Raw genomic sequence first — 144,179 nt, 5'->3', positions numbered from 1 at the left:
TTATCGAGCAGCAGCATTGAAAGACGTGACCCAGAATGTTTGGAGTGTATTGTGACTGTAGGCTAATGTACTCTAATGCTAAATATGGTCCTGATTGAGTGAATTGCTATGCTGTTGGGGGCCTAATGCTCATCTCCTGTGTCACTATGGCTACATCCCAATTCTCCACTCTTTTCCAGAAATGTGCACTTGCACACTCCCCGTCACTGATTTAAAAGCATGGAATTGGTGTACGCATTGGCTGGAGGGAGTTTCCACTATTGTCAAATCCATGTGAGAAACTGTGAAATTGCACAATTTGGGAGAAGGGTAGAGAATTGGGACTTGGCCACATTTTGTTTCTAATGCTGTCAAGCCATTTATTTAGAGAGTTAGAGAATTAGAATCCAAAATACTTGTCATGAATTGATCAATTTAATGTTCAATGGGGCAAATATGGCAGAACTCCCTACGGCTCTGTCGACTAGTGCCTCCCACTGGCTGCCACTTAATGTATGTTCTACATTGACGAGGGGGAGAAAGTTCAATAGCAATTCATTTGTAGTGATTGCTATCACAGGCTTACATAATAGTGTTAGGGGTCACTGGATTGATATTGGCCCAACCTGATGCATCTGAAGGCCTTATTACAAGGCTTCATTATGCCTCATAAGATATGCTTTGTGCGTCTTTACATGCAACATGCAACCACAAAATCATCATTATCAAGGTTATTCACTTAGATTATTGATCAACTTGAGTGATGCTTTGATACAGATTTGATCAAGTTGAGTACTGTGCACTAAGAAGATTCTGACTGACCTACTTGGATGCAAATTATTAGTCATATTTTCCCTAGGCTATATGATGACAGATATTTGCATAGCTTTATTAACTTCTTGGATATAGGGGGCGCTCTTTTAATTTATGGATAAAAAACGTGCCCGTTTTAAGCGCAAAGATGCAAAGATGCTCGACTATGCATATAATTGACAGCTTTGGAAAGAAAACACTGCCGTTTCCAAAACTGCAAAGATATTATCTGTGAGTGCCACAGAACTCATGCTACAGGCGAAACCAAGATGAAACTTCAACCAGGAAATGGGTAGAATTTTTGAAGCTCTGTTTTCCAATGTCTCCTTATATGGCTGTGAATGCACCAGGAACGAGCCTGCGCTTTCTGTCGTTTCTTCAAGATATCTGCAGCATTGTGACGTATTTGTAGGCATATCATTGGAAGATTGGCCATAAGAGACTACATTTTCCAGGGGTCCGCCCGGTGTCCTTTGTCTAAATTGGTGCGTAATCTTCAGTTGCGGGCATTTTCTCCTGGGATTCAGGACAGAAAGCACACTTCCACGAACGATGTATCATCGAAGAGATATGTGAAAAACACCTTGAGGATTGGTTCTAAACAACGTTTGCCATGTTTCAGTCGATATTATGGAGTTAATTTGGAAAAAAGTTAGGCGTTTTTATGACTGGATTTTCGTTTTTTTTTGGTAGCCAAACGTGACGCACCAAACGGAGCAATTTCTCCTAAACAAATAACCTTTCAGGAAAAACTGAACATTTGCTATCTAACAGAGTCTCCTCATTGAAAACATCTGAAGTTCTTCAACGGTAAATGATTTTATTTGAATGCTTTTCTGGTTTTTGTGAAAATGTTGTCTGCTGAATGCTAACGCTAATGCTAACGCTAAATGCTACACTAGCTAGCTACTGTTACACAAATGATTGTTTTCCTATGGTTGAGAAGCATATTTTGAAAATCTGAGATGACAGTGTTGTTAACAAAAGGCTAAGCTTGAGAGCTAGCATATTTATTTCATTTCATTTGCGATTTTCATGAATAGTTAACGTGAGCTTGGAAATGAGCTTGAGGCTGTATTCACGATCCCGGATCCGGGATGGCTTCTGTTAATAAATTCTGTTAATAAAGCTATATGATTCTCTGCCACTCTACTCTCTTCTCTCTCAAATTCTCCTCTCGTCCTCTTCCGAATAGAAAGTCTTCTCAAATGCTTTCACATGGAGGGCCATTCCAGTCCAAGAGGCTTGTGGTCCTTTAGAGTTGGGTACAGAAGAAAGAAGGAAACAGATACTGTAACAATGACCCGAGGAGAACGAGAGACTGGGAGGTAGCCTACATGCCTCCACATCATGACAAAGTTGTGTTGTGTAGCCATTGTCCATGTCCCAAATGGCACCCTATTCCTTATACAGTGCACTCCTCTTCACCAGGGCCTCATTTCCCAGAGCCTTTGTGACATTAAGATCGTTAGAACCTTCGTACGATGTAAATTTAGTATCGAAGGCGTTTCCCGGAGCCTTTGTTAGTAACTTTTCAGTAAAATTCCGGAACTTTCCGGTAAATTTTCCAAAAATGTTCCATGGGAAGTGAAGCCTGGGAATTTTGCTTAAATTCTTCAAAAAGTTAGCTTATAACAGTGAACCTTTTTTTGTGAGATACACATGAGGCAATTCCAGGTCTTGTGGCATATTTTGGTTAAACTATGCCCAATTCAATAGACTTGCAACTAGAGGTTGACTAAAATAATTAGGGCCGATTTCAAGTTATAACAATCGGTAATCAGAATTTTTGGACGCCGACTATGGCCGATTACATTGCATTCCGAGGAAACTGCGTGGCAGGCTGACCACGCGAGTGCAGCAAGGAGCCAAGGTAAGTTGCTAGCTAGCATTAAACTTATCTTATAGAAAACAATCAATCTTCACATAATCACTAGTTAACTACACATGGTTGATGATATTACTAGGTTAACTAGCCTGTCCTGCGTTGCATATAATCAATGCGGTGCCTGTTAATTTATCATCGAATCATCGCCAAACGGGGGATGATTTAACAAAAGTGCATTTGCGAAAAAAGCACAATCGTTACACGATTGTACCTAACCATAAACATCAATGCCTTTCTTAAAATCCATTGACAGAAGTATATATTTTTAAACCGCATATTTAGTTAAAATAAATTAATGTTAGCAGGCAATATTAACTCGGGAAATTGTGTCACTTCTCTTGCGTTCCTTGCACACAGAGTCAGGGTATTTGCAACAGTTTGGGCCGCCTGGCTCGTTGTGAACTAATTTGCCAGATATTTACATAATTATGGCATAACATTGAAGGTTGTGCAATGTAACAGCAATATTTAGACTTAAGGTTGCCACCCGTTCGATAAAATACGGACCAGTTCGGTATTTCACAGAAAGAATAAACATTTTGTTTTCAAAATTATAGTTTCCGGATTTGACCATATCAATGGCCAATGGCTCGTATTTCTGTGTTTATTATGTTATTATAATTAAGTCTATGATTTGATAGAGCAGTCTGACTGAGCGGTGGTAGTCGGCAGCAGGATCGTAAGCATTCATTCAAACTTTACAGCGTTTGCCAGCACTTCTTAGCAATGCTTGCTTCACAGCGCTGTTTATGACTTCAAGCCTATCAACTGCTGAGATTAGGCTGGCAATACTAAAGTGCATATTAGAACTTCCAATAGTCAAAGGTATATGAAATACAAATGGTATAGACAGAAATAGTGGACGCGTCAACATTCCTATAATAACTACAACCTAAAATGTTGTAACTGGGAATATTGAACCACCAGCTTTCATATGTTCTGAGCAAGGAACTTAAACGTTAGCTTTTTTACATGGTACATATTGCACATTACTTCCTTCTCTAACACTGTGTTTTTGCATTATTTAAACCAAATTGAGCATATTTCATTATTTATTTGAGACTAAACAGATTGTATTTATGTATTATATTAAGTTAAAATAAAAAAAGTGTTCATTGTTCATTCAGTATTGTTGTAATTGTCATAATTACAAATATATATATACTGCTCAAAAAAATAAAGGGAACACTAAAATAACATCCTAGATCTGAATGAAATATTCTTATTAAATACTTTTTTCTTTACATAGTTGAATGTGCTGACAACAAAAATCACAAAAATTATCAATGGAAATCAAATGTATCAACCCATGGAGGTCTGGATTTGGAGTCACACTCAAAATTAAAGTGGAAAACCACACTACAGGCTGAGCCAACTTTGATGTAAAGTCCTTAAAACAAGTCAAAATTAGGCTCAGTAGTGTGTGTGGCCTCCACGTGCCTGTATGACCTCCCTAACAACACCTGGACATGCTCCTGATGAGGTGGGGGATGGTCTCCTGAGGGATCTCCTCCCAGACCTGGACAAAAGCATCCGCCAACTCCTGGACAGTCTGTGGTGCAACGTGGCGTTGGTGGATGGAGCGAGACATGATGTCCCAGATGTGCTCAATTGGATTCAGGTCTGAGGAACGGGCGGGCCAGTCCATAGCATCAATGCCTTCCTCTTGTAGGAACTGTTGACAGACTCCAGCCACATGAGGTCTAGCATTGTCTTGCATTAGGAGGAACCCAGGGCCAACCACACCAGCATATGGTCTCACAAGGGGTCTGAGGATCTCATCTCGGTACCTAATGGCAGTCAGGCTACCTCTGGCGAGCACATGGAGGGCTGTGCGGCCCCCCAAAGAAATGCCACCCCACACCATGACTGACCCACCACCAAACCGGTCATGCTGGAGGATGTTGCAGGCAGCAGAACGTTCTCCACGGCGTCTCCAGACTGTCACGTCTGTCACATGTGCTCAGTGTGAACCTACTTTCATGTGTGAAGAGCACAGGGCGCCAGTGGCGAATTAGCCAATCTTGGTGTTCTCTGGCAAATGCCAAACGTCCTGCACGGTGTTGGGCTGTAAGCACAACCCCCACCTGTAGACGTCGGGCCCTCATACCACCCTCATGGAGTCTGTTTCTGACCATTTGAGCAGACACATGCACATTTGTGGCCTGCTGGAGGTCATTTTGCTCTGGCTCTGGCAGTGCTCCTCCTGCTCCTCCTTGCACAAAGGCGGAGGTAGCGGTCCTGCTGCTGGATTGTTGCCCTCCTACGGCCTCCTCCATGTCTCCTGATGTACTGGCCTGTCTCCTGGTAGCGCCTCCATGCTCTGGACAGAACTGAGAAGTGGTCTGTGGTCACCACCTGCAGAACCACTCCTTTATTGGGGGTGTCTTGCTAATTGCCTATAATTTCCACCTGTTGTCTATTCCATTTGCACAACAGCATGTGAAATTTATTGTCAGTGTTGCTTCCTAAGTGGACAGTTTATTTCACAGAAGTGTGATTGACTTGGAGTTACATTGTGTTGTTTAAGTGTTCACTTTATCTTTTTGAGCAGTGTAGTAAAAATAAAGAAAAACCCTGGTTTGAAAAGGTGTGTCCATCTTTTGACTGTTACTGCATGTAATGGGGAATTGATCAACACTAAGGCAAACAATTCAAACAATGAAGGTGCACAAATTCGCAGGAGAGAGCGCATTCTGGAGAGAGACGCGCATTGTGCATTTTAGCCACATTGACCTTCTTGGACTGTGCCATCCATACAGCCTCTGCAATGGATTAGTTCACGGAGATGGTCGTGAATCAGACAGGTGTCTCATGTGCCATAATAAAATACACACACATATATATATATATATATATATATATACATACACATATATATATATATATATACACATACATACATACATACACATATACATACATATATATATATATATATACAGTGCCTTGTGAAAGTATTCGGCCCCCTTGAACTTTGCGACCTTTTGCCACATTTCAGGCTTCAAACAAAGATATAAAACTATTTTTTTGTGAAGAATCAACAACAAGTGGGACACAATCATGAAGTGGAACGACATTTATTGGATATTTCAAACTTTAACAAATCAAGAACTGAAAAATTGGGCGTGCAAAATTATTCAGCCCCTTTACTTTCAGTGCAGCAAACTCCGCGATATGCAACATTTCAGGGAAGTTAGTAACCAATATACACAAGCAGTTAGGAAAGCAATGGCTAGCTTTTTCAAACATAAATGTACATCCTGCAGCACAAACTCCGAAAAGTTCTGGGACACTGTAAAGTCCACGGAGAATAAGAGCACCTCCTCCCAGCTGCCCACTGCACTGGGGCTGGTAAACACTGTCACCACCGATAAAGCCACTATAATTGATCATTTCAATAAGCATTTTTCCACGGCTGGCCATGCTTTCCACCTGGCCACCACTACCCTGGTCAACAACCCTGCACCCCCCACAGCAACTTGTCCAAGCCTCCTCCGTTTCTCCTTCACCCAAACCCAGATAGCTGATATTCTGAAAGAGCAGTACAATCTGGACCCCAACAAATCAGCTGAGCTAGACAATCTGGACCCTCTCTTTCTACAATTATCAGCCGAAATTGTCGCAACCCCTATTACTAGCCTATTCAACCTCTTTATCGCATTGTCTGAGATACACAAAGATTGGAAAGCTGCCGCGGTCATCCCCCTCTTCAAAGGGGGGAGACACTCTAGACATTAACTGCTACAGACATATATCTATTCTACCCTGCCTTTCTAAAGTCTTCAAAAGCCAAGTTAACAAACAGATTACCGACCATTTCGAATCTCACCCTACCTTGTCCGCTATGCAATCTGGTTTCTGAGCTGGTCATGGGTGCACCTCAGCCACGCTCAAGGTCCTAAACAATATCATAACCGCCATCGATAAGAGACAATACTGTGCAGCTGTATTCATTGACCTGGTCAAGGCTTTCGACTCTGTAAATCACCACATTCTTATCGGCAGACTCACTAGCCTTGGTTTCTCAAAGGACTGCCTCGCCTGGTTCACCACTACTTCTCAGTCAGAGTTCAGTGTGTCAAATCAGAGGGACGGTTGTCCAGACATCTGGCAGTCTCTATGGGGGTGCCACAGGGTTCAATTCTCGGGCCGACACTTTTCTCTGTATACATCAATGATGTCGCTCTTGCTGCTGGTGATTCTCTGATCCACCTCTACGCAGACAACACCATTCTGTATACTTTTGGCCCTTCTTTGGACACGGTGTTAACAAACCTCCAGATGAGCTTCAATGCCATACAACTCTCCTTCCGTGGCCTCCACCTGCTCTTAAATGCTAGTAAAACTAAATGCATGCTCTTCAACCGCACCTGCCCGCCCGTCCAGCATCACTACTCTGGACGGTTCTGACTTAGACAAATACCTAGGTGTCTGGTTAGACTGTAAACTCTCCTTCCAGACTCACACTAATCTAAAATTAAATCTAGAATCGGCTTCATGCTGCCAAACATACCCTAAAACTGACTATCCTGTCGATCCTTGACTTCAGCGATGTCATTTACAAAATAGCCTCCAACACTCTACTCAGCAAATTGGATGCAGTCTATCACAGTGCCATCCGTTTTGTCACCAAAGCCCCATATACTACCCACCACTGCGACCTGTATGCTCTCATTGGCTGACCCTCGCTTCATATTCGTCACCAAACCCACTGGCTCCAGGACATCTATAAGTCTTTGCTCAGTAAAGCCCCGGCTTTTCTCAGCTCACTGGTCACCATAGCAGCACCCACCCGTAGCACACGCTCCAGCAGGTATATTTCAATGGTCACCCCCAAAGCCAATTCTTCCTTTGGCCGCCTCTCCTTCCAGTTCTCTGCTGCCAATGACCGGAATGAATTTCAAAAATCACTGAAGCTGGAGACCCATATCACGCTCACTAACTTTAAGCATTAGCTGTCAGAGCAGCTCACAGATCACTGCACCTGTACATAGCCCATCCAACTACCTCATCCCCATACTGTCATTTATTTTTTTGCTCCTTTGCACCCCAGTATCTCTACTTGCACATTCATCGTCTGCACATCTATCACTCCAATGTTTAATTGCTAAATTGTAATTATTTTTGCCACTATGGCCTATTTATTGCCTTACCTCCCTTAACTTACCTCATTTGCACACACTGTATATAGATTTTACTTCTCTATTTTGTTATTGTTGTTTGTTCATTCCATGTGTAACTCTTTGTTGTTGTTGTTTGTGTCGCACTGCTTTGCTTTATCTTGGCCAGGTAGCAGTTGTAAATGAGAACGTGTTCTCAACTAGCCTACCTGGTTAAATAAAGGCATTTTTTTTTAAATAGATGACATATTTCTTACTGTAAACAGAGGCAAGTCTCCACAGTATTTTTCTATGAGAATGTTCCACAATGTTGTACCCAACTGAATGTGCAATGTGGCATGTAAAAATGAAACCACTATTCTGACATGGCTAGAGTGAATGTGTGGTTTCCACAAGATTATCAAGGAAGGAAAGGTAGGAAGGAGGACGCAATTTCAAAGTACTCAAACCAGACCAAAGGCTACCATTGTGAAAGAGATTGTACTGAAACACGCCCTGTCAGGTCAACCTTAGACTTAAATATTTTTATATACATATCGTATAACACAATAGTCATACATACTGACATTTTTAAGACTACTTATAAGACTTTTAAAGTCTTTGATCTGGCAATTGAATGTTCAGGTCAGAATAGCTGAATACCAAAGCAGAGCTTGACATTCGAATGAATGACACTAAGTTCAATGATCTGTTGTACTGCAAATATAGACCCCAGAATGGGTTCAGTAAATGCACCAGTGTAGGTTTAGTATCAACATTGACAGAACAGTTTGAGAAAAAGAAATACAGTGGCAGGCAACCAGTACAACCAACTGACAAAACAGAGACTGGGATATCAAGATGGAGACAGACAGACAATGAGGAATGGAGTGCCACAAACTGAAAATATACAGACAACCCACACACAAGACATAGCCACAAGGGCACAGCACACATACATTTTTCATTCATACAAGTTGGGTGCTCTCTCTCACACATACACACTTCACTTACGATCTGTTTCTCTGTGTACTTGTTGGAGCTGAGCAGGTTGACAGCCTCCATGTGTCCAAAGTCGATGTCATGTCCCAGCAGGAAGATGAAGAGCAGCTTGCAGACATACTTCTTCTTACTATAGCCATCCAGTGCCTTGTCCCCCTTGAACTTGGAGCGGATGTTGGCCAGCTCCTTATTGATCCGCTTGATCTCCGCCTCCTTGCTCTTGCCTGGGGAGGAAGTAGGGTAGCAATTTAAGTTTGGATTCAAGTTAATACTTTATTGCCATACCAACCAAAGTCGTAAGGAATTAGATTTAATGCAACTCATTAAAAACAAGGACAAAAAAACGCACATATACATACCAGGGATTGACATTCAGGTAAATTTGCCAGTGGCACACCACGAGAATGTGAATAACGCGAGTAATTTCAATAGCAGGTGATTTTAATCTTTCATTTCTGGGCTGATCAAGTAGTCTATAGAGTTCATACAGACATTGGCAAGTCAAATTGAAGGACATTTTCAAGTGCTTCATTGTAATTGTCAAGGACCGAAATTATATATTTAATTGTTGTACTAGCCTATAGAACCCCCCCCCACCTACATTCATATGCATTACAACTAAAAACATGTATTAGGTCTTCCCAATGGCATTATGCGTTGAAATTCACATTTTTTATATTCTAGAAAGTCAGAACAATGTGGGCATAGCCTGGCTAAATAAACAGTAGGGCTGGCCCCATTTAGTCGACTGGTCGATTGTTTTGTGGATAGGCTGTGGGTCGAACAAGATTTCTGTAGTCGAGCGGGCCTAATTGATTATATTTCTTTAATGGTCAGAAAATACACCAGTATGATTTGCGCCTGTCTCAGTGGACTAATCCATTGCTGAGGCCACGGGGATGGCACAGTCACTCGAAGTCATGTGATACTGAAATTGTATTCGGTTATTATGTAAAAATAATGGTGCAACACAAATCAATCTAATATTATTGTATAACAAATGTGCTTTCTCCCGAGTTGGATACGGTCACTGTTCGCGGTTCTGAAAGAATCTTCAGTGCACCGTAGAATTGCTGCCTTTCCCTATGTTGCTATTTGCATAATAGCAAAGTTAACCATCATATTGGAATTGAGAACAACGTGTCGGAGGCAGAAGCAGCAGAAACGAGGAAACAGCCCTTGCCTTAGCCTAATTGTCTAAGAAAATTCAGGAGATAGGAAACCCCAATTGAATTAGGTCTATAATCAATAGCCTAACAATTAAATATGCCTGGCTTTATAAATCATCCATATACAGCATATTTGGGAAGTATTCAGACCACTTCCCTTTAGCCACATTATGTTACATGACAGCCTTATTCTAAAATGGATTAAATTAGACTTTTTGCCTCATTAATCTACACACAATACCCCATATTGAAAGAGAGAAAACTGATTTTTAGATTTTTTTTTTTTTTTTTTTTTTTTTTTTAAGTACCTTTTTTTTTTACATAAGTATTCAGACCCTTTGCTATGAGACTCAAAATTGAGCTCAGGTGCATCCTGTTTCCATTGATCGTCCTAGAGATGTTTCCATTTCCACCTCCATTTACCACATCTGTGGTAAATTCAAATGATTGGACATGATTTGGAAAGGCACACACCTGTCTATATAAGGTCCCACAGTTTACAGTGCATGTCAGAGCAAAAACCAAGCCATGAGGTCGAAGGAAATGCCTGTTGAGCTCCGAGACAGGATTGTGTTGGGGCACAGATCTGGGAAATGGTACCTACACATTTCAGCAGCATTGAAGGTCCCCAAGAACACAGTGGCTGTCATCGTTCTTAAATTGAAGTTTGGAACCACCAAGACCAACCTGCCAAACTGAGCAATCAGGGGAGAAGGACCTTGGTCAGGGAGGTGACCGAGAACCCGATGGTCACTCTGACAGAGCTCCAGAGTTCCTCTGTGGAGATAGGAGAACCTTCCAGAAGGACAATTATCTCTGCAGCACTCCACCAATCAGGCCTTTATGGTAGAGTGGCCAGACAGAAGCCACTCCTCAGTAAAAGGCACATGACAGCCCACTTGGAGTTTGCCAAAAGGCACCTAAAGACTGAAACCAAGATTGAACTCTTTGGCCTGAATGCAAAGCGTCACGTCTGGAGCAAACCTGACACGATACCTACGGTGAAGAATGGTGGTGGCAGCATCATGCTGTGGGGATGTTTATCAGCAGCAGGAACTGGGAGACTAGTCAGGATCGAGGGATCCTTGATGAAAACCTGCTCCAGAGCGCTCAGGACCTCACACTGGGGGCGAAGGTTCACCTGCCAACAAGACAATGACCATAAGCACACAGCCAAGACTAAGCAGGAGTGGCTTTGGGACAAGTCTCTGAATGTCCTTGAGTGGCTCAGCCAGAGCCCAGACTTGAACCCGATCAAACATCTCTGTAGACCTGAAAATAGCTGTGCAGTGACACTCCCCATTCAACCTGACAGAACTTGAGAGGATCTGCAGAGGAGAATGGGGAAAACACTGTTTGTGTTACTTCCCAGTCCCTGCTGTTCCATAAGGTGCATTTTTACCTGCCACCTCTGGTGGCATGTCTTGTGGGGTATGCATGGGTGTCCGAGCTGTGGGTGTCAGCTTGTCAACACCTCTTACAAAAATAAGTAAATCTCTCTTCCACTTTGAGCCATGAAAGATTGACATGCATGTCATTAATGTTAGCTCTCTGTGTGTACTTTTAAGGGCCAGCCATGCTGCCCTGTTCTAAGCCAACTGCAATTTTCCCAAGTTCCTCTTTGTGGCACCTGAACACACGACTGAACAGTAGTCCAGGTGTGACAAAACCAGGGCCTGTTGGACCTGCCTTGTTGATAGTGTTGTTAAGGCAGAGCAGTGCTTTATTATGGACAGACTTCTCCCCATTTTAGCTACTGTTGTGTCAATATGTTCTGACCATGACAGTTTACAATCCCAGGTTACTCCAAGCAGTTTAGTCACCTCAACTTACTCAATTTCAACATTAATCATTATGAGATGTAGTTGAGGTTTAGGGTTCAGTGAATCATTTGTCCCAAATACAACACTTTTAGTTTTGGAAATATTTAGGACTAAGTTATTCCTTGCTACCCATTCCAAAACTAACTGCAGAACTTTGTTAAGTGTTGCAGTCATTTCAGTTGCTGTAGAAGCTGACGTGTATAGTGTTGAGTCATCCGCATACATAGAAACACCGGCCTTACTCAAAGCCAGTGGCATGTCATTAGTACAGTAGCCTTGCATAACCACCAGCTGTAGGCCTAAGAGTGCGTCCTGTTTAGTATTAACACCATAACTTACATAGGGATATATTTAAATATATAAACTACTGTATCAATGAATCATTCATTCATGGTCAGAACATTTTTTAATATTGTAAACTAACAGCAACTGTTTGGCACACACAATACTTTTAAACATTTCGACCTAATGATGAGGATGATCTTGCACTCAACACAGACACACTATTGAAGTCTGTCCATGTGGTGGCTAGTCAATCTCTCAATTTGAGATGCTGAAGAGTTATTGAGGGGTTATTGTATTTTGTTTTTAAACGAGAAAGCAAACAAAAATCGGATTACCTTTGTAATGGAACGCTTTGTATGGAAAACCTAGTTGAAGCCAACAAATCAAAATCAAAATGTATTTTATTGGTCAAATACAAATATTTAGCATATGTTACTGTTGGTAAAGTGAAATGCTTGTGTTCCTAGCTCCAACAGTGCAGTAGTATCTAACAATTCACAACAGATACACACAAATCTAAATAATAATAATAATAATGAAGAAATATATAAATATTAGGACGAGCAATGTCGGAGTGGCATTGACCAAAATACAGTAGAATAAAGTATATACATATGAAATTAGTAAAACAGTATGTAAACATTATTAAAGTGACTTGTGTTCATGAATTCCGATTGGTCAGACTAGCGTTGAATAGACATTAGCACGGGTACTATCTATAAGAAGCGATGAGCAGAATGGATTCGTGATCCGATTTTCTGAATGGAGGGCAGGGGAGTGCCTTGTAGCCATCTCGGAAGGAAGAGTAACAATGGTCCAGAGTTTTTGAACGGCGAGTACTACAGGAAATGCGTTGATAGAACTTCAGGTAGCCTTTTCCTCAAATTTGCTTTAAAAACTTCTTATGGCTTAGATCCCACTAATGGGATCGATATGACAACAGCCAGTGAAAGTGCCGGGTGCCAAATTAAAAACAGAAATCTCAAAATTAAAATTCCTCAAACATACAAGTATTTTACATCATTTTAAAGATAAACTTGTTGTTAATCCCACCACAGTGTCAGATTTCAAAAAGGCTTTACGACAAAAGCACACCAAATGATTATGTTAGGTCTGCACCGGGTCACAGAAAAACCCAGCCATTTTTCCAGCCAAAGAGAGGAGTCACAAAAAGCAGAAATAGAGATAAAATTGATCACTAACCTTTGATGATCTTCATCAGATGACACTCATAGGACTTCATGTTACACAATACATGTATGTTTTGTTCGATAAAGTTCATATTTATATAAAAAAAACTCAGTTTACATTGGCGCGTCACGTTCAGTAATGTTTTGCTTCCAAAACATCCGGTAATTTACAGAAATACTCAACATAAATGTTGATGAAAATAGAAGTGTTATGCATGGAACTTTAGATAAACTTCTCTTTAATGCAACCGATGTGTCAGATTTCAAAAAAGCTTAACTGAAAAAGCACTCCCAGGAATCCCCGTTCGATAATAAATGTTTGATTTGTTCGATAAAGTCCATCATTTATATCCAAATACCTCCTTTTTGTTTGCACGTTTAGTACACAATCCAAACTCAGGAGGCGCAGGCAAGTCCAGGCAAAAGTTCAGACGAAAAGTCATATTACAGTTCGTGGAAACATGTTAAACGAAGTACATAATCAATCTTTAGGATGTTATCATAAATCATCAATGTTTCAACCGGAGAATTCCTTTGTCTGTAGAAATGTGATGGAACACAGCTAACTCTCATGTGAGCGCGCGTGATCAGCTCATGGCACTCTGCCAGACCCCTGACTCAATCAGCTCTCATTCCCCCCTCCTTCTCAGTAGAAGCGTCAAACAAGGTTCTAAAGACTGTTGACATCTAGTGGAAGCCGTAGGAAGTGCAATATGACCCAATAGACACTGTATATTCGATAGGCAATGACTTGAAAAACTACAAACCTCAGATTTCCCACTTCCTGGTTGGATTTTTTCTCAGGTTTTTGCCTGCCATATGAGTTCTGTTATACTCACAGACATCATTCAAACGGTTTAAGAAACTCCAGTGTTTTCTATCCAAATCTACTTATAATATGCATACATTAGCAACTGGGCCTGAGTTGCAGGCAGTTTACTCTGGGAATCTTATTCATCCAAGCTATTCAATACTGCCCCCAGCCATAAGAAGTTAAAATCCCCAGCTACAATAAATGGGGCCTCAGGATATGAGGTTTCCAATTCTTACGATATGGTTATTGCACGTCAATATGGCAATTTCAAATCTGAATTCGATTAATCATGCAGCCCTATAATCTAAGGTTGTGTTGTGCCCAAAAATGTACTAACATTTGAATAGAAATTGACATTTCAACTGGTACCACAAAGATGGTTGGAGGTCCGCACATAAGAGAATGTTGACATGAATGGGAATATATGTTGTTTTAAATTATACAGTCAAGCCTCCATAGGAATCCTATTGAAATCATAGAAATATAGATAATTGAATAGACATGACCATTAAGTTTACATTCGACGGTGGGTGGACCGGCAGTTTGTGGTTATAATAAGAAGTTAAAGTGTCAGTTCAATTTAAATGTCAATGGTGTACCAGCCGAATTCCAGTGGTCTGAAAGGATAGGTCCATTCTATGAATTACATTTCTATGACTGAAATGACACCCACCCTGTCTGTATTCGAGAGCATGTTGCGTCTCAACCGATGGCAGGCACAACACAAATACCTTAGATAATTGTTGTTAAATCAATAATTGTATATTTTAATGATATCAAACTCAAAAGTTTACGACACTCGCCCGACAGTTGCCCCCATGAAGCAGGGCAGTGTAAACATTGTTTCCTTGAGCCAACACTCCTACAGTCTAAATGGTAATAGCAGAGCAATATTTTTGAAACTGTTGAAATGTGTAGGCATTATCCTAATACGAGACTTGTTTTATTGAGTTTTACCTGAAATTACAGTAACAGCCAATTACATTTTTTAAATTGTCGCAGCAGCCACCAGCTGCACTGAGCCACATAAAACTATCAAAGCCCATCCCCACCACCAATGTATGTAGATCATACAAACAGGATATGTTTTTTCATTTGTAACATTGCGTGATGATTTCAGAGGTGGCACCATAGGTCCCAGGGTGGTTGGGGGGAAATTGTTTTCCTTGGGCCCAGTTTTTACTGATCTGGTCAATGAATTAAATGTTATTTTGTGTCAATTCGCCAATTGGCAACCCATCCCTTATGGGATTAATTGACACAAACAAACATTACAATAATTCACTGTGGTAATTCAGTGACAATTCTTCTTCTGGTGTTCTCTGCAGTGTGCATTGCATAAAGAGTGAAAACATGTAAGGTATAAATCAATACATTATAGTAAATAAGGCTATCCAAACAATAATTATATCCCTAGGAGCAGTAAAAGAATATACATATATATAAATAAATACAGAAAAATTAAACAGAAGGCATTTGAACCCAGTAAGCTAGTAGGCTAAGATAACCAACTCTGGACAGTAGTTGTAGCATATGTCATAGTAATAAATCAGCTGTAAAAAGTGGTTTTATATGAGCTATGATGGGACCAGATTTTTTCTAATTATGTCAAATGGTAAAACAAAAACGTGGACAAACTCCTGGCCCTAGGGAGGATGAAAACATTAAAATCCTTTACATAGACAACAACTGCGATTGGACAATAAAACTATCATGGCTGAGCTAGCTTTATACAGGGTTGCATAGTGTAGGCCTTTTGCATCTGTAATTAAAAAGATACTCATACACCATGTCATTACTATTGTGTTGAAGAGAGAAAAGGCATACTGTACAAATCAGGGGGACTGATGGGAAAAGGACAAGAGGTGGGACAGAGGAGGGACGGGGAGGGTGTGAATAAGGGTGAAAGTCAAGATATTTGTGTGTGACTGTGTCCATTTCAAATAGAGGCAGTCCTTGCCATTGCAGTTTAGACACTAGACTAAGGTAAGGTGTGTGCTGTTTTGAGTTTTCCAACTTTTTGATCTAGCCTACTATGTCATATTGTGATCTCAGACAGCAGTCTATTTCAAATTAATCTCATGTTAACCCCACAACAACACTAGCAGTCTTGCAACCTTTTCAAGCCCTGTTTTTGTTTTTCTGTTGTTTATCATGTTTGAAAGAGGGGCAAGGTACCCTAAATGCCCCCTTACGAAAAAAGATTGCAGTCAGAGCACAGTATAACTGCAGTATACCACATCCAAAATAAAAAATATATTTACTGCAATAATTTTGATGTGTAACTGCAGTTAGACTGCAGTATAACTGCGTCCAAAATACCACAGTTGACTGCTGTCACTGCACTTGTTTTGTAAGGGCCAGCTTTACATGAAACAGTTGGAGGCTGTAAGCAAGACACTGTCTAGTATTCTAAACGCTTGCATTTTCCCTTACAAAAAAAGATTGCCGTTTTGAAACTGCAGTAAAAGTAAACTAACTGCAGTCGACTGTGGTATTTTTATTGCAGAATAACTGCAGTAAAAAAAGATATATTGGACCCAGTATTTGCAGCATAATGCAGTTATACTGCACTCTTACGACAGTTATACTGCACTCTGACTGCAATTTTTTCATAAGGGTTAATGTGCACAAGGTATATCCCATGGATATATTGGTTTCTCTGTCCTCACAATTCGTGTGTGCTGTTTGTGTGTGTATTTTGAGTGAGTGAGAAAGAGTCTTCTGCCCCGTCATGACAGTGGCTATGAAAAATGGCAGTGTCACGCACAATAAATGTATAATGTATGGATCATGTGTGTATGTGTGCGCTATGACAGACAATGCACTCAGCATAGGCCAGGCCTATAATTAGAAAAACTGGATTAGCAACATGCGTATATTATTCCAACTATTAACAATACATTAATGGAATTAAACTAGGTAGGCGCAAACACAAGATCGACTACTATGCTGCGAGTGGCGACCAATTCTAATCGACCCAGTCGTTCAACTGGCCGGTTTAGCTACTGTAACGTTATATCTGAACAGCGATACAACATAACTGTCCATCCAGTCCTGCTTCATATCGCCCTATGCGACTGCCTGATAAATGTATTATCACAAAAAAAAACATTACAAAATTGAACCTGGTGGCCCTTCGCGATATCAACAGTCAGCTACCCTGCTTCTGCTCTGGTGCAGGTGACACGAACAGCAGTGGCAACATCTAATGAGTAGCGGCCTAGTAGTATGCTACGAGTCGGACACACAACACATCATCACGGTCGACCGTGTATCATCACAAGCACACTAGTAGGCAGCGCAAATTGAAAAGGGATGAGGTGCAGCAGCAACTGTGACCGCGAATGACCTCTCCATAGCAATAACCCCCTCCTATCTCCTTACCATCTAGGTTAGCAAGATGTTTCACTTTACACCACTACATTTTAGGGCACACTTGCAAACAAATGTCTGTAGACCAAATGTCGTCCACCGTGCAAATGTTTATAATAACATGGCACGTTGAAAAGCTAATCAATGATGGGAAAAGGAAAAAAATACACTTACAATTCCGTATGTCCGAAATGAACACCGCTAATCCGCGCATCCCATCTCCCTTCGACACAGCCGGCATTTTTACTCGTTTCTGTCCTCACTCCGGCCTTTCTCGTAGAAAATGAATTGTCGATGGTCAGCTATCAGTACAGTGTATGTTACCTTGTTTCCTATCTAGTTAGCCAGCTAACCAACTCAACAGTTGCTTTCCTTGGCGTTTTACCAAAGACAGCACGTTTATAATAGCTTGCTAGCACATTTGCTAGCGATGTAGATTAGCTAGTATGGATGGCCGTTCCGTGGATCAACTCAGCAGGCTAGCAGTATTGGTTACTCCAAATGTATCCGTGTTAACTAGCCGACGTTTCCGCTGGCTAGCAAATTCATTCAAACCTTCCCTTCGTTCACGACCAAATGACCGTTAACGTACCCTCAGTTGTAAACTAACTATATTTACCCGCTAAATGTATTAAAGTTATATATACAGGTATCAGAGTAAAAGCAGAATGCCAAAAAATAGCGACTCTGTCTGATCTTTGACTGTCAGTGAGTCACGCACGGCAAGCTAGCTAAACAGCTAACGTTAGCTGGCTAGCTAGCTATATCAAATGTTGGAAAACATCACCAGTTGACCGTGATCAGTCAGCACACAATCGTATTTCCACGATGTATCTATTCCAATAATGACGTGTGTCTGATGGCTAAACGAAGAGAATTCGTCAATAATTTATGTCAATTCGCTACTCGGTAGCCTTGGACAAGGCTCGTGACAGCACAAGCAGCGCGACCACTAGACGTGTTCGTTTTGCGCAAACTCTGGCGCTTCTTTTTTCTCTTGTCTCGTACTCACCAGTGTGTTGTGAACAACATTCGCGTGAGCAACAATAGTGGAATCAGCGGTTCGCCTTCAAAATAAAAGTCCCCCATTGAAACTGATGAAAACAGATACAAATTGTCAAATCATGCCTCAGTTATGGACTAGATAATGCTAAACAAGGTCGGAATGTTGTTATATAAATTCAACAAAAGACAATTATTAGTTCACTTGACCCCAAAAAGTTGACAAAAATATTAGCATCTTAGCTCTTATTGTGGGACTCTGAAACCACTGAAATGAGCAACATTAAGCTCACTAGTCAGCCTGTATAATGAAAATTCATATTGCACTGTGCAGCCTAACCTATGGATTGTACACCCATGAAATGGGGTATCACCATAGTGCCCTCTAAGCTCACCACAAAGCTCACAGCCCGGGACTGAACTCTTCCCAATGCAACTGGGTCCTGGGCTTCCTGGCGGGCCGTCCCCTGATTGTGGTCTTCAGAAGGAACCAGGCTGCTCCATCCTCATCAATGAAGCCTCCTAGAAATGGTCAAAAATGTGAAGTTCCTTGACATACAAATCTCAGAGGAACTGAAACGGTCAAACCAGACGGACATTGTGGTTAAGAAGGCGCGACAGCGACACTTCAACGTCAGGAAGCTGAAGAAATTTGGCCTGTCCCGAAGGCCCTCACAATTTTCTACAGGATCTCCATCGAGAGCATATTGTCGGGCTGCATCACAGCCTGGTACGGCAACTCTACTGCTGTTGACCGCAAGGATGTACAGAGTGTGGTACGCTCAGCCAAATGCACCATTGGGTGCACATTGCCTGAACCTCCAAAATCCCTACAACACCAGGTGTCGCAGGAAGGCAAAGAAGATCATCAAGGACCTTAAAACCCAAGCCACAGCCTGTTCCATTACTCAGACGTGGGCAGTATAGTAGCATCATGGCAAAAACTGTGAGACTGGCCAATAGCTTCTACCCCCAGACCACCAGGCTGCTGAATAGTCACCACTAGGCAGCTACATGCTCCCCCTGTCCCCCTCCTGCCCCCCAGACTTCCTGTGCATCTGACTAATAAACTAATGTAATCTAATCTATCAGCCTATTCAGTGACACTCACAGAACACAACTGGGTAGAGTTTACACAAATATTAGCGTCTTAGCTCTTATTGCAGGACTTTGAATGTGGGAAATCAACTTCCCAGTCTGTCTATTGTGTGTATTGGACATTCATATTGCAATGTACAGCCGGAACCAGTGGTCATCAATTACCTTATCATTCTTCAAGGCATTCCTAGTCGATCATCAAACATTTCTGTAGAAAAGCCAATGATAAAGGCTTGCGCTCCTTCTTTTTCTTATTTGTGTTTCACTGTTGGCGGTCAGTGCACTTGATTCAGAAGCCCTGGCACTGGGTAGGCAAAGTGTTCCCATTATTTAACCATTTCATTTGTCTGAAAAGACTAACTCTGCCTGCCTGGAGGACCGGGAGATCTGTGGGTAAATCGAGTGTGCCTACTGCGTTGGCCAATCGCATAGCTCAAATCACACTGCCTACAGCTTTTAAAACAATGACCAGAGGGAGACTGTCAAAGAATACAGCAAGAGCTGCTGTTTTTATGAGTGAGTTCATGTTTAAGTTTCTATTCAGCACTGTTTTTATTCAACACTATTACAAAACATATGTCCTTACTTCCACTTGCGTTGCAGCTGCATTGAATGAGTAGCCAAGTGTATCAATAGCCATGCATTTTTATTATTATTAGCAGCTTGTTGTGTCCATTTTAATACTGAAGAATATTAACATTCTTTGGTTGTAGGAACAACATGAATTTGTGCTTGAGGCAGATACAGAGCCAGAGCGACTCGAGTTTCGCCATCAGGTGAAAAATGGTGTTCCCTCTCTCTGTTCAGTCTCACCTGAGGAAAGGAAGGAGAGAGCAGGGACCATGTCTCTCTCCCTCCGCTGAGATGTATGGTTCAACTGGGAACACAGAAACAAACAAGGTCAAATCATGATGTCAGTGATCTTCAGGTCGGAAAGTCGGAGCTCTAGAAAAAGGCCAGAGTTCCCGACTTGGAACTCCGAGTTTGATGACGATCAGAGATAATTTTTTCCCGGGTTCCCAATTTGTCTTGAACACTCGGAAGTCTGAGATTTCTTGAATGCGGCATAATGCTGGCCATTTCTGACTTCCGAGTGATCAAGACAACTGGGAACTCAGAAAAACACTAGATCCAACTGGGAAAAATTGCTTTAAATGGTAATTGAAGACGCAAATATTTGTGTAAACTCTACATAGTTGTGTTCTGTTGCTGTCACCGAGTAGGCTCATGGTTGCACAATCTGTAGCTTAGGCTCTACAGTCCAATATGAACGTTAAATAGGCACAATAGGCTGTATAGTGAGCTGATTTCCCACAGTTAACATTCCCCAATAAGAGGTAAGACGCCAATATTTGTATAAACTCTACATAGCTGTGTTCTGTGGGTGTCACCGAGTAGGCTGATACCCCATTTCATGGGTGCAAAATATAGGTTAATCTGTACATTGCAATATGAATGTTCAATAGACATAGGTTGACTGGTGAGCTTAATGTTGCTCATTTTAGTGGTTTCAGAGTCCTGCAATAAGAGCTAAAACGCTGATATTTGTGTAGACTCTTAACAGTTGTGTTCTGTAAGTGTCATTGAGTTGACTGATATCCCATTTAATGGGTACACAATCCATAAATTGGGCTGTACAGTTCAATGTGAATGGCCAATACACACAATAGACCGACTGAAAAGGGGATTTCCCACAATTAAAATCCTGCAATAAGAGCTAAGATGCTAATATTTGTGTAAACTCTACATAGATGTGTTCTGTGGGTGTCACTGAGTAGGTTGGTACACCATTTTATAGGTGCACAATCCATAGGTTAGGCTGAACAGTATATATATGTATGCCCCCAATGCAATTCTGAATTGCAATTTTATATATATATATATAACAGTGGCCTCCCAAGGGGCGCAGTGGCCTAAGGCACTAGCTGTTCCACTAGAGAACCTGGTTCGAGTCCAGGCTCTGTCACAGCTGGCTTCGACCGGGAGACCCATGGGGCGGCGCACAATTGGCCCAGCGTCGTCCGGGTTAGGGGAGGGTTTGGCCGGCATTGATGTTCCTGTCACATTGTGAACTAGCAACTCCTGTGACAGGTCGGGCGCAATGCACGCTGATACGGTCATCAGGTGTAAGATGTTTCCTCTGACACATTGGTGCTTCCGGGTTTTGCGGGCGTTGTGTCAAGAAGCAGTGCGACTTGGTTGGGTTGTGTTTCGGAGGACGCACGGCTCTCGACCTTTGCCTCTCCTGAGTCCGTACGGAAGTTGCAGCGTTGGGACAGGACTGTAACTACCAATTGGGAGAAAAAGGGGTAAAAAATAAATAAAAGTATATATATATATATATATATATATATATATATACACATAACATCATTCCAACCTTTTTTTTGTTGAATTATCTAGTCCAATTGTGCCATGACTATACTATTTTTATCAGTTTCAATCAGTTTCAATGGGGGACTTTTATTTTGATGGCGAACCGCCGATTTCACTATTATTCTCACACTAATGTTGTTCACGACAAACACAATACCTGATTGGTGGAATGTTGACGATTTGCTCATCTCAAAGTTGGACCCTTGGGTGGCACAAAATCTGCCATATGTAAATTAGTTTAAGTGCATTTTTTACATGGCATATTAATTTAATGACAAAGATTTGAGAGAAATAATACAATTGTTTTATAAATGTAGTCTGGCTTTTTAACTGAAGTAAGTTGGTTTCTTGCCCCCCCATATAAATGTGTCCATCCTTTGCCTTTCACCTTTTTTAATATCTTATTTAAGTTTTATTTAACTAGGCAAATCACTTAAGAACAAATTCTTATTTACAATGACGGCCTAACTTTCCTCTAGTCATAGCAGTAAGCTCAATGTTACTAGCTAATACTACTGCTAAGCCTCATCAATAATGTCTGCTCTGCACTTTCTGCAAATACTTAACAAATGAAGCACTTGACTAAAGCCTAATAATTGAGGATACCAATGAAACCCATTTTTAAAAACTTATTTATTACCAATTGTAATGTGAAAGACATTGATTTGATGATGTGTCATGGTCAGGTTAATTATCTATTTTTGTGAGTGTTATCGTCCTCTGGGAAAGGTGGTGGTCAATATTTCCATCTTTCAGATGAAACCTCCAAATGAAGATCTGTTCTGACTCTTTTAGGGCCAGTTTTCCAGAGCATTGTTGGACTTAAAATCCCTTGACCCCCCTGATACCATATTTGCTTCAGTGTCCCTAGCCTGTTGGTTCCACTGCAACGCTTCCCTGTTCAAATAAAGCTGCATAAGAACATTTGCAATTGCAAGTGGGGCTCCGGAGTGGTGCAGCAGTCTAAGGTACTGCATCTTAGTGCTAGAGGCGTCACTACAGACCCTGGTTCGAGTCCAGGCTGTCTCACACCTGGCCGTGATTGGGAGTCCCGTAGTGCGGTGCACAATTGGCTCAGTGTCATCCGGGTTAGGGTTTGGCTAGGGTAGGCCATCATTGTAAATAAGAATTTGTTCTTAACTGACTTGCCAACAACTGAGACATATGTGACTAACAGAAATTTAATAATGTGTCCCTGAACAGAGTACAGGCCTCGGTGTAACGCTCATTCCTTAAACGATAAACATGAATCTGACCATCACCCCTAGTGAGACAGTGTTTGCCTGTCCTGTCTCCAGTGATGGTGGGTTTGTGTCCATAGGCAACGTCGTTCCCGGTAATGTCTGGTGAGGACCTGCCTTACAACAGGCCTACAAGCCCTCAGTCCAGCCTCTCTCAGCCTGTGGCGGACAGTCTGAGCACTGATGGAGGGATTGTGAGTTCCTGGTGTAACTCATTAATTGTTTATGGTTCATTGAATAAGCATGAGAAACAGTGTTTAAACCCTTTACAATGAAGATCTGTGAAGTTATTTGGATTTTTACGAATTATCTTTGAAAGACAGACAGGGTCCTGAAAAAGGGACGTTTCTTTTTTCTGGGTTTATTTTGCGCAATGGCACTGTCGGTGTGTTCGAAGCGTAAGACCGCTGCGCCACTCGGGAGCCCCTAGTGGTCATATACTTAGTTATTGACGAGCACTGCCTACATTTTGTTTGTTTGATCGATTAAGCAAAGATCTTAATCCAATAACCTTTCCTGAGACATAATTGTAGCAGTTTTAGCCAACCACAATCATAGCTGAATTTGAGGTTAAAGTGTGAACCAATGAGACATATTTATGCGAAACTGGGGCTGTCGTTTGGGAGGTGCCTGCAACACGGATCCAATCAGGAACCGTATTTTGCATCAAAGGGTGGGGGCTCAAAGGTGTGCGTTTTAATACCACTGTACGTCTGCGTCCATGCCCACACGGAATTGAAATGGCGGAGACTACGGACAGAATGGAGGTAAGCGCAGTGGTGTGGTCGAGTAGCGGTGTAACACGTTTTAAACCACGTATAATTTGTTTCTGTAGCTTGAAATCTAAGTATTTTCACTAAGCTAAAGTAACTATATTTCTAATGTCACTGTAGGCCGCGGCGCCTGTTAGTTCAGAGAACACACGCACTTCACTATCAAAGCATCCATTTTAGCCAGGCACCCTACACCGCAAGGCTCATTCATTTGTAGTCACGTGTTTGCTAGCACAGCAAACTCTTACTGTCTATACGCGGTTGTCATATAATTCTAGTCACTGAATTATGAATACATTTGGGAAATTGATTAGTAATGACAGAAGAATATGTTGTGTGAGCCATCGCTAGCTCGCACTTCGGGGTTAGACCGCATGGGTGCTAGGTTAGCAATGCTAACTAGCGTTTCACAAAGCAAATCTGGCTCACTTTGCCGGCATTTTATTTATGTAGCCCAAGGTCCGTTTTAATCCATCAAATGCGTTTCGACAACTACATACATTAATAATTGTTAGGCATTGGTGTTAACTAGTTAGTTCTAATCTGTGCTTCTAACGTTACCTAGCCGGCAGCCCGGGAGGAGTTATTAACCACTACTTTAACTAGATTTAGCTAGTTTGTCCTGCAAATCCTTGAATAAAGCATAGCTCATTTAATTAGATGAGCTCGCTAGTAACGTAATGTTAAGTGCGCCCCATTCGATTACCTGTTTCTACCTTTTTACGTTTGACTCAACGTTATATGTAGTAAGTGAAGGCCTAAATCACCATGTGCTTTCTCCCCCCCTTTGTGCTCGGAAAAAATAATACTTCACTACACTGAACTTTGGCTAAGCTACAACTACGTGAATTTAACACCACACCCGTACTCGCAAATTAAACTAAATCGTTTGAAGTGTTGTCCCATGAACTTTTTTGAGCAACTTAAAGTCAATACTAAACACCATCTATTCAATGGTAATTTTATATCGGCATGTTCTGTCTGGCTGTATTAACTGGTTCGGCAGGACAACCTTCATACATGTCAAATGGTCAATCCCAGTCTGGGCTTGGTTGTGACTGGTATCTCTTTTGGTGAGATTTCTCAGGGGGAGAGCTCGGCCAAGCCTGCAGCAGAAGACATGACTTCTAAGGACTACTACTTTGACTCATATGCCCACTTCGGTATCCATGAGGTAGGTATTTTTGAAAAAATAAGTCATTTAAATGTTTTTGGTGAGGAAATTGGTACCACAACCAAGATGGTTGAAATGTAAAGACCCATGCCACACTGCTATAAACCGAATTGTGGTCAGCACATCTGAAAAATACAATGATGCAATTGAGATGGGTGGTACATTGTCAAATGTTCAAGCAGGTGCATATATCCCAGTTGGAGTGACTCACTTCAGTGAGTGTTGCCTTAACTAATCTCATGTCCTGCTCTGTAGGAGATGCTGAAAGATGAGGTGCGTACCCTGACCTACAGGAACTCAATGTTCCACAACAAGCACCTGTTCAAGGACAAGGTGGTGTTGGACGTGGGCAGTGGGACTGGCATCCTCTGCATGTTTGCAGCCAAAGCCGGGGCTAAGAAAGTCATAGGCGTAAGTACCCCCACCTTGTTTGTGAACAGGGAGGAGACTCATGCCTCATTTACTGCCATGCACTGTCAAGTCTGTAGTACTTTCAGAACTTGTGATGCAGCATCACCAGTCTTTGTGTGACGTGTCCCCATTGTCATACCATATTGTGTAAGGCATACCTGTTTTTATCTCTCAGATGTGAATGCTTTGCATCGGGACCTGTTTTATTTGCATTATAATGACCACCTAGAAAGCCCATGAATTCCCAGTAGGCTTCAGTTGCTTTGATGTGTTCACAAAAGGACACCATGGTTCAGGTTAGTTGTCATTACTTGAGATACTCAAAGGCCTGCTCTCATCTCTGCTTTTGTATTTTTAGATTGAGTGCAGCAGTATTTCTGACTATGCTGTGAAGATCGTCAAAGCCAACAAAATGGACCACAGTAAGTCAATACTTCCCCCTGCCACTTCAGTTTTCAGTCACCCATGTCCTTTACAATGGTTCAACCTGGCTTGAGGTAATGGTATGGCTATTTAGTTGTAACTCATCCCTATTCCCCCCCATTCAGTTGTGACCATCATCAAGGGGAAGGTGGAGGAGGTGGACCTCCCTGTAGAGGGAGTGGACATTATCATCTCAGAGTGGATGGGCTACTGCCTCTTCTATGAGTCAATGCTCAACACTGTCATCTACGCCAGGGACAAGTGGCTGGTATGTTCCTGTCAGTATATTTAATTAGTCCTTTTTGGAATAGACTTTAATGCTTGTTTGAAAGGCTTAATTGTCATCTTTCTCTATATTGAAATCTTCAGGAACAAGTGGCATGTGTTAAACTGTTTGGCCATATACCAAGGCTTTTAGGAGATTAAGTTCCTGACTTGCTGTGGAATTGACCATAAAGTAATCCTCATTCCAGTGGGTCTCGCCAAACACCATGCTGGGTTGACTTATTTGGAACATTTCAGATAGCACTGGTGTGAACTCTAAAACTCAACTGTTTTCCTTACCATGGATAAATGCGTGTGCTGTAACAATATTCAGTCGGATCAAATTATGCAGTTTTGAAGTGTATTGGATTAGTTTCTTTCTGTCTAGAGTTAGCCTCCAAAGGAGGAAGCCAACACCCCACGCAGACTGACGTGCACACCACAAGCAGTCATTATGCCATGATTCCACACAGCCACTAAATGTCAGGTCTTTGAATAGCCTGCTAATCTGTCATTCCTAAGTGTATTAACCTGCCATGCTCTTTTTCCCTCTGTCTCCCAGAAACCAGAGGGCCTGATTTTCCCAGACAGGGCTACCCTGTATGTCACAGCCATTGAGGACAGGCAGTACAAGGACTATAAAATCCACTGTGAGAATTCCTCTAAATTTTGGGGTAATGTAGTTGGTGTGAATTGGCCAGCGTTGTACCCATGTTTTTGGTTCGAGCGGAGATAGTAAAGGGACTTTGTCATTGGTTTCTGTGGTGGAGTGTCGCGGCCCTTATCGAAGCAGATTCAGAACGCTCACAGTTGAGTCAGTCAAAGGAGCCAGAAGCATATTTTACAGCAACAATTCTGGAAATAACATTTACTTGTACTGTGCTTTTATTAAGATCACTATATTGGTCAATTGCACAAGGTCCAACCCAAATTTCACTGTCGCTTTTAATCCAACTGCTCCAGAAGATGCGTTGGTTTTGGGGGGGTGCCACATGTGGTCTCTGGGGAGTTAAGTGCCTTACGCAATGACATCTAGGATTTGATACCAGCAACCCTCCAGGAATCAAACTGTCAACCCTCCAGTTGCTGGTTTGCCTCTAATCGCTTGGCTACCCGCCAACCCTTTTAAAGTTATCATATCAGCTCTGCTCTAGCTAGCAAGTCTGGACTTTGAAGTGTGCACTTCTAGACCTAGCAAAGCAAACCATGTTTTTTGAAAGGAAAGACTAATGCCCAGACAATTTAATATCAAGTTCATTTTTACACTTTCCATCTGCCCAGATGTGGTGGTAACCCCATATCTTCTCTGTAACAGGGTGGGAGAATGTGTACGGTTTTGATATGTCCTGCATCAAGGAGGTGGCCATCAAGGAGCCCCTAGTGGATGTGGTGGATCCCAAACAGCTGGTCAGCAGCGCCTGCCTCATCAAGGTGAGTCAATCACACTCAGCAGCCTCCACCAATACACAGTTCTGTGACCCCACTTGGAATCTGATTATTTGACTGGACCTATTGTGACTTTTCGTGTCGGCTCCACTTAATCCCACCAATTCAAACAGGATTTTGCCTTGTCATCTGAGTCTGTTGTCGCCCCCTCCCTCTACATTGTCTCCAGGAGGTGGACATCTACACAGTGAAGATCGACGACCTGTCCTTCACCTCGCCCTTCTGCCTGCAAGTGAAGAGGAATGATTACATCCACGCTCTCGTCACCTACTTCAACATCGAGTTCACACGCTGTCACAAGAGGACAGGCTTCTCCACCAGTGAGTCTAGGCTCAAACCCCCCTCCCGTAAACCGTCTGCACCACAGTAATAGATTTCTTCACTGAATCTTTAAGTGTCTATAGTAAATGACAGCGCAAGTCATCAATAAATGGAAGACTGTTTCTGATTTAAGGGATATTTTTTTGTTACCTGAAGTCATTAAACCTGTCCTGTTTCTCTTCCCCAGGTCCGGAGTCCCCCTATACCCACTGGAAGCAGACTGTATTCTACCTGGATGACTATCTGACTGTGAAGACTGGAGAGGAGATTTTCGGCAACATCAACATGAAGCCTAATGTCAAAAACAACGTAAGAGGAAAAACCTCCTTGTCTAAGTTTGGACACCTTTTTAGTCTCAAATCTCACCCTTTATTTTTTACCGTCTGTTGGTTTGAGTGTCTTGTAAGTCTGTTTACCCCTCCCATTTTTCCTGGGTATAATTTTCCCAAACTAGAAATTATTCATTTTCTCTGTTCTGTCTCATGGTGTTCCGTACTGTTCTTTGGTTTAAAGCTGGGTGTTTATAACCTGTTTCTGTATCTTTTTTGTTTGCAGAGAGACCTGGACTTCACCGTTGATATAGACTTCAAAGGTCAGCTCTGTGAGGTGTCCAAGACCTCAGAGTACAGAATGCGTTAGGTTCCCTCTTCTCCCACACCCATTGTGTGTTTGAACGGGGGAGTGCTGAAGGAAGATCAGGGGTCAGTGTGTGTATGATCACTTTAATTCTCATCCTCCAGAACTTGACTAGTACTCCTAAGCAATGTTTGAAATATTCTTTCTTGCTATGTTTGATCAGATGTTCTGAGGTTTAAAACGACTAAAAGAACAGTGGAAAGACATGGCGACTCATTGTGCAATAGTCACTGAAATCATGTTTTTTCATGTGCTTGTCTAAGTTCAGCTCTTGATCTTAGCCTGTGCTTAAACTCAACGCACACACACTGACCCCCTCACCTGCCTGTACATAGTGTTATTGTTCAGTCACATTTGCCTCTGTTGTACAGTCACGGATCTTGTTGACATGGCAGACCCCCCCCTCTGTTTTCATAAGAAGGGCCTCCTGTGACAGGTTTGTCGTCCCCCCCCGCCAGCCAATTAGATTGTCTGTTGGGGGGGGTGCAAGTCAGCCATTGGTGTATTTTAAATTCCAAATGAGCGTGATTAAAGGAAATCCTCTCCAGGCTGTAAAAAGAAGTTGTAGCTGTGATATGACTACCATTCAGCTCACCTTGAATCATGTCTGATTGGATAGCTCTGTGCTCATGACCTCTCCTTTCACGAGACTGACCGTAAGCAGTTTGTTCTCATACAGCAGGTGTGGGTGATGTAGTCTAACCATGGAGCAGTTATAATTTTCCCAATTCAGATCGGTCTTTGCTCAACCTGTTCCCTGTTCTAGCAATCAGAATTCATAAGAGCCCCCTACTAAGTAAAATTGGAGGGGAGTTAAGCCCAGTGTACCTTAGTGATTAGACCTAGAGATGTATGTTTTATTGGGACCACAAAGCATCCATTCTTGCCAGTGCTGGACTAAACGAGATCCCTCTAACATGTTGTCGTCCCTGCCTGGATTCAGTTGCATTTGTTTAGCCAATCCCAGGGGCCCTTTGCTGGATTATCTGCCTGGTTTGCCCTCTAGCGCAAAGTGCAGCACATCTGAAACAAGTGTATGGCCAGACCGCCAGCCAGAAGGAGCTGATGGCAACCTGAGATTGGTAATCTCCAGTGTGGGCCATGCAGGGTGGAGATGCGTTAGACCGGACTGTTTCATGTTATGTTTTTGTCCTTGCTGCTTTATGCGACGACTTGAGTGTGGACCATCACTTTTTTTTATTCATCTTTTTTTTAAATAAAGTAAAACTGGAAAATACAACATGTCTTGTCTATATTTTTGCACTTCTGTTCAGGTAAAATTGACAGTCTTTGTGGCAATTGGGATGTAGTTGGATCTGAAGAAACATTTTCATTAATAGTCTTGCTTAAACCTTTCAAGCTTTGTAGAGTCACTGATTAAACTACTTGGCTTATCTGAGTCCATTTGTCATCGAAACTGTGGTGATTTGTATGAGTAATTTTGTTAATGACATGCAACTGAGTCTTTAAGCAGTGGATGTCTAAACCTGCTCTTCTAAGCAAATACATGTGTTAATATTAAGATTTTAATGAGTTAGTTCATTGAAGTAAATCAACCAATTGAAATGACTATTAGGTCCTAATCTATGGATTTACATGGTTGGTCAGGGGTGGGCCTGGGAGTGCATAGACCTACCCACGGGGGAATTGGATCCAGCCTATCAGAATGCGTTTCCCCCACAAGGGCTTTATTACAGACAAATACTCCTCGGCACCGATCCCGCAGGTGAAGAAGCCAGATGTGGAGGTCCTGGGTTGACTTACTGCCAATCTCTCTAAAACGTTGTTGGTGGTTTATGGTTGGGTAATGAACCTTCAATTCTCTGGCAACAGCTCTGGACATTTCTGCAGGCTGCATGCAAATTGTACACGCCAACTTGCTTTGTGACAACTGCACATTTTAGTGGCCTTTTGTCTACAGCGTAGGGTGCACAGGTGATTTTAGCATGTGAATCTGGGTGGGGCAAATGATTTTTAATGCATGCCAGCATAGCCACTAAATTAATTGCACTGTGATAAACGGTACACACGTTAGGGCCTACATAAAGCTGTCCCAAAGACAGCTTTCTTCTCAGCACCATGGAGTGAATCCTTCCCACCCTTTCCCCTGGCTATTAGCGGAGCCTTGTCTGGCAGCGACACAGTTAATTCAGCCTCATCTACTGCCTATAATTTTTTTTTAAATAAACATGGCTGACAAGTGTGGTTTCTTCTGACTCCTTGTGGATTTGTGTAAGTTGACAAGAACCGCATTCTCGTTCAATAAATGCCAAAATGAGTTTTGAACAATACACATGTTCAGTAAATTCATGTTTATTCACTCAAAGTATAAGCACGTGAACGAGCTGCGACAAGGTAGACTTATTCATTCATGCACTTTCAAAATGGGGACTTGACAGAAATTCAGCTTTAATTGAAGTTACCACTGAAACTCAGCTTACCATTTGAAGTATTTTTTTTATGTGTGGTCTAAAAAGGAAGGAAAATAAATAAGGATACACTTTTATATAAAATATACCAACCAACAGCGCATTGTGCAAACAAAACAAACCTTGCGATACAGTATTAAGGGGGTATATAAAGCAGACAATGAAAGCTCTTACAGTATTTGATGACATTTCTCAGGCTCTGGGCTGTGACCAAATTATTTGGGCAAGAGACATGGGCTACTAACAGCTTACTACACAACATACATTTAGTATTACTTTCTTCGCTACACTATTACATATCTCCCTGGCATATTACATTTACTTATTCATCAAAGTCTGGCATTCTCTGGATTTATGTTGCTTTCAAGACAACTGGGAACTCAAAATAAGATCGAATCATGACGTCAGTGATCTTCAGGTCAGAGCTCCCAACTTGTAATTCTGAGTTGGATGACCGTTCAAAACCTATTTTCCTAGTCGGAGCTAATTTTTTCAGAGTTCCCAGTTGTCTTGAACTCACTGAAGTCTGAGATTTCCCAATTCTGAGTTTCCAATTGTTTTGAAGGTGGCAAAAGTCATGCTGGATTGATAGCATGGCCAATGTGTTCAACATTTTCTGGCCCATGGTGTTGCGTGTGAATGTTTATTCTTTTAAGCTTGGAAAAGAGACCCTTAAACCCAGACTTCGACCACACACCCTCTCCACTGAATAGCAGGCAGGGGAAGCAAAATAGTGATTGCTTTGCATTACTTGCAGTTAGCCACTGATTCCTTCCAAACCACTCCTTGTTGAATTTGTGATTTCCAACTTGTGTGATGTTTAATGCAAGAGGACCGATAAGTTTTATCTTTAATTTCTCTTCATATGACAAGGATTGAAAAGGATTTGCAGGTAGATTGTCGATGTGATTCATGATAACTGCTTGACCTGGATTGCTAGCTAATGTTGACATGATCAGCCAAAGCCCGGACCTGAACCCGATCGAACATCTCTGGAGAGACATGAAAATAGCTGTGCAGTGACGCTCCCCATCAAACCTGACAGAGCTTGAGAGGATCTGCAGAGAAGAATGTGAGAGACTCCCCAAATACAGGTGTGCCAAGCTTGTAGCGTCATACCCAAGAAGACTCAAAAGACTGTAATCACTGCCAAAGGTGTTTCAACAAAGTACTGAGTAAAGGGTCTGAATATTTATGTAAATGTGATATTTCAGGAATTGTATTTTTAAGAAATTTGCTAAAATTCTAAAAACCTGTTTATGCTTTGTCATTATGGGCTATTGTGTGTAGATTTGGGCTCACGAGTGGCACAGCAGTCTAATCCACTGCATCTCAGTGCTAGAGCTGTCACTACAGACCCTGGTTTGATTCTAGGCTGTATCACAACCGGCTGTGATTGGGAGTCCCATAGGGCAGCTAATAAGAATTTGTTCTAAACTGGCTTGCCTAGTTAAATAAAGGTTAAATAAATGTATAAAATAAAAGATTGATGAGGCAGAAAAAACTATTTAATCCATTTTAGAATAACGCTGTAACGTAACAAAATGTAGAAAAAGTCAAGGGGTCTGAATACTTTCTGAATGCAATGCATATATACAGTACCAGTCAAAAGTTTGGACACTGTGGTGGCTAGTTTCTGTTTTATCAAATGAGGAGAGACAAACTTATCACACAAGTCAGTTATACTTAAACTGAATCTTTATTAGTGAGAGCTTTGCAATAGCGATGGCTGGTCGACGAATAACCCTCTCTGATGATTCGTTGAGAGCCCCGAGACAAAAGTACAAATGTATTTTATAGCCAAGAGACACCCCTTTCAATCTACATGACCGAACAACAGATATACAGTTGAAGTCGGAAGTTTACATACACTTAGGTTGGAGTCATTAATACTCGTTTTTCAACCACTCCACAAATTTCTTGTTAACAAACTATAGTTTTGGCAAGTCGGTTAGGACATCTACTTGGTGCATGACAGGTAATTTTTTCAACAATTCTTTACAGACAGATTATCTCATTTATAATTCACTATCACAATTCCAGTGGGTCAGAAGTTTACATAAACTAAGTTGACTGTGCCTTTAAACAGCTTGGAAAATTCCAGAAAATTATGTCATGGCTTTAGAAGCTTCTGATAGGCTAACTGACATAAGTTGAGTCAATTGGAGATGTACATATGGATGTATTTCAAGGCCTACCTTGAAACTCACTGCCTCTTTGCTTGACATCATGGGAAAATCAAAAGAAATCAGCCAAGACCTCAGAAAAATAATTGTAGATCTCCACAAGTCTGGTTAATTCTTGGGAGCAATTTCCAAACGCCTGAAGGTACCACATTCATCTGTACAAACAATAGTAAGCAAGTATAAACACATGGGACCACGCATCTGTCATACCGCTCAGGAAGGAGACGTGTTCTGTCTCCTAGAGATGAATGTACTTTGGTGCGAAAAGTGCAAATCAATCCCAGAATAACAGCAAAGGACCTTGTGAAGATGCTGGAGGAAACAGGTACAAAATTATCTATATCCACAGTAAAACAAGTCCTATATTGACATAACCTGAAAGGCTGCTCAGCAAGCAAGAAGCCACTGCTCCAAAACCGCCATAAAAAAGCCAGACTACGGTTTGCAACTGCACATGGGAACAAAGATCATACTTTTTGGAGAAATATCCTCTGATCTGATGAAACAAAAATAGATCTGTTTGACTATAATGACTATAATGTTTGGAGGAAAAAGGGGGAGGCTAGCAAGCCGAAGAACACCATCCCAACCGTGAAGCACACCATCCCAACCGTGAGGCACGGGGGTGGCAGCATCATGTTGTGGGGATGCTTTGCTGCAGGAGGGACTGGTGCACTTCACAAAATAGATGGCATCATGAAGGAGGAAAATTATGTGGATATATTGAAGCAACATCTCAAGACATCAGTCAGGAAGTTAAAGCTTGGTCGCAAATGGGTCTTCCAAATGGAAAATGACCCCAAGCATACTTTCAAAGGTGTGGCAAAGTGGGCAGAACTGAAAAAATGTGTGCGAGCAAGGAGGCCAACAAACCTGATTCAGTTACACCAGCTCTGTCAGGAGGAATGGTCCAAAATTCACCCAACTTATTGTGGAAAGCTTGTGGAAGGCTACCCGAAACGGTTGACCCAAGTTAAACAATTTGACGGCAATGCTACTAAATACTATTGAGTGTATGTAAACTTCTGACCCACTGGGAATATGATGAAAGAAATAAAAGCTGAAATAAATCATTCTCTCTACTATTATTCTCAAAATGAAGTGGTGATCCTAACTGACCTAAGACAGGGAATTTTTACTAGGATTAAATGTCAGGAATTGTGTTAAACTGAGTTTCAATGTATTTGGCTAAGGTGTATGTAAACTTCCGACTTCAACTCTATATAGAATGAGTCACAAGGTTAAGATGTGTATGAAAGATACCTATAATACATCGCAGACAGTATCTGCTGTGTCAACAGTTTTCAATGTATAGAGACCAGTGTCTGGCCCTCTGACTCCAAACTGGAACCATCTCTACCTGGTACGGTATAGAACAGAAACATTAACTCATAATCTGGAATGCTTTTTACGTTTTATCACCCAAAATACATAGTTAATCTCCTCTCAGTGTTATCTCCCAGAGGCCCATCCTCAGTAGCACAAACACACAAAAATGAAGAATACTCTATTCCATTGCATAACACTACCATTTGATGCAATAAATGTATTATTACATAATCTTGCAATTTTTCCACCATAACACACGTACTCATTTAAGGGGTTTTCTTAATTTTTTTACTATTTTCTACATTGTAGAATAATAGTGAAGACATCAAAACTATGAAATAACACTTATGGAATCATGTAGTAACCAAACAAGTGTTAAACAAATGTTAGATTCTTCAAAGTAGCTACCCTTTGCCATGGGAGCTTTGCACACTCTTGGCATTCTCGCAAACAGCTTCACCTGGAATGCTTTTCCAACAGTCTTGAAGGAGTTCCCACATATGCTGAGCACTTGTTGGCTGCTTTTCTTTCACCCTGCAGTCCAACTCATCCCAAACCATCTCAATTGGTTTGAGGTCGGGTAATTGTGGAGGCCAGGTCATCTGATGCAGCACTCCATCACTCTCCTTCTTGGTCAAATAGCCCTTACACAGCCTGGAGGTGTGTTTTCGGTCATTGTCCTGCTGAAAAACAAATGATAGTCCCACTAAGCGCAAACCAGCTGGTTAAGTGTGCCTTGAATTCTAAATAAATCACTGACTGTGTCACGGTGGGAACCACACCTGCAGAGATCATCCGTTCACCTCCTCTGCGTCTTGGAACCAAAAATCTCAAATTTGGACTCATCAGACCAAAGGAGAGATTTCCACCGGTCTAATGTCCATTGCTCGTGTTTCTTGGCCCAAGCAAGTCTCTTCTTATTTTTTTGTGTCATTTAGTAGTGGTTTCTTTGCAGAAATTCGACCATGAAGGCCTGATTCACACAGTCTCCTTTGAAAAGTTCATGTTGAGATGTTTCTGTTACTTGAACTCTGTAAAAGCATTTATTTGGGCTGCAATTTCTGACACACAATAGATCTGGTTTAGATAAAACAATGAAAAAAACATATGTTTTTTATTTTTATATCATCATCATCATCATCATCTTTAAAATGAACAAGATAAAACAAACATTCAGAGAGGATGATGGGGACAATTTCAGTGAAAAATATAAGATGGCAACAGTACTTGTGCAAAGTTTCAGAATGAAAACTTCCAAAATGAGTGTGCTACATGACATTTATCATGAAGTCACCCAGGTGTCCCACACAAGTAGCCCAAATGTACCCATGTGGCCAAATTGGTGAAGGTATACATTTTGAAACAAATAACTATATACAAAATACCAAAATGGTATTCTAACACCCCCCAAAAAAAAAATGGAGAAAAATAAAAGACAAAAAAAATGGAAAAAATAATTATTATTGATTAAAAAATATGAAACAAAATATATATATATATATATATATATATACATTTACAAAATAACATGGGTAACTATTTACACACTTTCAATATTTGGAAGACCCTCAGTCCTCTATCAAATCAAATCTATTTATATAGCCCCAGCCAAAAACCCAAACAGCAAGCAATGCAGGTGTAGAAGCACCGTGGCTAGGAAAAACTCCCTAGAGAAGCAAAAACCTAGGAAGATACCAGGCTATGAGGGGTGGCCAGTCCTCTTCTGGCTGTGCCGGGTGGAGATCACAGTGGTTGTAGAGGGTGCAACAGGACAGCACCTCAAGAGTAAAAATGAACTGTTTAGGGTTCCATAGCCGCAGGCAGAACAGTTGAAACTGGAACAGCGGCAAGGCCAGGTGGACTGGGGACAGCAAGGAGTCATCATGCCAGGTAGTCCTGACGCATGGTCCTAGGGCTGAGGTCCTCCTAGAGAGAGAAAGAGAGAATTAGAGAGAGCAAACTTAAATTCACACAGGACACTGGATAAGACTCCCATTCGGAGTCAGTGTCACTGTGAAAGAAAATGTTCAGTTAGAATAGTTTCACATATGAGCCCTGTATCAACAGGTATAATAAACAGATATATATAGAGAGTTGAAGGTTGAATATATTATTATGTTATTATTACCTGCTAGATCCACTGTCGCTTTTATATTATGACATTTCATCAAGATCTACTGTCTCTATTATATTATGACAGACCAGCTGTATCTACTGTCTCCATTTCACTTTGGCCATTGATTTCATGTGGGTTGGGGTGGGGCGGCAGACACACGCATCTCACATTTCATGACATTAAATGTTTATATATTGCTTCTAAAATAAAATAAAAATCACAAATAATATTTTATATTATTAATTTCAAACAAGGGCATAAGCATGATAAGAACTTACCAGTCCAAAATGATGTCTTCTCCCGTTCAAAAAATATTCCTCCACAATCGCTAAATGAAGCGTCCTACAACAATCTCTATCTCACTTTCCCAATCAATTTATTCTAAAGTTGTGTGTACCTCTGTATATCTAGACTTGACTTAGTCGCCATAATGATTGATATATAAACAGCTGAATCTGCGCGTTCACCAAACAATGCAGTGCGTAATATGTGTTTCTCCTTCCGGTATGAAAATTCAATAGCGCATGACTCTCTTTACGCTGGAGTTTACTACATGGGTTGGTCTTGCAACAGATGAACATGGCGTATTGCCGTTTAGCTCAGCTCATTGGCTATCTACCCAGCTAGATTTCAAGACGATCAGTGGTCATTGAGTTAAAAGACAGTCAATCAACGAAAGAGGAGCTATCGACAGACAAGTTGTACGAAATGCAAATTAATTACTTAAAAATCTTACAATGTGATTTTCTGGATTTTTGTTTTAGATTCCGTCTCTCACGGTTGAAGTGTACCTATGATAAAAATGACAGACCTCTACATGCTTTGTAAGTAGGAAAACCTGCAAAATCGGGCAGTGTATCAAATACTTCTCCCCACTGTATATATGCAGTGCATTCAGTAATGATCATGCTGTTTAAATCAGCTTATTGATATGTCACACTTGTCACATGTATGGATTATCTTGGCAATGGAAAAATGCTCACTAACAGGGATGTAAACAAATTTGTGCACAAAATTTTATAGAAATAACCGTTTTCTTGCACATGGAACATTTCTGGGAACTTTTATTTCAGCTCATAAAGCATGGGACCAACACTTTGCATGTTGTGTTTATATTTTTGTTCAGTACACATCTTCTGAGCGAATAAAATACACTACAGCAAGCTATACAGGACCGGTTGCCAAAATGTAGTGAAGGGGATACACATTTATTTTTTGGTGGGCATTGCATACACTCCCTTAATCTCCAGGATGCATTATCAAAGTAGTGTAGTGGAGGTATCAGTAAGGCTGGCTGATAGAACACATTACAATGTTTAGTGTTTCAGTGCAGTGCAGCAATGTGCACACAGCAGAAGGCCTAGAACTGTGCGTGTAAATTCACATGTATTTATAAAGCCCTATTTACATCAGCAAATGTCACAAAGTGCTATACAGAAACCCAGCCTAAAACCCCAAACACCTGTCTAAAATGTGAACCTCACATGTGAGTGGTTTCATGGACAGATGGAAATACCCGTCTGAAATTTAGAGAGAGGAGGGAGATCTAAAGATGCAAAAACTCTCACAGGTTGCAAATATTACTAGGATATTGCCTTTGGCTGCTAGATAATGAAAGAAAGCTGACAGAAAACCAATAGGAAGTTTTTACAAAATAATTGCCTCCATTGTTTGAAACGTTCAGGTTTCAAACAATTACGGAACGAACAGGAAAAATATATAGCGATGCTAATGAAAAGCCTAACCATCTTCTGATTGATAGAAAGGCTTTCCCAAACAACTTCTCAATTAAATGTTAACTAGCTACAAAGTAGCCTATGCCTACCTGGCTAAATTACATGATTATTTGCATCAATCAAGTGGCCATTTGTTTTGCAAAAGCCATCTCATGCTACACAAACACCACTAACCAAAAAAAAGTGCTAGGTTCCTGCAGACTTAATGGGTAACTCCACAAAAAAACGTAACATTTTCTTACATTTTTCCCAGACCCCCAAAGGTGATCGATCTCCTTATGTGAACAATTTTGTTGAAAGCGAAAACCTGAAATGAATTGGGCAATTCAGAAACCTGTGAAAATCTTACTCAGTTGACATCGTCATTGATCTCTTTCAATAGTAGGCCCTACCAAATAGTAGGCCTATCAAATTGTATTTGTCACATGTGCCGAATACAACAGCATTTCACCTTACAGTGAAATGCTTACTTTCAAGCCCTTAACCAACAATGCAATTTTAAGAAAAACGAAGTGTTAAGTAAAAAATAAATAATTTAAGTAACAAATAATTAAAGAGCAGCGTTAAAATAACAATAGCGAGGCTATATACAGGGGGTACCAGCCCAGAGTCAATGTTTGGGGGCACCGGTTAGTCGAGGTGATTGAGGTAATATGTACATGTAGGTAGAGTTAAAGTGACTATGCATAGACTGCATTGAAATGCTTACTTAACCAACAATGCAGTTTAAAAAAAGTGTTAAATTAAAGATAGATAAGTAAAAAATAAAAAGAGTAGCAGTAAAATAACAGTAGTGAGGCTATATACAGGGGGTACCGGTACAGAGTCAATGTGCGGGGGCACAGGTTAGTCGAGGTAATTGAGGTAATATGTATAATATGTATTATTTAGGGCCTTCCTCTGACACCACCTGGTATTGAGGTCCTAGATGGCAGGAAGCTTGGCCCCAGTGATGTACTGGGCCGTACGCACAACCTTCTGTAGTGCCTTGCGGTCGGAGGCTGAGCAGTTGCCATACCAGGCAGTAAAGTACCAGCCAGAATGCTCTCGACGGTGCAGCTGTAGAACCTTTTGAGGATCTGAGGACCCATGCCAAATATTTTCAGTCTTCTGAGGGGGAAAAGACTTTGTTATGCCCTCTTCACAACTGTCTTGGTGTGTTTGGACCATGACAGTTTGTTGGTGATGTGGACACCAAGGAACTTGAAGCTCTCAACCTGCTCCACTATAGCCCCGTCGATGAAAATGGGGGCGTGCTTGGTCCTCCTTTTCCTGTTGTCCACAATCATCTCCTTTGTCTTGATCACGTTGAGGGAGATGTTGTTATCCTGGCACCACACGGCCAGGTTTCTGACCTCCTCCCTATAGGCTGTCTCATCATTGTCGGTGATCAGGCCTACACTGTTGTGCCATCGGCAAACTTAATGATGGTGTTGGAGTCGTGCCTGGCCATGCAGTCGTGAATGAACAGGGAGTACAGTAGGGGACTGAGCAGGCACCCCTGATGAGCCCCCATGTTGAGGATCAGCGTGGCGGATGTGTTGTTACCTACCCTTACCACCTGAGGGTGGCCCGTCAGGAAGTCCAGGATCCAGTTGCAGAGGAAGGTGTTTAGTCCCAGGGTCTTTAGCTTAGTGATGAGCTATGAGGGCACTATGGTGTTGAACGCTGAGCTGTAGTCAATGAATAGCATGCTTCTCACATGCTTTTTTTGTTGTCCAGGTGGGAAAGGGCAGTGTGGAATGCAATAGAGATTGCATCATCTGTGGATCTGTTAGGGCGATATGCAAATTGGAGTGGATCTAGGGTTTCTGGGATAATGGTGTTGATGTGAGCCATGACCAGCCTTTCAAAGCACTTCATGGCTACAGACGTGAGTGCTAAGGGTTGGTAGTCATTTAAGCAGGTTACCTATGACGGGTAGGCCATCATTGTAAATAAGAATTTGTTTTTAACTGACTTACCTAGTTAAATAAAAGTTACATTTAAAATAATAATAATAAAAAAATCTTAGTGTTCTTGGGCACAGGGACTATGGTTGTCTGCTTGAAATATGTTGGTATTACAGATTCAGTCAGGGACAGTTTGAAAATGTCAGTGAAGACGCTTGCCAATTGGCATTTTGGTATTTTATTAGGATCCTCATTAGCTGTTGCAAAAGCAGCAGCTTCTCTTACTGGGGTCCACACAAAACATGAAAAATAATACAGGAATACATAATACAGAACATCAATAGACAAGAACAGCTCAAAGACAGAACTACATAAAAAAATGCTAAAGGCACATGTAGTCTACATATCAATGCATACACACAAACTATCTAGGTCAAATAGGGGAGAGGCGTTGTGCCGTGAGGTGTTGCTTTATCTGTTTTTTGAAACCAGGTTTGCTGTTTATTTGTGCAATATGAGATGGAAGGAAGTTCCATGCATTTAGGGCTCTTTATAATACTGTACACTTTCTTGAATTTGTTCTGGATTTGGGGACAATGAAAAGACCCCTGGTGGCATGTCTGGTGAGATAAGTGTGTGTGTCAGAGCTGTGTGTAAGTTGACTCTGCAAACAATTTGATATTTTCAACACATTAATGTTTCTTATAAAAAGAAGAAGTGATGCAGTCAGTCTCTCCTCAACTCTTAGCCAAGAGACACTGGCATGCATAGTATTTATATCAGCACTCTGATTACAATTAAGAGCAAAACGTGTCGCTCTGTTCTGGGCCAGCTGCAGCTTAACTAGGTTTGTCCTTGCAGCACTGGACCACACGACTGTACAATAATCAAGATTAGACTAAACTAGAGCCTGCAGAACTTGCTTTTTGGAGTGTGATGTCAAAAAGCAGAGCATATCTTTATTATGGCTAGACCTCTCCCCATCTTTACAACCATTGAATCTATATGTTTTGACCATGACAGTTTACAATCTAAAGTAACACCAAGTAATTGAGTCTCCTCAACTTTTTCAACAGCCACACCATTCATTGCCAGATTCAGCTGAGGTCTAGAACTTAAGGAATGATTTGTTCCAAATACAATGCTCTTAGTTTTAGAGATGTTCAGGACCAGTTTATTACTGGCCACCCATTCCAAAACAGACTGCAAATCTTTGTTAAGGGTTTCAGTGAATTCATTAGCTATGGTTGCTGATGCATAGATGGTTGAATCATAAATATACATGGACACACATGCTTTGTTAAATGCCAGTGGCAGGTCATTGGAAAAATAGAAAAGAGTAAAGGGTGTAGAGAGCTGCCCTGTGGTACACCACACTTTAAATGTTTGACATTAGAGAAGCTTCCATTAAAGAAAACCATTTGAGTTATATTAGATAGATAGCTCTGAATCCACGTTTTTTCAACAACAGGTTGTGGGGCAGCAGGGTAGCCTAGTGGTTAGAGCATTGGACTAGTAACCCAAAGGTTGCAAGTTCAAATCCCCGATCTGACAAGGTACAAGTCTGTTGTTCTGCGCCTGAACAGGCAGTTAACCCACTGTTCCTAGGCCGTCATTGAAAATAAACATGTCAATAATATCAAAGGCTGCACTGAAATATAACAGTACAGCTCCCACAATCTTCTTATTATCAATATCTTTCAACCAGTCATTTGTGTCAGTGCAGTACATGTTGAGTACCCTTCTCTATAAGCATGCTGAAAGTCTGTTGTTAAAACTTCTTACGGCTGAAATCCCGTTAACGGGATTGATATGACAACAGCCAGTGAAAGTGCAGGGCGCCAAATTCAAAACAACAGTAATCTCGTAATCATTAAAATTCCTCAAGCATACAAGTATTTCACCATTTTAAAGAAGCTTGTCGTTAATCCAGCCACAGTGTCTGATTTCAAAAAGGCTTTACGGCGAAAGCACACCAAACGATTATGTTAGGTAAGCACCTAGTCACAGAAAAACCCAGCCATTTTTCCAGCCAAAGAGAGGAGTCACAAAAAGCAGAAATAGAGATAAAATTAATCACTAACCTTTCATGATCTTTATCAGATGACACTCATAGGACTTCATGTTACACAATACATGTATGTTTTGTTCGATAAAGTTCATATTTATTTCCAAAAATCTCAGTTTACATTGGCGCGTTATGTTCAGTAATGTTTTGTTTCCAAAACATCCGGTCATTTTGCAGAGAGCCGCATCAATTTACAGAAATACTCATAATAAACATTGATAAAAAATACAAGTGTTATACATGGAATTATAGATAAACTTCTCCTTAGTTCAACCGCTGTGTCAGATTTCAAAAAAGCTGTACGGTAAAAGCACACCATGCAATAATCTGAGTACAGTGCTCAGGCACCAAAACAAGCCATACAGATACCCGCTATGTTGTGGAGTCAACAAAAGTCAGAAATAGCATTATAAATATTCACTTACCTTTGATGATCTTCATCAGAATGCACTCCCAGGAATCCCAGTTCCACAATAAATGTTTGTTTTGTTCGATAAAGTCCATCATTTATGTCCAAATACCTTCTTTTTGTTTGCGCGTTTAGTTCACAAATCCAAATTCATGAGGCGCAGGCACTTAGTCCAGATGAAAAGTCAAAAAAGTAATATTACAGTTCGTAGAAACATGTCAAATGATGTATAGAATCAATCTTTAGGATGTTTTTTTGTTGTTTTTAAAAATATTTTTTGTGAATTTGACCCCTTTTTCTCCCCAATTTTGTGGTATCCCAATTGTTTAGTAGCTACTATCTTGTCTCATCGCTACAACTCCCGTACGGGCTCGGGGAGACGAAGGTTGAAAGTCATGCGTCCTCCGATACACATCCCAACCAAGCCGCACTGCTTCTTAACACAGCGCGCATCCAACCCGGAAGCCAGTCGCACCAATGTGTCGGAGGAAACACCGTGCACCTGGCAACCTTGGTTAGCACGCACTGCGCCCGGCCCGCCACAGGAGTCGCTGGTGCGCGATGAGACAAGGATATCCCTACCGGCCAAACCCTCCCTAACCCGGACGACGCTAGGCCAATTGTGCGTCGCCCCACGGACCTCCCGGTCGCAGCTGGTTACGACAGAGCCTGGGCGCGAACCCAGAGTCTCTGGCTTTAGGATGTTTTTAACATAAATCTTCAATAATGTTTCAACCGGACAATTCCTTTGTCTTTAGAAATGAGAAGGAACGCAGCTAACTCTCACGGCCCCCAGCCATAAGAAGTTAATTTGTTTACAGAGAAATAGCACTGTATTTGGTCAAACACAATTTTTTCCAACAGTTTGCTAAGAGCTGGCAGCAAGCTTATAGGTCTGCTGTTTGAACCAGTAAAGGCCACTTTACCACTCTTGGGTAGCGGAATTACTTTGGCTTCCCTCCAGGCCTGAGGACAGCCTTTCCTCTAGGCTCAGATTAAAAATATGGCAGATAGTAGTGGCTATAGAGTCAGCTACCATCCTTAGTAGCTTTCCATCTAAGTTGTCAATGCCAGGAGGTTTGTCATTATGGATTGATAACAATAATTTTCCACCTCTCACACACTAACTTTATAGAATTCAAACTTGTAAATGCTTTTCTTTCATTATTTGTTTTTTTTATGCATGAATACAATTGCTCACTGTTTGTTGTTGGCATTTTCTGCCTAAGTCTGCCCACTTTGCCAATGAAATAATCATTAAAATAATTGACAACATCAAATTGGAACTTCCGGCGCCGACAGAGATGGCCGCCTCGCTTCGTGTTCCTAGGAAACTATGCAGTTTTTTGTTTTTTTACGTGTTATTTCTTACATTAGTACCCCAGGTCATCTTAGGTTTCATTACATACAGTCGAGAAGAACTACTGAACATAAGAGCAGCGTCAACTCACCATCAGTACGACCAAGAATATGACTTTCGCGAAGCGGATCCTGTGTTCTGCCTTTCACCCAGGACAACGGAATGGATCCCAGCCGGCGACCCAAAAAAACGACTTCGTAAAAGGGGGAAACGGAGCGGTCTTCTGGTCAGACTCCGGAGACGGGCACATCGTGCACCACTCCCTAGCATTCTTCTCGCCAATGTCCAGTCTCTTGACAACAAGGTTGATGAAATCCGAGCAAGGGTAGCATTCCAGAGGGACATCAGAGACTGTAACGTTCTTTGCTTCACGGAAACATGGCTCACTGGAGAGACGCTATCGGAGTCGGTGCAGCCAACTGGTTTCTCCACGCAATCGCGCAGACAGAAACAAACATCTTTCTGGTAAGAAGAGGGGCGGGGGCGTATGCTTCATGGTTAACGTGATGTGGTGTGATCATAACAACATTACAGGTACTCAAGTCCTTCTGTTCACCTGATTTAGAATTCCTCACAATCAAATGTCGACCACATTATCTACCAAGGGAATTCTCTTCGATTACAATCACAGCCGTATATATTCCCCCCAAGCAGACACATCGATGGCTCTGAACAAACTTTATTTGACTCTTTGCAAACTGGAATCCATTTATCCGGAGGCTGCATTCATTGTAGCTGGGGATTTTAACAAGGCTAATCTGAAAACAAGACTCCCTAAATTTTATCAGCATATCGATTGAGCAACCAGGGCTGGAAAAACCTTGGATCACTGCTATTCTAACTTCCGCGATGCATATAAGGCCCTGCCCCGCCCTCCTTTCGGAAAAGCTGACCACGACTCCATTTAGTTGATTCCTGCCTACAGACAGAAACTAAAACAAGAAGCTCCCGCGCTGAGGTCTGTTCAACACTGGTCCGACCAATCTGATTCCACACTCCAAGACTGCTTCCATCACGTGGACTGGGATATGTTTCGTATTGCGTCAGACAACAACATTGACAAATACACTGATTCAGTGAGCGAGTTCATTAGAACGTGCGTTGAAGATGTCGTTCCCATAGCAACGATTAAAACATTCCCAAACCAGAAACCGTGGATTGATGGCAGCATTCGCGTGAAACTGAAAGCCCGAACCACTGCTTTTAATCAGGGCAAGGTGACCGGAAACATGACCGAATACAAACAGTGTAACTATTCCCTCCGCAAGGCAACCAAACAAGCTAAGCGTCAGTATAGAGACAAAGTAGAATCTCAATTCAACGGCTCAGACACAAGAGGTATGTGGCGGGGTCTACAGTCAATCACGGATTACAAAAAGAAAACCAGCCCAGTAACGGACCAGGATGTCTTGCTCCCAGGCAGACTAAATAACTTTTTTGCCCACTTTGAGGACAATACAGTGCCACTGACACCGCCCGCAACTAAAACATGCGGACTCTACTTCACTGCAGCCGACGTGAGGAAAACATTTAAACGTGTCAACCCTCGCAAGGCTGCAGGCCCAGACGGCATCCCCAGCCGCGCCCTCAGAGCATGCACAGACCAGCTGGCTGGTGTGTTTACGGACATATTCAATCAATCCCTATCCCAGTCTGTTGTTCCCACATGCTTCAAAAGGGCCACCATTGTTCCTGTTCCCAAGAAAGCTAAGGTAACTGAGCTAAACGACTACCGCCCCGTAGCACTCACTTCCGTCATCATGAAGTGCTTTGAGAGACTAGGCAAGGACCATATCACCTCCACCCTACCTGACACCCTAGACCCACTCCAATTTGCTTACCGCCCAAATAGGTCCACAGACGATGCAATCTCAACCACACTGCACACTGTCCTAACCCATCTGGACAAGAGGAATACCTATGTGAGAATGCTGTTCATCGACTACAGCTCGGCATTTAACACCATAGTGCCCTCCAAGCTCGTCATCAAGCTCGAGACCCTGGGTCTCGACCCCGCCCTGTGCAACTGGGTACTGGACTTCCTGACGGGCCGCCCTCAGGTGGTGAGGGTAGGCAACAACATTTCCACCCCGCTGATCCTCAACACTGGGGCCCCACAAGGGTGCGTTCTGAGCCCTCTCCTGTACTCTCTGTTCACCCACGACTGCGTGGCCACGCACGCCTCCAACTCAATCATCAAGTTTGCGGACGACACAACAGTGGTAGGCTTGATTACCAACAACGACGAGACGGCCTACAGGGAGGAGGTGAGGGCCCTCGGAGTGTGGTGTCAGGAAAATAACCTCACACTCAACGTCAACAAAACTAAGGAGATGATTGTGGACTTCAGGAAACAGCAGAGGGAACACCCCCCAATCCACATTGATGGAACAGTAGTGGAGAGGGTAGTAAGTTTTAAGTTCCTCGGCATACACATCACAGGCAAACTGAATTGGTCCACCCACACAGACAGCATCGTGAAGAAGGCGCAGAAGCGCCTCTTCAACCTCAGGAGGCTGAAGAAATTTGGCTTGTCACCAAAAGCACTCACAAACTTCTACAGATGCTGTATCACCGCCTGGTACGGCAACTGCTCCGCCCACAACCGTAAGGCTCTCCAGAGGGTAGTGAGGTCAGCACAACGCATCACCGGGGGCAAACTACCTGCCCTCCAGGACACCTACACCACCCGATGTCACAGGAAGGCCATAAAGATCATCAAGGACAACAACCACCCGAGCCACTGCCTGTTCACCCCACTATCATCCAGAAGGCGAGGTCAGTACAGGTGCATCAAAGCTGGGACCGAGAGACTGAAAAACAGCTTCTATCTCAAGGCCATTAGACTGTTAAACAGCCACCACTAACCTTGAGTGGCTGCTGCCAACACGCTGACTCAACTCCAGCCACTTTAATAATGGGAATTGATGGGAAATTATGTAAAATATATCACTAGCCACTTTAAACAATGCTACCTAATATAATGTTTACATACCCTACATTATTCATCTCATATGTATACGTATATACTGTACTCTATATCATCTACTGCATCTTTATGTAATACATGTATCACTAGCCACTTTAACTATGCCACTTTGTTTACATACCCATCTCATATGTATATACTGCACTCAATACCATCTACTGTATCTTGCCTATGCCGCTCTGTACCATCACTCACTCATATATCTTTATGTACATATTCTTTATCCCCTTACACTTGTGTCTATAAGGTAGTTGTTTTGGAATTGATAGCTAGATTACTTATTGGTTATTACTGCATTGTCGGAACTAGAAGCACAAGCATTTCGCTACACTCGCATTAACATCTGCTAACCATGTGTATGTGACAAATAAAATTTGATTTGATTTGATTTGATTCTGGTTGGGGTATGTACGTACAGTCACTGTGGGGACGTGGTGTACTCCTCAATGCCATCGGAAGAATCCCGGAACATATTCCAGTCTGTGCTAGCAAAACAGTCCTGTATCTTAGCATCTGCGTCATCTGACCACTTTTTATTGACCGATTTAAGTTTCCCTGCATTAAAGTCTCCGGCCACTAAGAGCACCGCCTCTGGATGAGCGTTTTCCTGTTGCTTATGGCCACATACAGCTCATTGAGTGCGGTCTTAGTGCCAGCATCGGTTTGTGGTGGTAAATAGATAGCTACGAAGAATTTAGATGAAAACTCTCTTGGTAATGTAGTCTACAGCTTATTATGAGATACTCTACCTCAGACGAGTAAAACCTATTCGATTTTGTGCACCAGCTGTTGTTTACAAATATACCCAGACCGCCACTCCTGGTCTTACGGGAGGCGACTGTTCTATCTTACCGATGCAGCATAAAACCCACCAGCTGTATGTTATTCATGTTGTCGTTCAGCCACGACTCGTAAAACATAAGATATTACAGTTTTTAATGTCCCATTGTTAGGATATATGTGATCGTAGTTCGTCTATTTGTTATCCAATGATTGTACGTTGGCTAATAGGACGAGGATGATGGTAAAAGCAGATTACCCACTCGCCGTCAGATCCTTACAAGGCACCCCGAACTACGTCCCCGATATCTCCTGCAAATGACAGGGATGAGGGCCTTGTTGGGTGTCTGAAATAAATTGTTTGCATCCGACTCGTTAAAGAAAAAATATTTTTCCACTACGGGGTGAGTAATCTCTGTCCTGATATCTAGAAGCTCTTTGGTCATAAGAGACGGTGGCAGAAACATTATGTACAAAATAGTATGCCATACAAATAAGATGGTAAGAGTGCAAATGACTCAAAGGAGGCTGGTGGGAGGAGCTATTTGAGGAAAAGCTCATTATAATGTCTGGAATGGAATGAATGGAACGTTATCAAACATAATGAAACCACATGTTTGACTCTGTTCCTTTTATCAATTAAATGTATTTATAAAGCCCCTTTTACATCAGCAGATGTCACAAAGTGCCATACAGAAACCCAGCCTAAAACCCCAAACAGCAAGCAATGGAGATGTACCTGTAGAAGCATTCTAGCTATTACAATGAGCCTGTCCTTTTATAGCTCCTCCCACCAGCCTCCTCTGGGTCATTTGCACTCTTACCTTCTACTCGGTACAGATAAAGGGGGTTCCTTACGTCTTCTCTTGATTTTTCCTTTGCTGCCGCTTGCTCTTTGGAAGACTAAGCCGGGTTGATGTAAAGCACTCGGACAATCGCTGTTGTCAAAAGGGCTATATAACTAATATCTGTTTTCATTAATTTTGATGTGTTGCACCAATGCATCATTTGTGGGATTTTCTCTTTTTCTATTATTTTCACTATAAACATCTCAAAATTAGCTTTATTGTTATCTTGATTGTTATTGCAATCATAAAGGAGAATTGTGAATAGCTCTAAAATGGAAATGTTCTCTTCTGAATTATAATTTGAGGAGTGGTGAATGACATTTGTTGTGGAAATTTCCTGTATTACCAAATCATGAGGGAGCAAACCACACACAAGTCAGAGTTATCATAAAGTCCATCTTTAATTATATGAGCTTCACCATAGCCCTGTGACTCTCAGATCAATTCAGTGTCTATAAATGAATTCTCTGAGAGTGCTTACAAAACAGTCCTTAGTATCATTTATAGCCAAGACACACCCATCAAAACTCACATGACGAATAACAGATCTTAGGAACATTATACAAATAACCTTTTACCAGAGAGAGGAGTATCCCATAATTTATAGCATTAGCTATAAATTACCGTTCAGTTTGGTCTCCTAAACCAAAGCTCTTATCTTGTTCTTGGTAACACTTAGAACCAAAAACATTTACCTCATCCAATGGCATATATCAAATACACCCCCTCCTGGACAAGCTTACAGAGAGACGTGACTGGCACACAGACATTGTGGAGCCACCTAATTGGTTCCCCATTAATCACGCCATCCCTTCACATGGTTTAGGAATAGTTTACAGACACATTCACAGATAAGACTCACCCGACCTCTCCCCTCTCTGGGCCAAAGTAACTTTCCCACATAAGCACGCTTATGAGAATGAATAAAACATCTTATTTATAAATGTTACCTAAAGAATTCTGATTCTGCCACGACACATTTCACATTCACATTACTGAGTACCACTCTCCATATTTTCAGTCATAGTGGTGGCTACATCATTAAGGAATGGGGAGTTTTTCAGGATAAACCTGATTCAGTCTGCTTACCACCAGACACTGGGAGATTAATTCACCTTGCAGCAGGACAATAACCTAAAACACAAGGCCAAATCTACATTGGAGTTGTTTACCAAGAAGACAGTGAATGCTCCTAAATGGCCGAGTTACAGTTTTTACTTAAATCTTCTTGGCAAGACCTGAAAATGGTTGATCATCAACCAATTTGACAGAGCTTGAATTTTGAAAAGAATAATGGGAAAATGTTGCACAATCCAGGTGTGGAAAGCTCTTAGAGACGTACCCAGAATGACTCAAAGCTGTAATCGCTGGCGAAGATGCTTCTACAAAGTATTGACTCATGGTGTGAATACTTATGAGATGAGATATTTCTGTATTTTACTTTCAATACATTTTCTAAAGTTTCTAGCAAAACTTATTGCAGGAAATTAACAATAAACTGTCATTTTTATCTTACTGGGGTCAAGAGGTTAACTTAGGGACCACAAAAGGCTAGGGGTGGCTCTGACTGCATATGAATGATCCAGTGCCCCCCTTGCGGCAATCAATGTAATTTTGGAAATTATGGATCTCTATGGCAAGACGCATCATCCACCCAAGTTATTGCACGTGACTAATTTACATACAGTTGATTACTATAGTACCCCCCTTGGGGCAAGCAGTGTAATTTGGTAAATACAGAATCTCTATGGCAAGATTTAATTATTGATTTATTTTATTTAACCTTTATTTAATAAGGCAAGTCAGTTAAGAACAAATTCCTATTAACAATGATGGCCTACCAAAATTCAAAATGCATCCTGCTGGGACGGGGACTGGGATAAACAAAAAAAAAGTAGGACAAAACACACATCACGACAAGAGAGAGACCTAAGACAACAACACAGCATGGTAGCAACACAACATGGCAGCAGCACAACATGGTAGCAGCACAACATGGTACAAACATTATTGGGCACAGAACAAATGGCAAGAAGATGCATCATTCACTTAAGTTTCGTAAAAATCAGGCCAGTGGTGTCTGAGATATTGCGTGGGTTAGCTAGACTCCTATCCCTGAGCATCTGTGCCAAATTTCATCACTCTGAGTCAAACACATCAAGAGATATAAACAATGTGCCTGTTATAGTGACACAGTGTGGTTTGCATGACTGTTTTTGCATATGTTGAGTCTTAATCTTGGTTGCCCAGAAGTAACATTTTGGCAAATGTTTCTGGGGGGAATGACGTTAACCACTGAACCACCAACACTATTTGGAATGACGGAAACTCCCCGCCAACAACCATATTATAATAATTTTCTGTAGTCGCAAACTCCGGCACTGAGAATTCCCAGAAAATAGTCCTAATTTAAACCCTTCCTGACTATTTTAGCCGTATCAGTTTCTATTCAGGGTTCATCGTCGTCTTTGTCTGAGTCAGACTTTGGGCGCCTCTCTTCATTTCCCTTTGTTCTCAGCTCTCTCCCTCGCCTCGGCTAACCATATCCTAGCTGCATTTAGCCCCTCTGCCCGTTGTTTATCTGCCTTGTCTCCACTAACCCTATTTATTTGTTTAATCATTGATTCCATTTTTTCTTTATTGAAACGTTCATCAAATTCGTACTTACTCCTCCATGTCTGGCTAAAATAGGTGTTACTCTTATCTTCTTCCTGCATATATTTCTCATCTCCCGTTAATTTCGGGACCTCCTCTGAGGATTTACTACTCATGTTTAATAAATCCTTGCCGCTCGTAGTAGCTATGGTATTTATCACTATCTATGTGTATATATTTCTATGATCTATGTATGTGCTGTTTACCATTACCTAGTCACTATGGTTGTTCTACTGCCTGACTATGTGTGTGTCTCTTTAATGCTTACAATCTATGTGTATGGATATCTATTTGTGTTTTCTCCTTTTTGGAAACCTTATCCATAGCTTTGACTGTCGATCGGATATTCTGTCTTACCTATACAACTATAAGCCCAGGGGTCGTAAATCCCTAGTTAACATCTTATTTCAGGTTCTGTCGGAGGGCTTTTAAAGTACACTAATATCTCGTATCTCACTCCACTACTTTAGGTTTCCCTCTCTCCTGGAACCTCTTGTCTATAGATTTGGCTTTTATCCCATTCCTCTAGATTTTGGCTTCCCTCTCCTCCTCATTTTGACTTTATTTCAGTACTGTTTGTTGAATCGGAACGATGGTCAATTCTCCCAGAGTTTAATTGACCATTCAAGTTATCTTGTACACCTTCCTGTCTCCCCAAGCCTAATCCTATGGGTTATCCTATTTGTACAAGATCACCGTTCTATCTCCCAGCACCTATTTAATATCCCCTCTTAATCTCGGGCGAACATGCCTCTCATGATTAAGTTTATTTTATTTATGGTAGTGCACGTTACCTCAGGTCATTTCAGACCTGCCAGTGTATATTGGTCATACAAAACCCAGTGTACTGTATATTGGTCATACAAAACCCAGTGTATATTGGTCACACAAAACCATGTGGGGATAGTGAAGCTCCCATTATTGATCAATTCTAAAAATTTTAGAACATCATATCAAAGATAACTTAAATCATTCCCCCCAGAATTGAGAATATAGGCTACTGACCTTGTCGCCGACTGGGAAAAGCAATGATTGTTGGATCTAGTCACCGTCCCTGTCAGTCTGGGGTGTATACCGGCCTGTTCTTTAACCTCAATTCAGAGGCCAGGTCTTAAAATAACGGCACTAGACCCGCTCGTGCACGATTTTCGGCGTACGACCTTCAGATGACAGAGATGGGTATTTAGATCCGGCTCGAAGGACCAATTGATAGAGGAATTAAATTCCTATATGTTTAATACCCAATTAAATTAATACACTTAGCCCATTTCTAAGGATTTGTAAGAAACTTATTTGCATAAAATGGGCGGAGACCAGTCTCAAAATCAAGCACTAGCGTTTACTCTCGAGAGTACTGAACATGATACATTTTACAACAGGTTATAAACTGAAAATGATGTCATTAGGTTTCAAACTGCCCCATCCCTCCTCCACTCCGGTACAATGGCAGTATAGTTCTTAAGCCTTCCTACATCGTCTCTCACCAATTTAGATAATTTATGACCAAGCCAAGGTCTTCCTGTGTAGATAAGCATTCTAGCAAGTCTGACGATAAGTTCATTAGTTTCTACCAAGGAACAGACAGTCATTGTTCTAATTCTTGATTATAATTACACACATTATATTCAGTACTAGGATTAAAATAAAATTCTTACATCTATACAGTAACATAATAGTATTCTGATTAGTCAGTCCTGATTGAAATGTATACATAATTTGTCATTATTGATTAAAAAAATCCCTTAACAGCAACCAACGTTAATATTCTCTTTTCCTCATCCTCGATTTGAACGTCAAAATGACATGTCAATCAGCATCAAACTGCCAGAAGCGAATTACATTTTGGGGTTGCACCTAGCCAGAGGGTTGTCCGGGGTGGCACTGGACACCCCTGACACCTGAATGCCACCCCGGATACCCCTCTGGCTCCGCACCTGTTGTGATACGGCCTGGATTCAAACAAGGGTGTCTGTAGTGATGCATCTAGCACTGAGATGCAGTGCCTTAGACCGCTGCGCCACTCGGGAGTCCTAGAGATGTAAATAAATGGTGTTTCTTTAAGAAGATGGACCTAGCTGACATGGACTGTTTCCTCACCTTATTCTCCTTGTGGTTATCCATGGTGGTTGGTTATTTACCTGGTAACAACAAGTGAAAACGAAACAAGAACTGAAGCACTCCTTGTCTTAGTCAATTAGCGACTGAACTAAATGGTGTTTCTTTGAAAAGATGGGCGTGTCTGATATGAAACATACATACAAGGGGAAAGAATCCACAGACACAGAGGCTGATTATCTTTCTGCACATCTCTTTATTTACAATGCTGGTTGCCATGGTTAACACAAACACAGGACATTAAGTTCTACCTGAATTGACTCAGAATAGTGACATTAGTAGTCCTACAGAGAGGTCAAACAGGTGTGTGTGTTAGTCAAATTACCCAGTGTCCACAGCAACACCATTGATGATTCTCTACTCCCAGTGTACGTGGTGTACTATGGTCTTAGCCCCCCCTCCCCCATTACCATTATTTACCATGACTTCTTTATGAAAAGTCATCTGACCATCGAGTCTTGAAGTGTTAATACTTTCTGGGTCTTGTCAGAGCTGGACATTAAAACTGGTTCTTCCCTCATTGAAATGGTGAAAAAAAGAACACACAGCTTTCACTTTCAATGAAGACTAAATGAATAAATGTTTAGAGAGTTAATGTATGATTTAATATGGCCTGTATCTCTGTATTACAGCACGTCAAATAAAGATGAGTGGAAACAGGAAGTGTGACTTCTTTCCCTAATGTGGACATTGGAGACATGCCTCTGATCATTCTCCTGTATAGATACTGTTCCTGTAATAGTGGAGACATGACTCTGATCATTCTCCTGTTTAGATACTGTTCCTGTAATAGTGGAGACATGCCTCTGATCATTCCCCTGTATAGATACTGTTCCTGTAATAGTGGCTTTTAGACTGGTCCTGTTACTGCTATGAATTGAATGTCACATTTCATATTTATCTTATCACCAGTTAGCAGAGTACCTTCCACGATGGGAGAAAATGAATTTCTCTACACAAATGGAACACCTGGACCAAATGCCCTGTATAAATTCTTGCACTTGATGTAGGAAACATTGTATGATCTATTGACAGTGAATGAATGCATTGATACATGCCTCTAACCACATAGAACATCTACAGACTGTGCATGGTGTCTGGGTAAAGAACAACACCTGATGGAACTACGGAAACTACACTGAAAAAAAATATAAACGCAGCATGCAACAATTTCAAATATTTACTGAGTTACAGTCCATATAAGGACATCGGTCATTTGAAGTACATTTCTTTTTTCCTAATCTATAGGTTTCACATGACTGGGAATACAGATGCTGTATGTGAAAGGGGGGTGACTAACTTTCTCATTCATCATTATTAACAATTAATTTATGATTATTCATAATCATGGTCGCATCCACATGAATGTAGAAGTGTTCAGAAATATCTATTCCTACTGACAATATAAGTGAAGTGACTCCAAAATGACAAGACATTATTCACCATTCAGTTTATATTGGGAAAAACATTCTAAAACACGAACAAAACAAGCTGCAAATGCATTCAACAAGTTACTAGAATGACAAACCTTATGGAATCAATCACTGCACGAAAGAATATGGGAGCAAATACTAAAGGTGAGATTGGCTATAAGACCAACAAAGTCCCCTGTCCCTGAGGTGAAGAGAACCCCTCCAGTCTATGGGTCTGGTCCCCTGACCAGGATGGAAACTAACCCCTCCAGTCTATGGGTCTGGTCCCCTGACCAGGATGGAAACTAACCCCTCCAGTCTATGGGTCTGGTCCCCTGACCAGGATGGAAAGTAACCCCTCCAGTCTATGGGTCTGGTCCCCTGGCCAGGATGGAAACTAACCCCTCCAGTCTATGGGTCTGGTCCCCTGACCAGGATGGATACGAACCCCTCCAGTCTATGGGTCTGGTCCCCTGGCCAGGGCCAGATATTAGGTAAGGGTGAAATCAATACCTCCACTCTTTCAGGTTGTTGAGGTCACATGAAGTACATGGTCCTCGCCTGCAAAGAGGACAACATCCAAGAAGTACTAGAAGTATGTGATCAGACAGAGAAAAAAAGAGGACATTGTCCAAGAGGTATTAGAAGTCTGTGATCCTCTACCACATATCTACAACACCAAATCCATGTGTATGTGTGTGTTTACAGCATCATACAATAGTAGAAACAGAATTATTAGTCAGTGTGTGTTTACAGCATCATACAGTAGCAGTAACAGAATGATTAGTGAGTGTGTTTACAGCATCATACAGTAGCAGTAACATAATGATTAGTGAGTGTGTGTTTACAGCATCATACAATAGTAGAAACAGAATGATTAGTGAGTGTGTGTTTACAGCATCATACAGTAGTAGAAACAGAATGATTAGTGAGTGTGTGTTTACAGCATCATACAATAGTAGAAACAGAATGATTAGTGAGTGTGTGTTTACAGCATCATACAGTAGTAGTAACAGAATGATTAGTGAGTGTGTGTTTACAGCATCATACAGTAGTAGTAGCAGAATGATTAGTGTGTGTGTGTTTACAGCATCATACAGTAGTAGTAACAGAATTAGTGAGTGCGTGTCAGATAAAAGATTCTTCTTCAACTGAACATGACCCATTTCTATGTACTGAACACAACCCCTATTACTGTCCTGTCATATTGTGATCAATATTAAAACATTTCCACCTCTCTTCTTCCATCTATTACTGTACTGTCATATTGTGATCAGTATTATAACATTTCCACCTCTCTTCTTCCATCTGGTTGATTAACCTTTATTAGTCACATCTGTCATATTGTTTCATTCAGTTGAATTGAGTTTATGCAGGAACAAGACTGTTGTGTCAAGAATTTGAAAAATAAACATTCTACAATATTTACAAACACCAAGAAGCCCAATAACAACAAGATCAATGATTTGCAAATGAAACCAGTTTTTACAATACAGTGTGGTGATTCATTCTATTAATAAATTACAATAGTTGACAATGTCTGTCAACTTCAATGGTGTTTAATTCATTAATATTTACAATCATATTTTTACACACTAGAGAGATATTCTACATTGTTGCTCCAGTGTGTCTTACTGAACATGACCCTGATTAGAGTGAAACATCATGTTCTGTTTGACACAGGGACCAACTGGCACAGGGACCAACTGGCACAGGGACCAACTGGCACAGGGACCAACTGGCACAGGGACCAACTGGCACAGGGACCAACTGGCACAGGGACCAACTGACACAGGGACCAACTGACACAGGGACCAACTGACACAGGGACCAACTGACACAGGGACACTGAGGAGTCATCCCAAACATACAACACTGGAAAGAGGGACTCAGTGAATGTGGAGGTGAATGTGTACAGGTGGGTCAGTGTGTCAGAGGAGGCTCTATAGAAGGACAGAGTGCCAGCTGGCCAGTCCAGATACTACACTCCTACTCTGTGGGAGCTGGAGGAGGGGACGTCTATGGTAATGCGTTTATTATTGTGCCAGGCAGTGTAACGGTTGTCAGAGCAGACCAGACTCCAGGACTTGTCATTGGCTCCAAGCCTACAGTCATTAACCCTTCCTCTCCTGCTGATTCCTTTATATGTCACTCCTATATCAGCACCTATCCCACTCCACTCTACCTCCCAGTAACAGCGCCCAGTCAGACCCTCTCTACACAGCACCTGGTACCAGTCCTCAAATCTCTCTGGGTGATCAGGATACGACTGCTTCTCTCTCCTGCATTGTCACCTTTCTGTTCTCCTCAGACAGAGAGAGGAGTCTGTTTACTGTGTTTGGGTCCAGTGTGAGATCACAGACATCTGATGGATGAAACCAGACACAATATTAGAAATCATCATCATTCACATTAGAATGTTAACTCACTTGTCACTAAATCATGTAATGTAGATGTTTCTAGGTATCAAAAGGAGAAGTTAAGGTAACTTGAGATTTGATGAATGATCATATGTTATACTGTATGGTAATATAAAACACACATATTCCCATTAATTAAACACACACACACACACACACACGAACATAAACACACATTTCTAATGTAACAAGAACACACAACACACACACACATTGTCAAGGCAACTCTTTGTAAACTTTGGTGTCCCTGATTTCGGCTTCTGTAGAACTACAGCTGACATTTAATATGACCAACCAACCAAAGTAGGTAATGATGGTGGTCTTTGACTTTGACTTAACTTGAATTAAGACTTATTCTTAGTCATATTCTTCACAGCAGTCAACACTCACATTTTCTAATCCCAGGTTTCATTGTGTTCTCTCCACCATGTTCCACACTGTAGCGGTAAGCAGAAGAACAGACAGTCATTGAGGGATACACACACACATACTAGACACACACACACACACACACTGGACACACTGGAAACACACAAACACACTGGAAACACACACACAGGACACATACACACACACACACACACACCTTTGTCCATGTGGCAGTAAGAATGTTTGTCTTAACTAGCCTGATAAGTCAAACATGTCTTATATGAACATTGACATAAACTCTCTACATACTTGAGTTTCTCCAGTCTGCAGTGTGGATTCTCCAGTCCAGAAGAGAGCAGTCTGACTCCTGAGTCTCCTGGGTGATTGTAGCTCAGGTCCAGCTCTCTCAGGTGTGAGGGGTTGGACCTCAGAGCTGAGACCAGAGAAGCACAGCCTTCCTCTGTGACTAGACAGCCTGACAGCCTGCAAAGAGTCAAATCATATTAAAATCACACTGCTATTCTTTGGTGGTGAAAATAGTGGCAATATATTTTTTCAACATATTCAGATACATCAGTGTCCTGAAACCTGCAATTTCTATTCATAAATTGTATCATTACTATAAATGACAAATTATCAAAGTATTGCTGTATAGAGAAAAATGTATAGTACAAATTTGAGTAGACTGCCTAGACCAGTTTATAAAGCAGTATCAGTCAAAAGACAGACAGTGAGGTATCAGATTTAGATTGTATTGAGTATACAGTCCACACCATAACTATTTTGACAGTGAAGCTAACATTTTAAATGTGGCTCTATTCTCCAACATTTTGGATTTGAGATCAAATGTTTTATACGAGGTGACAGTATATAATGTCACCTTTTATTTAAGGATATTGTTTGTGTGTCCATTGTTGACTTTTTAATTTTTTAAAATTTAACTAGGCAAGTCAGTTATTAGAAAACAAATTCTTATTTCCAATGACGGCCTACCCCGGCCAAACCCGGATGACGCTGGGCCAATTATGTGCCGACATTGGGACTCCCAATACCAGATGTGGATTCAAACCAGGGACTGTGTGGAATTCATCTAAATTGAGCAGTGGTGTAAAGTTCTTAAGTAAAAATATTACTTGGGTAAAAGTACTACTTGGGTAAAAATTATTTCAAGTAATACTTACTTTACTATTTTTATTTTTGACAACTTTTACTTTTACTTGACTACATTCCTAAAGAAAATAATGTACTTTTTACTCCATACATTTTCCCTGACACCCAAAAGTACATTTTGAATGTTTAGCAGGACAGAAAATGCTCCAATTCACACACTTATCAAGAGAACATCCCTGGTCCTCCCTACTGCATCTTATCTGGCAGACTCACTAAACAGAGAACATCCCTGGTCATCCCTACTGCCTCGGACCTGGAGGACTCACTAAACAGAGAACATCCCTACTGCATCTTATCTGGCAGACTCACTAAACAGAGAACATCCCTGGTTCCTCCCTACTGCCTCTGATCTGGAGGACTCACTAAACAGAGAACATCCCTGGTCCTCCCTACTGCCTCTGATCTGGAGGACTCACTAAACAGAGAACATCCCTGGTCATCCCTACTGCCTCTGATCTGGAGGACATATTCAACACAAATGCTTTGTTTTTAAATGATGTCTGAGTGTTTGAGTGTGACCTTGGCTATCCATAAATTATAATAAGAAAATTGTGCTGTCTGGTTTGCTTAATATAAGGACTTTGAAATTATTTATACTTTTTTTGATACCATAATACATTTTTTCCAATTACTTAAAACATTGTTTCACCTTTATTTAACTTAGCAAGTCAGTTAAGAACAAATTCTATTTTACAATGACGGCCTACCAGGAACAGTGGGTTAACTGAAATCACTTAGAATGTAAGTGTTGCCACCCTGGGATCACTACTCACTACTCAGAAAGCACCCTGGGATCACTACTCACTACTCATAAAGCACCCTGGGATCACTCACTTCTCATAAAGCACCCTGGGATCACTCACTTCTCATAAAGCACCCTGGGATCACTCACTTCTCATAAAGCACCCTGGGATCACTCACTACTCATAAAGCACCCTGGGATCACTCACTACTCATAAAGCACCCTGGGATCACTCACTACTCATAAAGCACCCTGGGATCACTCACTACTCATAAAGCACCCTGGGATCACTCACTACTCATAAAGCACCCTGGGATCACTCACTACTCATAAAGCACCCTGGGATCACTCACTACTCATAAAGCACCCTGGGATCACTCACTACTCATAAAGCACCCTGGGATCACTCACTACTCATAAAGCACCCTGGGATCACTCACTACTCATAAAGCACATGTACAACTTTTACTAATAAAAAACTAAAAACATACCGTCAAATACTGTCATACCGTCCACATACTTTGGCCATGTCGCCCAAACTTAGTCTGTGTGTGTTCTTTGAGTGATACACATGCACACTGGATACACACAGACACAGGAAACACACACACAAACACAGGGCATACACACATGACACACACACACACACACAGTGGAGACACACGCAAAACACACACAGTTCAAAATGCTGGAGCATAGCACCAAATGTAAAACTGTAAGTTTCACTGTCCAAACACATATGGTGTGGACTATGTGTGTCTGGTAAACACATGTGGATCTGGTGAACAGTTTTCACTTGTTGACCAACTACAAGAATACTGACCTCAGAGTCTCCAGTTTACAGTGGGGATTCCCCAGTCCAGCAGAGAGCAGCTTCAGTCCTGAATCCTTCAGGTCATTGTTACTCAGATCCAGCTCTCTCAGGGGTGAGGCGTTTGAACTGAGAACTGAGGCCAACACTTTACAGGATGTGTCTGTGAGTTTACAGACAGTGAGTCTGCCAACACAGAAGAAATACAATGACAGACAGGTTGTATTAAAATGTTACACTGTAACCTGTGCGCAAATAATGTGCTGGGTTTGACCTCAGAGCTGAGACCAGAGAAGCACAGCCTTCCTCTGTGACTAGACAGCCTGACAGCCTGCAAAGAGTCAAATCATATTAAAATCACATTGCTATTCTTTGGTGGTGAAAATAGTGGCAGTATATTCTTTCAAAATGTTCAGATATATCAGTGTCCTGAAACCTTCCATATCTATTTATAAATTAATGTATCATTATTATAAATTATCATAATATTACTTGTAGAGAGAAAAATGTTTATGTTTAGTACGAATATTTGACTAGACTGACCAGACCAGTTTAAAAATCAGTATCAGTCAAAAGACAGACCGTGAGGTGTCAGATTTAGATTGTATTGAGCATACAGTTCACACCATATCTATTTTGACAGTGAAGCTAACATTTTAAATGTGTCTCTATACTATAACATTTTGGATTTGAGATCAAATGTTTCATATGAGGTGACAGTATAAAATGTCACCTTTTATTTGAGGGTATTTTCATAGATACAGTGCCTTGCAAAATTATTTTTCCCACTTGGCGTTTTTCCTATTTTGTTGCATTACATGTCATTTAAATTGATTTTTATTTGGATTTCATGTAATGGACAAACACAAAATAGTCCAAATTGGTGAAGAGAGAAGAAGAAAAAAAAATCTATTAAAAACAGAAAAGTGGTGCGTGCATATATGTATTCACCCCCTTTGCTATGATCTTTGATCTGGTGCAACCAATTACCTTCAGAAGTCATATAATTAGTTAAAGTCCACTTGTGTGCAATCTAAGTGTCACATGATCTCAGTACATTTACACCTGTTCTGAAAGGCCCCAGAGTCTACAACACCACTAAGCAAGGGGCACCACCAAGCAAGCGGCACCACCAAGCAAGCGGCACCACCAAGCACCACCAAGCGGGCACCACCAAGCAAGGGGCACCACCAAGCAAGCGGCACCACCAAGCAAGGGGCACCACCAAGCAAGGGGCACCACCAAGCAAGGGGCACCACCAAGCAAGGGGCACCACCAAGCAAGGGGCACCACCAAGCAAGGGGCACCACCAAGCAAGGGGCACCACCAAGCAAGGGGCACCACCAAGCAAGGGGCACCACCAAGCAGCACCAAGAAGACCAAGGAGCTCTCCAAACAGGTAAGGGACAAAGTTGTGGAGATGTACAGATCAGGGTTGGGTTATGAAAACAACAAAGACACCAAAGATAACCCTGAAGGAGCTGCAAAGCTCCACAGTGGAGATTGGAGTACCTGTCCATAGGACCACTTTAAGCCGTATACTCCACAGAGCCGGGCTTTACAGAAAAGTGGCCTGGAAAAAGCGATTGCTGAAAGAAAAAAAATAAGCAAACACATTTGGTGTTCGCCAAAAGGCATGTGGGAGACTCCCCAAACATATGGAAGAAAGTACTCTGGTCAGATGAGACAGAAATTGAGCCTTTTGGCCATCAAGGGAAACGCTATCATCCCGAGAACAACATCCCCACAGTGAAGCATGGTGGTGGCTGCATCATGCTGTGGAGATTTATTTAATCAGCAGGGACTGGGAAACTGGTCAGAATTGAAGGAATGATGAGATGGCGCTAAATACAGGGAAATTCTTGAGGGAAACCTGTTTCAGTCTTCCAGAGATTTGAGACTAGGATGAAGGTTCACCTTCCAGCAGGACAATGACCTAAGCATACTGCTTAAGCAACACTCGAGAGGTTTAAGGGGAAACAATTAAATATCTTGGAATGGCCTAGTCAAAGCCCAGACCTCAATCCAATTGAGAATCTGTGGTATGACTTAAGGATTGTTGTACACCAGCAGAACCCATCCAACTTTTTTTTTTTTTGTATTTTTTATTTAACTAGGCAAGTCAGTTACAAACAAATTCTTATTTACAATGGCAGCCTAGGAACAGTGGGTTAACTGCCTTGTTCAGGAGCAGAACGACAGATTTTTACTTTGCCAGCTCCGGGATTTACTCTAGCAACCTTTCGGTTACAGGCCAAAGCTCTAACCACAAGGCTACCTGCTGGTTACAGGCCCAACGCTCTAACCACGAGGTTACCTGCTGGTTACAGGCCCAACGCTCTAACCACAAGGTTACCTGCTGGTTACAGGCCCAACTAGGCTACCTGCCGCTCCAACTTGAAGGAGCTGGAGCAGTTTTACCTTGAAGAATGGGAAAAAATCCCAGTGGCTTGATGTGTCAAGCTTATAGAGACATATCCCAATAGACTTACAGCTGAAATTACTGCAAAAGGTGCCTCTACAAAGTATTGTCTTTGGGGGGTGAATAGTTATGTACGCTCAAGTTTTCAGTTTTTTTGTCTTATTTCTTGTTAGTTTCAGAATCAAAAATATTTAGCATCTTCAAAGTGGTAGGCATGTTGTGTAAATCAAATGATACAACCTCCCCCCAAATAAATGTTTATTATATGTTGTAAGGCAACAAAATAGGAAAAATTCCAAGGGGTGAATACTTTCACAAGATACTGTATCTGTTTCACAATTTAGAAAAATGTAAGCACTTTATGTATCTAGTCCCCCTATTTGAAGAACTCATAAGTATTCTAAACAATTCACTTATAGTGGTGAACACCAACTACAGGAATACTGACCTCAGAGTCTCCAGTTTACAGTGGGGATTCCCCAGTCCAGCAGAGAGCAGCTTCACTCCTGAATCCTTCAGGTCATTGTTACTCAGATCCAGCTCTCTTAGGTGTGAGGGGTTTGACGTCAGAGCTGAGACCAGAGAAGCACAGCCTTCCTCTGTGACTCCACAGCCTGACAGGCTGACAAACAGATCATCATGATTTCACAAACACTGTTCATTTAACGAGTAGTGTTGAAGGACAACGGCAGATGCATTTGGTTTATTTTCTCTAACAACATATATATTCATCTTCCGCATTGTATGGTCATGTTATACTAATGTGAAAATCAATGCATTTCTTCCTGATGATTAGTTCTTATAGGTAATTTGACGTACTCATAGAACAGCTCTGGAGGCTTTGACCACTGGCAGCAGCCTCAGAAGACCTTCCTCTGATCTGGAGTATTTCTTCAGGTCAAACACATCAAGCTCCTTTTCTGAAGTCAGCAACACAAAGACCAGAGCTGACCACTGTGCAGGGGACAGTTCTTCACTGGAGACACTTCCTGATCTCAGGAAGTTTTGGATCTCCTCCACGAGAGAATGGTCATTCAGTTCATTCAGACAGTGGAACAGATTGATGCACCTCTCTGGAGAGGGATTCTCCCTGATCTTCTCCTTGATGTACTTGACTGTTTCTTCATGGCTCTGTGAGTTGATTCTTGTCTTTGTCAGTAGACCTCGTAAGTAATTCTGATTGGACTCCAGTGAGAGGCCCAGAAGGAAGCGGAGGAAAGATCCAGGTTTCCTGTCTCACTTTGTAAGGCTTTATCCACAGCACTCTTATAGAAAGTAACTTCAGTCTTGTCTTTTGTTTGAAGTTTGTCTATTAGATTCTCATTGTTGTTGATGAATGAGAGGAACACATATACAGCAGCCAGACACTCCTGAATGCTCAGATGAACAAAGCATTACACCTTGTCCTGGTACAGCCCACATTCCTCTTTAAAGAGTTGTGTGCACAATCCTGAGTACATGGAGGCTTCATTGATATCAATGTCAGCCACTTTCAGGTCTTCTTCATAGAAAATCAGATTGCCATTCACAAGCTTTTGAAAAGCCAGTTTTCCCAGTGACAGAATGCTTTCTTTATTCCAGTGTGGACCTCTCACTTCCCAAGATACTTTTCATTCTTCTGTTTGGTATGAAACACCACAAGGTGTGTGTACATCTCAGTCAGAGTCTTGGGCATCTCTTTTCTCTTATGTTTCAGCATATGTTCAAGGACTATTGCAGAAATCCAACAGAAGACTGGAATGTGGCACATGATGTGGAGGCTCCTTGATGTCTTTATGTGTGAGATTATTCTGCTGGCCAGGTCCTTATCACTGAATCTCTTCCTGAAGTACTCCTCCTTCTGTGGGTCATTGAACCCTCGTACCTCTGTCACCTGGTCAACACACACTGAAGGGACCTTATTGTCTGCTGCAGGTTGGGTTGTTATCCAGATGAGAGCAGAGGGAAGCAGATTTCCCTTGATGAGATTTGTCAGCAGAACATCCACTGAGGTTGACTCTGTGACGTCCCAACAGATCTTGTTCTTCTGGAAGTCTAGGGGCAGTCGGCACTCATCTAGACCATCAAAGATGAACAGAACTTTGTACTTGTTGTAGTTGGAGATTCCTGATTGTTTGGTTTCCATTGAGAAGTGATTGAGAAGTTTAATGAAAGTGTGTTTGTCCTCTTTCATCAAATTCAGCTCCCGAAAAGGGAATGAAAATACAAATTGGACATCCTGATTTTCTTTTCCTTCAGCCCAATCCAGAATGAACTTCTGCACAGAGACTGTTTTTCCAATGCCAGCGACTCCCTTCGTCAGCACAGTTCTGATAAGGTTGTCTTGTCCAGTTAAGGGTTTGAAGATGTCGTTACATTTGATTGGAGTCTCTGGTCTTGCTTGTTTCCTGGTTGTTGTCTCAATCTGTCTCAGCTCATGTTCATTATTGACCTCTCCTGTTCCACCCTCTGTGATGTAGAGCTCTGTGTAGATCTTATTGAGAAGTGTTGGGTTTCCTTGTTTAGCGATCCCCTCAAATACACATTGAAACTTCTTCTTGAGATTAGATTTGAGTTCACGTTGGCAAATCACAGCAAGCTCATCTGAATCTAGAAATAAAACAGAGAATATTAACATTACGTCTGTTTTAATGACTACAGTATTGTAGGACTGTTATAAAGTTTTAAATGATAATAATTTATTATCTTTAACTGACTGTATAAATGTGTAAATGTTTTCATAATGCATTACAGACTGGTGTGACTGATTATATTATTATTGATGGTATTATTAATGTTGTCTTTCTCTCTAAATTAATCACCACAACACATCCCTGCTGCTACTTGATGAGGCCACTAGGTGTTGTGTTAAGGCTGCTACAATATCATTGAGTTACACAGCTACTTTAGCTACAGCGTTTAAATGTTATAAAACAGCATTCATCATGAGGCAGACAGCTCTTACATTTCTCCAGTGTGTCAGCAAGCTCCTTCTGGTTCATTTTCCTCAGGATGTGCAGTGTGATCTTCAGAGCCCCCTCTCTGGCACTGCTCTCCTGCTTCTCATCTTCAGCATCCACCACTTCCTGCTTCTGACTCTCAAAGCCTTGTGGGAGTTCTGGACTAAGAATCCTCTTGAACATCTTCAGCTCGTTCTTCACAAATGTCATAATTTTCTCTTCAAGCAACTGAAATAAATCAAGTAAATGAGTTAAGCAAGAGAATAAATGCTTTCTCATTAACACATTAATGAATGATTGGCAGATCAACTTTTCTTGAGGTAAACAAAAACAAATGTACATAACAGGACCACATATACTGAAAATGGAGGCCAGGTCTGTTTGATGACTCTTGGAAGACTGACCACTGAGAATCTCTGACTGTGATCTCACCTGTTGGTTTCTGTGGACAAAACATGAGATTACATCTCCTCATCCAGGGAGTGCACACGCACACACACACACACACACACACACACACACACACACACACACACACACACACACACACAGAGGGAGGGAATGTTGTGTTTGTTTAATATTGTTTTAGGACTATGAAAAATGGACAAAATGATTAGCCTATGGATTATGAAAACAAACAAAAAGAAATGGGAAGATGGGAGAGGAGAAATGACTAGAGACAGTGTTGTTTAACTCACTGATGATGACCCATGAGTTCTTCTTACCTTTGTTCAGTAGAAAAGTCTCCCTCTCTAAACTTCATAGGATGATCCATAGAGCAGTCACTCTTCATGGACACACAGCTTGGTACAGGGGAGATTGTCTCTGTTGTGTTGAAGCCCAATCAAGCAGGAGAGACCAAACATTACATCTGTCACGTTCTGACCTTCATTTCCTTTGTTTTGTCATTATTTAGTATGGTCAGGGTGTGAGTTGGGGTGGGCAGTTTGTTTGTTTTTCTATGATTTGGGTATTTCTATGTTTCGGCCTAGTATGGTTCTCAATCAGAGGCAGGTGTCATTAGTTGTCTCTGATTGAGAATCATACTTAGGTAGCCTGGGTGTCACTGTGTGTTTGTGGGTGATTGTTCCTGTCTCTGTGTTTGCACCAGATAGGGCTGTTTTAGGTTCACGGTTCTTGTTTTGTAGTGTTCGTGTTTATCTTTTTTTATTAAACATGAATCAAAATAACCACGCTGCGCTTTGGTCCGCCTCTCCTTCAACTCAAGAAAACCATTACAGAATCACCCACCACAACAGGACCAAGCGGCGTGGTAACGGGCAGCAGCAGGGGCAGCGAAATAAAGACTTCTGGACTTGGGAAGAAATCCTCGACGGGAGAGGACCCCTGGGCAAAGCCAGGGGAGTGTCGCCGCCCCAAGGTGCAGCAGGAGAAGCGGCAGCAGGAGCAGCGCGAGGAGGAATGGACATGGGAGGAAGAATTAGACGGAAAAGGACCCTGGGCACAGCCTGGAGAATATCGCCGCCCCAAAGAAGAGCTGGAGGCGGCGAAGGCGGAGAGGCGCTGGTATGAGGAGGCAGCACGGCGGCGTGGATGGAAGCCCGAGAGTCAGCCCCAAAAATGTTTGGGGGGTGGCACACAGGAAGTGTGGCGAAGCCAGGTAAGAGACCTGCACCAACTTCCTGTGCTTAGATAGAGGGCCCGGGCTGGCACCGTGTTATGCGGTGGAGCGCACGGTGTCCCCAGTGCGGGTGCATAGCCCGGTGTGGTACATACCAGCTCTGCGTATCGGCCGGGCTAGAGTGAGCATCGAGCCAAGTGCCATGAAGCCGGCTCTACGCTTCTGGTCCCCAGTGTGTCTCATTGGGCCGGCTTACATGGCACCAGCCTTGCGCACGGTGTCCCCGGTTCGCCTGCATAGCCCAGTGCGGGCTATTCCACCTCGCCGCACTGGCAGGGCGACCGGGAGCATTCAACTGGATAAGGTAGGGCAGCTCGGTGCTCAGGAGCTCCAGTGTGCCTGCACGGTCCGGTCTATCAAGTACTACCTCCACACACCAGCCCTCCGGTGGCAGCTCCCCTCACCAGGCTTCCTGTGCGTGTCCTCGGCCCAGTACCACCAGTGCCAGCACCACGCATCAGGCCTACAGTGCGCCTCGCCTGTTCAGCGCTGCCGGAGCCTTCCTCCTCTCCAGCGCAGCCGGAGTCTCCCGCCTGTTTGGCGCTGCCAGAGCTCCCGCCCATCAGTCCAGAGACGCTAGAGCCCCTCATTCCAGAGGCGCCAGAGCTACTCAGTCAAGCGCTGCCAGAGCCTTCCTCTCCAGCGCCGCCTGAGCTACCCGTCTGCCCAGCGCCGCCTGAGCTACCCGTCTGCCCAGCGCCGCCTGAGCTACCCGTCTGCCCAGCGCCGCCTGAGCTACCCGTCTGCCCAGCGCCGCCTGAGCTACCCGTCTGCCCAGCGCCGCCTGAGCTACCCGTCTGCCCAGCGCCGCCTGAGCTACCCGTCTGCCCAGCGCCGCCTGAGCTACCCGTCTGCCCAGCGCCTGCCTGAGCTACCCGTCTGCCCAGCGCCCAGCGCCGCCTGAGCTACCCGTGCCCAGCCCAGCCTGCTACCCGCCTGAGCCGCCTAGCTACCCGTCTGCCCAGCGCCGCCTGAGCTACCCGTCTGCCCAGCGCCGCCTGAGCTACCCGTCTGCCCAGCGCCGCCTGAGCTACCCGTCTGCCCAGCGCCGCCTGAACTACCCGTCTGCCCAGTGCCGCCAGTCAGCCAGGGGCCGCCAGTGCCGCCAGTCAGCCAGGGGCCGCCAGTGCCGCCCCTCAGCCCAGAGGCGCCAGAGCCCCTCAGCCCAGAGGCGCCAGAGCTGCCCCTCTGTCCCGAGCTGCCCCTCTGTCCCGAGCTGCCCCGCTGTCCCGAGCTGCCCCTCTGTCCCGAGCTGCCCCTCTGTCCCGAGCTGCCCCTCTGTCCCGAGCTGCCCCTCTGTCCCGAGCTGCCCCTCTGTCCCGAGCTGCCCCTCTGTCCCGAGCTGCCCCTCTGTCTAGTGGGGTCATTTAGTAGGGTCACCGTGGTTAGGAGGCCACGGAAGCGGACAAGAAGGCGGACTAAGACGATAGTGAAGTGGGGTCCGCGTCCTGCGCCAGAGCCGCCACCGTGGACAGACGCCCACCCAGACCCTCCCCTATAGGTTAAGGTTTTGCGGCCGGAGTCCGCACCTTTGGGTGGGGGGGTACTGTCACGTTCTGACCTTCATTTCCTTTGTTTTGTCATTATTTAGTATGGTCAGGGCGTGAGTTGGGGTGGGCAGTCTGTTTTTCTATGATTTGGGTATTTCTATGTTTCGGCCTAGTATGGTTCTCAATCAGAGGCAGGTGTCATTAGTTGTCTCTGAGAATCATACTTAGGTAGCCTGGGTTTCACTGTGTGTTTGTGGGTGATTGTTCCCATCTCTGTTTGCACCAGATAAGGCTGTTTTAGGTTTTCACGTTTCTTGTTTTGTAGTGTTCGTGTTTATCTTTTTTTATTAAACATGAATCAAAATAACCACGCGCTTTGGTCTGCCTCTCCTTCAACTCAAGAAAACCGCTACATCTCTCATCTACTCTGAACTCAGATGGGGAAACATAAGAGTTTCATTCCAAAACGCTCTATATCCATTTTCAGAAATGTTCATAAATGAGCTTTTATTGTTTAAATAAGTTATGTTTGTTTTTTTGCTAAATGAGGAGATGACACGTGGGTACCTGCTTCTATAAACCAATGAGGAGATGCAGCGCGAACTGCGTCACAAATAGAACTGACTTTTAGACGCTCGTTGGCGCACGAGCAGTGTGTCATTTTTAATAACGAAATTAATTTTGCTACGCGAGCGTTGTAGTCAGCCCCGCTAAAAGGCTAGTGTCGTTACTCTGCCTTCTCCGGGGGCATGTTGAGGTAAATTTACTAACCGGGAGGGTTGAATTATGTAATTTATTGGTGGGCTGGAAAAGGCACTCTTGTCTTTTCTATTCAGAGGTTGTTTACTCGCAATATCAGATATTAAGATGTTTTTTATAGTGAATGTATACTAAGGTTGAGGCTCTGACTAGTGATTATTTACCCGGTGTTCCATACCTGCTATTGAGGCGCCCTGAAAATAATATTCAAAAGTTCGGTCCTTGGACACAGAGGGGTTAAACACTAAAGTTAACTAGGATGCTGCTGGTAGAGTAGCTCGCTAGCTTACTGAGTCAATGTGCAGGGATACCAGGTAGTTGAGATAATAATGAGACTATAAGGAGTACCAGTGCTGAGTCCATGTGCAGGGGTACCAGGTAGTTGAGGAATAATGAGACTATAATTTAGGTAATATGTACAGTACATGTAGGTAGGGGTAAAAGTGACTAGAGATTCACCACACACACACACACACACACACAGGAGGGAATGTTGTGTTTGTTTAATATTGTTTCAGGACTGTGAAAATTGACAAAATAATTAGCCTATGGATTATGAAAACAACAAAAAGAAATGGGAAAATGTAAGAGGAGAAATGACTAGAGACAGTGTTGTTTATCTCATTAAACATGACCCATGAGTTCTTCTTACCTTTGATCTGTAGAAAAGTCTCCCTCTCTAAAATTTAGAGGTTCATCCATAGACTAGTCACTCATGGACACACAGCTGGGTACAGGTGAGGCTGGTCTCTTTTGCTTGATTGGGCTTCAACACAACAGAGATAAACATTACATCTGTTACGGTTTTCCCCCCGTTGAAAGAGAGTCGGACCAAAATGCAGCGTGGTTAATACGATACATGTTTAATGACGAATAAACACGACAATACAAAAACAACAAACGGAACGTGAAAACCTATACAGCCTATCTGGTGCCAACTAACACAAAGACAGGAACAATCACCCACGAAACACTCAAAGAATATGGCTGCCTAAATATGGTTCCCAATCAGAGACAACGAGAATCACCTGCCTCTGATTGAGAACCACCTCAGGCAACCATAGACCTTGCTAGAACACCCCACTAAGCCACAATCCCAAAACCTACGAAAAACCCCCATACATAAACACAACACAAAATAAACCCATGTCACACCCTGGCCTGACCAAATAAATATAGAAAACACAAAATACTAAGACCAGGGCGTGACAGAACCCCCCCCAAGGTGCGGACTCCCGGCCGCACACTAAAACCCATAGGGGAGGGTCCGGGTGGGCGTCTGCCACGGTGGCGGCTCCGGCTCGGGACGTGGACCCCACTCCAACCAAGTCTTAGTCCCCCTGTAACGCGTCCTTTGATTGGCGACCCTCGCCGCCGACCTTGGCCTAATAACCCTCACCAAGGACCCCACTGGACTGAGGGGCAGCTCGGGACTGAGGTAGAAGCTCGAGAAGGAAGAGAAGGAAGGCTCTGGCAGCGCTAAACAGGCGGGAGACTCCGGCAGCGCTGGAGAGGAGGAAGGCTCTGATAGCGCTAAACAGGCGGGAGACTCCGACAGCGCTAAACAGGCGGGAGACTCCGACAGCGCTGGAGAGGAGAAAGGCTCTGGCAAGGCTGAACAGGCGAGGCGCACTGACGGCCTGGTGCGTGGTGCTGGCACTGGTGGTACTGGGCCGAGGACACGCACAGGAAGCCTGGTGCGGGGAGCTGCCACCGGAGGACTGGTGTGTGAAGGTGGCACAGGATGGACCGGACCGTGAAGGTGTACTGGAGAGACAGAGCAGGACTGGCACAGGACGTGCAAGGCTAGGTAGGTACACAGGAGGCCTGGCAGCCGACTGCGTGAGGCTGGCACACTCTTCACCAGCTCTGACTAACACGCACCATCAGGGCTCTACGCTTCTGGTCCCCAGTGGTCTCAGCGCTGACCCAGGTGCCATCGCCATCCCCCTGACACGCTCCGTCGGGCGAATATCGTATCTAAAGCACCAACCTAGCAACTCCCTCATAACTCTCTCCTCCACTTTCCCCATTAACCCCTTCACAGTCTCTGCTTCACTCACATCCAACACCGGCTCTGGTTCTGGTCTCCTACTTGGCTCCTCACGATAAACAGGGGGAGTTGGCTCAGGTTTGAACCCTGACTCTGCCGCACTCTCCCTGAGCCCCCCCCCCCAAGAAATTTTTGGGGCTGACTCTCGGGTTTCCTTCTGCGCCGCCGTGCTTGTCTCCTCGACTCCATTCTCCTATAGCCCTCTTCGCACTGCTCCAGCGAATCCCAGGCGGGCTCCGGCACTCTCTCTGGGTCGACCGCCCACCTGTCTATTTCCTCCCAAGTCGTATGCTCTAAACTTCGTAGCTCCTGCTGCCGCTGCCTGTCACCACGCTGCTTGGTCCTGGTGTGGTGGGTGATTCTGTTATGGTTTTCCCCCCGTTGAAAGAGAGTCGGACCAAAATGCAGCGTGGTTAATACGATACATGTTTAATGACGAATAAACACGACAATACAAAAACAACAAACGGAACGTGAAAACCTGTACAGCCTATTTTCTTTTAAATAAAAAAATAATTTATTATCTTCAATACCATTCATTCTTTACAACTCATAATTTTCATACATACTCAAATAATGGTATTTTAATTTAACTAAACAATAACCCCAAACAAAACCTCAGGGGAGCATCTTCCCTCCCCATCACCCTACAAACTACCTTTCCCTATCTCCCCGTCCCTAATCTATCCCCTTGCAAATCTAAATGACACCCAGCCCTAAAACCCCCTTCCAACTCTCCCGAGCAGCGTGCTGCCCCCACTTCCGCTCCTCCCTCTTCATCCTCCCCCTCAAATCTCCTTCCACCCTCATCACTATCCCTTCCACCCCCCAATCTCTCCCCGTCTTCACCATGTTCTGCCTGGCTTCCCACAGCCCCCGTTTAAAGAGACTCATGAGAAGCCAGAGCAGAAACCTGTCCCTATCCGTCCCTCTCGCTCTCCCTACACCTCTCTCTAACCTGGCCCACGTCAATACAAAATCCCCCCTTACCAAACCTAACAACACCCGTGTCCTAGCCCATACTACTCCGGCAAAGGCACAGTCCCAAAAGACATGGCGCACAGTCTCCTCCCTGCCACAAGAGGATCTTGGACAGGTGGGGGATTGCACCAAACTATACCGGTACATGATGGAATGCACCGGCAAGCACTTATGGAGGCTCAACCAATTCAGGTCCTTGAGCCTGTTGTCCAGACCCCGCGCCTGCACTCCCTCCCAGACCACTTCCGAGATGCCCACTACATGCGCCGGACTCCCTGCCTTTCTGACCTCCTCGTACAGGTGCCTGTGATCTAAACCTACTCGGGCAACTTCAACCTCAGGGTGCGCACGCAGCCACTTGGCCACATGACCAAAGAGCCACGGCAGCTGTTCCGCCCAAGGAACCGTGTTAGACCACACCATTACGCTTCTCGCCTGATACGAGAAGAACACCCGCAGGAGGTAACCGGACGGGTGTATCACTGGATGAGCAAGCTCCGTTAACAAGAAAGAAACAAAAAATTGTGTCCAGCTTGAGGGGGAAATGTGGTACCCCCCTACCTCCCTCCCCGATGGGACAGATCATGCGTGCCCTGGCGACCCACTCGCACCTGCCACTCCACATGAACTGAAACACAAGCCTCACACTAGAGGCCTCCTCAGACAAGCCGGCAATGGGTAGATGTACGCCAAATACAAAAGAGACGGCAACACATCCACCTTTAGGACCAGGAATTTGCCCATAAAAGACAAATACCTAGCCTTCCACATTGCTAGCTTCCTCTGTACCACTGCGATACGCATGTTCCAGTTTAGCGTCGCTGAGCCGGAGGTCTCAAAATGGACCCCGAGAATCCTCAGGGCCCCCTCACAGAGAGATAACCCCCCGGGCACATCCGTTCTACCACGCCATCTTCCGAAAAACTTGACGGAAGACTTTGCATGGTTCAGAACCGCTCCCGACGCTCGGGTGAAATCCCCAAAGATGGCAAGGGACCTTGTCAGGCACGAGTCCTTGCACAGTAGCAAGGAAGTGTCGTCGGCGTACTGCGTCATCTTAACACGCAGCCCACCACTTCCAGGGATCAACAAGCCTTCCACCCCTGTGTCTGCCCTAATGGCAGCCCCCAGAGGCTCCATGTACAGAACGAAGAGGAGAGCCGAGAGTTGGCACCCACGCCTGACCCCAGACGAGAGGTCAAAAACGTCACCCAAGTGACTATTTACACTAACTCGGCACCCCGCTCCGACATATAATGTACAAATCCATCCTATGAACTTCTCCCCAAATCCTAATCGACCTAACACTCTGAATAAAAAGGATCTATTCACGCGATCAAAGGCTTTCGCCTGATCTAGCGCTGCTACCATTAAAGGCAGTCCTCTATCTTCAACCCAAGCGATGGAGTCCCTGATTAACTGTAGGTTCCATCTAATAGAGCGGCCCTCTACCCCGCACATCTGATCCTCATGGACGACGTAGGGAAGGGCTGTGCGCAACCGGTCTGCTAAAACCTTTGCAAGTAGCTTGTAATCTACACACAGCATGGTCAACGGCCACCAGTTGCCAAGGTCTGTTACTTCCCCCTTCTTATATAAAAGTGACAGCACACCAACAGCCATTGATCCCCCCGGGACCCCCGTCTCAAGGATGGCCTTCAAGACTTCAAGGACCACTGGTCCAAGTATACCCCAAAACTTGAGATAAAACTCAGCCGGCAGCCCATCCATCCCAGGCACCTTCCCTTTTCCCATCCTCCTAAGAGCGCTCTCAACCTCTTCTAGTGAGATCTGGGCCTCCATCACTTCTCTAATGTACTCCGGCAACCGCCTGGACAAGTGTTCTAAAAACACATTTCCCTGCTCTACATCTATTTCCCTTTCCTTAAATAAACCTTGGAAATGATAAGTTGTCACCCTGACCATATCCTCTGGTTCTCTAACTATACTACCATTTTCTTCCCTAACGCCATGCATTACCTTCCTACTCTGTCTGGCCCTAACTGACTTAAAGAACATAGCAGAACAAGTCTCATTGTGTTCTAGAAAGCCACTATGCGCACGCTCCAGGAAAGCTCGAGCCTTCCGCTCCTGCAACTCCCTGAGCTGCGCCTTTAGGGTTGCGGATCTCTCCCAGTCAAACGACCCGCCGAGGTTGCCTGCCTCGTACTCGAGTTCAATTAACCTTTGGATACGATCCATCTCCCTCCTCTCCTCCCTTTTTTTCCTCTTGCAATACCCTATTTTTAAAGCCCTAATCCTCACCTTAACTAATTCCCACCACTCTAACACCCCCTCGCACATGGACCGGAGGCCTTCAAGCCTCCAAAAGAAACCATAAAACCCGTCAACAAAAGCCTGCTCCTCCAGCACATCCCGATCTAACTTCCAGTACCCCCTACCAAAGAGGCAGACTGGCGACCCCACCTGCAGGAGCACCCCGTCGTGATCCGAAAAGAAAACAGGCAACAGCCGCCCAGACAACTTACCCAAAGATCTGGGTACAAAAATATAGTCGAGCCTCCGCTCAACCCCCATGGAGTTGCGCCATGTAGGACCGGCCATTTTCGGAGTAGTGTGCAGACCACCATCAACCAGATCATGGCAAGCCATTAGCCCGGTAATGGCGCCTGCACTGCTATCCCCCCCTATTCCTAAATCTGTATTAAAATCCCCCCCTATCACTAATTTCCTATTTGTGACACACAGGGGCGTCAGACAGTCCACCATCTCCCTCCTGTCTGCCACCACCTGTGGCCCATACACCACCACTAATCTAAATTTACAATCCCTTATTGTGACATCCACCCCTATAACCCTCCCCTGCATTACCACAAAAGAATCCTCCACTTTTACCTCCCTGTGCCCACACAAAATCCCTACCCCCAATGAGTGCACCCCCCCAATACCCCAAACCGACTCCCCCTTGTCCCACTCCCTCTTAAACTTACTAACATCCCCTCCTACCCTCAGGTGAACCTCCTGTAAAAAACAAAAATCAAACCCCACACCCTCCAAATAACTAAAAACCGCCCTCCTCTTAACAAAATCCCTTAAACCCCTTACATTTAAACTAACAAAAGTAAAATTAGAAAAAATAAAATTAAAAACAGGTAATACACTCAAATTCTAAACCCAGACAGAAAAGAAAAAAAACAGGAGACTCACCCGATGCTCCCCTGCTCCATATCTACCGGTGAGAACACCATCCGTACTCCCGACATCCCCCCCTCTTCCTCCATCTCACCAACCCAGGATGCAGGAATAGTGTTTGGCTCCGGGGTGCCCTGCACCCTGGGTCTACCCCCACACTCCTCCCCCTCCCCAGTGCTGCAGCTGGTTTGGAAAGAAATTTGGGGGGCTGAGTCCCCAAACAAAAAAACTCCCCACCTCCTCCTGTACCCAGTCCTGAGTCTTGTTAGGTGTGTCCCCACCCAACAGAAGTTGAGGGCCTGGGGAAACCAGCAGCAACCCAGAGGTTTCTCCCACCCCCATCACTCTCTTGGCCATCCCCTCCCTCTCGGCCAATAGCACCCTCCTCTTCATTCTCTTCTTTGGTGATGGCGGCAGTGGAGAAATACCACCCCCCCCCAGCTCCTCCACCATACCCCTCATCTCTTCCACCAGGGCACTTTCCCCCAGTCCACTTGCTCTTCCACCATCTCCTTCTCCAACACTCCTCCCTCGCTTTCTTCTCTCTCATGCTCCTCCACTCGGTTGCCTTCTTCCGCCGCTTTTCCTGGTTCTCCTACTCCCGTGCCTTCTGTTTCCTTCTCTCTTCCATCCGCCGCTTCTTGCTCCTCCTCCTTCCTTGCGGCCTTCCCCTCTGGACCTGTACTCTGGTCATGAGGCATGAGGCGTGCTTCCTTCCCCTCCTCTTCTTCCCCCATCCCCCGCTCCTGCTCCCCCCCCTCAGCCGCAGACGCATATGACCTCTGACGAGCCTGGCACCCCCGCCACAGGTGTGCCTCCAACGAGTTGCCTTGGAAACAAAACACGTCCTTCACCGTCAGCTTTAGAATCCCCATCAATATTATCCTTCCAAAAGTTTCCCGTCCTAAAGGCTCCAACTCCTTTTCCTTCCAAGCAAACTGAATCGTGTTGGCCAGCCCAATCCCAGGGACCGACCGTGTTGATGTATTTTGCACCATCTCCGCAAGGAGAATGGCGCTCGTTCTCTTCTCTTCTAAAAACCAAAGTGACTGAGCCTATCTGGTGAAAACTAACACAGAGACAGGAACAATCACCCACGAAACACTCAAAGAATATGGCTGCCTAAATATGGTTCCCAATCAGAGACAACGAGAATCACCTGCCTCTGATTGAGAACCGCCTCAGGCAACCATAGACCTTGCTAGAACACCCCACTAAGCCACAATCCCAAAACCTACGAAAAAACCCCATACATAAACACAACACAAAATAAACCCATGTCACACCCTGGCCTGACCAAATAAATATAGAAAACACAAAATACTAAGACCAGGGCGTGACAACATCTCTCATCTACTCTGAGCTCAGATGGGAAACATAAGAAGAGTTTCATTCCAAAACGCTAAATATCACTTTTCAGAAATGTTGGTAAATTAGATTTGATTGTTTAAAGAAATTATCATATAATTTGTGTTTTTTCACTATCTAATCATGGCATGGGGTTGTTCATTAACAGACATTTATTTGTTTAAAATCTATCACTTCATTTCAGAGAGACAAATGTTTATTTTTGCAAACTTCTATATATCTGCCTCACTCTCACATAAATCAGTAGTACTGCTAGGTTTTACACAGTCAAATGTGACAAATAAATACATTTTTAATAAAGAACTGTACAAATGATACACTTATGACATCAATATTTAAATATAATAATTCAATACAGTAATATGAGATCTGTATGTAAAACATTTACATTTGACATTTTATTCATTTAGCAGATGTTTTTATCCAGGATCCGGATTCCCAAAAGCATCTAAAGGCCAAGTTCATCATTAGAATATTTTTAGGAGCATCGTTAAATCTCTGTTTCAAAAAACCATTGCTATTAACGTTGACAACGCTCGTAATCTAACACCTGCCTCAGACCACTAGAACAGCTGAGTAATCTAACACCTGCCTCAGACCACTAGAACAGCTGAGTAATCTAACACCTGCCTCAGACCACTAGAACAGCTGAGTAATCTAACACCTGCCTCAGACCACTAGAACAGCTGAATAATCTAACACCTGCCTCAGACCACTAGAACAGCTGAGTAATCTAACACCTGCCTCAGACCACTAGAACAGCTGAGTAATCTAACACCTGCCTCAGACCACTAGAACAGCTGAGTAATCTAACACCTACCTCAGACCACTAGAACAGCTGAGTAATCTAACACCTGCCTCAGACCACTCGTAGATCAGCTGAGTGAGTCGTTAGATGCTTTTTTGCCTTTCCGCATGACTTTATACACAGAAGATCTCTGTTAAACATAGAATCACATAGTTATTCAGTCTCTCTGCTGTGACTGCAGATGAATTCAGAACAAAGTTGAATGCAAATACAAAGTTGCCAATGTCTTTGCAATTGATTCAAACAAGGGACATATACAAATTTGCTTCAAATGAAAACAGAGATGACTGCATTAAAGTATGAACTGTAGGCTGTAGGCCTATTTCAATCATATTGTTCAATATATTGAGTTTTATTTTTCTACTTGTCGGCTACTGTCTGAAATATGTCTCAATATATTTAATGATGTGTATCCTAACATGAACACAATAATGTGCCAAATCTGGGATTTAGTGCATTTTTATTGGGTAAGCATTAGACTAAGCCTCCTCAATTACTTGCAGCCATAGGTGATAATAGAAGCTGATCTGTGGTCAGTATTGTGACATAATTATAATGTTAAGGAAAGATTTGAATGTAGAAAACTGAGAGAAGCTCTCCCTTTCTTTCTTTCCATCCTATCAGTATTGATACATGCTCCAGCGGACATGATACCTTGTCGTACTGCTGATCCAGTTTCTACTGTTCACCAGATGTGCTACATTGCCCTTGTACCTTGGAAATAAGTAACAAAAAATAAAATTAATGAGGCTATAAGGAGAACTCAATGTGCAGGGGTACCAGGTAGTTGAGGTAATGATGAGATTAGAATGAGTACCAGTACTGAGTCAATGTGCAGGGGTACTAGGTAGTTGAGGTAATAATGAGACTATAAGGAGTACCAGTACTGAGTCAATGTGCAGGGGTACCAGGTAGTTGAAGTAATAATGAGACTATAAGGAGTACCAGCACTGAGTCAATGTGCAGGGGTACCAGGTAGAGGTAATTGAGGTGATATGTACATGTAGGTAGGGCTATAAGTGACTAGGCAATCAGGATATAGATTACATCTCCTCATCCAGGGAGCTCAGACACACACACACACGGAGGGAATGTTGTGTTTGTTGAATAAAGTTTTTGGACTATGGGAAATGGACAAAAGGATTAGCCTATGGATTATGAAAACAACAAAAAGAAATGGGAAGATGGGAGAGGAGAAATGACTAGAGACAGTGTTGTTTAACTCACTGACCATGACCCATGAGTTCTTCTTACCTTTGTTCAGTAGAAAAGTCTCCCTCTCTAAACTTCATAGGAGGTTCCATAGACCGGTCACTCTTCATGGACACACAGCTGGGTACAGGGGAGGCTGGTCTCTCCCGATTGATTGGGCTTCAACACAACAGAGACAAATATTACATCTCTCATCTACTAAATGTATGGTGTTTTTGTTTTGTCAGTTTCAATGTTTGTTATGCTATAAATGGTGAACTATATAAAGTGAACTAGAAGAAAAATGAAATGGAAAATGTTATATTTTGCAAACTAGTAATTACTAGTTTAGTAAGGAATGACACATTATTCAGTACTACTGTAGTTGCTAAATAATTCCAATAGGTGGAAGCATAAGACCACAATAAATTAGTTTAGTTTTCTCCCTGGATACACCACCACTCCCCCTCACAGGAAAAGTTCCCTCTACTATAGTACATTCATTGTCAATTCATCAACCAACCCGCTCTCCAACTTCTCGCACAAGCAGTCAACTCAGCCACCACCAAAAAGCTGTGTCGTTACTCTGCCTTCTCGCGCAAATGAGGGGCATGTTGAGGTAAATTCACAAACCGTTGCATGATGTCATTTTTGTCGGGCTGGAAGATGCACTCTCATCTTTTCTATTCCGAGGCTGTTTAGTCCCAATATGAGATATTAAGAAAATATTTTAAAATGCATGTATACTAAGGTTGAGGTTAGAGCATCTGACTAGTGATTATTTGGCTGTATATTTTTAATAAATATTTAGCAATTAAACGTTATTAATTCATATACAGACATTGGTGAGGCAGCTGAGAAATAGTGTTTTTTTCTTGTTCATTCCTTAGTTCAGTCAAACCTGCCCCACCTATCCCACGCCTATTGTTGGACTTTCACATAGAGGTTACTAGGTCACGCAGTTCAAACCACATAAAATATAACTAATGTGTCTTGTTTATCAAGTGTTCTGCCTTGCAATAATGAATATATTGAAATAACAAAACAATAAAAGCAAAATGCTTAGACAGGTTTTGATTAACAAAATAATCAATGATATTTTGTACTATAATTGTATTTACTAACATAATATTATTACTAAAATAGTTTCTAAAAGTCTTCTAGGCTACCCTACCCTATAATTAGTGTTAAGGCTAAAATAGGTAAGACGTAGGGTCAGAGTTTTTGTATAAGCACTTTGTGAAATCTGCTGATGTAAAAAGGGCTTTAAAAATACATTTGATTGATTGTTAGGTTTCGAGTTAAGGCAAAAAACAGTATGTGTTTATAGCTTTCTTTCTCCTCCCTGTGGCCTTCTCTGGGAACTGCATAACTAATTCACGACACCTGCTAGGCTCATAATCTGAAGTAGCAACTGTGTCAGACCTACAAATCAATGAGCTATACCTGTCCATTTGTGTTCTAACTCAGTGAACCTGCTCAGCAATTCGATGTCAACGAATGAAGATTCCAATGCATATCAATTTACCCAGCAGCCATTCAGATACAACAAATCGTCACAACAATTAAATCATTCTTAATGAAAACAATCCCTTCTGGCTGCTTAAATCGGCCACATCTTGAAAACTAGGACAGAGACATGCGTTTTGTTTAAGTTGAACACTTTTTTCTGAAAACCAATATGGGCTCCCAAGTGGTGCAGCGGTCTAAGGCACTGCATCTCAGTATAATAAGTTACCTAAGGTCAGCGTTCACGGTTAACGTCGGCAGGCCTAATTGATAACAATATCAAAGCTGCCATTGTGACGCAGGACAATGAGCTGGGAATAAAACGTTCAGAAAGTGAGTTGGTGCCACGGTGCTCAATAGAACTAATAGGAGCTGGAAGGGTGAAAAATGACCTAAAATAAGGTCTGTTTTTTCATGATTACTTCATAACTAGAGACATGAGATAAGGTAATGTTATGAAACTGGGCTCCATGGCGGATGCAATTAACTCGTTTTTATCAGAAAAAAAAACATTGTTGAAAATGTCATGTGTTCAGCCTACTGAGGCGCCACGAAAATAATATTCAAAAGTTTGGTCCTTGGACACAGAGGGTTTAAACACTAAAGTTACGTCCATCTAGTGAAGAGAGGAGAACCGGACAGAGGTGGCCAGCATCCGTCAACGAGAGAGTGAGCCCTCCACGGGATTTAACAGGTGGAAGAAACATCCGGGTATCTCCATTGGTCCCTGTAAACGCAGGCAGTCAGTGATGATGTAGTGATAAAGCACTAAATAAACTTCAGTTATATAATAATTCCCCTTAGGGCTGTGCCGTGGCGGAGATCTTTGTGGGCTATACTCGGCCTTGACTCAGGATGGTAAGTTGGTGGTTGAAGATATCCCTCTAGTGGTGTTGGGGCTGTGGTTTGGCAAAGTGTGTGGGGTTATATCCTGCCTGTTTGGCCCTGTCCGGGGATATCGTCGGATGGGGCCACAGTGTCTCCCGACCCCTCCTGTCTCAGCCTCCAGTATTTCTACTGCTGTAGTTTATGTGTCGGGGGGTTAGGTTCAGTCTGTTATATCTGGAGTATTTCTCCTGACTTATCTGGTGTCCTGTGCGAATTTAAGTATACTCTCTGTAATTCTCTTTCTCTCTCTCTTTCATTCTTTCTTTCTTTCTCTCTCTGAGGATCTGAGCCCTTGGACCGTGCCTCAGGAATACCTGGCCTGATGACTCCTTGCTGTCCCCAATCCACCTGGCCGTGCTGCTGCTCCAGTTTAAACTGTTCTGCCTGCGGCTATGGAACCCTGACCTTTCTCACTGGACGTGCTACCTGTCCCAGACCAGCTGTTTTCATCTCTCTAGAGACAGCAGGAGCGGGAGAGATACTCTGAATGATCGTCTATGAAAAGCCAACTGACATTTACTCCTGAGGTGCTGACCTGTTGCATTCTCGACAACCACTGTGATTATTATTATTTGACCCTGCTGGTCATCTATGAATATTTGAACATCTTGTTCATATTCTGTTATAATCTCCACATGGCACAGCCAGAAGAGGACTGGCCACCCCTTATAGCCTGGTCCTCTCTAGGTTCTTCCTAGCTTCTGGCCTTTCTAGGGAGTTTTTCCTAGAAAGCTAGCAAGTCGTTGTCTGTACCTCGTCTCGATGATGATGACGAATCCGGTGAACCACAAATTGAAACAAGGATAGAGAGTGAAAAGGATCCGGCTACACTCATACTGTTCCTGACCATTAAGCAACAATTGAATAATACACTTCGGCATCTCAACACTGTAGTGAACTCTGTAATTATTCCCCAAGATCACCTCAGCCCACTCTGCGCTTAACCGGACAATATCCTTGCCACACCATACGGGGACGTGGACAGTTCTGTTCTAGAACGCAGGAATTTCCAGAACAGTGGAACAAAATAACTAAACCCAGTCTTTACAGTGGGTTACATTAGTAATATACATATATTATAATATAATATAAACTCTTTACAGTGGGTTACATTAGTACTATTTATATGTTTTAATGATTATGTTAAACAAACATTCAATTTTTTTTTAACAACATTTTGAGATCTGGGCCCATGTTCACAAAGCATCTCAGAGTAGAGAATTGGTCATAGAAGTGCTGAGGATAAAGACAATTTACTCTTATGGTTACATGTGGGGGTTTAAGAGCAGAAGAGACATGTTTGTTGTTTGCTGTAACTAATGTACAAAGTTGTATTGTAATGTATTGTAATGTATTGTATTGTAAAAAAGTCATCCAGAGTTGACGTGGGCCATCGTTCAAACAAAGAGATGCCTCCCTGACCACCAGTGTGTTTGGATATAATGAAGATCAATTCAGTGAAGAAGAACCTCTAGAGTTCTGACCAAAGAACCCTGTAAAGGGTTCTATATATACTGTATACTCACACTTCCTAACCTCCTATAAAGGGTTCTATATAGAACTTTAGTGGTTCTGAATATTAAGCAAGATGGAACCCTTTTTGGTTTAAACAGGAGTGAAGAGTGTGTTGATATAACGGAAATATTGTCAGAATTCCTCTTGTAACAACGATTAGAATGAGTAAAAACAACAAGGTTATGCATGCCAACATATTATTATTGGCAATAATTAAAAGTAGGCTAAATGATTGTGTCATGTTAACATTCTATAGATGTGTGTATGTTTGCTGGTAAATGTGTGCGTGCGTGTCTGTGTGTGTGTGTTTGCTGGTGAGACAGCCACATATCAGTCAAATATACAGGATGCAAACATTTCATTCCATCTATATAGTGTTTTGAAAAACAAAAATTGAATTAAAATCTTAGAACAATGAATTTACCCCATAAGCAATGAAAAATAAATGTGAAAATATTGTGTATATAAGATTTTAGAAACAAACTCTTTAATAATTCTTAAACAAATTGTCATCTCACCTCTTAGCTTTGGTGTCTTGTTCCCCAGAGATACTCATTTTAGTGGCAGGGCCACCCTCCTCTCTCTCCCCAGAGAGACTCATTTTAGAGGCAGTTAGCCCTAAACAGAGATCCAACATGTTGGTTGTGGTTAACACAGTGACAACTAAACAGAGATACAGCATGTTGGTTGTGGTTAACACAGTGACAACTAAACAGAGATCCAACATGTTGGTTGTGGTTAACACAGTGACAACTAATTATTGGTCAATTGTTCTCTTGTATTCATTATCTCTTAGAAATAAAACATTTACTAATAGACACATCCAAACAGTCAGGTTGTCAGGGATTTCCTCCTCTTCTTCCGAAGAGGAGAGGCGAAAAGGATCAGAGGACCAATATGCGGCGTGGTAAGTGTCCATGGTTCTTTTAATACATAAATGTGCACATGAACAACTGACTACAAAAAACAAGAGAAAACCTAAACAGTCCTATCTGGTGCAGAGACAGGAACAATCACCCACAAACACACAGTGACACCCAGGCTACCTAAGTATGATTCTCAATCAGAGACAACTAATGACACCTGCCTCTGATTGAGAACCATATTAGGCCGAAACATAGAAATACCCAAATCATAGAAAAACAAACATAGACTGCCCACCCCAACTCACGCCCTGACCATACTAAATAATGACAAAACAAAGGAAATGAAGGTCAGAACGTGACACAGGTGATTTAATGCATCACATGAACATGTAGTTGTGATTTATATTATTCACCTTTTATCCATGTAGTGGAACTAAGAATAATAATAATAATAATGTCTCACTTTCTCTTTTAATAATTTCTCTCATTCTAGTGTTTTGCTTTGTTCAACAGGTATGATATTATTATGCTGTTACTGAATTCAGTTCATAATAACAATGTTAAGAAAAGTATGTAGAGTGGTTTATACCAAATTACACAGGAAGCAGGAGCACATTGTAATTTTGAAAACAACAAATGTTCTGATATTCTGAAAGATGATTTACAACTATGATACATTAACATCTTTACAAATGGTAAAATAACCACAATATACGAATCGTATAATACGATATATGATCAATATGTTTTTGAATTTGACTTGCCTATGCCCCAGTTAGCGCCATTTTGTAAGATTGAAATGTCACGTACCTTTCCCAGGTGAAATGGACTGTTAGATCCGAGTGTTTTTCTGTCATTCACTATACTAAAATAACACCATACATTTTATGTCCCTACACACTTTACAATAATCACTGAGAAGATTCTTACCTTGCAGCCTGAATTCACAACCAGAACATGTCAAGTCATTGAGATATTTTCCGTTGTGCTGAGAGAGCACCTTCCTGATAACAAGTGGCTCTGTACCTATGTTCTAGGTTCAGTTGATCTTTGGATGTAATAATATCTGGTCAAAGTCTAGTGACACAACACCATAGTATATCATAACCATAACAGCAGTTGGCCAGTAAAGGCCATGACATACTATAAAACAGGATTTGTCAACTAGGCTTGGCTTCGGGACAATTTTTTGCTGAGTTAAAGTCGGTGGGCCAGAACATAATTAGCATATAATATTAGCACAATGAAAAGGCCTACACTACAAATGGAACAACATTTTAACACATTTGATTAGTACATAATACATTCAGTGACAATAAATAATTTTGATCTGATTAAGTTAATAAAATCACCAATATCTCTATTAAATTCTACTACTACCTACTGTAGTCTACACTACTTTATTAATTGGTAAAACAGGTCTATGTAGCCTACTGTAGTCTACACTACTTTATTAATGGGGTAAACAGGTCTATGTAGCCTACTGTAGTCTACACTACTTTATTAATGGGGTAAAACAGGTCTATGTAGCCTACTGTAGTCTACACTACTTTATTAATTGGTAAAACAGGTCTATGTAGCCTACTGTAGTCTACACTACTTTATTAATGGGGTAAAACAGGTCTATGTAGCCTACTGTAGTCTACACTACTTTATTACTGGGGTAAACAGGTCTATGTAGCCTACTGTAGTCTACACTACTTTATTAATGGGGTAAAACAGGTCTATGTAGCCTACTGTAGTCTACACTACTTTATTAATTGGTAAAACAGGTCTATGTAGCCTACTGTAGTCTACACTACTTTATTAATTGGTAAAACAGGTCTATGTAGCCTACTGTAGTCTACACTACTTTATTAATTGGTAAAACAGGTCTATGTAGCCTACTGTAGTCTACACTACTTTATTAATGGGTAAAACAGGTCTATGTAGCCTACTGTAGTCTACACTACTATATTAATGGGGTAAAACAGGTCTATGTAGCCTACTGTAGTCTACACTACGTTATTAATGGGGTAAAACAGGTCTATGTAGCCTACTGTAGTCTACACTACTTTATTAATGGGGTAAACAGGTCTATGTAGCCTACTGTAGTCTACACTACTTTATTAATGGGTAAAACAGGTCTATGTAGCCTACTGTAGTCTACACTACTTTATTAATGGGTAAAACAGGTTGTCAGGGGGACATCAAGCAACACAACACCATATTTTCAGCAAGCTGGTGACAGAATCAGAGGAGGCCATCCACGATGATCTCCTGCTTCACAACAATGCTGGCTGAGTAAAGGAAAAACTCCAGAGCCATTCTGTGAGCTGCATGACCAGGTTGTGGATTTTGTCTGAAAAAGCTCAATGAGGACAGCAGCTGACCATCTTCGTATTCTGGAGATTTAGGAATTCCTCTCAGATGTTGCTTTTTTGGCGACATTCTGTAACTTAAACAGGTTAAAACTGCAGTTATAAGGAAGAGGGAAAACAGTTGTTGACTTGAGGTCTTTACTAGGAAGCTTGAATTGTTCGATATGGACTCTGGAAGGCTACTGCTCTTCAGCACACTGAAGAAACGACAGGCAAAGGGACCAGACAACTTCTCCTCCAGATTTGAAGACTACAGCAACCCAACGATATAATTTCGTTTGAATGTGATATTCTTACAGTCTGCCCCGGTGGATAATTCTCTTCCCTTGCTAAGAAAACAGTACCCTCACTGGATAAGGCCACAATTCAAAATGAGCAGTTTGAATTCCATCGAGCTTGTTCTGCCGTTAAAGGATCAGGCTATCAGGATCAGGTTATCAGGATCAGGTTATAAGGACCAGGTTATCAGGATCAGGGTATCTGGATCAGGTTATCAGGATCAGGTTATCAGGATCGGGTTATCAGGATCAGGTTATCCCGATACAGACATTCAGATACAGACATCCCCTTTTTTCTTTCAATTATTGTTTTGGCAATGTCTCTACAGCTCCAAAATACATGCATATAGGTTCCACTTACAGAGGTACATCTTTTACAGTTAGGAGACATATCTGTTTTCATTCTATGGAGTCTCAAAGGAGTATAATAAAATTTGTACAACCATTTGTAATTAGATTCTTTCATTTTTACATTAGTAGAGGTGCAGTATATCCTGTTGCAAACCTCCGCCCATAACTCATCACTGATAGTCAGACCAAGGTCCTTTTCCCAAATTATTTTCAAAGGAGTAAAGGAGGAGCCTCCTTTCTCAGAAAGGAGTCTATAGATGTAAGATATTTTGCCTTTAATGGATTGTGCTGTGACAAGAAGGGTTTCAACTCTTGGAGGTAAATGAGGAAATTACATGTCTAATTTGAAGATATTTAAAAAAAAAACTGGGATCTTGGCACATCGAATTCACTGCAGAGCTCTTGAAAGGATTTCAGTGTAGTGGTTTTCTGAAGAAATAGGTCTGAAAAGGTCCTGATCCCTGGCGTATGCCAAAGATTAAAGTTGGCATCCCTCAGGGCTTTTGGCAAGTCTGGGTTGCCTACTATAGGCGAGCGAGAACATATTTGGGAGGAAAAGACCAGGTATTTCTTACAGTCCCTCCATGCTAGTAGGGTGCTGTAAATCACAAAGGTTTTGGCTATGTTGCCCACTTCACTAAAGTTATTAATGCATATAATTGACCTTAAGGGCAATGCACCACAGGATTGGGCTTCTATCTGAATCCACGTTGACTCTTGTCTGTTTGTGATCCATGTTAGCATGTTGCGGATTTGGGCAGACCAGTAGTACAATTGCCTGTTGGAGGAAATTATAGTTGAAATGATTAATTATGTATACATTTATTTAAGAACCATTTATTCTAATACTATTATGTTATGATATGAAATGTATGGGTTCTTGGTTAAGCTGTTACTGAAAATGTAAGTAAAACGAATTAATTGTCTGTACCTTGCGGGAAGTTTAAGGGAGAGGGATGATATATCTTTTCTGACAGATAAGAATGGTCCTTGATATTTCATTAGTGGAGGAGAAGATATCTTTTAGACAGATTGGAATGTCTGGTTTATGAGGGGAGTAGCAGACATCTCCAGACCTGAAAACACTGTGCCATTGTGTGGATCGGAGAGAGTGTGAGAAACTGATGATGTCATTTCATTTCATGTCCTCTCTTTAAAATGTAAGGTTCTTTGTATTTTGCTTCAGTACTCTCTTGTAATAAACGCTGCTACCTGACTTTTAAGACCGGGACTCTGTCCATATCTTATAAAAATATTGGGTCTTACAATCCCTTTAGAATGCATTGACAGAGTAATAATTCTGATTGGGAAATAATACAGAGGAATTTAGAATTCCACTAACATTGCCCCATATAAATTTGATGATGCTTTGGTTAGTTGTTTTGAAAAAGGAAACTGGGAGATAGCATGGGAGCATCTGAAATAAGTAGTTCAGTCTAGGGAGGACGTTCATACGGATGACATTAATTCTTCCTACTAAGCTAATTGGGAGGGAGATCCAGGTTTGGAGATCGTTCTTGATTCGATCCAGGAGTGGAAGATAATTTCCCTTGAAAAGGCTATTCAGATCTGGTGTTATGAAGATCCCGAGGTATTGAAACCCCTGTGTTTACCATTGGAAAGGACATAGTGTCTTCATAGAGCTGGTGAGTGTAATATTGAGAGGGCAGACAGTGGATTTGTTCAAATTGATCTTATAACATGAAAACTTGCCATACTGAGCAATTGTGTCTAAAATGAGAGGGAGGGATTTCTCAGGGTTGGATATGTAGAGCAAGACATCATCCAAATCTTGTGCTGCAGGCCGCCTGCAGAAACACCCAAAACACTTGGATTGCTCCTTATCAGCTCTGCCAGAGGCTCCGCCCCCAACAAGTATAGCAGGGGGGACAGCGAGCGCCCTTGTCTTGTGCCCCGTTCCAGAGGGAATCTGACAGATTTCAGTCCATTAGTAATCACCATGGCATTTGGATGAGAGTATAGTGATTTGATCCATTTAATAAAATTTGGGCCCATATTGAACTTATCTAAGACTGAAAACAGAAAGCTCCACTCCATCCTGTCAAACGCCTTCTCAGCATCCAGTGAAGCCAGCAGGACAGGGGTCTTCTGTGCGTTTACTTGATCAATAATATCAAAAAGACGGTGAATGTTATCAGAAGAGTATCTGTCTCTAATAAATCCAGTTTGGTCCGCTTTTATTATTTTGGGAAGAAGAGTGTTTAGTCTTTTGGCGAGCAATTTGGTCATTATTTTATAGTCGAAATCCAACAAGCTTATGGGCCGGAAGGACGAGCAGGATAGGGGGTCCTTGTCCTTTTTTTTAGCAACACTGTAATGCGAGCTGTGTGCATTGATTCTGGGAGAACTCCGTTTTTGCAAAAATCCTCCAGCATTGGCATGAAGATAGGGCTGAGCTGGGGTCAAAAAGCTTTGTAGAACTCTCTGGGGAATCCGTCTGGGCCTGGGGACTTATTAGGTGGCATGGAGGTAATTGCCTCCATGATCTCCTCAAGAGTGAAGGGGGAGTTGAGATCCTCTTGGTGGGTCTCTGATAGTTTAGGTAGCGAGATTCCCTCTAGGAAAGAGTGGAGTTCTGCCTCTGTGTGTTTTCTCTCAGAGGTATATAGTTTGCAGTAAAAATCATGAAAAGTTAAATTGATATTTTTTTGGTCATATGTGACCTCGTCCTCTGCTGTTCGGATAGCCATGATTGTATGCTCTGACTGCTCCTTTTTTAATTGGTAAGCAAGCAATCTACTGGGCCTATTGCTATCTATACTCATGGTATTTCTGTTTAGTAAAGAAAACTTTTTTTTTTATCTCTCGAGTGTAGTCCAAATTCAGTTTGGCTTTGGCTGCTTTAAGATGACTCCAGGAGGTGCTGTCTGGGGATTGTTTATGTATTTTTTCACAGCATTCCAGCTCCCTCTCAAGATCTAGCCTGTGTGCTTCCATTGCTTTTTTCTTAGAGGAAGCATATGCAATTAGATGACCTCTTAGTGTGGCTTTAGCAGCGTCCCACATTGTGGCCGGAGAAACAGGAGAATCTTTATTGCCTTGTGTGTAGTTGTCTATCCATGTAGTTACCAATGTATGGAACGCTTCGTTTGAGCATAGCATGGAGGTGTTGAATTTACAGCTCTTTGACCTCGGGATGTTTTTGCAGAGGTCAAAGCGGAGGTGGACAAAGGCGTGATCTGAAAGTGCTATGGGTCCGATTGTACATGTGGCTGAATTTATGAAACTCTTTGGCTCTTGTTGTTTTTAAAGTTAAATTAAAATGAAGACTTTGTTGTTGAAATGAATTACTCGACTGGTGTAGGTTTTCTCCATCTGTTGCTGTGCAACACTTGCATAACAAGTTACCTATATTTTCAGCACCAGGCGCTGTTCACCTCCTACTGATTGCGCTGCAGTTGACGCTTTGGGTTTCAGCACCACAAAATGGTTATTAGTCTCCTGCATTCTCTCCTCATGAATGAAGTTAACATGTATTATTTAGGTGGGTAACATTGTAGATACACATTGTAGATACACTACACCACCATTTAGAATACAGTAGGAACTCTTTCCATTTGTCCTATTGAAACACACAGAAAACTATAGTATTTAGCCTAAAGCAGCATATGATTTTACAGTAGACTATAGATGTAGGATACAGTATAGTCACATGGCTCAGTGTTAAAATGTTAGAGCAGCACATTGGTCTGAACAACTTATATCCTCTTAGTGAATGTCTCTTAATGAGAAACAATCATCAAAATGTATGTGAATACTGCATTATGAAATGCAAATACTATTGAGTCTGTAGACAAATTGAAATAGTTTTTCTGATGTCAGTGGATCTGTGTGAGGGGTGCATCAGATGAATTAAGGCATTTTGGAGGGGCTGAATGTCACACCATTGATAAAGCAGATCAACTGAGCAAGGGTTAGTTAGGAAAGAAAACTACAAATTGGCACCATATTTGTAGTTCACAACTCTTCTGGTTTCTGTAGCAATGTCAGTTGTTAGCCTATTTGTTACATACATTATTTAAAACAATCCCACATTATATATGAAAACGTAGCTGTGATTCAAACGAAAGAACGATGGAGCAACAACAATTTATTAATCAGAAAATTCTGAAAGGATCACAGCTGAGACAGGAGATAGAAATGTAAAAGTAATTTCAGACTAAGCCGACATATGCAGCATTTACTGTGAATGTAGTCTCCACGAAAGGGGGAACATTTCCTTTAAATTTCAACAACTTGTCGGCCTATGTATGCTGTATATGAATATGTGTAGCCTGGTCTATATGATGAGTAACGTTATATTCCACCCAGCCCATGTAGTGTTTCAGGTGTTCAGATAGTGAAAACTGATGCGTTTTAAGCTCTCGCCCAAAGCCTGATGGCTTGGCATGTGGACTTAACATTTCTGATCAATCAAATATGTTCTTATTCTTGTCATTACAAGTCTGTAGTAGAACAATCAAGCTGTTTCCCCAGTTTACTGAGGAGTATATTACACCCCAGCTAAAAGCCTACAGAACTATTTATTAAAATAAAGTACACCAATGTAAGAGTCCTAAATTGTAGTGAGAACATTGTGTAATATGTTTAAGGGCTGTTTCATGATTGTGATTCCAATTTTTTTTTCCAGTGCTTAGGAACTTGGTTTGAATACACCTGCGCTTTCTGTGAAGAACTACAACTCCCTGTTTCAAGTTGCATCGCGTCCAGCAGCGGCGACCGGAAATGGCGCCAAAATTGTAGTTCTAACCCCTTTATGGTTTGTTTAGAACAATTATTTATTAAATGTGCTACTGTGACCACACCATGGCCTCCAGTCTACCCTCTCCAGCAAAGTACATTTATCAAAAATGACGAGTCTACAAGGTGATCTCTAAATTGGTTTCTTTGTAGGCTACATAGTGAACCCTTAAAGCTAGAATCCTTAGTTGATAAAACCATTGTTGTCAAGGCTCAGGAAAAGACCCAGATGCAGACAGTTTCGAAGAAACAAACGTTTATTACAAAAACAAGGGGGCAGGCAAACAACACGTCAAGTGCAAACAGAGGTCAGTAATCCAGAGAAGAGTCCGAAAGGTACAGAACAGCAGGCAGGGTCAGGGTCAGGGCAGGCATGCTCAGGGTCAGGGCAGGCAGGCAGGCTCAGGCTCAGGGTCAGGGCAGGCAGGCTCAGGGTCAGGTCAGGCAGGCTCAGGGTCAGGGCAGGCAGGCTCAGGGTCAGAGTCAGGGCAGGCAAGCTCAGGGTCAGGGTCAGGCAGGCTCAGGGTCAGGGCAGGCAGGCTCAGGGTCAGGCAGGGTCAGGTCAGGTCAGGCAGGCTCAGGGTCAGGGTCAGGGCAGGCTCAGGCTCAGGGTCAGGGCAGGCAGGCTCAGGGTCAGGCAGGCAGGCAGGCTCAGGGTCAGGTCAGGTCAGGCAGGCAGGCTCAGGGTCAGGGGTCAGGGGCAGGGTCAGGGTCAGGGTCAGGGTCAGGGTCAGGGCAGGCAGGCTCAGGGTCAGGTCAGGCAGGCAGGCTTAGGGCAGGCAGAATGGTCAAAACCGGGAAAACTAGAAAACAGAAACTAGAGAATGACAGGAGCACGGGGAAAACCGCTGGTAATCTTGACTGAACAAAACGAACTGGCAACAGACAAACAGAGAACACAGGTATAAATACACTATGGATAATAGGTGACACCTGGAGGGGGGTGGAGACAATCACCAAGACAGGTGAAACAGATCAGGATGTGACACTCGTCTCCTCAGGTTCTAGTCCTTCAATAAAATGGAATGCTATTACGACCGTGGCCTTTTGTACAGGAGGTTGGCAATACCTTGACCATTTATTGATAACAGATAATCAATACTATGACCATCTATTGAGAACAGATAATCAATACCTTGACCATCTATTGATAACAGATTAAACAGACAGAAAATATGTTCAAGGAAATCCAATCTAAACAAAAAACTTTCAGAAATGACAAAAGCTGCTACAGTAACTAATAATATCTAGTACAGTTCAGGTATAATAACTAATAATATCCAGTACAGTACAGGTATAACATACTGAGCTGTTGATAAATAATAATATCTGGTACAGTACAGGTATAATGTTCTGAGTTGTTGATAACTAATAATATCAAAGCAAATCAAATCAAGTTTATTTATATAGCCCTTCGTACACCAGCTGATATCTCAAAGTGCTGTACAGAAACCCAGCCTAAAACCCCAAACAGCAAGCAATGCAGGTGTAGAAGCACGGTGGCTAGGAAAAACTCCCTAGAAAGGCCAAAACCTAGGAAGAAACCTAGAGAGGAACCAGGCTATGAGGGGTGGCCAGTCCTCTTTGTCACGACTTCTGCTGAAGTCGTTGCCTCTCCTTGTTCGGGCGTTGCTCGGCGTTCGACGTCACCGGTCTTCTAGCCATTATTGATCAATTTTTCATTTAGCATTGGTTTTGTTTTGTCTTCCCACACACCTGTTTTCTAATCCCATTCATTAACTGTTGTGTATTTAACCCTCTGTTTCCCCTCATGTCTTTGTCAGAGATTGTTTTATTGTCAGTGTTGTTTATTTGTTGTATTGGTGCGCGACGGGTCCTCGTACCCATGTTTTTTCATGTCTATACTATTTAGTGTTATGGAGCATGTTCTGTGGACAGTTATTAAAAGACTCCATTTACACTCTATTTCGACTCTCCTGCGCCTGACTTCCTTGCCACCTATACACACGGCGCTAACACTCTTCTGGCTGTGTCCCGGGTGGAGATTATAACAGAACATGGCCAAGATGTTCAAATGTTCATAAATGACCAGCATGGTCAAATAATAATAATCACAGGCAGAACAGTTGAAACTGGAGCAGCAGCACGGCCAGGTGGACTGGGTACAGCAAGGAGTCATCATGCCAGGTAGTCCTGAGGCATGGTCCTAGGGCTCAGGTCCTCCGAGAGAGAGAAAGAAAGAGAGAATGAGAGAATTAGAGAGAGCATACTTAAATTCACACAGGACACCGGATAAGACAGGAGAAGTACTCCAGATATAACAAACGGACCCTAGCCCAGACACAGACACATAAACTACTGCAGCGTAAATACTGGAGGCTGAGACAGGAAGGGTCAGGAGACACTGTGGCCCCATCCGATGATACCCCCGGACAGGGCCAAACAGGAAGGATATAACCCCACCCACTTTGCCAAAGCACAGCCCCCACACCACTAGAGGGATATCTTCAACCACCAACTTACCATCCTCACCATCCTGAGACAAGGCCGAGTATATCTAGTACAGTACAGGTATAATAACTAATAATATCAAGTACAGTACAGGTATAATAACTAATAATATCAAGTACAGTACAGGTATAATAACTAATAATATCTAGTACAGTACAGGTATAATAACTAATAATATCTAGTACAGTACAGGTATAATAACTAATAATATCTAGTACAGTAAAGGTATAATAACTAATAATATCTAGTACAGTACGGGTATAATAACTAATAATATATAGTACAGTACAGGTATAATAACTAATAATATCTAGTATAGTACAGGTATAATAACTAATAATATCTAGTACAATACAAGTATAATAACTAATAATATCTAGGACAGTACAGGTATAATAACTAATAATATAAAGGACAGTACAGGTATAATAACTAATAATATTTAGTACAGTACAGGAATAATAACTAATAATATCCAGTACAGTACAGGAATAATAACTAATAATATCTAGTACAGTACAGGTATAATAACTAATAAATCAAATCAAATCAAATCAAATTTTATTTGTCACATACACATGGTTAGCAGATGTTAATGCAGAGTGTAGCAAAAATGCTTGTGCTTCTAGTTCCGACAATGCAGTAATAACGAGGTAATATAACTAACAATTCCAAAAAATAAACGACTGTCATACACAGTGTAAGGGGATAAAGAATATGTACATAAGGATATATGAATGAGTGATGGTACAGTTTTTTGCATAGGCAAGATACAGTAGATGATATCGAGTACATACAGTATATACATATGAGATAAGTCAGTAAACCAAGTGGCAATAGTTAAAGTGGCTAGTGATACATGTATTACCTAAGGATGCAGTCATGATATAGAGTACAGTATCAACGTATGCATATGAGATGAACAATGTAGGGTAAGTAACATTATATAAGGTAGCATTGAAAGTGGCTAGTGATATATTTACATCATTTCCCATCAATTCCCATGATTAAAGTGGCTGGAGTAGAGTCAGTGTCATTGACAGTGTGTTGGCAGTAGCCACTCAATGTTAGTGGTGGCTGTTTAACAGTCTGATGGCCTTGAGATAGAAGCTGTTTTTCAGTCTCTCGGTCCCAGCTTTGATGCACTTGTACTGACCTCGCCTGGTGGCAGCGGGGTGAACAGGCAGTGGCTCGGGTGGTTGATGTCCTTGATAGCACCTTCCTGTAGCATCGGGTGGTGTAGGTGTCCTGGAGGGCAGGTAGTTTGCCCCGGTGATGCGGCTCTGTGCAGACCTCACTACCCTCTGGAGAGCCTTACGGTTGAGGGCGGTGCAGGGGATTTTAACCATACCAGGCGGTGATACAGCCCGCCAGGATGCTCTCGATTGTGCATCTGTAGAAGTTTGTGAGTGCTTTTGGTGACAAGCCGAATTTCTTCAGCCTCCTGAGGTTGAAGAGGCGCTGCTGCGCCTTCCTCACGATGCTGTCTGTGTGAGTGGACCAATTCAGTTTGTCTGTGATGTGTATGCCGAGGAACTTAAAACTTGCTACCCTCTCCACTACTGTTCCATCGATGTGGATGGGGGTGTTCCTCTGCTGTTTCCTGAAGTCCACAATCATCTCCTTAGTTTTGTTGACGTTGAGTGTGAGGTTATTTTCCTGACACCACATTCCGAGGGCCCTCACCTCCTCCCTGTAATCAGGCAAGGTGTCTGGTGTTGACTAATCAAACAGTGCAGCTACCACTGCTGTGTCAAACAAGTCCGCAAACAGAGATGATTGAGTTGAGGCGTGCAGACACAAGAGGTCGTGGGTGAACAGGGAGTACAGGAGAGGGCTCAGAACGCACCCAGGATGTGTGGGGCCCCAGTGCCCGAGGATCAGCGGGAGGAGATGTTGTTGCCTACCCTCACCACCTGGGGGCGGCCCGAATCCTTCACTGCAGCAGGAAGTCCAGTTACCCAGTTGCACAGGCTGCAGGGGCCCAGAGACCCAGGGTCTCGAGCTTGATGACGAGCTTGGAGGGTACTATGGTGTTGAATCAATCCCTAGCTGTAGTCGATGAACAGCATTCTCACATAGGTATTCCTCTTGTCCAGATGGGTTAGGGCAGTGTGCAGTGTGGTTGAGATTGCATCATGAAGTGGACCTATTTGGGCCATATAAGCAAACCTGGAGTTGGGTCAAGGGTGTCAGGTAGGGTGGAGGTGATATGGTCCTTGACTAGTCTCTCAAAGCACTTCATGATGACGGATGTGAGTGCTAATGGGGCGGTAGTCGTTTAGCTCAGTTACCTTAGCTTTCTTGGGAACAGGAACAATGGTGGCTCTCTTGAAGCATGTGGGAACAGCAGACTGGTATAGGGATTGATTGAATATGTCCGTAAACACACCGGCCAGCCACAAGGCGCATGCTCTGAGGGCGCGGCTGGGGATGCCCACGTCTGGGCCTGCAGCCTTGCGAGGGTTAACACGTTTAAATGTCTTACTCACAGTGGTAGGCTGCAGTGAAGGAGAGACCGCATGTTTCCGTTACAGGCCGTGTCAGTGGCACTGTATTGTCCTCAAAACGGGCAAAAAAGGAGATGATTTAGTCTGCCTGGGAGCAAGACATCCTGGTCCGTGACAGTGGGCTGGGTTTCTTCCTGTAGTCCAGTGATTGACTGTAGACCCTGCCACATACCTCTTGTGTCTGGAGCCATTGAATTGAGATTCTACTTTGTCACTGTACTGGCGCTACAGCTTGTTTGATAGCCTCCTGGCGGAGGGAATAGCTGCACTGTTTGTATTCAGTCATGTTACCAGACACCTTGCCCTGATTAAAATCAGTGGTTCGTGCCCTCAGTTTCACACCCGATGCTGGAAGGCCATCAATCCACGGTTTCTGGTTAGGGAATGTTTTAATCGTTGTCTATGGGAACGACATCTTCAACGCACGTTCTAATGAAGCTTCGCACACCGAATCAGCGTATTCGTCAATATGCATCAAAGAGTGTTATCTGACGCACCACTCATTGAAACATCTCCCAGTCCACGTTAATCATGGAAGCAGTCTTGGAAATGTGGAGTCAGCTTGGTCGGACCAGCGTTGGACAGACCTCAGCGTGGGAGCTGTATAATAAAAAAATAATATCTAGTACAGTATCAGGTATAATGTAATGAAATGCTTCCTTTAGGTTAACCACTTGAAAACGCAACAACAATAGAACAAGTCAGTAGTTAAGCTTAATAAACAGAGTAATACAATAGTAATAAACCCTTCATTCATCAGTATCCTGAACATAGCTGGGTGTTTCTGGGATAGATGGTTGATATAAAAGTCAGTACTACAATAGTAATAAACCCTTCATTCATCAGTATCCTGAACATAGCTGGGTGTTTCTGGGATAGAGGGTTGATATAAAAGTCCATAAGGTCTATATAGATCCGAGAAAATAATGAATAAGATTACATGGAGAGGGGGACCTGATCCTAGATCATAATGAATCAGATTACATGGAGAGGGGGACCTGATCCTAGATCATAATGAATCAGATTACATGGAGAGGGGGACCTGATCCTAGATCATAATGAATCAGATTAAATTGAGAGGGGGTACATGATCCTAGATCATAATGAATCAGATTACATGGAGAGGGTGACCTGATCCTAGATCATAATGAATCAGATTACATGGAGAGGGGGGACCTGATCCTAGATCATAATGAATCAGATTACATGGAGAGGTGGACCTGATCCTAGATCATAATGAATCAGATTACATGGAGAGGGACCTGATCCTAGATCATAATGAATCAGATTACGTGGAGAGGAGAACCAGATCCTATATCATAATGAATCAGTTTACATGGAGAAGGGGACCTGATCCAAGATCATAATGAATCAGATTACATGGAGAAGGGGACCTGATACTAGATCATATTGAATCAGATTACATGGAGAGGGGGATATACAGTGCCTTGCAAAAGTATTCGGCCCCCTTGAACTTTGCGACCTTTGCCACATTTCAGGCTTCAAACATAAAGATATAAAACTGTATTTTTTGTGAAGAATCAACAACAAGTGGGACACAATCATGAAGTGGAACGACATTTATTGGATATTTCAAACTTTTTAACAAATCAAAAACTGAAAAATTGGGCGTGCAAAATTATTCAGCCCCCTTAAGTTAATACTTTGTAGCGCCACCTTTTGCTGTGATTACAGCTGTAAGTCGCTTGGGGTATGTCTCTATCAGTTTTGCACATCGAGAGACTGAAATTTTTTCCCATTCCTCCTTGAAAACAGCTCGAGCTCAGTGAGGTTGGATGGAGAGCATTTGTGAACAGCAGTTTTCAGTTCTTTCCACAGATTCTCAATTGGATTCAAGTCTGGACTTTGACTTGGCCATTCTAACACCTGGATATGTTTATTTTTGAACCATTCCATTGTAGATTTTGCTTTATGTTTTGGATCATTGTCTTGTTGGAAGACAAATCTCCGTCCCAGTCTCAGGTCTTTTGCAGACTCCATCAGGTTTTCTTCCAGAATGGTCCTGTATTTGGCTCCATCCATCTTCCCATCAATTTTAACCATCTTCCCTGTCCCTGCTGAAGAAAAGTAGGCCCAAACCATGATGCTGCCACCACCATGTTTGACAGTGGGGATGGTGTGTTCAGGGTGATGAGCTGTGCTGCTTTTACGCCAAACATAACGTTTTGCATTGTTGCCAAAAAGTTCAATTTTGGTTTCATCTAACCAGAGCACCTTCTTCCACATGTTTGGTGTGTCTCCCAGGTGGCTTGTGGCAAACTTTAAACAACACTTTTTATGGATATCTTTAAGAAAATACTTTCTTCTTGCCACTCTTCCATAAAGGCCAGATTTGTGCAATATACGACTGATTGATGTCCTATGGACAGAGTCTCCCACCTCAGCTGTAGATCTCTGCAGTTCATCCAGAGTGATCATGGGCCTCTTGGCTGCATCTCTGATCAGTCTTCTCCTTGTATGAGCTGAAAGTTTAGAGGGACGGCCAGGTCTTGGTAGATTTGCAGTGGTCTGATACTCCTTCCATTTCAATATTATCGCTTGCACAGTGCTCCTTGGGATGTTTAAAGCTTGGGCAATCTTTTTGTATCCAAATCCGGCTTTACACTTCTTCACAACAGTATCTCGGACCTGCCTGGTGTGTTCCTTGTTCTTCATGATGCTCTCTGCGCTTTTAACGGACCTCTGAGACTATCACAGTGCAGGTGCATTTATACGGAGACTTGATTACACACAGGTGGATTGTATTTATCATCATTGGTCATTTAGGTCAACATTGGATCATTCAGAGATCCTCACTGAACTTCTGGAGAGAGTTTGCTGCACTGAAAGTAAAGGGGCTGAATAATTTTGCACGCCCAATTTTTCAGTTTTTGATTTGTTAAAAAGTTTGAAATATCCAATAAATGTCGTTCCACTTCATGATTGTGTCCCACTTGTTGTTGATTCTTATGTAAACTTCTGACCCACTGGAATTGTGATACAGTGAACTGTAAGTGAAATAATGTGTCTGTAAACAATTGTTAGAAAATGTTATTGTGTCATGCATGAAGTAGATGTCCTAACTGACTTACCAAAACTATAGTTTGTTTAACAAGACATTTGTGGAGTGGTTGAAAAACAAGTTTTAATGACTCCAACCTAAGTGTATGTAAACTTCCGACTTCAACTGTATATATGTATATATTCTTTTTTAAAATAAAAATCCCTACCATGGATAGTATTATTATCCGACTCCTCTATGGGAACGTTGTCATATTTAGAGGAGCATGGAGTACTCTTGGTGTCTCGGAACATTTGGTTATCAATATACAGTTTATTGACTATGAGAGCTATACGTTTCCCCTTTAATCTATTCTCCTTGAAGAGTGTGTACAGAACTTTTCGCATTCTGCAATTTCTTTCTGGAACTGATCATTCATGTTTATTTTCGTGCCAGTGAGTCTTTTACCCAGGCTTTAATCATAATTTTATCTTTGAAGAATGAAAATTTGGCAACGATTGGGCGCTCATATCTCTTTCCTAAACGGTGTACATGTTCAGTTGGATTTTGCTGACAACATCGCCTGGGATCTGTAGTTAAGTAAGAAATTATTATTTCAGGATTTTTGCTTTCTTTTTCTTCAATACCAGTAAGTACCAGATTTTACCTCATAGATCGAGTCTGTATGTCAAGCAAGGCTTCACTTGAAAACATGTTTTCCTTTTTAAGTTCATTAATGTCTGTTTCCATCTTATTGACTTTTAGCTTGTTTGTTTCCATCTCCATTGTCACAGTTTTTTCGTCACTAATCTCGAGGCTCGCCTTCAACTCCTTTATATCTTTACTGACTAATTCAAGTATGCCCAGGTTATCATTTATTGACATTAACAGATTGGTTTCCACCCTTACAATTCTGGGTGGTGAAAAGCATAAATTATCTGTGTCCGCCAAGGAGCTGTCACGCCCTGGTCAAAGTATTTTGTGTTTATCTTTATGTATTTGGTCAGGCCAGGGTGTGGCATGGGGTTTTTGTAATTGTGGTGTGTTTGTCTTGGGGTTTTGGTGGTGGTATTGGGATTGTAGCTTAGTGGGTTGTCTAGCAAAGTCTATGGCTGTCTGGAGTGGTTCTCAATCAGAGGCAGGTGCTTATCGTTGTCTCTGATTGGGAACCATATTTAGGCAGCCATATTCTTTGAGTTTGTCGTGGGTGATTGTCCTTAGTGTCTTACTTGTACTCTCTGTTAGTTTGCACTAGATAGGCTGTTTTCGGTTTTCATTACGTTTATTGTTTTGTAGTGTTTAGTGTTTAGTCGTGTTTACGTTTTGTTTAATAAATATGGATCGCAATCGACACGCTGCAGTTTGGTCCGACTCTCCTTCATCACCACTAGAAAACCGTTACAGGAGCTGCATTTTCTTTTGGGGATTGGTACTCCATGTTTACTCTCTGCCATGTTTGGTTGTTTGTTTTGGTAATATTGGTCAATAAATTTCCCTAGCCTTATAATTTGTTTTGTGTTGTTATCCAGATTGAAGGTTATTACCCACAAGTATGTGGAGTAAAGTGCTAATATATAGTCAAATTTACAGATATTGAATATTATGTTTTATGAGGCGACCTGCACCGCTGTGTTCAGTCCGCCATCTTGCCCCATTAATCAATTCTAAATAGTCAATAGTCTGTATGTTGACATGTAACACAAGAAGGAAAGCTGTAACGTTACGAACAAACAAGACAAGTCACAGTAAAAAACTATCTGTAGTAGAGAGAGGTTTTTTCCCCCATCCAACAACAATGACAATTAATGGATTGGCCTTGATGATAAAGTAGACACGACAAGCCCACTAACCAATCCTAGTATACCTTTTCCTTTCTGCATGGGTGGGGTTTTTGCTCAAGAACCAATGGAATCGCTCTCCATGATTCAAAATCCAGGCCCACAAATTAATGCATAATCTATCTTTTGACTAAACGTGTGCCACTAGTGTATATTTGATGTTTCAAAATGTTCGGTGGTGGTAAATACAAACAATTAAACTGTTCTTTAGTTTCAAAATCCTTCCGTCGCCATTTTTCTACAGCAACCACCACATTCGAGGGAGGATGGTTACTAACTTCCTGTTGATGACGTTGGTCTTTCCATCTTTTTCTGTGAGGGGTTAAGAGGTGCCACCACCTACTGTAAGTAGCATGCATTTCTCTTTTGGCAAAGTTGTAGGAGAGTATACATCATAGACTGTAGCAACCTATGTATATCTAATGCAAATAACATTACTTCGTAAAGGAGGGGAAAAAGGGTGTGGTTCGAGTTTACACTCCACTATCTGGGGGTCACAGTTCAAAAGGCTGACATCCTCCAAAATTAAATGGCTATGGGTTCCTAAAGTTTAGCAATGTAGGCTATTTATTGAAATCTACTTTGCAAGTTGCAACACATCAAATCAGATCCAACTTTATTTGTCACATGCGCCGAATACAACAAGTGTAAACCTTACAGTGGAATGCTTACTTTACAAGCCCTTAACCAACAGTGCAGTTCAAGAAGATTTAAGAAAATATTTCCCAAATAAATTAAAGTAAAAAATTTAATAAAAAAATAGGAAAAAGTAACACAATAACATAACAATAACGAGGATATATACAAGGAGTACCGTTACCGAGTCAGTGTGCGGGGGACAGGTAAGTTGAGGTAATTTGTACATGTAGGTAGGGGTGAAGTGACTATGCTTAGATAATAAACAGCGAGTAGCAGCAGGGGACCCCCGGGGGGAGGGGTCAATGTAATAGTCCCGTGGCCAATTGATTAATTGTTCAGCAGTCTTATGGCTTGGGGAGTCGAAGCTGTTGAATAGCCTTTTGGTCCTAGACTTGGCGCTCCGGTACCTTTTGACTTACAGTAGCAGAGAAAACAGTCTATGACCTGGGTGGCTGTTGTCTCTGATACTTTTATGGGCTTTCCTCTGACACTGCCTACTATATAGGTCCTGGATGGCAGGAAGCTTGGCCCTAGTGATGTACTGGGCCATTCGCACTACTCTCTGTAGCGCCTTATGGTCAGATGTCGAGCAGATGCCATACCAGTCGGTGACGCAACCGATCAGGATGCTCTCGATGGTTCAGCCGTAGAACTTATTGAGGATCTGGGGACACAAGCCAAATCTTTTCAGTCTCCTTAGGGGGAAAAGGTGTTGTCGTGCCCTCTTTCGTCAGCAAACTTAATGATGATGTTGGAGTCGTGTTTGGCCATGCAGTCGTGGGTGAACAGGGAGTACAGGGGGGGGACTAAGTACACACCCTTGAGGTGCTCCAGTGTTGAAAATCAGTGTGGCAGACGTGTTGTTGCCTACCTTTACCACCTGGTTTAGTTTTTGCTTGTAAGCAGGAATCAGGATATGTATGCTGACTGTGGCTTCAGTTTGAACATAGTTTGGAGCAATAAACAGGCCATGGAATGGAATTTTATTAAATTAAAATGTAGGCTGTGTATTAATGGCGTCAATACAATAGAGTAGAATGGGTTTCATGACCACAGATAATTTCACCCTTAATGACAGTGATCAACACTGTTTGAAGCGGTTTAGGGAATGGCATCTCTTTAAGAAAGTAACTGGAACAGTTGATAGGAACAGTTGGTATTGCCTAGAAAATATAGCCTAGTATATAAAACTAATGAAAAGATGTAGGCTTTTAATGGCTATAAACTATAAATTATTATAACTTTTGTGTCAAACTCAATTATTGTTAATGCATTGTTTCCTTGTGTGTGGTTATTTTGTTTGGAAAATAAATCAAATAAAATTTAAATCACAAAAAATTTAGGCTGAAGTGGTTAGCTGGAAGGTGGCAGGTTGAATTTGAGATGAGAGAATTTCTGGCTATTGTCTTTCAAATTAACTCAGGGCTGGATGGCTTGCCTAGGACGTATAAGCGGTCCTCTGAATGGAGGCTAAATGACAGAAACGCAAAAGTGGCCTGCCGAGGGCTTACAGCAACCCTCTGAATGGGGGATACCCGCCAGAGATGCAAATCACGTCTTGATGACTAAAGTGTCTTATTAGGAATTTTCTCTATGTGGCCATAGGACTGTTTTGCTAGCACAGACTGGAATATGTTCATCTGATGGCATTGAGGAGTATACCTTCTCAGTCACCGGCTTCATTAATAAGTGCATCAATGACAGTGACCGTATGTTCCAATCAGAAGCCAGGGATTACAGGCAACATCGGCACCAAGCTAAAGGCTAGAGCTGCCGCTTTCAAGGAGAAGGACACTATCCGCCCGCTTATAAGATATCCCGCTATGCCCTTAGACTAACAAACAAACAGGCATCAATAAGCGTCAATACAGGACTAATATTGAATCCTACTACACCGGCTCGTTCGTAGGATGTGGCAGGGCTTGCAAACTATTGCGAACTACAAAGGAAAATCCAGCCGTGAACTGCGCAGTGATGCAAGCCTACCAGACGAGCCAAATGCCTTTTATGCTCGCTTTGAGGCAAGCAACACTGAAGCATGCATGAGAGCACCAGCTTTTCCGGACGACTGTGTGATTACACTCTCCGTAGCTGATGTGAGTAAGACCTTTAAAAAGGTCAACATTCACAAGGCCGCGGGCCAGATGGATTACCAGGACGTGTACTCAGAGCATGCATGGATCAACTGGCAAGTCTCTTCACTGACATTTTCAACCTCTCCCTGACCAAGTCTGTAATACCTCCATGTTTCAAACAGACCACCATAGTCCCTGTGCTCGAGAACGCCAAGGTAACCTGCCTAAATGACTACCGCCCCGTAGCAGTCACGTCTGTAGCCATGAAGTGCTTTGAAAGGCTGGTCATGGCTCACATCAACACCATTATCCCAGAAACCCTAGACCCACTATAATTTGCATACCTCCCCAACAGATCCACAGATGACACAAACTAAATTGCACTCAACACTGCCCTTTCCCACCTGGACAAAAGGAACACCTATGTGAGAATGCTGTTCGTTGACTACAGCTCAGTGTTCAACAGCATAGTGCCCACAAAGCTCATCACTAAGCTAAGGACCTTGGGACTAAACACCTCCCTCTGCAACTGGATCCTGGACTTCCTGATGGGACGCACCCAGGTGATAAGGGTAGGCAACAACACATCTGCCATGCTGATCCTCAACACGGGACCCCTCAGGGGTGTGTGCTTAGTCCCCTCCTGTACTCCCTGTTCACCCACGACTGTGTGGCCAAGCACTACTCCAAGACCATCATTAAGTTTGTTGACGACATGACAGTGGTTGGCCTGATCACCGACAACAATGAGATACCCTATAGGGAGGAGGTCAGAGACCTGGCATTGTGGTGCCAGGATAACAACCTCTCTCTCAACGTGATCAAGACAAAGGAGCTGATCGTGGACAACAGGAAAAGGAGGTCTGGACACGCCCCCATTCACATCGATGGGGCTGGTATCATGCAGAGCAAGGGGAACCACTACTTCAAGGTCTCAGAGCAAGTGACGTCACCGATTGAAACGCTATTTAGCGCGCACCAACGCTAACTAGCTAGCTATTTCACATCCATTACATAAGCACGGTGCCAGTTTACATCAAATGATGAAGCCCAACAAAATATCGCAGAGGGAATAGACTTCCTGTAGAAAATATCCCTTAATAAACGATTGTTGAATTTCGTATCTAGTAGACCAATGCCATTCACCTGGATATCGCTTACAATCAGAGATATTCCAAAATATGCATTATTCTGAAGTAAAGTTTTTATCCCACTAGGTATAGCTTTAATAACAGTGTCATATTCCTTGCTTGAAACCTCAAAGTTGTATCTTTCCATAAATTCTCTCCGTGTAAATAGATTCCCACTAATATTAACTAATTGGCTGACAATGACAATGTTTTTCGAGAACCATTTATGGTTAAATAACATCTTGTTTCTATGTAATATCGACCCATTGTTCCATATAAAACATTTATGAGGTGAAAAGTTGTGTTTATACAACAAAGCCCAGCACATTAAAGCCTGCTTGTGAAAAGCCGCCAGTTTCACAGGAAGTTTACCCACAATATATGGACATTGAAGTAAAAAATTAAGCCCTCTGAACTTCTGAAAAACAAAATGAGGTATAATATTCCAGAAACTATGAGGATTTTTATGTACCTTTTAATCCAGTTGACCTTTGATATCTGATTGAAGAGAGTGAAGTCGAAGACATTTAGACCGCCATCACAAACCCTGTTGGTGATAACATCTCTTTTTATCTTATGTGTCTTGTTTTTCCATATGAAGTTGTACAAAAGCCTATCTAAGGTACAGCAAGTAAATTTGGGAATGTCAATAGATGAAAAAAGATAGGATGCTCGAGATAGCCCCTCAGCTTTGGATAAAACCACTCTTCCTTGAAGATTTAAATCCCTCCCTAACCATGAGGATACTTTTTTTGTAGACAGATTCAGTTACAGGGTTCAAATTAAGATAATTCACAGCCTTAAGATTTTTGGTGATCTTTACACCGAGGTAGGTTACAGTTTTTTTTCAGAGATATTACAATCTGCTGGATTGACAGCTCCGTTCAAAACAAACATCTCACATTTGGAAAGATGTCATGACAAACCTGAGATTCTTCCCCTTCCTCTCTGAGAAACCAGGTATCACGTAAGTTAGCCCGAAGTGTCGTGAAACATTTGAGGAACTGTTGCGATATTGTCGTCCCTTTACGGTGTACCGCCATTTTAAGTTGAGGACAGATCGTTTCCCTCCCCCTGGCAAGAAGCTAACCAAGCTGAATCCTCTGTATCTCTCGGTTGCTGAAGTATATTCATCTGTGGGAAAACATCTTGCTTTGAACAAATAGAGCGCACGCTCTTATTCCACGTTGCCTGATTCGGGCTCTCGGAGTTTTAAAGGGATTGAATGAAGAGCTGAGGTGAGTAGGGTATAAATGTATAGTACCCCTGAGTGGCGGCACGAGGCCTATGCTATGGTGGACAGTCGTTAGGTAGACTGGAAAATATAACGTTAACTAAACTGGAATATGTAACGTTAACTAAAATAGGCATGTTAAAATGTACCATATTTCGTTTTAGGTGTCTGGTCTTCCTGCATTTAACTAACTTAAATGCTTTGGTGGATTGGCTAGCTAACGTTATCCAGGGTGGTCCATTGTTTGACTGCGTTGTTAGCTAACGTTAGCCCAACACTGAGGTGTCTAGTCGGAAGCCAGACAACTAGCTCTAAAGGCGTCCTCATCCGAAACTGTTTGGAACAGTTCGTGCGCATATTATGATTACATTTTGTGACGTTGTTCGTTTTAGTCTAGAGAAAGGTGCAATTGCTTCCCGGAATTCGGGGCGTTCCTGCATATGGGCATTCCTGCAACTGCAAGAACTCCTATCCACTTCACATTAACAGCACTTACAGTTGACCGGGACAGCTCTAGCAGGGCAGGAATTTGCCACACTGACTTGTTGGAAAGGTGGGCATCCTGTGATGGTACCACGTAGAATGGCCTTACTGAAGAATTCTGTGTGTGTGTGTAGTGGTGTGTTTACGTTAAGGGCAGGCATTCGCTACAGACAACTAACATTTGTCTGTCATGAATGCATTTTATCGATGACAATTTTCATGCACAAATACCGTGAAGATCTTGAGGCCCGTTGTCGTGCCATTCATCCATCACCTCATGTTTCGGCATGATAATGCACGGCCCCATGTCACAAGGATCTGTACACAATTCCTAGAAGCTGACTATGTCCCAGTTCTTCCATGGCCTGCAATCTCACCTGACATGTCACCCATTGAACACGTGTGGGATGCTCTGGATCGACGTGTACCAGAAGGTATTCTATTTCCCGCCAATATCCAGCCACTTCGCACAGCCATTGAAGAGTGGGACAACATTCCACAGGCCTGATCAACTCAATGCAAATGTCACGCTGCATGAGGCAAATTGTGGTAACACCAGATACTGACTGGTTTTCTGATCCACGCCCTTACCCCCCAAGAAAGTATCTGACTAACAGCTACATCTGTGTTCCCAGTTGTGAAATCCATACATTATGGCCTAATGCATTTATTCCAATTGTTTGATTTTCCTTATGAACAAACTCAGTAAAATCTGACATTTTTGCTCTTTATATTTTTGTGTGTATATGAATAACCAGCAGTCAGCCTAAACCATTCACTATTCTAGCTAGCTATCCCTGTAAATGTCTTATTTTCCTTGAAGCTTCCAGGTAAGGGAAGATTGAGCTTTGTTTGGTAACATTGATCAGTTCTCCTAGACACTAGCTTCGAATCTAGGTCCACACATGAAAGTAAGATGTTCCCTTACCTTTGCAGAAGCTGCACATGGTTGTCACAATGGTCATCCAAGCCTTTGTGGCTCTGTCCACACTGTTTAGTGGCAACACTGATGCAACTCCATCTGCATATTATTAGTACCTACATAGTTTATGAACTAAACATCTATTTGTCTCGCTGCAGGTGAAAGATGACCCAGTTTTTACCCCCCAATCTGCTGGCCCTATTTGCGCCCAGGGACCCCATACCATTTCTGACCCAGTTGGAGAAGCTTCCCCATGAAAAACACCACAACCAGCCATACTGTGGCATCGCTCCCTTCATCAGGCACTTTGAGGTAAGGCAAACCTACCTAGCTCTTGTGCAATTAAACTCTTCGTGAATGACATGGATAGTTGGCTGTTTTGTATATTATTTGATTGAATGCCTTTGACCCTCTAACTTTTGGACTGTTTTGATAGGACCCCAGAGATGCCCCTCCCCCCACTAGGGCAGAAACTCGCGATGAGAGGTTGGAGAGGAAGGTGAGAATTGGTAGAGGGGTCGCTTCCCTTTGTGGCCATTTCTTTTGACTTTTTTAGTCAAACCTCAATGCGTATCTGAATAAGACTGGAAATCTTCCGTGGGGTGTACTAGTATATGGCTCTAATGTAGATATAAAGTAACAATTTGGGGTTTGAGTCTGAGGGGCCTAGCTAACCTGTTTCTGTTTTACAGAGGAGGGAGAAGATCGAGAGGAGGCAGACGGTTGTGGAGACAGAACTGAAGCTCTGTAAGTTGACATGGATGAGCTTTTGTGACCTTCATACGATTTACTGAAAGTTGATGAAAGTCAGGTTGTAATATTTTCTTCTGCCTTCTAGGGGATCCACACAATGACCCCAATGCTCAGGGGGATGCCTTCAAGACTCTGTTTGTGGCTCGTGTGGTAAGTGTGCATTATACAGGCTACCTTCCATGTTCCATAGCATCTTTACCTTCTCTTCCATCCTGTCTTGGCCACTGATACTAAAGCCAGGTAGTGATTTAAACAAATTAAGCATACATTCTCTGCAATAAAATGAAAACCAGGCAGCCACTTCTTGAAGCATAACTTACATTTTTTATTGAATGGTATGAAGCCCAGAAGTGTGTTCTGAAGACAACTCTAAGACCAGGCTGTCAGTAAACTCTACACTGTTGTATTTGGCGCATGTGACAAGTAAAATTTGATTTGAAACTGGGTTTTCCGCTAAGTTCTGATGGGATGGATGTTAACTGTTATCATTGCTGCAGAATTATGACACCACGGAATCCAAGCTTCGCCGTGAGTTTGAGGTCTACGGACCCATCAAACGGGTAAGTTTACTCTGTCTCCTAAACCACCCTTTGGTTTTATAATACAACTTATGAGACATTTGTTAGTGGCAATTGGTCCTCTGTGTCCCCTCCCCCACAGCTTGTTCAGCTAGCGTTATTATAGTCGCTCTCTTCCAGATCTACATCGTCTACAACAAGAGGTCGGGGAAGCCCAGAGGCTACGCCTTCATAGAGTATGAGCACGAGAGAGACATGCACTGTGAGTACAACGAGAGACCAACCCCCTCATAACCCACCTCATCTCAAATGAGTCTGGATGCTGGGAGGGTACGTGGGTGGGATAGTATTTTTTTGAAGGACTGAAAAGAAAGGTACCGAAAAAAATTCACTAGATCAATTTTACGACCATACAAATGGTTCGAATTTCACTATAGCTTTACAAGTTGTACCAGTTGGGGTTACTGACTTTTAGTTAACATCAGCACCTTGTACTCTTGCCCAGTGCAGGAGGAACCCTCTTGACTGAATAGCACCTTTTATGGAGCAAACTGGCTAGGCTCTGTTTTTAAAATGTAGCTATTTTCTGTACTGCACAAGCAGCTTATGCTGTCCTTGGTGCGATTTCCCTTTGAAAGGCCAGGATCAGTGATGGTTTCACATTTATCCATAGTCCTAGGGCCACTCTTAATATCTGCCAAATGTATAAAAAAAATGAATTAAAAAAATAGTGTTCACACTGCTGAGCCACACCGAGCTGTACTGCGCTGGCCTGATTATGCTGCGAGGACATGAATGGAAAGTATCCAAGCCAGCAGAGTATGGTTTGGATTGGCACAATGGTATGAAAAGGGTCAGAGAAGGAGAACTAGCTGGAAAGTAGGCTTGGGCAGTATCCAGATGGTCATACCCTCATACCGACCTTGTGTCATACTGGGATATTTGGTATTGCCAGTTAGAATGCTAACGACCGCATTGCTAACATTTTGTAACTCAAATGATAGTTTGCTGCAAGCACAAAACCAATATTTGCCAGCGAGGCTCTTGATCCAGGAGGTTATTCTCTGCTTTTACCAAGTGAATGCTTGATTTAGAAGAAGCTAACCACTTAGCTAGTTGGCTAACTAGCTACTAAATTAGCAAACCAAATGCAGAAGTTGGCACATTTTAGGCAGTTAACTTTTAGACTTCCCATAGTGTAATTAAATCACCTGGCACATGCTGCACAACAGTGAGTCACTCCCATGGCTCCGGTCTCATAGTTGTGTGCCTGTCAACAAGCACCACATGACTGGGGACTACTATAAGCTTCATAATAATGTGACAGGTGAAATGAAGAACTCTGTTCTTTGTCTCCTAATGTATTGCACAAGTTGATTGTGGGTGTTAAGTAGCTACAAATAAAATGTATTAATGAACCTCATAGTTGAAACGGTGTTGACGGTATGGAAAAACCATCCCGTGTCTTTTTCAAATACCCCGGTATACTGCCCAAGTCTATTGGGAAGGGGGTTAAAAATATGGACCCACAGTCCATACGAGTTAAAGATTAAAACTCTGAACACAAGGGTCCCCAAAATCCATCCATCCTTTATATTTTTACAACTGAGTTTGGAATGGCGATATGTTATTAATTAGGGGAAACAAGGTGCTGAGTGCGTTTTGTGTGATGTCTGTCTTGTGTGGCGCATGATGACCTCTTGACTAACTCAAGGCTACGAAAGGGTTTCTGTACTGCACTTGTCTGAGTGAGTGCAGTTAGTCCAGCCATGACACTTGTATGTGGCGGTGCCATTTGGTGGGAAGGTTTGGCCTATGTTTTTGTATGTATAAACAACTTCTAAGCCTTGTTCTTCTGGTCACCTTGAATGTCTTTGCTTGCTGTAGGTTAGGCCTGTAATAGTTAGGAGTGTTAAGTCATCAGTGGAACAGGTAGGTTTCCTGGTTGGACAACCAACGGTAAGCTACAGGTCACCAACAGGGTAGTTCTTCCCCCTAACTTGTCTGGTTAACTTAGGTACCCTCATCTCTGTGCTTTTGTGACACTAGGCCATTTCTATCAGCTCATATCAGTGGTCCTCCACCCTGGTCCTGGTGAGCTACCATGCCAGCTGGTATTATTCTCATTGATCGAATTAAAACAAATTATCAGGCAGAAGGGTGTTCCAGGTGTAAATCAGTTGCTCTCTAAGATTGCTATTTACTGGCCACCTTCCAGGCCGACTACTTGCCAGATCTCACAACACCTGGGTAGGTTTTTTTCATGTCAGCTAAAAATCATATAAAATAAGAATCTGACGCCTGACTGCTAGTTGGTGATGAGGCAAGGCGACTGCAGTGTAGCTGGCCTGGAATGTGGCCGCTGATTCATTGCTGGAACACTTAGGGTCATGCATCCAGGGTGCAATGAACAGGCAGGGAATAGTGTTCCCCAGGACCAAGGTCGCCCACCATTGGTATGATGTGACTCAGGTGAGGGTTGACTTGTGAGGGGATGTCAATGCTGGCTCTGCAGTGTATTAACTGTTTGTTGTTCTCATTGCCACTGCAGCCGCCTATCTGTGATGGCTATTGGCCAGAGCTGGCTTGCAGATGATGATGATGGTTATGATACATCTACACCCTACTACCACAGCTCAGTATATGGTTGGTATGATGGGTTTGTATGATGGGTAAGCTTTCTTTCCACCCTCCATCCTCCTATTTAGGGAAGAGGAGCTACGTTCAATGGGCAAAGCACCTTTTTTTTTTTTTAAGCTGCTTAAATGTTGCTTGAACAATACTGACATTGATAAGACGGATCTGGTGCTTTGACCATTGAACGCACCCCCAGGCCATTAGTCAGTTAATGGGTGCCTTTTGAGTTTTCCTTTTGTGTTAAAGCCACCTCGGATGTATCCCTTTTAATACTTATAGGCCTAGGTGCTTTTACTATTTTAGTATTTGTTGTCTGAAACAGTATTTTATCAGGTTCTCTTGCATAATCATTACGAAAATGATTATTTTTTTTTGCATAACTTTGCATCAAAAAGACCACACGCCCAAAATGAAATCCCCTAGCATTGTAAGTTAAGGTCTTTTCTTGTGTGCGTCGAGCTGGCTTTAATGGAATTGGCTTACGAGGGGACTCAACACTTTTACAGGAAGGCACATACTTATGCACATATGTAGCTTTGCCCCTACTATATAACTAGGCAAGAGCAGATGTTGACGAGCATAGCGATAGCTCATTCAAACATGGCAGTCATCTCACCCCCAGATCTCTTTACCACAGCTGATTGTAAGGATCCGGTGTATATAGCTAATAGAGCCAGTCAAGTGAGGAAACATGTCACCACTTGAACTTGCCTACATTTATTCTAGCCTACACCAAACACTTATCTAATTTTCTCTAGGTGCATACCTTTTTCTTAATTATTATAATTTTTTTGATATGCACCATATGTGTGCTTGTATAGTAAGAATGTATTAGGCCTTCTTTTTGGGGTTGAGTTAAGGCAACCCCGACCCCCCTTTGAGTGAAGTCCTCTCTGATTGGTTGAGAAGGTAATGGTTTGTGGTAAGACAAACCCGGATTGATTAGTGAGGGGTTGTGGTAAGGCCCCCTGGTAGTATAAACCTGTGAGGTGTCATGAAAGTACAGTGATGATTTGCTATGATCTAGAGGGGGTTCTGGTAAGGCCCTCTGGCTATAAAAGCGAGTGGTTCTGGTAAGGCCCTCTAATTGGATATAAAGAGGAAAGAGTCCTCTGCCGTTTCCCATTGGATCGTCTACCACAGCAGAGCAGACCAGTGTAGAGGCCAGGATGGGTCATCATGGATCCTGCTGAATTCTTTGGTCATAAGAGACTGATCCCAAGACTGTCTGGCCCAAGGGAGTATATATTTGTGTGTGTGTGTGTGTGTGTTCTGAGTTTGACTCGGAAGCTGCAGACTATGTGGTGTTAAATCTGGCAGTGGCTGGAGCCTGCCAATTTGGCTTGCAACTGGAAGCCCTATGCTCCCGGCGGTTCTGAGTCCGACACTGCGCTCTTGTCCAGGTGGTGGTAAGATAGTTGGTCAAAACAAACACAGCAGCCCATAAAGCCTCCACTAAGGTATGTGTATATAACTTGACACATTTTCTCATATCGCGATGATTCCCTCCACTATATCTCCCCCTCCAGACAAGTATTACAAGGTCAGAGGTTGTATGTAAGGCAACCTAATTTACATCAGCCTCACTATATATAGTCTGAAGCACAACATGTATAGGGTAAGAAGATATGTTTGTGTAATAAGCAGCATTGTCATACAAGGTTGTGTATTCTGGCAATTGGAGTAAATATTCAAACCAATGTCACTGGTATTTTATGTCTCACTGAACTGGGGGCTAAGAACACCAGAAGTGGTCGTGCCAGTGATGATGGCTATTGCAGGACGTGCCTAAGGTGTCAACATTTGCAGGGCAGTATCCACCTGGTTTGTCATTAACCACGTTTCCATCCAGTTTTTGAAAAGTCATACCATATTAAAGCAAATCACGACAGCTGTGATGGAAACATGAAGTTTCGGTACAATTTTATTAATGCAGAGTTTGACAAGGTGGGATCTTCCTGTAAAATTAAATGTGTGAAATAGCGGTGTTAGTGCTTTTAGGTCTTATCGAAGTAAAAACTGGAGTCAAGCGACTCCAATTCTATGTCTCTGGCAACCATGCAGTTTAATAGGCTACAGATAAAATAGATGAATGATGAACTTCACATGGTGATGAAAGTGCATGGCGATGAGCTTGATTCTTTCCAATAAATGTTTGTTCTTATGCTGGTGACATGATGCTTGACTGCTGTTTGACAAAATATTCTCTCATTATCTTGTGTAGACTAGCCTACCCTTACTGTATATGCGAGCTGTTGGCTAGAGCACACGCCAAGACCAGCGTAGGCACATTTACTATTAAACGCAACAGTTTGTGACACTTGGCTGTTAAATGTTTGTATAAAAAATAAATATACATGAACATTGTCATCACGCGCTGATTTTTATCTGCAACAATTCGGTTTGGTGGGAAAATTCACGTTTTCTTTAATGTGGATTTAAGAATATTTGCATTAAAATCTGTCGCCAATTGGGTGGAAACCTGGCTACTGGTATAAAATCCCCAATTCCACCTATAAGAGGCTAGACTAAGTGGGTGGCTGTTTGATCCATGGGGGTGACTCTTATTCGATGTTCCTTCTGGGTAAGAGGTTGTAGATGTGACAATTAGGTGAACATGCACAAATGCATTTCTCATCAATTTGTCAGGTTGGGTAATATAATAAATAGTATGTTGCTATATGAATTACTGTCTTGATTTATTTCAAGTGCACAAGCATTTTTCACATGCTCTCAAATGCACTCCGCATCAAAGTACTGTCAACTGCTTGGACCACTCGTTTACATTTAATTCATTTAGCAGGCGCTCTTAACCCTAATTTCTCCTGTAAGTCACTGGATAAGTGCTTTGCTCAAGGGCACATTGACAGATTTTTCACCTTGTCCACTTGGATTTGAACCACCAAACTTTTGGTTACTGTCCCACTACTCTTAAACTCTAGGCTAACCACTAGGGACACGCAATATTCAGTAATAATGCATTATTGGTAATGGTCTCTAGCTGACACTGGTAGCTTTAATGCATTTTTACACAGAATCCCATGAGATTAAAGTTATACTTATGAAAGGCTGTGTATTTTCAATATCACTATGGAGCCATTTAAATGCATAGTTGTAGGTAAATCTTAGCCAAAGCTACCTGAGCCTTTCATGCGTCACACTATAATTTAAGGGTATGCATATAATTGATATTGAGCATTTTTGCTAGCTTCCTTAGATGTATTAGCTTATAGTAGTGGGCAATGTCAAGACCGTTGATTGGTCTAATCTCCTCAAACTCAACTCTGGACCCCGAAGCCAGTTCCCCAATTGTTCCCCTCTAATTAGGGACTGATTTAGACCTGGGAAACCAGGTTTGCAATTGAGGCAGAACAGAAAAACAGCAGGCTCTGGGCCACATAGGTTGAGTACCCCTGGTCTAAACTATGACCTTTTAGCTTCAAGGTAAAAAAACTATGACCTTCAAGGTAAAAGGAGCCACGCAACAGTAAGAGGTTGACCCTCTGACAGTGTGGTCACTTGACCTAAGTAAGATTTAAATTATTTTAAGCGACTTTTCGGTCTCTGGTGCTCCACGTTAAACAGCAATCATTATAGGCCAAACTTCAATGTTTTTAAAATATATTATATAATGCATACAATAAAATGGAATGTTTTGAGATTTTAATGATTAATGCGTAGTTCACACAAAAAAAAAACATTTCTATCTGCTATACCGGCTCACTTGTAATTTGCGGCTAGAATGCTTTTCTTTATCCCTCTTTAACTTTTTCAAAATAAAGATTTACTTAAGTAAAGTGCTTGCACAACAAAATACTTCTTCAAAAAAAGATTGATGTGCAGGTAAATGCAGCATTTAGTGGTGGAAAAAGGTCTACTACTACATGGTCTGTCTGCCCAGAGAGCAGCTCCACACTACCTCACCTGCTCCTGGTCAGTATATTCATGCACTCTTTGTTAACCTTACCTTTGAAACCGCAGAGCTCCATCTTACCCCTCTCTACCTTTCTCTCACCACCCCCCCCCTCCCTTTCCTCCAGCTGCCTACAAGCATGCAGACGGGAAGAAGATCGATGGAAGGAGAGTGCTGGTGGATGTTGAGAGAGGCCGCACTGTAAAGGGATGGCATCCCCGCAGGCTAGGTGAGGACCTGCACATGATTTCTGTGACTGTATAATTAACAGATTCTCTTTGCACTGGCCATTTAATGAATCCCTTTCATGTTTCATGTCAGTTTTTAAATACAAATCATAGACACATTTAATGTATCCTCAACCAGGCGGTGGTCTTGGTGGGACAAGGAGAGGCGGGGCTGACGTCAACATCAAGCACTCTGGAAGAGACGACACCTCACGTTACGATGACCACCCCCCAATTGGAGGGTGAGTAACTACACTGGGCCCTTGGGGTGGTCCACTAAGAGAGGGTTATGTTACCCTATTCTAAATAGGCCCTATCCATTAGACCTGAAAGAAATGGATAGATGTAGCAATATAGAAAAATTATCTGAAGACAAAGGGGATTTATTACCATATTCCTTAGTTACATCGATCCAATTATTTTAGATCTATGCAAGTCTAGAGGGTATGGGCTAGTGGTAGACTTGGGATTGGACATTTTGGTGTGACTGACTTGAAGTTTTCTGTAGCGGTTTGTCAGTTGACTGTTATTTTTGCCCTTCTCTTCACCTCAGGGAACGAGAGCGCGAACGTGGACCTGAGCCCAGAGGGGAGCGCAGAGAGCGCAGCCGTGAACGTGGGGGGGAGAAAGAGCGTGGTGGCGAAAGACGGCGGTCCCGGTCCCGGGAAAGACGCAGGCGCAGCTCCCGCTCCAGGGAGAGGGGTGACAGGGGCCTGGCAGGGCCCGCAGAGGAGAGCGTAGGGGGTGGCAGGAGGAGAGATCGAGAGAGGGAGCGGGGGGGTGGAGGACCAGGGGGAGACAGTCATAGCAGGGAGAGGAGCAGAGACAAGGGTGAAAGGAAGAGGAGGAGCCGCAGCAGAGAGCGCAAGCGAGACCGGGAGAGGGGCAAGGGTGGCGAGGGGGATGAGGGCATGGGGCTTGGAGACGGTATGGTGGGGGAGGGAGGAGAGAAGATTCCTGAAGAGCCTAGTGTGGGTGAGGAAGGGGGAGAGGTGGGAGAGGAGCGCGGTGGGAGGGAGCGGGACAGAGACAGGGAGCGGGACCGTGACCGGAGGCGCAGCCACAGGGACAAGGACCGGGAGAGGGACCGGGAGAGGCACAGGGGGGACAGGGAGAAGGACAGGGAGCATAAGAGAGACAGGGAGCGGGGTGGCGGGGAGCGCAGGGAGGACCGGCATGGCTCTCTCCTGCCCCCCTCGGCCGAGCAGGACGACGTGGGTAACGGGGAGGCGGGGGAAGCACCGCCCCAGCCAGAGGAGAACAGCCAGGATGGGTTGATGATGGACCAGGAGTCGGTGCAGTCGGGGGAGGGCTACGTTTCCAATGAGAACGGCTACAAGGTGGAGACCCAGGCAGACGAGTACTAAGCGGGGCGTTGCCATTTTTAAGTTCCTGTTTTTTTAATTTTATATATACAACAAACCCACATACCCCTTCCCTCTTTGTGTGAATGATACTGTAATGAGCTGCTGCCCTGTTAGAAGCCACAACGGAGCAGTGTAGGTATAACAAACTGTCTTTATGGGTTAAGTAGGGTTTTGTTTCTTCTGTATTTGAACCCCCACAAAAGGTCCACATCACAAAATAATTATTTCAAACCCGTCCCTCGGTTCCAAACTGAGAACTGTGCTCACTGTCCCTTGACATTCACTCTCTCCCCCAACCGGAACTTTAATCTGACATTCTGCTCTGTTTAGTACTTGTCTGATTACAATCCCTTTACGAGTGAGGCAGAGATTGCATAGTTATGTTCAAATATTTCTTTTCTTAAATATCTATTGGTGTTAATTCAACCTGGGTTGTTTTTCTGGGGGTTGTTAATAGGGGCTAAGTTGTTTAGGTTTTGTAACATCCCCCCAAGTGATTTGTATCAATCCATGATCCCACAAAAGCAGATGAGAAAATAAAAAATATATATATTTGAGCCTTCATATGTTCCTTTTTCACTTTAAAGTACAACCCTGAGAACATCTTACTCAACTGTCTGAACCCATATGTCTGTATTCTCAAGAAAATGTACACCAATAGCTAGGTTTCCATCCAATTGGCGACAGATTTTCATGCAAATATTCTTATGTGCATAAGGCATTATATGCCTTTTCCCACCAAAGATGTTTCCATCCAATTGACTTGTTGCAAATAAAAGGCTGTGCGTGATCTAGTGAAAATAAAAATGTATTTTGCGGTTAAATTCCGATGTATCGAAACCCATTGAACTAGCTTTTCTTTAACGCATTTAACCCCACTGATTGTTACCAAAAAATGTGTTATATAGCGTGTGCCCGCTTTGTTATTGGCAGATGTCCTCTAACCAACAGCACGAAGTTTGCTAGAGCACACATATAGTCTATATGAGATGTGGACAAAAGAGTGAGTCTTTATTTTTCAAACAGCAGCCAAGCATTGACTATCATGTCACCAGAATAAGACCCTGGATATTTATTGGAAAGTAACATCAAGCTAATTACCGTGCAAATTCACCACCCTGCGAGTTATATTAATTGATTTAATCTGTAGTTTAATGAACCGCACGCTTTCCGGACTAGTAGTGGGAGGACCACATGTCAACGCGTGACTCCCAAGTTTAGGTCGATATGATGGTTATTGTATCAATATTTGCGCATAAGTGTTTCCACTGACATTTCTCGCATTAATTTTACCAACACATTCCACCTTGTCTAGTTGACATTTGTTTCCGTCAGGCCTGTCATTACTTTTTAATCTGCCGTTCTTTGCTTGCATAAAAAGGTTGGATGGAAACCTGGTTATTGAACAAGGTTGAAAATGGGGGGGAGAGTAAGGAAATGTGTTGCAAAGTGCATGTCTACGAGTTGGCCAATATTGCTCATTTTTATTCTGTAAAGCAAGATGGGGGAACCCCCTGAATGGAATTGTTCTGATTCTTCTGAAATAAAGTTTTTAACATTTTTTAAATATTGAACATTTAGTCGGTCATCCTTTTCAGTAATCTAAACTACCAGGTTTATCGTCGGTTGGCATCCGACATTATGGTGCATTGCTGCCACCTACTGTACTGGAGTGTACTGTACTGTACTGAACTAAATCATACTTTATGGGGCAAATTTCACGCCATGTGTATTGCATTTAGACAGAAATAAATTGTAAACACGATAAAAGTTGCTAATGTAAACATATTTTCAAGGAAGAGTGAAATTTATTAATCAAAAGCTAAACAATTGAAAGCAATGTATTTAACATCAAAAGCAAAACCCCAAAACTTGCAAACACTATTTTAAAGTGAGAGCAAAACAAATGATTTAAAGGTTTTCAGTTAATCTTTCCCAACAACCAATCCTATTGAATCCATTTTGCCTACACTCTTGCCTGCATTTTCTACCTTTTGGTTATGCTACTCACATCTTGGCTCTCGATTTCTTTGCTTTCACTGCCAGTTTGATTAAGTTTGGGCTTTTTTTGTGAAGGGTGGTATTTAGAGGGAGGTGTAGACAATGAGTCTCCATTGGTCCACTAGTTTGAGGGATGGTTCACCTTAACCCAATCAATTAACTTTCATATTATTTTGGCTACTTAACCGGATGGTCTGACGTCACCACTGCAAATCTTTCTCCCTGTGGCACCATGTTCTGAACATGGCAAACCAGTTGCTAACACCTGTGCCGAACTTTGGGCAACAGGTAATTCATATGTTTACCTAAATAGTTACATGGTTTGTCATTAAATGTGTTTGACACACTTCTAATATCTGTACATTATTGACCCGTGACTGACAATTTTGAAGTACGTTGGCTTGTCCGACTAGCCAAATGGATATGGAATGAATCGCAAGACTAATGTTCCAGATAGCCACTGCCAGCCATAGTCAAAGGTTTGCTCAGAGCGGGTTAGCGAGCTAGATTGAAATAAAACAGCGACAACCCTGAATAGCTATTCCCATAATACCTGAAGCCTAGACCCAATCTTGCCTGATACCATGAATTGTATAATGATATAATTATAATGATATGCTTATATACTATAAAACGCAACATGTAACAATTTCATGTATTTTACACAATGCCATACACGTGATCTGCGGTTGAGCTGCTGGTCAGACATACTACCAAATGCCCTAAAACGATGGAGGCGGTAGTACGTCTGACCGGCAGCTCAACCGCAGATCACGTGTATGGCATTGTGTAAAATAAATGAAATTGTTACATGTTGCGTTTTATATTTTTGTTTAGTATATAAGCATATCATTATAATTGGTAGAGAAATTAACATTAAATTCTCTGGCAACAGATCTGGTAGACATTCCTGCAGTCAGCATGCCAATTGCACACTCCCTCAACTTGAGACATCTGTGGCATTGTTGTGATGAAACAGCACATTTTAGTTGCCTTTTGTCCCCAGCACAAGGTGCATCTTGTGTAAATACATTAACGGCAAAATAAATATATACATAGTCACATTCACTATTGACTTTAGGATATATGAACCAGTTTTCCAAAGACACTATTGTGTTATACAGTTTTAAACAGTTTTTTATATACAGAGGAAGGAGACATGAACCTGCTCTCAGAATATCTCTCTCAGACTGAGGAGCAGGCAGACAAACTTCCCAAATAGGGGCGAAGCACTCAAAACCGACTAGAAAATAATACAAAAATGGTAAGTCCAAAGACCTCTCGTATTGCCAACCTTACTACAATGGCAGCAAATATTCTTATGAATTCAACAAAACATAATGAAAGGAAACTTTATTTATATCACACCTTTTCCTGAAGTGAATGGTTTCACTCACTACTCTACCTGCGAACTGCTGCGTTCTTTGACATCTACATTGCACGTGAGGTTGATGGAAACTCTACATTTTCACTTTGTCACATATACAGTGCCTTGCGAAAGTATTCGGCCCCCTTGAACTTTGCGACCTTTTGCCACATTTCAGGCTTCAAACATAAAGATATAAAACTGTATTTTTTTGTGAAGAATCAACAACAAGTGGGACACAATCATGAAGTGGAACGACATTTATTGGATATTTCCCCCCAAAAAATACAAATCAAAAACTGAAAAATTGGGCGTGCAAAATTATTCAGTCCCTTTACTTTCAGTGCAGCAAACTCTCTCCAGAAGTTCAGTGAGGATCTCTGAATGATCCAATGTTGACCTAAATGACTAATGATGATAAATACAATCCACCTGTGTGTAATCAAGTCTCCGTATAAATGCACCTGCACTGTGATAGTCTCAGAGGTCCGTTAAAAGTGCAGAGAGCATCATGAAGAACAAGGAACACACCAGGCAGGTCCGAGATACTGTTGTGAAGAAGTTTAAAGCCGGATTTGGATACAAAAAGATTTCCCAAGCTTTAAACATCCCAAGGAGCACTGTGCAAGCGATAATATTGAAATGGAAGGAGTATCAGACCACTGCAAATCTACCAAGACCTGGCCGTCCCTCTAAACTTTCAGCTCATACAAGGAGAAGACTGATCAGAGATGCAGCCAAGAGGCCCATGATCACTCTGGATGAACTGCAGAGATCTACAGCTGAGGTGGGAGACTCTGTCCATAGGACAACAATCAGTCGTATATTGCACAAATCTGGCCTTTATGGAAGAGTGGCAAGAAGAAAGCCATTTCTTAAAGATATCCATAAAAAGTGTTGTTTAAAGTTTGCCACAAGCCACCTGGGAGACACACCAAACATGTGGAAGAAGGTGCTCTGGTCAGATGAAACCAAAATTGAACTTTTTGGCAACAATGCAAAACGTTATGTTTGGCGTAAAAGCAACACAGCTCATCACCCTGAACACACCATCCCCACTGTCAAACATGGTGGTGGCAGCATCATGGTTTGGGCCTGCTTTTCTTCAGCAGGGACAGGGAAGATGGTTAAAATTGATGGGAAGATGGATGGAGCCAATACAGGACCATTCTGGAAGAAAACCTGATGGAGTCTGCAAAAGACCTGAGACTGGGACAGAGATTTGTCTTCCAACAAGACAATGATCCAAAACATAAAGCAAAATCTACAATGGAATGGTTCAAAAATAAACATATCCAGGTGTTAGAATGGCCAAGTCAAAGTCCAGACCTGAATCCAATCGAGAATCTGTGGAAAGAACTGAAAACTGCTGTTCACAAATGCTCTCCATCCAACCTCACTGAGCTCGAGCTGTTTTGCAAGGAGGAATGGGAAAAAATGTCAGTCTCTCGATGGTGGCGCTACAAAGTATTAACTTAAGGGGGCTGAAGAATTTTGCACGCCCAATTTTTCAGTTTTTGATTTCTTAAAAAAGTTTGAAATATCCAATAAATGTCGTTCCACTTCATGATTGTGTCCCACTTGTTGTTGATTCTTCACAAAAAAAATACAGTTTTATATCTTTATGTTTGAAGCCTGAAATGTGGCAAAAGGTCGCAAAGTTCAAGGGGGCCGAATACTTTCGCAAGGCACTGTATATGAGCACATAATGTTCAAAAGTGGTGTCAGACAACATTATTTGAGTGACAGAGTTTAACATGTGCTATTTTGAGAAGGCATTACTTACTATAGATTATAGCCCATGTCGACTGTCTACTTTACTAGGGGCAATCTCCACTCATAGATAGTGTCTTCAAAGTGAAACAACATAAAACAGAAACCTCTAGGTCTTTTAATGAAGTGTAACTGTTGTATCATTTCCCAATGCCAACAAATTATACTGATGGCAAAGGAGGTCTTCTTAGTGCCAGTGTAACAGTATAACTTTACGTCCGTCCCCTCGCCCATAACCGGGCGCGAACCATGGACCCTCTGCACACAGACAACAGTCACCCACGAAGCATCGTTACCCATTGCTCCACAAAAGCCGTGGCCCTTGCAGAGCAAGGGGAAGCACTACTTCAAGGTCTCAGAGTAAGTGATGTCACCGATTGAAACGCTATTAGCGCGCACCACTGCTAACTAGTGTTGGGGAATAATCAGAATTGGTTGGTAACATAGGTAAGATGTTTTATATTCATCATATGTTTGTAAGTTACTTCTCATCAGAATGTTATTTTTGTATAATACTGTGGCGGGGTTGCAGTTATCTGTTCTATGTCAAGACTAAGTTGCATGGGCCGCAGAGAGGGGAGAGGTCAAGGTGTCATCATGTGTAAACATATCTTTTGCTCCACTGTGTCTGTGTGCCAGTCACTCCCTACTTTTCCCATCGGGGAGAGGAGGATGGCAGTGTCTGGAATCATTCTATGCTCCCCGTGAGCTTGTCCAGGATTGGTTGTATTTAGAATTGGTTGTATCTAAATGACAATTTGATATATGCCTGTTGATATGGAGGATTGGTTTATGGTTTCGGGGTTTGAGTAAGGAGACAAAGCCAAACGATTTATTATGTCTATGCTGTCTGACTATGTGTGTTCTTTGCTATTTAAGAATCTCAGTTGCAATGTAGGGGGGGCTCTCAGAGAATTCATTGATAGACACTGAATTGATCTGAGAGTCACAGGGTTGTGATAGAGCTCATATAATTAAAGATGGTCTTTGATAACTAACTCTGACTTGTGTTGTGGTTTGCGCTCATGATTTGGTAAATAGAGGAAATTTCCACGACACTAGCTAGCCATTTCGCATCGGTTACACCAGCATGAGAGAGAAAGAGATAGTCTCAAGACTATAGTCTGGTTTAGGAAGGGCATGTCTATGGAATGGTTTATGGAAACAAGTTGTTCCTCAAGTACTGCAAGAAGTAGTGGCAGAGGTGGTTTAACTTAACATCAGAATCCCATGTAGGTGTCTTTGGCAATGCCTGCCCACTTATCCTTCAGCACATCATGACCCCCATGCCACTGAGATTCAAGGTGTGCCACAAACACGCTGGCTAGGCTACCTAGACTTTTAATTCCAAATTGACTGAAACTAACCTATCAACATAGTGATGACATATACTGTGTGAATAACTTTTTAACTACGGGTACGTAATAAACGATGCACCCTGCATAAAGCAAGCTCAGACCTATTTGTTCTATTGTCCAATTGCAGTTGTCTGTGTAAGGGACCCCCCATTTAGTCTCAAATTCATATGAACAAGTACAAGGTTGCTGCAGTTCGACAGGTCATTCGTCCTCCCTAGGGTCTTAAGTTGGAATAACTCCTAGCCCACTGAGTGTTTTACAATGTTAATGGTTACAATGTTATGGTTGTCCCATAGACATCTAAATGTCCTTTCACTATTTGCAGGAGTTTGTTACGGAGTCTAGTTGATAGGTAATCGACGAGCCGGACTGTTCCCCGGACTCCAGTTGTACGGATTTGTACAATGCACTAACAAGGCTATTGAACCTGACATTGGTGTCTGTCTTTATTCCTTTATCCAACATATCATACTGAAGTATGGTATCAGAAGTGGCTCGGAAAACACACGTTTGTTATTTTTGTAGCTAAGTACAGAATAGGCGCAGTTACGTTCCATATGCGAACACACGCCGTTTCCTACTCACAACACTGATCAACTCGTTGTTAGCTGGCTAGCTAGCATCACTACCTACGTCGATGACTGAGGGCAAAGAAATCTCATATTCCATTGCTATGGCAGCGAACATTCCGCCACCAAATCCCATGATTCTCACAGGGGACTGGAATACTAATTGGGACAACTTCAGGGATGAATTCGAGGACTATGCGCTGGCGACCTGTCTACATGAGAAACCCAACGAGGTACAAGCTGCAAACTCTGAGGAGTTTAATGGGCAGCGAATGCAGGCATATCTACCGGCACAATCTCACCCTCACAGCACGACAACAGTGTGATGCAAAGGCTATATAGGATGCATTGGAGAATGACTTCAAACCCGCCAGAAACGTAATTTACGAGCGGTTCGTTTTCGGAAGCTGCAAACAGGAAGAGGGTGAGTCAGTACACAACTTTGTAACCCGTTTGAGAGAGAAATCCGCCACTTGTGAATACGGGGGATTGAAAGATGAATTGATTCGTGACAAAATAGTGCTGGGAATTGCAAATGAGGATACACGCCGGCGTCTACTGAGAGAGAGAGACTTAACATTAGTAACTGCCATCGAAATGTGCCGCACTGCTGAAGTCACTGACTTGTGAATGAGAACAATGGAAATCGAAACCCCACGCTCCGACGTTGATACTGTTCACGCTGTTGCTAGGCAGACATTCAGACTAAACCAATCGAGGCAGAGCAATTCACCACGAACGGTGAACACAGAGAGCCCCGTAGCATGTAAATACTGTGGGAATACACACACATGTGGCAAAGAGCACTGCCCTGCCTACGGAAAACCATGCAGAGCTTGTGGAACTAATAATCATTTTGCAAAAGTGTGTCTCAAAAGCAAAAGAAGGGTGAGTGAGGGCAAGATTCACTTTGTTGATGATGTCACTCAATGTTCAGAGCTGAATAGTGAAAGTGACATTTACATGCATGAATCCATTGGGGCTGTACACTCAAGAGGGAAGAAATGGTTTGTGACACTACGATTACACAACAAGAAACAACAATGTCAACTGGATTCTGGTGCTACATGCAACATAATGAGCTACAAAGACAAAATCAATCTGGCACCTGACACACATCTATTGCCCAGCGATACTAGACTAAAGCTGTACTCAGGAGAGCTAATGAGCTCTATGGGCACCTTTGAGACCGAATGTGTTATTCGGGGACGCAAACACAAGCTGGAGTTTGAGATTGTAAAACCCAGTCAACATCCTCTCCTCTCAGGCTCTACATGCGAACGCCTGGGACTGATGCAGTTCACTGTACCAAATGACCTGCACATTGTGGATCATGTCCAGCATGGACCCCTGTCCAAAGAACAACTACTCAGCAGATATGACGATGTATTCAACATGCCCGTTGAATCTGTGCCTGGGGAGGTACACTTTGAAGTGGATGAGAGCATCACTCCAGTCCAGTGTGCTCCTCGCAATGTGCCCATTGCAATGAAAGTGGCTGTGAAGGCCCAGCTGGACAAGTATGAGGCCGATGGCCACATGACATCTGTGACTGAACCAACTGACTGGATCAGCAATATGGTCATAGTGAAAAAAACAGAGAAGCTGAGGGTCTGCATCGACCCAAAGCATCTGAACCAAGCACTGAAACGATCCCACTACATCATGCCGACACTAGAGGATGTCCTCTATAAGCTTCCCAAGGCCAGGATTTTCACCTTGGTGGATGCCCGAGATGCATTCCTTCAATGCAAGCTGGATGAAGAAAGCAGCCTCATGACTACCTTCTGGACCCCCTGGGGTCGGAAACGCTGGCTCAAGCTCCCGTTTGGTGTCTCAGTGGCGCCTGAGATATACTAACGTAAGCAGCACGAGTTACTGGCTGGGCTCAAGGGCATTGAACCCATCGCCGATGATGTCCTGATCGTAGGCTGTGGTGACACAGACGAAGAAGCAGAACGCGACCACGATGTGAAGCTCCTGGCACTGATGGAGCGCTGCCGATCAGTTAAGCTTCGCCTTGGCCTGAAGAAGCTGCAGTTCAAGGTGAAAGACGTCCACTTCCATGGCCACATTCTCTCGGCAAAAGGCCTGAAGCCAGACCCAGACAAGGTCAGAGCGATCCTCGACAGGCCAAACCCGTCTGATGCAAAAGGAGTACAGCGTCTCATCGGCTTTGCAAACTATTTTGCAAAGTTCATGCCACACCTATCAGCAGTCTGATCTTTTTGGGCCAGACTATGATCTATTAATGTTTAGGGTACATAATGTTCATGTATCAGCAAAATTAAGGGGCAGGAAGGAAACTTGCCAGAAGTGAACATGGATAGTACAGTAGTAGCTAGCTAGCTAGCTAGCTAGAATGTCTAATATGTCACTTGTTTTAGTGTAGAATGGTTGTTTTAACGTTTAGAAAGTGTGTGTGATGAGTTATACACCCTATCATGATACGATGTCTGAACACCGAAGGTTTCTGCTAGCTAGCTACTGTGTGTGTGTGTTTTTCTTTATCACGGAAAGTCATAAACCCTGCCTATTTCTACAATTGCACGTCAATCGACTCCAGGGGGTTATAACGTGATTTTAAACCTAACCACACTGTTAACCTTATGCCTAACCCTAACCTTAAATGTACCCCTTTCCCACAGTCAAATTACCTAGTGGCCTCATGGGTGGAATGTTATTAATATTTTTCATAATCTAATAATTAATCAACATTTTTTTACGTTGAAAACCCTGTGTTTCTATGTCAAATTGTTTTGTTATATTTCAGTATTCTGTGATGTATATAAAGTGTAATATTGGGATGAAAACTCAAAATTGAATACATTTCAACTCTATATCTGACATGGTACATTTTTTTTTTAAAGCCCATAACCATGTGTGAGGTGTTTACTTTTGTTTCAAAGTATATTTGTTTTTAGACAACCAAGGAAAAATCTGTGTGACGCTGATTTAGCCCACTATAGTAAAAGGCAAGACCAGAAAGCTAATTTCCGTGTTGATACATTTTTACGATATAGCCAATTCTTACTTTGTGGCTGTGGTAACTGGTGGTAATCACGGAAGGGCTGGCTGGAAACAGAAGGACTGGGTCGGTCCTAACGTAAAACATCACGATCCGTTCAATTCAAAACCGGTATATCCAACTAGTGTAGCTGAAGTCTGAAGGCACAGCCCTTCATTATAGTTGCTTTGTGCCGACACATCAAAGCTGTTAGCTGTTCCAGACTCTTAAGCACAGAGTTTCTAAACTCAGAGGCACAAAACCACGAAACTTCCGGGAACGCTTGAGAAACAGACCAGGCAGACAGACCAAGCAGACCAGGGTTTGTTTGGGGTTTGAGAAGTGAAAAAAATATTCCTTAGTGGTTAATTTTCTAGAAATCTAAAGGCACAACTTAGATTCGAGCCAATGTTTTAAGTAGATGAACGTGTTATTACTACAACCTCGTGAAAGTGTCAAACTGAAACGTTTTCATTTTAGTCAAAAACAACTTTATATTGAATGAGTGCCTTTGCTTTGACAGCCTGCACACCCGATGATGTGTTTCTGCGTGAGTTTAGCCAGCGTCGCCATGACATCGCCTACAAGTGTGATCGGGATTTCTATTGGAGAAGCAGTTTCTGCCTATCTCCATACTTGTAATATTCATATGTGTAAACATACTGAATTGTAATTGAATGCATTTTACCGTCACATCATACTGCGCTATGATTGGTTAAGACCACATAAATGGTTAGGTCATGGGCAGTTTGATCCTGGTTGGCGATACGTGAACATGCCAGTTATAGCTAGCTAATAAAGAGCTACGTTAAGAGATATCCTGTAGTACTGCATTTCATTATGTTGTACAAAGTGTGCAAGACAATACTGTACTGTCTTTGTCTCAAATCAAGGACGTAGAATAGCAGGTGTTAGCAAGACTAGGCAAGACTGTATCCGTGTAGACTATCAATGTAAGTTTGCGAGATCAAGATGGTTCGTAAGAGGCTAGCGTTTACACAGGCAGCCCAATTTGATATTTTTGCCCAATTATTGCCATATAATAACAATTAGTGGAATATCAGAATTGGGTTGCCTGTATAAAAGCAGCGACAGGTTTAGGTAAACATAAATCTCTAAAAATGAACATCAGTGATTATAAGCTCTTCTGTCTCTGACCATCACAATCTTAAAATTATGTTCTCTAACCTTACAAGTTGTTTAATAAATATGTTACCTAATCATTTTGTAGCCTTAAGTTCAGTGAGTGGCTGGTTGACAAATGTAATTGAAATTCTACAATTGGTGATTAGAAAAAATCCAGCCTTTTAGCAATTGGATCATGTGTGTGTGCGTTTGTCTGTATGTGAGATAGAGAATGTGAGAGTGAGTGTGTGTGTGTGTGAGTGAGTGTAGTGTACATGAATGGGGATAAATACATAAATAACCCAATGAAGTGTGAACTTGTGAATGTTTTAATTCTATTTATTTCATAAATGTTTTACTTAAAAGTGTGACAAACGTGTGAAAGTGAGCACAAGTACGTGTGAATGTGTGCCTTTTTTATTCATAAAAAATAAATACAAAATTGACCATTCAACAAAGTTTATTTTAAAACAATATGACGGCTGAATGTCTGATTAATTCAGATCCAAACAGTTGCGTTAATGAGATTCACTCCACATTATTATAGCCCCTGCACTGTTTACCATCTGTCAAGGTGGGGGTGTTAAGGACTGCATTTAAACACATTAACCACATAACATTGTTCATTGGGTCCACATTAATTAGGTTAAATGTAATAAAGTCATTGACCTGTCAATTCTTTCATGTTAGGCTATTACATAAGCTAGAAAGCGGGAATATTGAGACATGATTGAAACTTTGTCATTCTTGGTGTCTTCACATATTTAGACAATTTCTTTTCTTACATTTAGGTCAGTGTATTTGTCATTGTCCACAGCATCATAGTCTATATGTCTTGCATTAAACATTTATAGAACATTTTATACTGCTTGGTAAGAAACCTGATCCCCATTTCTGTACTCAGATCTCGGAATTGCACTGTAATGGCTTTACTTGTGTCTCCTTGTGCATTATTATTGAAATGTAAAAAGTGAATACCCTACTGTTCTGGCCCCTGTAGTTGGGTTTGAGTTCCTTAAGGCTATTGTGGAATTCCATTGTTGACCACTTGGGGGCCACTGTCCTGTGTTGATGTGTGTTGTTCGTTTAATGTGCTCAATCCTGTAGAAAAATAATTGTTTACATTCCAAAATGGTGAAAGTCACTGTGGAGCTGCAGATATTGTCAAACTCCATCATCCATCATGTGATAATGGAGCCAGAGGAGATGGCTGCTGTTTTACTGTCACCTAACCAATTGTGCCCTGGTGTTTTTTCGCGTTATTTGTAACTTATTTTGTACTTAATGTTTCTGCTACCGTCTCTTATGACTGAAAAGAGCTTCTAAATATAAGGACAGCGATTACTCACCCCGTACTGAAAGAAGGATTTCCCCCAGACAAGGCCGTCATCCCCGTCATTCACAGGAGAAAGAGACAGAGATATTGGGGACGTAGGTCTGGGTGCCTTTTAAGGATCTGACGGCGAGTGGGTAATCTGCCTTTACCATCAATGTACAATATTTGAATAATAAAACAGACGAACTACGAGCACGTACATCCTACCAACGGGACATTAACTGTAATATCTTATGTTTCACCAAGTTGTGGCTGAACAACAACATGAATAACATACAGCTGGCGGGTTTTTACACTTTTCGGCAGGATAGAACAGCCGCCTCTGGTAAAACAAGAGGTGGAGGTCTATGTATATTTGTAAACAACAGCTGGTGCAAGAAATCTAAGGAAGTCTCAAGGTTTTGCTCGCCTGAGCTAGAGTATCTCATGATAAGCTGTAGACCACACTATTTACCAAGAGAGTTTTCAGCTATATTCTTCGTAGCTGTATATTTACCACCACAAACCAATGCAGGAACTAAGACCGCACTCAATGAGCTGTATACGACCATAAACAAACAGGAAGACGCTCATCCAGAGGAGGCGCTCATAGTGGCCGGGGACTTTAACACAGGGAAACTTAAATCCGTTTGACTTAATTTCAACCAGCATGTTAAATGTGCAACCAGAGGGGGAAAAAAACTCTAGACCACCTTTACTCCACACACAGAGATGCATACAAAGGTCTCCCTCGCCCTCCATTTGGCAAATCTGACCATAATTCTATCTTCCTGATTTCTGCTTACAAGCAAAAACTAAAACAGGAAGCACCAGTGACTCGGTCAATAAAAAAGTGGTAAGGATGAAGCAAATGCTAATACAGGACTCATTTGCTAGCACAGACTGGAATATGTTCTAGGATTCTTCTGATGGCTTTGAGGAGTACACATCAGTCACTGGCTTCATCAATAAGTGTATTGACGACGTCGTCCCCACAGTGACTGTACTTACATACACCAACCAGAAGCCATGGATTGCAGGCAACATCCGCACTGAGCTAAAGGGTAGAGCTGCCGCTTTCAAGGAGCGGGACTCCAACACAGAAGCTTTTAAGAAATCCTGCAATGCCCTCCAACTAACCATCAAACAGGCGAAGCGTCAATAAGATGGAATCTTATTGAAGTGTTTTGAAAGGCTGATCATGGCTCACATCAACACCATTATCCCAGAAACTCTAGACCCACTCCAATTGCATTACTGCCCCAACAGATCCACAGATGATGCAATCTCTATTGCACTCTACACCCTTTCCCACCTGGACAAAAGGAACACCTATGTGAGAATGCTGTTCATTGACTACAGTTCAGTGTTCAACAACATAACGCCCTCAAAGCTCATCACTAAGCTAAGGACTCTGGGACTAAACACTTCCATCTGCAACTGGATCCTGGACTTCCTGACGGGCTGCCCCCAGGTGGTAAGGGTAGGTAACAACACATCCGCCACGCTGATCCTCAACACAGGTGCCTCTCAGGGGTGCGTGCTCAGTCCCCTCCTGTACTCCCTGTTCACTCATGACTGCATGGCCAGGTATGATTCCAACACCATCATTAAGTTTGCCGATGACACAACAGTGGTAGACCTGATCACAGATTTTTACCTTGTCAGCTCGGGGATTCAATCTTGCCACCTTACAGTTAACTTGATTACATTGCACTCCACGAGGAGCCTGCCTGTTACGTGAATGCAGTAAGCCAAGGGAAATTGCTAGCTAGCATTAAACTTATCTTATAAAAAACAATCAATCAATCATAATCACTAGTTAACTACACATGGTTGATGATATTACTAGTTTATCTAGCGTGTCCTGTGTTGCATATAATCGATGCGGTGCGTATTCGTGAAAAAGGACTGTCGTTGCTCCAATGTGTACCTAACCAGAAACATCAATGCCTTTCTTAAAATCAATACACAGAAGTATATATTTTTAAACCTGCATATTTAGTTGAAAGAAATCCAGGTTAGCAGGCAATATTAACCAGGTGAAATTGTGTCTCTTCTCTTGCGTTCATTGCACGCAGAGTCAGTATATATGCAACATTTTGGGTCGCCTAATTTGCCAGAATTTTACGTAATTATGACATAACATTGAAGGTTGTGCAATGTAACAGGAATATTTAGATTTATGGATGCCAACCATTAGATAAAATACGGAACGGTTCCGTATTTCACTGAAAGAATAAACATCTTGTCTTTGAGATGATAGTTTCCGGATTCGACCATATTAATGACCTAAGGCTCGTATTTCTGTGTATTATGTTATAATTAAGTCTATGATTTGATAGAGCAGTCTGACTGAGCGGTGGTAGGCAGCAGCAGCAGGCTCGTAAGCATTCGTTCAAACAGCACTGTCGTGCGTTTTGCCAGCAGCTCTTCGTTGTGTGTCAAGCATTGCGCTGTTTATGACTTCAAGCCTATCAACTCCAGAAATTAGGCTGGTGTAACTGATGTGAAATGGCTAGCTAGTTAGCGGGGTGCGCGCTAATAGCATTTCAAACGTCACTCGCTCTGAGACTTAGAGTGGTTGTTCCCCTTGCTCTGCATGGGTAACGCTACTTTGAGGGTGGCTGTTGTCGTTGTGTTCCTGGTTCGAGCCCAGGTAGGGGCGAGGAGAGGGACGGAAGCTATACTGTTACACTGGCAATACTAAAGTGCCTATAAGAACATCCAATAGTCAAAGGTTAATGAAATACAAATGGTATAGAGAGAAATAGTCCTATAATCCCTATAATAACTACAACCTAAAATTTCTTACCTGGGAATATTGAAGACTCATGCTAAAAGGAACCACCAGCTTTCATTTGTTCTCATGTTCTGAGCAAGGAATTTAAACGTTAGCTTTCGTACATTGCACTTTTACTTTCTTCTCCAACACTTTGTTTTTGCATTATTTAAACCAAATTGAACATGTTTCACTATTTATTTGAGGCTAAATTGATTTTATGTATTATATTAAGTTAAAATTAGTGTTCATTCAGTATTGTTGTAATTGTCATTATTACTAATAAAATCTAAAATAAAAAATATTAAAAAAAATATAAAAAAATCGGCCGATTAATCGGTATCGGGTTTTTGCGATCCTCCAATAATCGGTATCGGCGTTGAAAAATCATAATCGGTCGACCTCTAGTCCAAACACACCAATACAGTCGTGAAGAGGGCACAACAAAGCCTATTCCCCCTCAGGAGATTGAAAAGATTTGGCACGGGTCCTCAGATCCTTAAAAGTTCTACAGCTGTACCATCGAGAGCATCCTGACTAGTATGGCAACTGCTCGGCCTCCGACCATAAGGCACTACAGATGGTAGTGGGTACGGCCCAGTACATCACTGGGGCCAAGCATCCTGCCATCCAGGACCTCGATACCAGGCGGTGTCGGTGGAAGGCCTTAAAAATGTTCAAAGACTCCAGCCACCCTAGTCATAGACTGTTCTCTCTGCTACCGCACAGGAAGCAGTACCGGAGCGCCAAGTCTAGGTACAAAATACTTAACAGCTTCTACCCCCAAGCCATAAGACTCCTGAACAGCTAATCAAATGGCTACCCAGACTATATGTATTGCCCCCTCACCCCTTTTTTCCACTGCTTCTACACTCTGTTAATTATCTATGCATAGTCACTTTAATTCTACCGACATGTACATATTACCCCCACATTGACTTTGTACCGGTACCCCCTGTTATTTTACTGCTGCGCTTTCATTATTTGTTACTTTATTTTAGACTTATCTATTTTTTTACTTAACACTTATTTTTTCTAAAAACTGCATTGTTGGTTAAGGGTTTGTAAATAAGCATTTCACTGTAAGGTTGGATTGTATTCACCTGTTGTATTCGGCTCATGTGAGAAATAACTTTTTGCTTGCTATCACTTTGTAGAAGCATTGTCTGTAAGTAAAATTAATCATAACAAATTTAGCTTTCATTTCATTATATTATTTTGTACGGCTGATCGTTTTAATGAGATTCATGAATATTCTTCATAGCCACATGATGTCTGTTCACAGCATATGGTTGACAGGACCAGCTTCCTTGCTCAGGTCAGCAGAGCCAGAAACCTCTCAGACACCTTTAGACTTGGTTGACTCCGGATCTGATGTCGAGATGCGCCTTCAAGTTGCCTGCCACACCACCAACGTCTCCAGAAAGAAGTTTAACCCCAAGCGCTTTGAGAGGTTCTCAAGCTGGTGAGCACTGATAGATGAAACAGCTTGGCTTGTGCACGTTGCTCACTCTTTTAAACAAAGCAGAATGCTGCAAAGGATGGCACATCTGTGACAAACCCTGCTCCATCGAAGACCTGGATCACACCAAGACAATCATAATACGCAGTCTGCAACACAGCACCTTTCACAAGAAAATGGAATGCATCAGAGAAGGTAAAGCCATTCCTAAGCAGAGCCCGCTCTTCGGTCTGTGCCCCTACATGGATGATTCAGGCCTACTGAGGATTGGAGGATGCCTGTCCCAAACAAACCTTGGTCAAGAGGAAATCAACCCTCTCATCCTCCCTGGAATGGGCCATGTGACTACTTTACTCATCCACCGCTGCCACCACCACGCGCAGGTCCACCATCAAGGGCGCCACTTCATTAAGGGTACTTTGAGAGAAGCTGGTCTGTGGGTCAGTGCTGGGAAACGCTGCATTAGCAGCACACTCTACCAATGCGTCATTTGCCGAAGACTACGTGGGAAGTTGGAATCTCAGAATGTTGGACCTGCCCGTGGAGAGAATGATCGGAGTCAAGAGGCACATCCTTGATTTGATGTTGCTGAAGGTGGGTCCATCCAAGCTTACACAAAGTCTTGACCACATTTATGGCAGAAGTCTCAGCCATTGTGAATGCTCGTCCACTGGTTCCTGTGTCTACAGATCCAGACTCCCCCCCTCATCTTGACACCAGCGACACTCCTCACCGAAAAGGTTGCTGAGGTTCCCCCACCACAAGGGGAGTTCAATGAGAAAGACCACTTCAGTCTTCAATGGAGGCAAGTACAGAGCCTTGCCGACACATTCTTTCTTCCAACGGTGCCAGAAGATCTGCCTTCCCTGCAGAGTCGTCAGAAGTGGCAAAATGAGAAGCCCAACCTTCAGCCAGAAGACATTGTGTTGCTGAAAGACAGACAAGCAAAAAGAAACGACAGACCTATGGGCATCGTCAAAAATACCTTTCCCGGGTGTAAGTGCGTTTAAGTGCTGATCTAGTATCAGTTCGGATCAGTCTGAAACACTTTATGAATATCGGCCCTGGCGACGACTCATGATTTACAAGTGAAATTCTTCAAGAATAAATCACTATCTTCAATCAGTGTTTGACTTAGACTAAAATAGGTTCCGGTACTCATTTTGGGTGCCTGTACAGTTTATATTTAGGTGCAGGAGCTCCACAATACTTTTGAACATATATTCTTTAAGAGGAACAGGGGCTCAAGCAGTAGAACATTTGAGGTGCCGGAACTCAGCTCCAGTGAGCTCCTGCCTAAGTCAAGCACTGTCTTTAATTGCTATTACCATTGAACTGCAAGAAATAGAGCTGCTTGATAATCACTCTGTGCAGACTGCAGTGTCAAAATCTGAAGCAAATCTGACTATGAAACATCATCAGCTAGCCCTTTCTGACATGAGTTCTGCCACCCCAAGAACTAATTTCTAATACAACTCCAATTTCTTTTCAAATCATATGGCTACACAAATATAATCACAAACAATGACTGTTCAAACCTTTACTGGCTTTATTTCATGAATAAATAAGTACATAAATAAACAAATAGTAAATATGAAAGCCTTGGAATGCTTACCCTACCTAAAGTGTACATACATACATACATACAGAATCATCTCACTATAGAGTAGAAAAGTAAATAGACCTATGCATTTAAACTACATCCGCCATGCTTACTCTCCTCTGTTCCTACACTAAACACGTGGTTGCCATACGCTAGGATGCAGGTTTCACACGGGGAGAGAAAATCACAGAGGGTAAAGGATGACCTAGGGCTAGGCAGTCCCCTGCTAAGGGTTAGGCAGTGGAGGGGGATAATAGATGCATTTCACAAACATATATAAATAACAGATCTAAGTTGGCTACTTTGGTTACTTCCTTCTTCTCTATCATCTGACCTCCTATTGGAGCAGAACTAAGGTGGCGGGTCCAACAGGCTTGACTGAGGGTGGGAGTGGCTAGCCTCGGGACTCCAGAGACCTGTGTTAGGGAAAATGATAGAGAAAGAGAGGGAGAGAAGAAGAGAGCGAGAGAGACGGAGACAAATAATTACATAAAAAACAGACTTGTGAGAGTGAGCGTGCTCACGTACTTGCTTGTTTGTGTGTCTGTGTGTTCCCTCACGAGTAGCTTGTGTGCTGCTGGCGTCTTCTGGCGCTCCTCATCTTCTCAAAGCGGGCCTCCATCTCCTCCAGCACCTTAGGCGTGTACCTGACCACTAGTTTCACTGAGCCCTGGGCAGCCTTCAGCAGCTCCACTGCCTTCTCGTGGTGCTCCCCCTCCACACTCTGCAATACACACACACACAACCAAAAGTATATGGACACCTGCTCGTCAAACATCTCATTCCAAAATCATTGGCATTAATATGGAGTTGGTCCCCCCTTTACTGCTAAAACAGCCTCCACTCTTCTGCGAATGTTTTCCACTAGATATTGGAAAATTGCTGAGGGGACTTGCTTCCATTCAGCCACAAGAACATTGGTGAGGTCGGGCACTGATGTTGGGCGATTGGGCCTCGCTCTCAGTCGACATTCCAATTCATCCCAAAGGTGTTCGATGGGGTTGAAGTCAAGGCTTTGTGCAGGCCAGTCTAGTTCTTCCACAAAGATTTTGACAAACCATTTCTGTATGGACCTCACTTTGTGCACGGGGGCATTATCCTGCTGAAACAGGAAAGGGCTTTCCCCAAACTTTTGCCACAAATATAGAAGCACAGAATCGTCTAGAATGTCATTGTATGCTGTAGCATTAAGATTTCCCTTCACTGGAATTAAGGGGCCTAGCCCAAACCATGAAAAACAGCCCCAGACCATTATTCCTCCTCCACCAGGGGCATCCGCCAAACCCAGATTTGTCCATCCGACTAGCAGATGGTGAAGCGTGATTCATCACTTCAGAGAACGCACCGCTCCAGAGTCTAAGTCTCCAGCCGATGCTTGGCATTGCACATGGTCATCTTAGGCTTGTGTGCGGCTGCTCGGCCATGGAAACCCATTTCATGAAGCTCCCGACAACAGTTCTTGTGCTGACATTGCTTCCAGGGGCAGTTTGGAACTCAGTAGTGAGTGTAGCAACCGAGGACAGACATTTATTTACGCACTACAGCACTCGGTGGTCCCGTACTGTGAGCTTGTGTAGGCCTATCACTTCGCGGCTGAGCCGTTGTTGCTCCTAGACGTTTCCACTTCACAATAACAGCACTTACAGTTGACAGGGGGCAGCTCTACCAGGGCAGAAATTTGACAAACTGCCTTGTTGGAAAGATGACATCTTATGACAGTGATACGTTGAAAGTCACTCAGCTCTTCAGTAATGCCATTCTACTGCCAATGTTCGTCTATGGAGATTGCATGGCGGTGTGCTCGATTTTATGCAACGGGTGTGGCTGAAATAGCCGAATCCACTAATTTAAAGGGGTATCCACATACTTTTGTATATATAGTGTATGTGAGTAAGGATAAACACACACACACAGCACACCCTCCTCCCAATCCCTCTTACCACTCCATTGACAGAGAGCAGTTGGTCTCCCCTCTTCAGCCCCCCCTGCCGGTCTGCCACCCCCCCGGGGATGACCCTGGAGATATAGATTGGGGAGTTCTGCTCCTTGCCCCCCATGATGTTAAATCCCAGGCCCTCCTCTGTCTTGGGCAGCTCCACCACCCGTGGGTGGGCATGTCCCTCGCTGGCTGCAAATGCAGCCACTGTGGCCTGGAGGAAAGGTTGAAAGTGAGATTGCACGAGAAGTTGGACGCCAATTACACTAATATGACTGTTACGGGATTTGTGATGTTTATTCTTTCCCGGAGTGTACATTTTCTGTATGTGTGTTAAATGTTTGTTGTCAATACCTTGGCAGTTGCCTGGGCACGAACCTCAGGCCCTCCCACGATGTCAAGAGTGTCATAGAGCTGTTCATACACCTGTTGGAAAATGTAGAGAGAACATGAGGGGAAACCAAGAAACATCCAAATCATTGGAGACATTGGCACTTTAATGAGTTTCACCTGTTTATAAAACACAAGATTACAAAATGTATAAATCACGGATGATAAAAAAGTAAATTCATAAACAAAATGAAACCTGACAGGATGTACCACACAGAAGTGAGGTGGAGAGTGGACTAAGATATGTAGTGTCGAGTAGTCTACTTGAAGTGACAGGTAGGAAACGTGGAGCGTGTACTGAGATATGTTGCGTAGAGCAGTCTACTTGATGTGACAGGTATGAAACGTGATACAATGTTTATAGATGTGGGTGTGGTTGGTATGACACACAATTGAGTGTAGTGAAGTGTATTGTAGTGTATGTAGTGAAGTGTACTGTAACAGCATACAAACAGACATACTACCTAGGTAGGAGATAGAAAGAGTATAAATTGTGTGATACACAGGATATGTCAATGTTGCTGTTGCAGTATTGAAAATAGGGTGTAGGGTTGGGGTTTTCGAATATAAACTTTGAATATGGACTTTAATTAAATAGGTAGTATGGTATCTAAGAATGATCTTTTATGCATGTTGTAACTAGGACTGTGGGGTCATTACATTTGTCAGCCAGTTATTATCATGAAAAAGTCTGCTGGTCTCACTGTAATTGACCGTTAATTAACATAAAAACACTTAGCATCTCCAGGCCTCCATGCATAGCAAGTCACTAATGCATGCCTTTTGAATGTCTACATTTAAAAAAAAGTCTAACAAATCAATTTAATAAACACCATCACAGTAAATCCATTACTTACTTTAGTCAGGTCTAAAGAAACATTATGATATGAAGAAAATGTATTTCCGAAGAACAGAATATGATCTGGCCTACTGTATGTTATCTGGCTATGCTCCATGCCATAGGCTGTAGGCTTGTTTATTTAGCTAACAAAATATGCTTATAAGTTCTGTGCCATTATTTTACATGATATTATAGTAAGAAGAATATAATTGAACTTAGCTGAACAAAATCATCAAGCTTCGATCATTTGAATCAGCTGTGTAGTGTTAGGGCCAAAACCAAGACGTGTACCCCTTGGGGTCCCAAGGACCGAGTTTGGGAAATGCTAGGTTAGAGGGACAATAGAGCCCTGAGTACCAGGCCATTAGGACCTAACTACCAAAACATGTCCAGGGTGCATAAGAGGAGATTACTGTGACTCAACGTTCACGTGTCATTTTTCTGCTGTCATGACTTATGACTGCCAGTGTGGCGGTAATATGCTCACCACAACAACCCTAGTTGTAACCACTGTAAATATGAAACCTTTTATTTATTGTAAATACGTATACTGTTACATAATATACATGTTTTGTGACATCATGATAAACCTTGTCTGTTTGGAATTCAGTACCAAAGAATACATACTATATACACATCTATACAAACCAATCTAAAAACAATATAAACTATATTGCTAGATCAGACATGGTGGGTTTAGGTAGCCTATCCTACTTCTCTGATCGATATAGGCTACAGTATCTAGAACAGGCATTGTGGGTTTATGTAGCCTATCCTACCTCTCTGATGGATAAAGCCTATAGTATCTAGATCAGGCATGCTGGGGCGGCAGGGTAGCCTAGTGGTTAGAGCGTTGGACTAGTAGCCGGAAGGTTACTAGGTACAAATCTGTCGTTCTGCCCCTGAACAGGCAATTAACCCACTGTTCCTAGGCCGTCATTGAAAATAAGAATTTGTTCTTAACTGACTTGCCTGGTTAAATAAAGGTAAAATAAATGTAAAAATTAAAAAAAAAAAAAAGGTAGCCTGTCCTACCTCTGATGGATATAGACTACAACTAGATCAGACATAGTGGGTAAGTTATTCTAATATCTACCTCCCTGATGGCAGCACAGAACTTGCTCTGCAGGACTCTCTGCAGGGCCTGGAGTTTGGGAGGAGGCAGCTCACCGCTTCTCTGCAGCCGGTCCAGCAGCTCTATCACCCTGCACACATCTAGAGAGGAGCGAGGAGAGGGTGAGTTGAAAAAGGGTAGAATACCCCTTCTCCTGGAGAGCTACTGGGTGTCCAGGCTTTTGCTTCAGAGGCTTTCGCTTCAGCCCTGCTCTGACACACCTGATCTGGCTAATCAAATACCTGATAAGCAACTGATCAGGGTTGGAGCAAAAGCCTGCATACCCCTACTTCCAATGATTTGTGCATGTACTGTATGAATGGCCACAAAGGAGAGGAATCTGCACACTGATATGCTCCTCAATATGTCTCATGACTAAACATTTTAACAATTAAACACATGCGGGAATATATTACAGTGAGTGGGTCCCTCCATTTGAGGATCTGTAGAGCACTGGAATAAATAGTGTAGCCCGTAAATGAACACTAACGTTACTCATAGTGTTACTGTAAAAATGTTGTTTCATTCTAACAGTGGTTATTAAACGGATTTATTAGCAACAGATCAGATGAACAATGTAGCTACAATGTAATACTTTGTGGCACCATTGTTCAATCAAATATTTCAAACGGGAATCCCCCATGAATCGACCAAACAAGGGGGTTCTATGACACACCATATCAAATCAACCAGAGCTGCGATAAACTGCCTACAGCCTGCAGAGCTTTTCCACCCAATTTGTGCATTAAAAAAAGTAGTGAAATAAAAATGCGCACTATTACGCATGACAACTCCAGGTGTCATCGGCGTGGATGTGATATGGCTATGCTATGCACCTACTGTATACAATGATAACGCAAATAACAAAGTACATACGCCAAAGTTGTTAGGCTAAGCCTATATAAATACGTCAGTTAATAGCCTACGCTTCGGCTGGTCGCTAATCCGCAATGTTCGTAATAGGACTCCATCTAAATAAACCCACAACAAATGTCATATAAAACACCAGTGTGTTTATCTCAAGACGCGTCTGATTGTGGTACGATGATGCGCTCAGGTTGTGCTATTGACAAAAGCTCTTCTATGTAGTTACCTCTTTCTAGACAGAGCGGCTCGGTCATCGTCGCCATGTCTGTTTCCTTTCCCGAATGATAATATGATGACATCATTGAGAGGCTCCTTGTCTGGCAATGCGGTGAAGTGGGTGGACGTTTCTCGCCGACTGGACGCGATTGGAGAGTGTTGATTTACAGCGTTTTTTTATTCGTTGCACTGGTGGAATAATAGAATAGAGATAAGGCTGTCCAGTCTGACCCGCAGTAAAAACAGACGACGCAATGCAAGAAAAACACGTTTTAGGCTAGCCCACAAATGACCCAACCGCCTATGCCAAGTGTCGCCGGAGTGAATATTAGAGAAAAGACTGACATAATTACGCAACCCGCTACGCAAGAACAAATCGTGTTTTGATTCGTCCGCAGTCCAGTCATTCACTGTCAAATCCTGCAGTATGTTAGTGCTATAAAGGGTCCTTGGGACGTCCATACACCCCCCCAAACATTTTTTTTATTTCAACGGCATAGTGACGTCCCAAGGATTCCATATAGCATAACGTGTCTACATTTACAAAGCCTTCGTTTGACCTGGTTTAGTCCCATGCTATGGAGGGTGATACGGGACATATAAAAGCCGAGGCAACCGTACCACTTGACCTGAAATGTATTTTACCAGGTAGGCCAGTTGAGAACAAGTTCTCATTTACAACTGCAGAGTTACACATGGATATAAACAAACGTAGTCAATAACACTATAGAAAAAAATATATATATACACAGTGTGTGTAAATGTAGTAAGATTAGGGAGGTAAAGGCAATAAATAGGCCATAGTGGAAAAATAATTTCAATTTACCAATTAAACACGGGAGTGATAGAAGTGCAGAAGATGAATGTGCAAGTAGACATGATTACCAACGCCTTACTAATGTCTGCTTGACTCCTGCGTTGTCTGATTTTACATGACATGATACCAACGCCTTACATCTGCTTGACGCCTGCATCGGGTGTTAATGAAAATCAAAACGTGCATAGTTTATATTTATACTAATTAAATCTCAACCATAAATGTTAGAAATGTACAATTTTTCCCGTGGAAGCAAGCATTCCAATGTAGCTACCTTGAACTATAGTGTAGCCTATGGCTTGTGTATTTCCTTTATCGCTAATGGCCTAGAAAACATTATGCCTAATCTATAGATAATGTCTTTCCCTCAACATCTCATGGTATGTTATTTTATCAAATCAAATTGTATTGGTCGCACGCGCCGAATACAACAGTGAAATGCTTACTTACGAGCCCCTAACCAACAATGCAGTTGAAAAAAAATACGGATAAAAATAAGAGATAAAAGTAACAATTAATTAAAGAGCAGCAGTAAAATAAGAAAAGCGAGACTATATACAGGGAGGTACTGTTACAGAGTCAATGTGCGGGGGCACCGGTTAGTTGAGGTAGTATGTAGATAGTTATTAAAGTGACTATGCATAGATGACTATGTTGGTTATCCCGCTGTATACAGATCAAAATATTGTTAGCCAATCACAGACTGTGTTGTTACCTGTTCCACATCAGACAACCAATAAGAGTTGTTTCCACGGCTTTCATGAGTTCATAGGTACTATTCGGCCTCTTTGGGATGTCCCTTCAGTCGAATAGAGCAGTTCATAGACTTTCTCAGCGGGTCCGTGCTATTCGGGCTCCTTGGGATGTCCATACCACGATCAAGTATAAATGTAAATTGGTTAAGGACGTCCCAATGAATCTGGATTGCAGTGATAGTTCATAGAGTGAGAGACGGAATTTGAGAGCTTGGCGGCGACAGACATTCATTTTTTTTTTAAAGCGGCAGAAGCGATTATCGAGTGTCTGCCTGCCCCAGATATGTTTCATTAGAGACGATGAAAATAATTACCAAGATGTACTTGATCCAATTGAGGAGTAAGTAGGCTATATTTAAGTTGTGATATCTTAGGAAATATTTAGGTTAAGACAAATGTGGTCTATTTGAAAATAAAATGTTTTGTTGATAACGTATTGTCGAAAGCACGTTGGCAATATTATTTACTGTGTTGATAGCAGGGTAGGCTAGTGTACAATACCGTAATTTGATGTGCAAGTATGCTTTTTAAAAATGGATTAATTCAATGAAATAACTACTTTTCACTGAAGGGAAACGAGGTACAACATGCAACTTTGATCGAAGACCTAAAATCATGCCTAACAATATCACAACGGTATCCTACTATAGTATGGATACAGTAGTACAGTGTTGCCAACTCCTCAGTAAGGAAAGTACCTATTGTCCTAAAAGTTGCTAGAAGTCGCTAAATGACGTCATAGCATAATTGTCCATGTGCATGTAATTGTGATGGACGCTATAGGAGAGAGGAATAACGTCGTGGGACAGACAAAAAGTGAGTAAAAAACACCCTAAATATGTTTAAAACTACAAATGAACTTTCTTCTGTCGATTCTTGTTTTTTTTTATGTCACAACTCCAACCCTCCTCCTTCATCCGGGCTTGGGACTGGCAAAAGTGACCCAAAAGAGACACTCTGGCGGAGTTTATTTTTCTTAATTTGGTTTGTAACCTTATGGTCCACTTAGGAGCCTACAACAGGTCACAGTAAAACATGAACATTTTTAACTGTAATATATATATATTTTTTTGTATACAATCTACATTAACAATCTAAATGGACCAAAAAGAGACAATAGAAAAAACTATCAATGGCAATGTGAGAAAATTATGGTAACTAGTCTGGACTAAAATGAGTAAAATGCTGATGTGCCAAAAAGCTGCAAAACATTATCAGGCAGCTGGTGCTCATAGCAAGCCTCACCAGACAGCTTCAGTCCATATCGAATGTACAGGATGGAGTCTGCAAGGACATACGATTTCTAAGTTTGCTTTTTACCACATTCATCTGGCTGAATACTCTCTCGACTTCAGCATTTGAGTGTGGCAAGGATAACACAGACACAG

At 42.5% G+C, this 144,179-nt stretch overlaps 4 protein-coding genes, 1 long non-coding RNA gene and 1 pseudogene across 13 annotated transcripts in view; 2 read left to right on the top strand and 4 right to left on the bottom strand.

The window, feature by feature from the left end:
* The window catches only part of ap2a1 (adaptor related protein complex 2 subunit alpha 1), a 57,142-nt gene extending 38,709 nt beyond the window's left edge, over positions 1-18,433 (bottom strand). For 4 of the 6 annotated variants that reach the window (XM_042327197.1, XM_042327199.1, XM_042327200.1 and 1 more), the window contains exons 1-2: positions 17,615-18,433; positions 8,797-9,008 (exon numbers count right to left, since the gene is read on the bottom strand). In XM_042327197.1, the coding sequence (XP_042183131.1) occupies positions 8,797-9,008; positions 17,615-17,681 (279 nt within the window). In that variant the 5' untranslated portion in view covers positions 17,682-18,433. The remainder of the gene's footprint in view (positions 1-8,796; positions 9,009-17,614) is intronic. The other 2 variants (XM_042327201.1, XM_042327203.1) reach the window with 1 other exon arrangement.
* Positions 18,434-23,788: 5,355 nt separating this feature from the next.
* LOC112252028 (protein arginine N-methyltransferase 1) lies at positions 23,789-29,001 on the top strand. 4 transcript variants are annotated; one of them, XM_024422937.2, is made up of 10 exons: positions 23,789-23,924; positions 25,018-25,104; positions 25,360-25,515; positions 25,874-25,937; positions 26,064-26,206; positions 26,765-26,852; positions 27,518-27,633; positions 27,818-27,968; positions 28,157-28,278; positions 28,525-29,001. In XM_024422937.2, the coding sequence occupies exons 1-10, from the start codon at positions 23,898-23,900 to the stop codon at positions 28,606-28,608; spliced, it is 1,038 nt and encodes a 345-aa protein (XP_024278705.1). In that variant the 5' UTR covers positions 23,789-23,897; the 3' UTR covers positions 28,609-29,001. The 4 variants fall into 4 exon arrangements, with proteins under 4 accessions (XP_024278705.1, XP_024278687.1, XP_024278679.1 ...); XM_024422919.2 differs by having other exon boundaries at positions 26,765-26,876; XM_024422911.2 differs by having other exon boundaries at positions 23,792-23,924; positions 25,009-25,104; positions 26,765-26,876.
* A 25,949-nt stretch (positions 29,002-54,950) lies between these two features.
* On the bottom strand, positions 54,951-85,034 carry LOC112251567 (annotated as a pseudogene).
* An 8,881-nt stretch (positions 85,035-93,915) lies between these two features.
* Positions 93,916-106,488, bottom strand: LOC121847187. Its single transcript, XR_006084134.1, has 3 exons — positions 106,367-106,488; positions 105,913-105,987; positions 93,916-93,956 (listed from the first exon to the last, which is right to left on the bottom strand). It is a non-coding gene; the product is annotated as an uncharacterized LOC121847187 (long non-coding RNA).
* A 7-nt stretch (positions 106,489-106,495) lies between these two features.
* LOC112233975 (U1 small nuclear ribonucleoprotein 70 kDa) lies at positions 106,496-119,068 on the top strand. The gene is made up of 10 exons (XM_024401941.2): positions 106,496-106,678; positions 108,238-108,391; positions 108,516-108,578; positions 108,772-108,826; positions 108,918-108,982; positions 109,330-109,392; positions 109,531-109,612; positions 116,028-116,129; positions 116,267-116,369; positions 116,681-119,068. The coding sequence occupies exons 2-10, from the start codon at positions 108,245-108,247 to the stop codon at positions 117,492-117,494; spliced, it is 1,494 nt and encodes a 497-aa protein (XP_024257709.1). The 5' UTR covers positions 106,496-106,678; positions 108,238-108,244; the 3' UTR covers positions 117,495-119,068.
* Positions 119,069-135,777: 16,709 nt separating this feature from the next.
* On the bottom strand, positions 135,778-141,563 carry lin7b (lin-7 homolog B (C. elegans)). The gene is made up of 6 exons (XM_024414771.2): positions 141,230-141,563; positions 140,119-140,237; positions 138,146-138,217; positions 137,796-138,005; positions 136,416-136,579; positions 135,778-136,271 (listed from the first exon to the last, which is right to left on the bottom strand). The coding sequence occupies exons 1-6, from the start codon at positions 141,303-141,305 to the stop codon at positions 136,250-136,252; spliced, it is 663 nt and encodes a 220-aa protein (XP_024270539.1). The 5' UTR covers positions 141,306-141,563; the 3' UTR covers positions 135,778-136,249.
* Positions 141,564-144,179: the final 2,616 nt, after the last annotated feature.

The sequence above is a fragment of the Oncorhynchus tshawytscha genome, linkage group LG09 (assembly GCF_018296145.1).
Source record: "Oncorhynchus tshawytscha isolate Ot180627B linkage group LG09, Otsh_v2.0, whole genome shotgun sequence".
NCBI classification, from domain to species: Eukaryota; Metazoa; Chordata; class Actinopteri; order Salmoniformes; family Salmonidae; genus Oncorhynchus; species Oncorhynchus tshawytscha.
Note: the sequence above shows the minus strand (reverse complement) of the source record. Positions and strands in the feature narration are given on the sequence as shown.

Bases quoted from the DNA above. Each gene is read 5' to 3' on its own strand.
- LOC112233975 (XM_024401941.2), top strand. From the start codon at position 108,245: ATGACCCAGTTTTTACCCCCCAATCTGCTGGCCCTATTTGCGCCCAGG. The intron at 108,983-109,329 runs GTAAGTGTGCAT...TCATTGCTGCAG, and splicing joins CTCTGTTTGTGGCTCGTGTG to AATTATGACACCACGGAATC. The intron at 116,370-116,680 runs GTGAGTAACTAC...TCTTCACCTCAG, and splicing joins GACCACCCCCCAATTGGAGG to GGAACGAGAGCGCGAACGTG.
- LOC112252028 (XM_024422911.2), top strand. From the start codon at position 23,898: ATGGCGGAGACTACGGACAGAATGGAG. The intron at 26,207-26,764 runs GTATGTTCCTGT...TCTGTCTCCCAG, and splicing joins ACGCCAGGGACAAGTGGCTG to AAACCAGAGGGCCTGATTTT. The intron at 28,279-28,524 runs GTAAGAGGAAAA...TTTTGTTTGCAG, and splicing joins AGCCTAATGTCAAAAACAAC to AGAGACCTGGACTTCACCGT.
- lin7b (XM_024414771.2), bottom strand. From the start codon at position 141,305: ATGATGTCATCATATTATCATTCGGGAAAGGAAACAGACATGGCGACG. The intron at 138,006-138,145 runs GTATTGACAACA...CCTTTCCTCCAG, and splicing joins GTGCCCAGGCAACTGCCAAG to GCCACAGTGGCTGCATTTGC. The intron at 136,272-136,415 runs GTGAGGGAACAC...TCCCTAACACAG, and splicing joins CAGCAGCACACAAGCTACTC to GTCTCTGGAGTCCCGAGGCT.